Source organism: Pseudophryne corroboree, chromosome 8 (assembly GCF_028390025.1).
Source record: "Pseudophryne corroboree isolate aPseCor3 chromosome 8, aPseCor3.hap2, whole genome shotgun sequence".
Taxonomy (NCBI): domain Eukaryota; kingdom Metazoa; phylum Chordata; class Amphibia; order Anura; family Myobatrachidae; genus Pseudophryne; species Pseudophryne corroboree.
The window spans coordinates 247,144,165-247,288,343 of NC_086451.1; the positions used below are offsets into that span (position 1 = coordinate 247,144,165).

Consider the following 144,179-nt stretch of genomic DNA (forward strand, 5'->3'; position numbering starts at 1 on the left):
CCATGTCGTCGGAGCCAACTGTGATTTTGGCAAGTTTAGGAGCCAACCATGTTGTTGCAGAATCGTCAGTGAGAGCGCAACATTTTTCAGCAATTGCTCCCTGGATCTCGCCTTTATGAGGAGATCGTCCAAGTACGGGATAATTGTAATTCCCTGCTTGCGCAGGAGAACCATAATTTCCGCCATAACCTTGGTGAAAATCCTTGGTGCTGTGGATAGACTAAACGACAACATCTGAAATTGGTAATGACAATCCTGAACAGCAAACCTCAGGTATGCCTGATGTGGAGGATATATGGGAACGTGTAAGTAAGCATCCTTTATGTCGACCGACACCATAAAATCCCCCTCCTCCAGACTGGAGATCACTGCTCGGAGAGATTCCATCTTGAATTTGAATTTTTTTAGAAAGAAATTGAGGGATTTTAGGTTCAGAATCGGTCTGACTGAGCCATCCGGCTACGGGACCACAAACAGACTTGAATAAAAACCCTCCCCCCGTTGTGACGGGGGTACCGTGACAATGACTTGATTTTGACACAGCTTTAGTATTGCCGCGCATACTACTTCCCTTTCTAGATGAGAAGCTGGCAAGGCCGATTTGAAAAATCGGTGAGGGGGCACGTCTTGAAACTCTAATTTGTACCCTTGGGTTACTATTTCCAATATCCAAGGATCCAGGTCCGAGTGTACCCAGACCTGACTGAAGAGTTTGAGACGTGCCCCCACCGGTGCGGACTCCCGCAGAGGAGCCCCAGCGTCATGCGGTGGATTTGGTAGAAGCCAGAGAGGACTTCTGCTCTTGGGAACTTGCCACAGCCTGTGACCGCTTTCCCCTTCCCCTTCCTCTCGCAGCAAGGAAGGAGGACCCTTGTCCTTTTTTGTATTTATTGGGCCAAAAGGACTGCATCTGGTAGTGGGGCGTTTTCTTCTGTTGTGCAGGAACATAAGGTAAAAATGACGACAAACCCGCGGTAGCCGTAGATACCAGGTCAGTGAGGCCGTCACCAAACAAGACACTACCGTTAAACGGTAAAGACTCCATCGCCTTCTTAGAGTCAGCATCAGCATTCCATTGATGAATCCACAATGCTCTCCTAGCCGAGACAGCCATGGCATTGGCCCTTGATCCCAAAAGTCCAATATCCCTTGCAGCTTCTTTTAAATATGCTGCAGCGTCCCTGATATGACCCAGAGTCAAAAGCACGTTATCCCTGTCCAGGGTATCTATCTCAGAAGACAAGTTATCTGCCCATTTTTCAATAGCGCTACTCACCCATGCCGACGCAACGGCAGGCCTGAGTAGCGAACCTGTAGTGACATAAATGGATTTTAGTGTATTTTCCTGCTTACGATCCGCAGGATCCTTTAAGGCTGCCGTGTCCGGAGATGGAAGCGCCACCTTCTTGGACAGATGCGATAGAGCTTTGTCCACTGTGGGGGTTGACTCCCACATTTCCCTGTCCCCCGAGGGGAACGGATATGCCACTGGAATTCTTTTGGGAATCTGTACCTTCTTGTCAGGATTTTCCCAAGCCTTTTCAAAAAGAGCGTTCAGTTCATGAGAGGGAGGAAACGTTACCTCAGGTTTCTTTCCTTTAAACATATAGACCCTAGTATCCTCCGTGATATGTAATACGTCTTTTATCGCCACAATCATGTACTGAATGCTCTTAGCCAGTTTAGGATTTAATCTGGCATCACTATAGTCGACACTGGAATCAGTGTCGGTATCTGTATCTGCTATCTGGGTAAATGCACGTTTCTGTGACCCTGAAGGGGTCTGAGCTTGTGACAATGCATCTTGCATGGATTTCCTCCATGTCTGGTTCTTAGACTCTGATTTATCTAATCTCTTAGTCAACCGAGTCACATTTGCATTCAAAACACTCAACATATTTACCCACTCAGCAGTCGGCAGTTCCGACAGGGTCACTCCCACCTCCTTTTCTGTCCCCACTCCGGCCACCTTCTGGGAAGAGCACTCAGCCTCAGACATTGCGACACACACGTACCGACACCTACAAACACACTGGGCTATAGGGGACAGACCCACAGCAAAGCCTGTTAGAAAGACACAGAGGGAGTTTGCCAGCTCACAACCCAGCACCCAACCCGGTACTGAGACTTTACATACAATGCCTCAGACCTGCTAGCACTTCTATAATAAAGATAATAGCACCAAATCTACTGTGCCCCCCCCCCCCCCCCGTTTGGCACCCTGTTACTTGTACAGCAGTGTGGAGGTCAGGGCCAGCGTCTCTGCAGCTTCTGTGAAGAGAAAATGGCGCTGGTCAGAGCTGTGAGGGCTAAGCCATGCCCCCTCACCGGCGTGCTTCAGTCCCGCTCAAATACACATAATTATACTGGCGGGGGTCTATATTTAGTGCCTAGGCACTTTTAATATACTTATTTGCCAGTCAAAACTTCAGTATTCATGCTGCCCAGGGCGCCCCCCCTGCGCCCTGCACCCTGTCAGTGCCGCTGTGTGTTTGGGAGCATGGCGCGCATAGGCGTGCACAGGGGGGGTGCCTGGTGCGCACAGGCATCCCTAATGTCTGGCACCCCGATCTCACATGCCTGATGCAGCGATTGCCGAGCAGGCTGATTACTGTCCCCTCTGCACTGCAACCTGTCAGGTCTGTATTACTGACCGGACGCCTGGGTTAATCAAGGGTGCCACTGCCACCGGATTTCAAATTTCCGGCTCCACTTCCATGTACAAAAACAGCGTGATGTGACATGATGATGTCCTGCTGCTTGCACGCTCACCCGTCACACGGAAAGAGAGGGGGAGCCAGACCAGGCTGAGGAGGAGCAGAGTAATTGCAGTGAGTGCCATCAGGGGTGTTTGTTTGGTGCACACCACAACATCTGACAATGTATCTGCATTATTAGGATTGGTACAAGGGTGGATATTTATATTGTGTTGACCGTCAATAGATGGTGGTAGACATACCCAAAAGGCGGTGCTATGCACACCATTCCGACGGTGCACCCCCTAATAAAATGTGCTGCGCACGCCTATGACTTGGCACGCAGCGCGACCGCTGCGCGGTACCTCAACACTGAAGTCTTCTGCCGTCACTGAAGTCTTCTTTTCTTCTTTTACTCACCTGGCTTCTTTCTTCTGGCTCTGCAAGGGGGGTGACGGCGCGGCTCCGGGAACGAGCAGCTAGGCGCACCAAGTGATTGGACCCTCTGGAGCTAATGGTGTCCAGTAGCCTAAGAAGCAGAGCCTTTGAACTCACAGAAGTAGGTCTGCTTCTCTCCCCTCAGTCCCATGATGCAGGGAGCCTGTTGCCAGCAGTGCCAGTGAACATAAAAAACCTAACATAAGTCTTTTTTCAGATAAACTCTGGAGAGCTCCTCTGTGTGTGACCAGTCTCCCTGGGCACATAATCTAACTGGAGTCTGGAGGAGTGGCATAGAGGGAGGAGCCAGTTCACACCCATTTAAAGTCTTAAAGTGCCCATGTCTCCTGCGGATCCCGTCTACACCCAATGGTTCTTGAAGCATCCCAAGCATCCTCTAGGACGTAAGAGAAATGTTGTATGGGCACATTGTTACCTAAAACAACATAGAGCAGTAAGAGGGGCCTATTTATAAACTATGGGGGTTTAAACCTAATAATTATAATTTCTTATCACCACTTATCGCGGGAATAAGAGAGTAAGGTTTACCCAGATGTATTAAAAAACACATGCAGGTGCAGGAGCTCTGGTAGGAGCCCGTCCCTGTGATGTGTAAAAGAAAAGTGTTCACTAAAGCGATCACTATACATTCGGGTTCTGGGCTGCAATGCTGCGTATGCGTGGTCATCAGGCCATGCATGTGAGAGTGGCTATTTCTGGAGAGGCATGCTACAGATTCCCCTTGCAGTAAATGTTGCGGTCTGTAGCCTATAGGCTACAGTGGCTAACACAATCCGAAGAAACACATATCTGCTATTGTGACCTTCCATATCCCTCTACATATATCCTGGAGTAGCTTACATTTTGTGAGTATCCCCCAAAAACCAGTGGTGGATTTCCCACTAGGCATGTGAGGCATGTCTTGCTGGGGGAAGGGGGGTGGGGCTATACTGTAGACTCCCTTGCATGAGAGCCCAGCTTGGCCATTGGCCAGATGAGGTGAGATTATATTTTGTGTGTCAGTACAACTTATTTTTTTATTTTGCACCTGGCAGAGGCATAGGGCAATGGGCAGTAAATTGTGCTGTGGGAGTTAAAGGGGAGGGGGAGCTTGGAGCTTCTTTGGCGGTCTGGAGGCATCGGGATTGGCCCTGACATGAAAGGGGTGAATTGGACAGTTATGTGAGGCAGGGAAACCAATAATGCTCTGCCTAGGGCCGACCTGACCCCTAAATTCACCCCTGCTGAAACGGACATTGTATTATTATAAATCTATTTGAGATTGAATAACTAACATATTAAAGCATTAAACAATAAGCATACAATAAAGAACCACAAACAATATAGAGGGATATATAATAGATAATGGCAACTGTTCATTGAGATTTAAATTACAATATCACATACATTTGGAAGCTCTATTTTATTGAAGTTTTATGTTCATCTATAGAAATAGAAAACTAAAAAAAAAATACAACCAAGGTTATATTTTTAAAAGGATGGGTACAAAGTACCTGGGTCCTTATGTGTCAGGGAGGCATACTGTAGCTGCACCCCTATATTGTTGTGGTAACGCCTCCTCCAGTGGTTACATAGTTACAACAAAATGTGGCCTCTCCTCTTTACATTTTTTCCATGGCATCCCGGATTAAACCACAGATTTTGAAGTTTAAATGCTCCTGACATAGGAAATGGGGGGCAGAGGAAGAATATCTATTTAGTGCAGCCAATTATTCTCTTAATAGGGGTTGTCCACCCCTATTTTACATGATATGCACGCTTGGACTGGCCCACAGGGGTACAGGGGAACCACCGGTGGGCCCCACTGCCTGAGGGCCCACCTCCTACTCTAAGGATCAGGTTCTAGACTGTGCACTTGAATTATATATTATGCATATGTTACCTTATACTGGACTATGGTGTATTTTCTACAGTGCATTGTTGTTATTAATCTGTTATTAATCTGGTACATTGTCATGCATGCAGCAGCTGAATTTACTTTATATAATTATGAAGGGGCCCAGACGTTGCTCTCTCTAATGGTTAGTCAAACCAATGAGGTGGCAGGCCACATCCCCTCAGCAGACTGGCCACACCCCTAAACATGGCCCCTACCACTGCATCCCCCCCGGTGGGCCCTACATGCCCCAGTCTGAGACTGATGATATGTGTAAGTGTTACTGTATGCCTTCCAACTGGGCCTTCAAAATTAAAAATGCTTTACATCACATCCATAGGCGTGCGCACGGGGGGTGCCTGGTGCGCACAGGCACCCCCTAATGTCCGGCACCCCCCGCTCTTCACGCCTGCGATCCGATCATCACGGTCTGTGTGCTGCTGTTGTAGCAGTGCTACTACAGCAGCACACAGATAGCAACGATCGGATCACCTGTGTGCAGCGCTGCCCGGCGGTTACATCCCCTCCCGTCCCGCTGCGCTGCCGCCGGTCATCAGTAGCCGCATCGTCACTCACAGAGAGTGACTGCCTCACGATCTGACATGCGCCCGGCCCCTCCCTCCCTTCCTCCCTGGCCACGGCGCCCTGTGCTGTCCTCCCGGCTCCAAGTCCTGCCCGCGCTCAATCTCTCTCCAGTCTGGGCGAGAGTCTGTGGGGGGATACATTTTTTTTTATAAACGAAGGGTTGTTACTTTATGATATATATATATATATATATATATATAATATAGTAGCTGGGCCAAGCAATCCATAGTTTACTGAGTGCACTTACAATCTATTAGTGCACTCAGTAAATTACTGATTACTTGGCTCAGCTATATATTTATATTTATATATATATAATGCTCTGAGTGGGCCGTATACACTTCGAGCACTGACTGAAGATTTCCGCCGCCGCATCCACTGGTCACAGAGCTTTCTCAAACCGACAGCCAATCAGGAGCGGCCACATGGCCTCCTTATCCACTGCACCGCAGTCCACAGCCTCCGCCACAGCTCAATAGGTAATTTTACCCTGCTGCCTTTTTCTCTCCCTAGTCCCTACTGTTTGCTCTTGCTGTCCCTCTGTCACTATGTCCCTGTTGTCACTCTCCCTGAATTTTGTCTCATACCGTGTGCTATAATGGGAATTGCGGCTCATTCCGTCTGCTATAATGTGAATTTCGGCTCATACCGTCTGCTATAATGTGAATTGCGGCTCATTTCGTCTGCTATAATGTGAATTTTGGCTCATAACATGTGCAATAATGTGAATTGCGGCTCATACCATGTGCTATAATGTGAATTTTGGCTCATACCGTGTGCTATAATGTGAAAGGTGCAACAGTACTCTATATTAAAAGGGGTCCTACTATTGTGATGCATAATGTGTATAAGGGTTATATGGGGTGGTAAACTGCACTGAAGGACACACACCCTTTTGAGTGGCCACACCCCCTTTTCTGTAGAATTTCCACCTTCACTTTTCCATACCCCCACTTCAAAATTTCCACTTTGACCACAGTGTGTGTGTGTGTGTGTGTGTGTGTGTGTGTGTGTGTGTGTGTGTGTGTGTGTGTATGGGGGGGCAGAGTGGTGACTGGAGGGGACAATATGTGTGTGGGGTGACTGGGGGCACTGTATGATCCAGGAAGGGGGAGGAAGCAGACTGGCCCTTTCCCACCCCATGTGGTTTGTGCCACTTTTTTTATATATATATATTTTTAAGCAGGTACCTGCGGCAATGTGGTGCATTGAAGGGGCATAAACAGCAGCACTGTCAACGCAGTACTAGCAGCGGGAGGAGGTGATCCAGTCCCTCCTCTCACCTTTTCTTCTCCTCTCTGATGCTGTTGCCCGACGTCACAATCCAACAGTAACCAGAAGAGGTTACCGCTGCTGCCGGTGCTGAAAGGGTGAACCGCCGCTGCCTCAGGTACCCAGTGCATCTTGTACAGAAGGGACACACACACAGTGATGCTTGTACTAGGGGTACGTGGACAGAATGAGCTACACAGTGCCACCTGTACCCCCTCTCTCTCTACCCTGGCCCTCTCTCTCTACCCTCTGTATCGCCTCTCTCTTTTTCTCCCTCCTTCTCTCTGACTGCTAATATATGGTGCTAGGCATGTCCGGTAGGCAGTGCAAGGCACGCCACTCCAGTTGTGCACCCCCTTATAAAATGTGCTGCGCACGCCTATGATCACATCAGAAACACACATCAGAAAAAAGTTCCAATACACGTGTCTAACTGCCTTTTCACAACAAATATACCCCTTAATTTGGTACAGTATGAGCCAACATTTCTCAGGTGATGTATAGCATAGCCATATCCAATTTAATTTAGTAAACAGATAGTTATTTATTGGAGCAAGTCATCTCGCAGGCTCTCTGCACTCACCATGCTTTGGGCCCGGTGGCTCGCTTCACTCGCTGCAGGTTACATTCCCACTTGGTTGGTGGCAAATACCCTGTGGAGACTGGAATTTCATCTGGCAGTATTTCACTGGATGTCCGGATTCCGGCGGCAATCTCCTGAATGCCGGGATCCTGACAGCCGGTATTTTAACTGCATCCCATTTGGATATCTATAAAAACAGATAAAGCAATAATTAGAAAACATTTTGTACATATAAAAATATATCTCATTGACAGTAACACAGTAATAGCATACATTTACATCTCTTTAGGGGTATACTACTCTTCATACAAAACATAGTAGAAGTGTAAATAACGGTTAATGTGCACACTGACATCACAAGCTTTCCCTCTTATGCAGCAGCAGAACAAGGCAGCCGAATGCAAGCAGGACAGTATGCAGTGCAGGCAGAGAAACAGGAATATCAGGTTTCATGAGCTATTGATGGATTTTTCCAACCAGAGTAGAAATAGGAGGGTGGAGAGAGCTGTAAGGGACACAGGGATACCAGCTTTTCCTCCTCCCTGCATGGGTGTCTAGGTTCCATGTAAAAACAAAGTAGTAAAACAGTGGCCCTCATTCCGAGTTGATCGGTCGCAAGGCGAATTTAGCAGAGTTACACACGCTAAGCCGCCGCCGACTGGGAGTGAATCTTAGCTTCTTAAAATTGCGACCGATGTATTCGCAATATTGCGATTACTAACTACTTAGCAGTTTCAGAGTAGCTCCAGACTTACTCTGCCTGTGCGATCAGTTCAGTGCTTGTCGTTCCTGGTTGACGTCACAAACACACCCAGCGTTCGCCCAGGCACTCCCACCGTTTCTCCGGCCACTCCTGCGTTTTTTCCGGAAACGGTAGCGTTTTCAGCCACACGCCCCTGAAACGCTGTGTTTCCGCCCAGTAACACCCATTTCCTGTCAATCACATTACGATCGCCGGAGCGAAGAAAAAGCCGTGAGTAAAAATACTTTCTTCATAGTAAAGTTACTTGGCGCAGTCGCAGTGCGAACATTGCGCATGCGTACTAAGCGGATTTTCACTGCGATGCGATGAAAAATACCGAGCGAACAACTCGGAATGAGGGCCAGTATACAGTATTATACAGGTTGAGTATCCCATATCCAAATATTCCGAAATACGGAATATTCTGAAATACGGACTTTTTTGAGTGAGAGTGAGAGAGTGAAATCTTTGTTTTTTGATGGCTCAATGTACACAAACTTTGTTTAATACACAAAGTTATTAAAAATATTGTATTAAATGACCTTCAGGCTGTGTGTATAAGGTGTATATGAAACATAAATGAATTGTGTGAATGTACACACACTTTGTTTAATGCACAAAGTTATAAAAAATATTGGCTAAAATGACCTTCAGGCTGTGTGTATAAGGTGTATAGGTAACATAAATGCATTCTGTGCTTAGATTTAGGTCCCATCACCATGATAGCTCATTATGGTATGCATTTATTCCAAAATACGGAAAAATCCAATATCCAAATTAAATACCTCTGGTCCCAAGCATTTTGGATAAGGGATACTCAACCTGTACTTTACAATTGTTTCCTAAGACAGAAACTTAATTGGGATCAATCCAAATATATACAACTGCAGTTACGAGTAAAAGTCTTTATGGACAGTTAATTTGTATTTTTTTTCATTTTTGCTAAATGATCCATTTCTCTTTGGAAACAATTATAAAGTATAATATACTGTTTTACTACATTGGTTTTTTAAAATATGTGCTCAATGTATATATGAATAGTCATTATTGATTGTTTCTATTTATTAAAACTAATTATTTCATTATAAAAGCTGGAGTCAATTGAATTCATATCGTACTGGTCCACATAGTCTACACAGCGCAGGGAGAAACTTGTGTTTTTCTATTTTGCACACCTAGTGTATCCATGTGACTTTTTTGGCTTATTACCACAAGCTAAATACTTCACTGCTACTTTATGAATATAGGATATTTTATTAAAGGTAATAGTCTTTTGACCACCATATTAGCGCCAGGCATCTGTGTTTGTTTTTTGTACAGAAACTTAGAGATGAGCGCCTGAAATTTTTCGGGTTTTGTGTTTTGGTTTTGGGTTCGGTTCCGCGGCCGTGTTTTGGGTTCGAACGCGTTTTGGCAAAACCTCACCGAATTTTTTTTGTCGGATTCGGGTGTGTTTTGGATTCGGGTGTTTTTTTCAAAAAACACTAAAAAACAGCTTAAATCATAGAATTTGGGGGTCATTTTGATCCCAAAGTATTATTAACCTCAAAAACCATAATTTACACTCATTTTCAGTCTATTCTGAATACCTCACACCTCACAATATTATTTTTAGTCCTAAAATTTGCACCGAGGTCGCTGTGTGAGTAAGATAAGCGACCCTAGTGGCCGACACAAACACCGGGCCCATCTAGGAGTGGCACTGCAGTGTCACGCAGGATGTCCCTTCCAAAAAACCCTCCCCAAACAGCACATGACGCAAAGAAAAAAAGAGGCGCAATGAGGTAGCTGTGTGAGTAAGATTAGCGACCCTAGTGGCCGACACAAACACCGGGCCCATCTAGGAGTGGCACTGCAGTGTCACGCAGGATGGCCCTTCCAAAAAACCCTCCCCAAACAGCACATGACGCAAAGAAAAAAAGAGGCTTTTTACTGATATTTGGTGTTTTGGATTTGACATGCTCTGTACTATGACATTGGGCATCGGCCTTGGCAGACGACGTTGCTGGCATTTCATCGTCTCGGCCATGACTAGTGGCAGCAGCTTCAGCACGAGGTGGAAGTGGATCTTGATCTTTCCCTAATTTTGGAACCTCAACATTTTTGTTCTCCATATTTTAATAGGCACAACTAAAAGGCACCTCAGGTAAACAATGGAGATGGATGGATTGGATACTAGTAAACAATTATGGACGGGCTGCCGAGTGCCGACACAGAGGTAGCCACAGCCGTGAACTACCGCACTGTACTGTGTCTGCTGCTAATATATAGACTGGTTGATAAAGAGATAGTATACTCGTAACTAGTATGTATGTATAAAGAAAGAAAAAAAAACCACGGTTAGGTGGTATATACAATTATGGACGGGCTGCCGAGTGCCGACACAGAGGTAGCCACAGCCGTGAACTACCGCACTGTACTGTGTCTGCTGCTAATATATAGACTGGTTGATAAAGAGATAGTATACTCGTAACTAGTATGTATGTATAAAGAAAGAAAAAAAAACCACGGTTAGGTGGTATATACAATTATGGACGGGCTGCCGAGTGCCGACACAGAGGTAGCCACAGCCGTGAACTACCGCACTGTACTGTGTCTGCTGCTAATATATAGACTGGTTGATAAAGAGATAGTATACTCGTAACTAGTATGTATGTATAAAGAAAGAAAAAAAAACCACGGTTAGGTGGTATATACAATTATGGACGGGCTGCCGAGTGCCGACACAGAGGTAGCCACAGCCGTGAACTACCGCACTGTACTGTGTCTGCTGCTAATATAGACTGGTTGATAAAGAGATAGTATACTACTAATATTATATATACTGGTGGTCAGGTCACTGGTCACTAGTCACACTGGCAGTGGCACTCCTGCAGCAAAAGTGTGCACTGTTTAATTTTAATATAATATTATGTACTCCTGGCTCCTGCTATAACCTATAACTGGCACTGCAGTAGTGCTCCCCAGTCTCCCCCACAATTATAAGCTGTGTGAGCTGAGCAGTCAGACAGATATATAATATATATAGATGATGCAGCACACTGGCCTGAGCCTGAGCAGTGCACACAGATATGGTATGTGACTGACTGAGTCACTGTGTGTATCGCTTTTTTCAGGCAGAGAACGGATATATTAAATAAACTGCACTGTGTGTCTGGTGGTCACTCACTATATAATATATGTACTCCTTGCTCCTGCTATAACCTATAACTGGCACTGCAGTAGTGCTCCCCAGTCTCCCCCACAATTATAAGCTGTGTGAGCTGAGCAGTCAGACAGATATATAATATTATATATAGATAATAGATGATGCAGCACACTGGCCTGAGCCTGAGCAGTGCACACAGATATGGTATGTGACTGAGTCACTGTGTGCTGTGTATCGCTTTTTTCAAGCAGAGAACGGATTATAAATAAAAGTGGTGGTCAGTCACTGGTCACTATCAGCAAAACTCTGCACTGTACACTACTGAGTACTCCTAATGCTCCCCAAAATTAGTAAATCAAGTGTCTAAACGGAGAGGACGCCAGCCACGTCCTCTCCCTATCAATCTCAATGCACGTGTGAAAATGGCGGCGACGCGCGGCTCCTTATATAGAATCCGAGTCTCGCGATAGAATCCGAGCCTCGCGAGAATCCGACAGCGTCATGATGACGTTCGGGCGCGCTCGGGTTAACCGAGCAAGGCGGGAAGATCCGAGTCGCTCGGACCCGTGAAAAAAAACATGAAGTTCTGGCGGGTTCGGATTCAGAGAAACAATATAACCCACCCAAATCTAAATCTCTCTGCAGATGGCACATCTGCCCCACCTGCAGTGCAACATGTTTTTATTCCCATTAGTGTACTTTTTTGGGTTTGCTAACTAACCTGAAAAACCCTCTATATATGTTTGTACTCTGCAGTCACAAATAAAGAGAATAAAGACAAAGGGGTCTACTCATAAAGCGGAAAACAGGGCTTTTCTCTGCTTTGGGCTATTGACAGAGTGGATTACCCAGAAGAAGTTCCTGACTTCTCCAGTGGTAACCCCGCTCCGTAGCTGAATCGCATCCCCATGTATCCCAGGAGCTCAGCTGGCGGCGCATGCACAGAAGGGACCCGCCCACTTTGCAGAGGGGACTGCAGGAGCATGCAGCCCTGCTGGAGTCCAGGATACCTGATTGCTTCATCGGAAAGGTGAGTATACATGAATTTCTACTTAACAAAGCTATATATTGCATCGAACTGATGCAATGTATAGTGATAAGCAGGAGCAGATAAAGAGTTGGGGCTGCAGCACAGTCCAAATTTCCAATAAGGGAGCCACACCAACTGCCACCCAAAACACTGCCAAATATTGCCGTCCAGGACTCACTCTCTCTTGTTTGGTGTTGTGGTGTGGCAGACTGACCATATGACACTTATTATGGAGTGGGCTATTATGAATACCTAGATTTAATATGTACATAAACTTGTAGATACAAGGTATGAAGGCTCAACAAGGGATCTTTCAATCTACCTGATCTCATGACCAGTGTTCTTAGAGGTGTGCAGTGGTGCAAGTATGCTTGTACGCTCATGTATGACAAACCCTTAAGAATTTGGCAATGGGTACGCCAAACCATCCGCTGCACATTTTACAGTACACCTGTGACCCACCCCGCCGGGCTGCAGAGAAGTGGAGCCTCATCCCCTTCTCCTGCTGCATGTTAGCATGCCCCCATTTTCAGGGCCACGATCCTTGTGGCATGTGGCCACTCCCATTGGGCGTGCACACAGTACCACTAAGATTTGTTTTCTACTTGCACCACTGGTGTAATAAAAATGATGTAGTATGTTCTCGTGAACATCTTATTAATGTATAAAAGGAGCTGCTGAAGATGTGTAACTTACTGTATTGCTGCTTTTAACAAATAACAGTTTTAACTTAAAACAATCCATGGATAAAGAATTTGCCATTACATGGTTCATGTCTATGGTACCAATGCAATATGCTATTATTGATTATTGTTGTTACAATCTAGTTTTCAAGATTATATACAGCTATATGAAAAGAAAATATATTTTAAACATCTTTGATACCAGCTATCCTGCATTGGCTTTCTGCAGTACTGCTTGCCACTGTATTTCCTGCAGCAAGTTGCTGTAGCAATGTAACAGGTAAAGTGTACATAGGAGGTCATTCCGAGTTGTTCGCTCGTTGCCGATTTTCGCTATACTGCAATTAGTCGCTTACTGCGCATACGCAAGGTTCGCAGAGCGCATGCGCTTAGTTATTTTACACAAAAGTTAGGTATTTTACTCACGGCATAACAAAGCTTTTTCATCGCTGTGCTGATCGTAGTGTGATTGACAGGAAGTGGGTGTTTCTGGGCGGAAACTGGCCGTTTTATGGGAGTGTGCGGAAAAACGCAGGCGTTCGAGTTGCAAAACGCAGGAGTGGCTGGAGAAACGGGGGAGTGGTTGGGCAAACGCTGGGTGTGTTTGTGACGTCAAACCAGGAACGAAAAGGACTGAGCTGGTCGCAATGGCTGAGTAAGTCTGGAGCTACTCAGAAACTGCTAAGAAATTTCTATTCGCAATTCTGCTAATCTTTCGTTCGCAATTCTGCTAAGCTAAGATACACTCCCAGAGGGCGGTGGCTTAGCGTGTGCAATGCTGCTAAAATCTGCTAGCGAGCGAACAACTCGGAATCACCCCCAAAGTACAATAGAAGTGGGAGTGTTGTATAAAAATAAAGGTGACCTGAGTAAACATTAAGGTACGAAATGACAATCAAACAGCCTAATTATTTCCTTGTCAGAATGTATGACATCAGTAATCAGTTACCAGTCAAACACAACATTTGAGAATCTACTTTGTAGATTGTAAAATGCATCTTGTAAAATCATACTAAATATTGAGCAGTTATTGTTTCCCAATAATGACATGTGTGTAGGTGGTTCTAATTGTGTGTGTGAGGTTTTAAACTAGAGATGAGCGGGTTCGCTTTTACTCGGATTTACTCGGTTCTCAAAACGGCATCTTATTGGCTCATGGATGTCACATGTTTTGGATAGCCAATAGGAAAAATCTGGATAAACCTGAACTGGCGTTAAATCCGAACCCGCTCATCTCTTTTCTAAACTATGAATATTAAATACTGAATATGTGTACGGAAACAAATTGTCAAGTTTAATTATGGGATGCGGAAAGCATCCCAGCAGTCGGGGTGCCAGTAGTCATGTGACTGATGCCGGAATCCTGACACCACTGGGAATTCCGGTGCCAGAACATCGGACTCAGACATCTGTAAGGTTAGAATTGGGGCCACTGTTAGGGTAAGGACCAAGGGGTGTTTAGGGTTAGGCACTGGAGGGGAGGGGGGGTTGGGGGTCAGCCATAGCCGCCATCTCCCCCCATCTTAACCCTAGCTGCCACCCCAGGCAAGTTAGGGTCTCCTGTTGGCATTATAATTGTTGATATACCGGTGTCGGTCACATGACTGCTAGCATCCCGACCGCTGGCATCCTGTATCACACCTTTACAGGGCTACCATAAGACATTATGGGGCCCGGGACTGACAAAATAGACAGGGCCCCTCCCTCCCAAAAAAAAAAATTCTGCTGCACTGCTCCACCCCTATGTGATGTCATAAATTGTGACGTTACATGAAAGTGGACTGTTGAGGACGGTTTACAGAGAGCTGATGCGCAAATAAGGCTTGTGTTAAGAAGTTCTCCTTGCGCATCAGATTGCTGTTAAATCACAGACTGGTGCAGCTCTACAGGTATTGGCGATAGGAGTCATGGGTAGGCCCCCCTCCGGGGACACCATTCCCCACAGTCTGACCTTGATGGCTGCCCTGCACCTTTAATTACAGGCCATTAAAGTTCACTGCCTAGGGTGGCAGGGCCTGGATCCAGTTGATGAATGGTACCCTGAATGTACATCAACCAGTGATTGTGATATTAGTTTTGCTGTTATGTGTCACCCACTTTCTGCTTGTTGCACGTTTGTAGCTGGTCATGAGACCAAACAAAGGATCTCTATGAGGTTTATGCAAATGTGCATACATTTTTTTTTACAGTTTGTTGTTCAAGATAGTCACTGAAATTACTGACTACAGGGCTGTTTTAGACATTAATAGGTCCATGGCAATAATTATATTACAGGACCCCGTTGCCTTTTGCAAAACATGGAGGGTAATGTGTAAGGCTTTTTCCAAAAGGTAGCTATATCAAGTTTTCATTATGATTATAGAGCCAAAGGCTTGACATATCAGCCTCATAATGTCTCAAAGGGATCGGTATGTGATCCCGGAGGGCGAGATGGTGGCGGTCACAATACCGACGCCGATATCCAGATGGTCAAAATCCCGACAAGGATAAGGTAAGCATTCTCCATCCCCTCTACCACCCTAACCCTCCATTACCACAGCCTAACCCTAACCTCCCTCCTTAGTGTCTAACCCTAACCATCCCCTTAGTACCTAAACCTAACCCCCTCTCGCCGGTGGTGCTTAAACCTAACATCCACTCCCCGCAGCCTAACCCTGACCTAACTCCCTCCACAGCCTAACCCTAACACCCCCTTCCCTCCCCCAGGTTGTGCCTAAACCTAACTCCCCCCTTCCCCACAGCAAAATCCTAACCTTCCCGGCTATAATTACCTTAGGGATCCCGGCTGTCAGGATCCCATCATCAGGATACTGACCTGATCAGGATTCCGGCAACGGTGTTCTGACGGGTGTCGGGATTGCGGCATTGGTATTTCAACTGCCAGAATCCCAAAAGCTGGGATCCTAAACGTATACCCAGGCCCGGCGCTACCCGCTCAGCGAAGAGATGCAGTGCAGGGAGGCGCTGGGATGGAGAGGCGCTCCCCCTGCTCTGCATCCCTTCCCTGCTGCTGCGCCGTCCTGTCCCCCCTGCTGCTGCTGCCTGCTGATGTATGACAGGCAGTGGCGCCGGCAGCATGAAAAGCCCACTCCCCCCCAATCATCTGTGACCGCAGCTGTGTGCAGTGCGGGTCCTTAAAAGGGGCGGAGCAATGACAACATGAGGGGGTGGAGCTACACAGGATAGAGGGGAGGAGCTACACGGGACCAGGCAGCTGACTAGTAGGAGAGAAATCACTGCAGTGACGGCCAGCCAGACTTGGTAAGTGGAGGGTGAGAGAGAAATGTATGTGTGTGTGTATGCTGTGTGTGTGTGTGTGTGTGTGTATGTATGTATGTGTGTGTGTGTGCGGTGGGGTGTGTGTGTGTGTGTGTGTATATGGTGGGTGTGTATGTGTGTGTGTATATATGTGTGAAGTGTGTGTGTGTGTGTGTGAGGTATGTCTGTGTGCGTGCGCTTTATGGACGCTACTACTGGGTAAGCCATTACATGTAAGGACGCTACTACTACAGGGGCGGCATTATGTATAAGGACGCTACTATTACTGGGGGGGCATTACGTATAAGGATGCTAATATTACTTGGGGGGCATTACATATAACAATGCTACTACTACTGGGTGGGCATTATGTATAAGGACGCTACTACTGGGGGGGCCGTTACATGTAAGGACGCTACTACTACTGGGGCAGCATTGCGTATAAGGACGCTACTATTACTGGGGGGGCATTACGTATAAGGACGCTACTATTACTGGTGGGAGGGCATTACATATAATGATGCTACTACTACTGGGGGGGCATTACATATAAGGACGCTACTACTACTGGGGGGGGGGGCATTATGTATAAGGACGGTACTACTACTGGGGGCACATTACGTATAAGGTAGCTACTACTACTTGGGGACATTATGTACAAGGACGCTACTATTACTGGGGGGGCATTACGTATAACAATGCTACTACTACTGGGGTGCATTACATATAAGGACGCTACTACTACGGGTGGGGCATTACTTATAAGATGAATAAGATTGTGCTACATTGTGGCGTAATTTTAAATGGGGGTACTATTGTGTGTCCTTGCCCCTTACTTGTGAGACCGCACCCTTTTCCCGGCGCGCGCCAAAGGAATATGGGAGGGAGCAAATGTATAGTTTGCAGGGGGGCGCCGAACACCCTAGCACCGGCCCTGCGTATACCGTCTCAAAAGCTAAAATTCTTATAGACAGGAATCATGCTTAGAAACCATAGATAATACCCTCTCTGCCAATGTACGGCATAACTGGAGCAGAGATTATCTGCTTGTAGTATGAGACCAGAGCATGTCTGTTAATTACAAACATATTGTCACTGCAGCAGTTCTGGGTCAAGAATCTTCAGAGATCAACTTTCTATATATGCATTACTGGGACTCAGACTTGTTTGGGTGACTATGCCATAACTGAGTTTAGAATTACTTGTTCACCATTCATTGTGATGATACATTTACATTTTACCAGGAAACCCTATTTGTAGGGCATTGCATGGTCACTGTGATGTAACTGCCTTCTTCATCTACCTTTAGATAACTATAAATAGCAAATCCTGCATTTTACGGATTATTAGAATCAGCCTCTTCTTCATTCAATGCTAGCTTAGAGTTCCCATTCATGCATTTGAGTATCTACAATCAACATCTTTGACCCTCTTGGACATCTCATGACCCTCAGTTGGAAACATACAGTACAATATCTACTGTATGATCAGCTTTTTTTGGAACATAGAATACTCTGAGACTTTAGTTTACCTTAACCAACCTCCTGGCGTGGCTGCATGAGATGCGACTACAGCCATCTGGGCTTTCTATCTGCTGCTGCATCCCCATTTTCAGAGGGGACAAAACATATCTCCTTCTTCTCCTCAGGCCCTCCTGGCAGCAATACAACAGTCTGGGATTGCCGGCATCACTGCCAAATTAGCACCCCAGAATGCCATGGTCAGTGAGTTAAAAATCAGTGGAATGAGGGGAACTGAAGTTCCTGTCTGAGTACTACTGTTGTGGGAGTGGTAAGTGACCTGGGGAGGGCATCAATAGCCCCAGGTGTAGGTCAATAGTCATAGGGGCATGAGAAGTTAATGTCCCAAGGGATTCTATCGCCACTGAGTAGGGGAGAGTCTAGTCACTTAGGGAGTTCACTTCTGCTGTAGGGAAGGGGGTTACAACTGGAGAGTCCTTCTTTGGGTTCCCTTTAGAACTCCGAGGATCTTTTGGCAGTGACCCCTGACCCCCCCTCCTGGGTTGAGTCCCATAGAAAGCGCCAGCAGGTCATCTAGCCTATAAGAGCCACTTTTCCCATAAGACTTTATATGTCTACCAGTACTGGGAAACCCTATCAGGACTTGCGCCACTGATGGTAGTATGAGCTCAACCCCAGACTGTCCTGAATTAATGACGGTGAGAGAAAGAGTTTGAAAGCAAGAGTGGAATTATGAAGAGTGAGGCAAAGGGAAGGCAAGCAATGAAGACAGGGCTGAGACTGAGGTAAAAGAGTTAAAGGGAAATAGCGAGACTGAGGAGTGGAAGACACAGAGGGAATAATAAACTATAGAAACGCAAACCGGGGAGCGGCCTCTGGACTGGGAGGAGCAGTAACTTCTGTTAAACACCAGTGCACTAGTGTACAGCATAATAAAACTAAAGGCATTTAGTAATATGTGCAAAAACACACATAACAACTCTGGAACTGAGTAATGGCTGGGCACAGGAACACTGCCTGAAGATGAGTGCTGAGAGGCAGGGGACGAAATCCACAGGCTGCGACTAGACCCAAGTGTCAAGGGCTCCCGCTGCAACTTGGAGCTATAACCAGCAAGGCGTGAAGGACAGAGCTTAAAAATAAAGGGAGTGAACCAATGAGGATCAACACATCCAGCCTCCCTTAATGACAGATTCCCATCAGGTGTGCTGCTGCACATCCACCAGCCCCTCTGTGTGACTCCCACAGGAGTCTTCCTGCTTCCTGGATGCCTAGCGACGACCGGACACTGAAAGCCGCACACTGTGGCTGTAATAAAGGGTTTGTTCTCCAGTGGGAACCTATGGACATGGGAGGAGGATATTACCTCTGGAGGATCTGTTACCATTGCTGGCGGGAAAGATAACATCACCACTGGATCAATTGACACTGGGGTATCAAATGCCACTAGGGGGAGGTGGGTAATTTTACAATGGGGTCCTATGGACATTGGGAGTGCTAGACATCCCACGTGTGTTTTTTCAACTAAAAATTAAATATATTTTTGAAAAATTTGTTTTGGACTAAATAAAATTTAAAAATGATTGACACTTTTTTGGGGTTAGTTTTGAAAAACAAATTGTTATCTGTGTAAAAGTAGTAAGTAGCACAGCTGCTATTAGTGTTTGTGTGGTCAGGGCTTTATTTTATGTCATCCTTCAGCATCAGTCTCAGACTCACCCTTTATTCCATTTCACTTAATGCATTTTATCTTACAAAGTGTTATATTGTGACATTGTTTCTGAAATGAATAATGAGTAATACATGGAAAGAGCTAATTATGTTCTCATTAACTACATATTCATGCATTAGTTGATGGCTGGCAATTTGAATTTACAAATATTAACTGTAATTTGTCCATAGACTGCACCATTAGTGCAGACAACCTGGTAGACCGTCGGCAGGATGAGCTATGGTCTGAGTATTGGAGTGTCTCTGAATGCCACGAGAGGTAAAAAGCATGCAGTCAAAGCATGGGGTTGATTGACGGTTGGGTGGATTGGACAGGTTTGATAACGAAATCAAACAATCCAGACAGTGATTTCATTGGCTGATACAGAAGCTTTGTTTAGTGTATGGCAGCTTTAGTTTGTATGTGTTGCTACAAAAACCTTGCTGTTAGATTACAGTTGCCGTCTGAAATATAACATTCCTGGGTGTTTCTATAGCTTTGTCCTGAGCTAGGCACAGCCAGAGATTTTATATTTACCGCAGACTTTTAAATCATAACATCTCCAGTACAGACACCTTCTAGATGCAAAGCACAAGAGAAGCACTCTGACTTCCATATCCTCAGATTCAGGAAAACTTGGGTGTTTTCTAAAGGTATCTCCCACTGTTTATTTATCACACTTTCAGAGTATAGGAAAGAACATATAATAATAAATATTAATGTCTTAAAAAATTGCATTATAATAGAAAATCTGAATTAAATTACATTTACAGTAATATTAGGTAATTAGTTAGATCTAACAAATACAAATTATACACAAATGTCATGTAAGTGTAAAAAGATATTTCTTATTATATGTCACTGATTCATTTTGATGAGTACATTTTGATTTTAATGATGTACAAGCTATTTCTTTGTAGGTTTTAAAAATGTGTTGAGAACATGCAAATTCTGTAGCTAACTGTATCCTCTGTTAAAGGTGTTATTGACCTTTGGATAATGACTGCCCCTAAGTAGTGTCCTTGCATAACACTGTAGAGTTTCCAGCACTGGAATTCCCACAATTACATTAAATCATCACTATAAAGGGGTCTATACATGGAGCAGTGAAAAGCCTTTTATCAGAGATAACAGGGCTTTTCCCTCTACCTCCAACTTTCCATTTAGCTTCTCTAAACAAATTTGCCATCTCAGGATGGCGTAAGGAGGCTGGAGAGGGGAGAAGAGCAGTGGAGACTGTTGTCTCCCGTCCCCTTCTCTGACATCAGCTAATGACAGGTCCCCAATGCTACTAGGCAGGGAATTAGGGATGGATGTCCCCAGCAGTCACCTGAGACTGCCAATACCAACTGTAATCCCTCCCACCGCCACCCCTGATACCCATACTCTGCCCACCTAGCTGCTCACTGCACTCTCACCCTGCAAGGGCATCAACAGCAGCCACACTCTGCCCCACACCTCAACTGACCTCGGGACCCCCAGCCCCCATCGCCGACTTTCCTATGCTCCCGTTACCGGTGCTGATGCTGGTGCTGCACAGAGGTTGGGGAAGACGTCTTCTCTTCCCCCCATGCTGCTAGCGGGCACTTGGTGCGGTACCCCTGCTTCTCTGTGTAGCCGGCTGCTGGAGTACAGGGGTACTATTAAGACTTGCTGGCTCCAGCTACTCCCGTCCGACAGCCTGCCCCTCTTATTCTGATACTTTGCCCCTTCTCCACCCCATTGGCTGAATTGTTGTGCTCTGATAATTGAAGTGACCTGGCATATGCATTTGCCAGGTCACTGCTAACTGCCCGCTGCCCCATGTTACCTTCACATGGCCGGATGGCTCACTCTGTCAACTGCGCATGTGCAGTATCAGGGGACTGGATACAAATGCAGTATGGCAGTGATCTGCTGCTTTGCTGAGGAGGGTGACATCGTGGGACACTGCAAGATGGGTATTTGTGAATCACATGGTAACGTCAAGATATATTGCATCAATATGAGGCGATCTGTCTTGAAACTTACCATATCCATTTCACTACCTTCATGAATAGACCCCATAGTCTTTTCACCCTACCAGGTTTTTTTTTTTTCTTGAAGCCCGAGGTGCATGGTGGCTTCATCACCCAGTGGACAGTAAAAAAACCATACTGGGGGCATAGGACCTTGGACCCTCTCCAAAAGGAGAAGTGCCCCATTACTCCCCAACTCCTCAGAGCTAAAATTATATTCAAGCCCCCTCTTGCCGATGCTCAGAGGGACCCCTTGTATGCCCGACCCCCAGAGCTAAAAGGCCCCTTAGGGGGCAAAGGTTTTCAGATCTCCCTCCTCCGCATGAGTCGGGTCGTTCCTTTCTCCCCAGGGTTGGCCGAAGCTTTCCCCTGGGAAACAAAAAACCTTCAGTCCTCCCCAAAAGGATAGGGCCTTGGCTACAAGGGGAGAGGGCGGCTCATAAGGATCTCACCTAAACCCCACAAAGAAGTGAAACACACACGGAAAAAAAAAAAAGGTGTGGTGAAGTGCAAAAAAAAGGTGCAAAACACACATGAAAAAAAAAAAGATAAATAAATAAGCCCCAGCCAGAAAGCAGAGGGAAAAGTGAAAATTTTCCTTGCCCTAGCCAAAACACCAGGGCAAAGGAAAAGCGCCTCCAGACAAAAGCGGTGAAGTGAAAGTGCAGAGTACCATACTAGTGCAAGGTGGAATGATCACCAGTGCATGTTCAGGCACCCCTACCAGTAATATACCTGCCTGTCTAGTCAGGCTGGGAACAGGCACTATTAGAAAGACTGTGTCCTCTCTGCCTCACAGCGTCTTATAGTTTAATGGCAACCAGATTGCCACACAGGTGACATAGGCTATATATATTCTTGGCAATAGCAAGTAATGTCATGGCATTTCCTTGTATGTGTTACTATAATGTGACAAATCACTGCTTTAAAAACAAACATAGTGACTACTGTTTCAAGATGTCAATTTCTATTCTGTAATACATTCCCTATTGAAATTACATTTCTTCCATGCATACGTGATGCTACAGTTGTATCTTATCTAAAAAAATCAAACTTGATTTCAGTATTATTGTTTTATTCAGGAGAATACTGGAAAATTCCCACCCAATTAAAATGCAAATTAAATCTCTTCCATATAAATGTGATGTTGTAGCTTATCTGGAAGTCGTAGATATCTGCAAAAGGTGGAACACTTTTAGTGATATTATTTTGCCTCTGTTACAAATAATATATGTAAATAGATAAGACAAAATGTAAACAAAGTACATTTGGTAGTAAATAGCAGAGGTGGTAGAAGAAGCTGTTGCACAGGAGTAAACTCCTGGAGGAATGACAAACACACTGCACCACCTGAACTTAATATTGGGGGTCACCTCTGAGTGGTATGGGTCATTAGGTCGACCACACTTAGGTCGACATTCATTAGGTCGACATGGTCACCAGGTTGACATGTCCTTAAGTCAACATGAACAAGGTCGACATGGAAACCGGTCGACATGAGGTTTTTTTTTTACTTTTTTTGGTGTCATTTTCTTCGTAAAGTGACGGGGAACCCCAAATAGTGCACCGTGTCCCCTCGCATGGCTCACTTCGCTCGCCATGCTTCGGGCAAGGTGCCTTGTTCCGCTGCCGCTACGCCCAGCACAGGTTGCTATTCCCAATCGTAGTCCATGTGGATCGTAAAGTATGAAAAAGTTCAACATTTTTTTTTAAAAGTGAAAAACGCATGTCGATCTTTTTCCTTTGTCGACCTAGTACATGTCGACCTAGTGACCATGTCGACCTAATGCATTTCGACCAATAGTGGTTGACCTAATGACTGTAGGCCTAAGTGTGGTTGACCTAATGACCGTAACCCCCTCTGAGTAATACTACTCAGGGACAAGAGTTATGTATTAGAATGGTATGCACTTGGGGTTCTGCGCAAATTATCTGGCATTGAGGTTCTGTTCAACAAGGTTCTATGCAGTTGGGGAAAAGTGCAATGTGAAACTACGGGCAAACTGGCTTTCACTAAGGTTTGTACTAAAAGGCAGTACTGTGCGGAGAGGGATATATGTACTACAGAGTGGTCTACGTATTAAGGGGTAGTATGCGACTATTGGTGTCACTTATTAAAGTGCTGCAGCTACTCCACAATAAGTGGGACAAACACGCAGGAAGATATACTATAGCAGCACTTAATGTGCCGCTGTAGAATGTCCTGCTTTGCCTCTTAGCTAGGTGAAGCCAGGAGCAATAACCCTGAGATATCTGGGTTATATTTACTATGGGTAAGTACTCTGCTGGTCCACTACTCTACTCTTTTTTTTAACTGCTTTATACATCTCCCCCTCTGTGTCTCACTCCTGTACAGCCTCACTGCGCATGTGCAAGATCTCGCAAACATCACTAGATCTTACGGACAGCCAGGAACCTCAGCAGATGCCACAGATTTCTACACATGCTGCATACCACCGATATGTAAAAATAGATGGGATGTGGTTATGTGACTGCCACTCAGGATCCTGGCTGTCACCATGCCGGAGCTGGGATCACTTGCGATCAAACACCCGACAGTCGGCATGCTGACTAACAGGGACTATTCCCACTTGTGGGTGTTCATGACACCCACAGAATGGGAATAAAAGTTGTGGCAAGCTCAGCGAACAAGGTTCTCTGAAGCGATCCAGCCCCCCCCCCCGGCAACATTCTGCGGGCCCTCTGCCGGTATCACAGACCCAACCCAAATAGATAAGTAACTAAAGTGCTTAGTGGTTTTTCTTTTTATTATAATTTTAAAACATTGTTGAGATTAAATCTAGAAATATGAAAAGATTCAACATACAGCGGTGTTTGCAAACTGAACAGTCACAAGGCTTATCATTTTTTAATAATATCTAATGCGTTTGGTGACAGTGTTATTTATCATAGGTCACGAACCGATCACAACTGATCATCTAAGAAGAGCCCGAGCCAACGGTTCACTCTGAAGGTGCAGGAGCAGCTCTGGCTCCGCGGCACACCTTGCAACTGGTCGCTGCACACTAGTGTGCCACGCCACACTGGTTGAAAAAGCCTGCTCTATGGTACAGTAATATTAGGCTCAGACTCGGTAGCTTAGCAAACATTGTGTGATTGGTACAGGGTGATACCAGTGTAACAGTGACCTGGGTAAACAATGAGATTACAATGTTGGTCTCAGCTGTCAGGGACGTGCAGTCAGGGGAGGCAGTGCCTCGCCTGTCATAATGACTGAAGTAAAAGCAAAGAAGATATTTATAACACGTTCTGTGTCATAATTATCTTCTTTGCATTTTTCTAATCCTATTTGCTGTGGAATCTGCGGGTGGGAGGCAGCTGAGAGCGCTGCCTCACGCTGACAATGTTAAAGTGTCTGAGAGGGGGGGCGGGCAGGGGGTGTGGCCAAACGGAGGGCAGGAAAAGCCCATTAAAAAAACATAGAGTAGAGGCACCAGCAGATCTGCCTCAGTGGCAGGGGCATGCCTGCATCCCACCTCAGAGCACACCCCTGTCAGTGAGACAGATTTGATTGGTCAGCGCATCCAGCACTGAGCAGTGACTGTTTCCTGCTGTCACTGTCCGTCTCTCTCTCTCTCTCTCTCTCTCCCTCTGCAGGTGCAGCAGAGTCTGCAAAGCAGGGAGGCGCTCTGCTACTCTGCTGGTGTATGTGTGCGCTGCTGTTCCCCCACACTGGTGAATACCGCCACAGACCTGCAATATGCCTCGGCTCCAGTAACAGAAGTGATCTCGGAGCCTCAAGAAGCTGATGCTGTGTGTGCCTCCCGTATACAGGTCACATGACTGGTGCTGAGCAGTCATGTGACAAGGAAGTCTCAGCTCTACAGAGATGGTGAGTCCAGCTGTCTATATGGGGGCATAGTGTGTGTGTGTGTGTGTGTGTGTGTGTGTGTGTGTGTGTGTGTGTGTGTGTGTGTGTGTGTGTGTGTGTGTGTGTTGGAGCTCAGTGTGTATGGGGGCACAGTGTGTGTGTGTGTGTGTGTGTGTGTGTGAGAGCACAGTGTGTATGGGGGGCATAGTGTGTGTGTATGGGAACATAGTGAGTATATGGGAGCACAATATATATGTGTGTATAGGGCCACAGTGTGTGTGTGAGCTCAGTGTGTATGGGGGCACAGTGTGTGTGTGTGTGTGTGTGAGCTCAGTGTGTGTGTGTGTGTGTGTGTGTGTGTGTGTGAGCACAGTGTGTATGGGGGCATAGTGTGTGTGTGTGTGTGTGTGTGTGTGTGTGTGTGTGTGTGTGTGTGTGTGCTGGAGCTCAGTGTGTATGGGGGCATAGTGTGTGTGTATGGGAACATAGTGAGTATATGGGAGCACAATATCACAATATATATGTGTGTATAGGGCCACAGTGTGTGTGTGAGCTCAGTGTGTATGGGGGCACAGTGTGTGTGTGTGTGTGTGTGTGTGTGTGTGTGCTCAGTGTGTATGGGGCACTGTGTGTGTGTGTGTGTGTGTGTGTGTGTGTGTGTGTGTGTGTGTGAGCTCAGTGTGTATGGGGGCATAGTGTGTGTGTGTGTGTGTGTGTGTGTGTGTATATGGGAACATAGTAAGTATATGGAAGCACAGTATATATGTGTGTATAGGGCCACAGTGTGTGTGTGTGTGTGTGTGTGTGAGCTCAATGTGTATGGGGGTCACAGTGTGTGTGAGCTCGGTGTGTATGGGGGCACAGTGTGTGTGTGTGTGTGTGTGTGAGCTCAGTGTGTATGGAGGCGCAGCTTGTGTATGGGAACATAGTGAGTACAGTATATGGGAGCACATTGTGTGTGTGTGTGTGTGTGTGTGTGTGTGTGCGTGCGTGTGTAGGGGCACAGTGAGTGTGTAAATCCAGTTTTGTTAGCCAGTGCCTCTCCAGTCATTGACCTCACCGCACGTCACTGTCAGCTGTATTGTCTGATAACAGATTAGTGATCATTAATATAATATCTACTTTAAGAACAAGAAAGAAATTATTCACTAACATGTCCAAGTAATCAAAATCTCCATGTGAACTTCACAAAAAGGGAAATTACCTTTGTTTTCTATATTTCCATGGAAGAGTTCTGCATAACTACACTTCTGTTTCAAAGCCTAAAAAGTGCAATTATCAGTATTAGCAATAAGCTAATTACAGAGCAGAGAATATTAGGAAACATTACATTGAAACGCTGGCATAATGTTATACATATAATTTATCCTCAGATCTATTCAAATTTGGAGTGAGACTAGTAACCCTAGGGGGTAGGAAAGTAGGTTACAGACTTCAATGGGACAATTGTTCTAAAGGGGGGTACTCACGGAGCGATATTCTAAGCAATCTGACTAGATTGCTTAGAATATCGGCAGGATCGCTCCGTGTGTAGCCCCCTCGGCGATAGCGATGCGCGGCCCCGCACATCGCTATCGCCGCTGCTAGATTGGCCTGCATGCAGGCCAATCTAGCGGGTCGCTCACTTCACCCGCTGGGTGAAGTGAGCGGCCCCCCCGTCTCCCCCCGCACGCTCAGCACAGATCGCGCTGTGCTGAGCGGCAGGAGAGATGTGTGCTGAGCGGTTCGCTCAGCACGCATCTCTCCTTGATCGGCCCGTGAGTACTGGGCTTTAAGGTTGATACACACCTAGAGATGTGTGCTAAGCGATCTAGCACAGACCGCTCAGCACACATCTCTCCTTCGGCTCAGCATACAGTGCGATGTGTGCTGTGCGGAGGTGGGGGGGGGGGGGGGTACGCTCACTTCACACAGCAGGGGAGTTAGCAGCCTGACTAGATTGTGCCTGCACAATCTAGAACCGGCGATAGCGATGTGCGGCTATCGCTATGGGCATACACATGGAGAGATCTGTGCTTAATTTCTAAGCAATCTGACTAGATTGCTTAGAAATGAAGCACGGATCTCTCCGTGTGTACCCCCCTTAAAGCCCCATACACATGGGGAGATGTGTGCTGAGCTATCTAGCACAGACTGCTCAGCACACATCTCTCCCCCGCTCAGCACTCAGCACAATGTGTGCTGAGTGAGAGGGAGACTGGGGGGCCAAATCTAGAGCCAGCGATAGCGATGCATGGGACCGCACATCACTGTCGCCGGCACCCTACACACGGAGAGATCAGTGCTTTATTTCTAAGCAATCTAGTCAGATTGCTTAAGGGGGGTACTCACGGAGCAATATTCTAAGCAATCTGACTAGATTGCTTAGAATTTGAGCATTATCGCTCCGTGTGTACCCCCCTACAGCGATAGCAATGCGCAGCCCCGCACATCGCTATTGCTTGTGCTAGATTGGCCTGCATGCAGGCCAATATAGCGGGTCGCTCACTTCACCCGCTGGGTGAAATGAGCGGCCCCCCCGTCTCCCCCCGCATGCTCAGCAGAGATGTGCTGAGCGGCGGGAGAGATGTGTGCTGAGCGATTCGCTCAGCACACATCTCTCCCGCATCGGCCAGTCTATATGGGCCTTTAGAATTTAAGCACGGATATCTCCATGTGTACCCCCGTAAGATAAGTCACTAAAGAGGGGTACACACGGAGAGATCTGTGCTTAAAATCTAAGCAATCTGACTAGATTGCTTAGAATTTAAGCACGGATCTCTCCGTGTGTACTGTATGCCCCACTACCTTTTTTATGTTGACCATTTTCATGTCGACCATTTGACCCTGTCTACCCCTTTGACCCTGTCAACCTTTTGTAATGTCTACCATATTCATGTCGACCTTTTGACCTTGTTGACCTTTTGACCCTGTCAACCCAATGTCTGTCTAACATATGGTGTCTATCTACTGACTGTCTAACTAGACACTGTCTATCTATCATCCGGATACCGTGGTGCACAGGGCGACACAGAAATACCTCTGTGTCCCCTTTTCACTTTACAAAGGACTTTGGTACATTTGCCATATGTGTCCCTGCTCCTCCTCCCTCCCTGTGACCATGTGTGCATCTATACCCCTTTATCATCTGTGTCACTGCCCCATCTACATCTGTGCCTCTGACCTCTCCCTATGTATGTCTCTGCCTTTTACCCTTTTAACATCTGCCCCTTCATGCACCTGCCCCATCTGTGCCATTGCCCCCTGCCCACATGTGCTTCTACTGCCACATATGTGCCTCTCCCTCCCCATATGTGCCTCTGCCCAGAGCCGCTGAGAGGTGGGCTTGTACTAATTACCCAGACCCAGCTTGTTGCAGAGGCTTAGGTCCAATGCCCCCCCCCCCCCCCCCCCCCCTTTCATGTTAGCAGCAGAAGTCTGCTCTGCCTGTGGGTTTTTTTTTTTTTGGGTGGGGGGCGCAATCGCAAAGATCACTTCCCACCCTGGTTTGCACATGGCTGGGGGGGGGGGGGGCTCATTGTGATCCCCCCCCCCTTCCCATTTCAGTATGGAGAGCCGCAAATACTTTTTTTTCTTATATTTCATTTTAAGAGGGTGTGGACCCCGTGCCTGAGACAGCTCTCTGCAGCCCTGCCTCTGCTCCTTATCCCCATACAGTATATACCCTGCTTTCTCCCCATATGTGTCTCTACCTCCCTATGGGGTAGATGTTCTAAGCTTTAGAGGGTGATAAAATGGAGAGAGATGAAGTACCAGCCAACCAGCTCCTAACTGTCATGTTACCAGTTGTGAATGAAAAATGAAGGTTAGGTGCTGATTGGTTGGCTGTTTATCTCTCTCCACTTTATCACTCTCCAAGGGTTAGTACATCTGCCTCTATGTGTGCCTCTGCATCAATACCCAAGGCTGTTGGTCGCCAATGAAAAGTGACAGGTTATGTGGACAAATGGAGGCACAATTGGGATCATTGCTACATCTCTGAATCTACAGGTGGCAGCTAAGCAGAATTTTACTTTAACAAATTACTAAGTCCTTTTTTTCCTTTAAAGAGCTACAATAACACTCATTTCCCTGGAGGCAGCTCCTGCCAGTGCTAAGGCTTCCCATGCATGATGAAGCCTATTTACAAAGTGTTATAGCAATCCCTAATTTTATATATACACCACACCCCACACCTGTTGTGAGAGGCAGAGAGGTTCCTGCATTAGCAGGAGGTGCAGGCCCTGACATGCCACATGGAGCATTATGGGGTTGCTCCAAGGTAGGTAGCTCTTAGCTTAGATATATTTAAGTAAGGAGCTATTATCATGTGGCTCTTTGCTGGTTAATCATAGACCCAGATTGGTGTGTGGGGTGTGGTGCCTCTGGCCGGCTGAGCTGGATGGCTTAAATGTGGCATACCTTTACATTCTATTAACACTTATCACTTACTAATTTCTTTAACACTATTTCTCCATTTTAATTACATCTAATTTTTGTATCACTTTCTTTATAGCTTCGGCTTCCTAACACTAATTTATTAACACTATAGTTTTTTCACCGGTATGCTGCCCTGGGCTTTCTGGCTTATGCTGGTTTTTTTGGGTGCCACACCCTGCACCTAGATATAGCGCTAGGGACCCTAAATATAGAGAGGCCTTGACGCGGCTTTGGGAATTATTCATACATTTGCGCAAATATATGTAACCGAGATCTCTGAATTCTAATATTGTGTGAGATTTAAATCTGGTTACTGTTATTCAGGGTGCTGGGGGAAACAAAATGTCTTTGTTTCTTGCTTAGAAATACCCCTCCCTTTCAAGCATCTGAATGATATCACTAAGCTAATTGAGCACCTGCGCTATATATGAATGTATTGAATTCTGCCAATATCTGGAAACATTTACATATTTGCAAATGTTACAATGTCTCTTTTATATGTTACGCGGATTCGGTTTTACTCGGTTCTCAAAACCGAATCTTATTGACTCACTGATGTCACGTGTTTTGGATAGCCAATAAGATTCGGTTTTGAGAACCGAGTAAAACCGAGTAAAACCGAATCCGCTCATCACTACGCCTGCAGATTTCTTGTTCTCCTCTGATACAGATACAGATTTTTTTTTTCAGTTGTCTGGCCAAGTTTACTGGAACTTGTAGTTCTATGACAGCTGGAGAGTCATTGCTTATTCACATCTAATTTGCAAGTACTGTAGGGTAAATCACACACCTGGCATATTAAATGATCTAAACAGATAAATACATTTTCTCTAACGTCCTAGTGGATGCTGGGGACTCCGTCAGGACCATGGGGATTAGCGGCTCCGCAGGAGACAGGGCACAAAAAGTAAGCTTTTAGGATCACATGGTGTGTACTGGCTCCTCCCCCTATGACCCTCCTCCAAGCCTCAGTTAGGTTTTTGTGCCCGTCCGAGCAGGGTGCAATCTAGGTGGCTCTCTTAAAGAGTTGCTTAGAAAAAGTTTTTAGGTTCTTTATTTTCAGTGAGTCCTGCTGGCAACAGGCTCACTGCATCGAGGGACTTAGGGGAGAGAAGTCAACTCACCTGCGTGCAGGATGGATTGGCTTCTTAGGCTACTGGACACCATTAGCTCCAGAGGGAGTCGGAACACAGGTCTCGCTCTGGGGTTCGTCCCGGAGCCGCGCCGCCGACCCCCCTTGCAGATGCTGAAGATTGAAGAGGTCCGGAACCAGGCGGCAGAAGACTTTCAGTCTTCATCAGGTAGCGCACAGCACTGCAGCTGTGCGCCATTGTTGTCAGCACACTTCACACAGCGGTCACGGAGGGTGCAGGGCGCGGGGGGGGGCGCCCTGGGCAGCAATGTATAATACCTGTATGGCGAAAAATACATCACATATAGCCCTTGAGGCTATATGGATGTATTTAACCCCTGCCAGATATCACAGACTCCGGAGAAGAAGCCCGCCGAAAAGGGGGCGGGGCCTATTCTCCTCAGCACACAGCGCCATTTTCCCTCACAGAAATGCTGGGGGGAAGGCTCCCATGCTCTCCCCTGCACTGCACTACAGAAACAGGGTTAAAACAGAGAGGGGGGGCACTGATTTGGCGATATGAATATATATTAAAATGCTATAAGGGAGGAACACTTATATAAAGGTTGTCCCTGTATAATTATAGCGTTTTGGTGTGTGCTGGCAAACTCTCCCTCTGTCTCCCCAAAGGGCTAGTGGGTCCTGTCCTCTATCAGAGCATTCCCTATGTGTGTGCTGTATGTCGGTACGTGTGTGTCGACATGTATGAGGAAAATGTTGGTGAGGAGGCGGAGCAAATTGCCTGTAATGGTGATGTCACTCTCTAGGGAGTCGACACCGGAATGGATGGCTTATTTATGGAATTACGTGATAATGTCAACACGCTGCAAGCCGGTTGACGACATGAGACGGCCGGCGAACAAATTAGTACCTGTCCAGGCGTCTCAAACACCGTCAGGGGCTGTAAAACGCCCAATTACCTCAGTCGGTCGACACAGACCCAGACACGGACACTGATTTCAGTGTCGACGGTGAAGAAACAAACGTATTTTCCTTTAGGGCCACACGTTAAGGGCAATGAAGGAGGTGTTACATATTTCTGATACTACAAGTACCACAAAAAAGGGTATTATGTGGGATGTGAAAAAACTACCTGTAGTTTTTCCGGAATCAGATAAATTAAATGAAGTGTGTGATGATGCGTGGGTTTCCCCCGATAGAAAATTATTGGCGGTATACCCTTTCCCGCCAGAAGTTAGGGCGTGTTGGGAAACACCCCTTAGGGTGGATAAGGCGCTCACATGCTTATCAGAACAAGTGGCGGTACCATCTACAGATAGGGCCGTACTTAAGGAGCCAGCTGATAGGAGGCTGGAAAATATCCTAAAAAGTATACACACACATGCTGGTGTTATACTGCGACCAGCGATCGCCTCAGCCTGGATGTGCAGAGCTGAGGTGGCTTGGTCGGATTCCCTGACTAAAAATATTGATACCCTTGACAGGGACAGTATTTTATTGACTATAGAGCATTTAAAGGATGCATTTCTATATATGCGAGATGCGCAGAGGGATATTTGCACTCTGGCATCAAGAGTAAATGCGATGTCCATATCTGCAAGAAGATGTTTATGGACACGACAGTGGTCAGGTGATGCAGATTCCAAACGGCACAAAGATGTATTGCCGTATAAAGGGGAGGAATTATTTGGGGTCGGTCCATGGGACCTGGTGGCCACGGCAACTGCTGGAAAATCCACCGTTTTTTACCCTAAGTCACATCTCTGCAGAAAAAGACACCGTCTTTTCAGCCTCAGTCCTTTCGTCCCTATAAGAGTCATATCTGCCCAGGGATAGAGGAAAGGGAAGAAGACTGCAGCAGGCAGCCCATTCCCAGGAACAGAAGCCCTCCACCGCTTCTACCAAGTTCTCAGCATGACGCTGGGACCGTACAGGACCCCTGGATCCTACAAGTAGTATCCAAGGGGTACAGATTGGAATGTCGAGACGTTACCCCCTCGCAGGTTCCTGTAGTCTGCTGTACCAATGTCTCCCTCCGACAGGGAGGCAGTATTGAAAACAATTCACAAGCTGTATTCTCAGCAGGTGATAATAAAATTACCCCTCCTACAACAAGGAAAGGGGTATTATTCCACACTATATGGTGGTACTGAAGCCAGAAGGCTAGGTGAGACCTATTCTAAATCTGAAATATTTGAACACTTACAAAGGTTCAAATCCAGATGCAGTCACTCAGAGCAGTGATAGCGAACCGGGAAGGAGGGGACTATATGGTGTCCCGGGACATCAGGGATGCTTACCTCCATGTCCCAAAGTTTGCCTTTCTCACCAAGGGTACCTCAGGTTCGTGGTACAGAACTGTCACTATCAGTTTCAGACGATGCCGTTGGATTGTCCAAGGCACCCCGGGTCCTTACCAAGGTAATGACCGAAATGAGGATTCGTCTTCAAAGAAAATGGACGACTTCCTGATAAGAACAAGGTCCAGAGAACAGTTGGAGGTCGGAGTAGCACTATCTCAAGTAGTTCTACGACAGCACGGGTGGATTCTAAATATTCCAAAACCGCAGTTGTTCCGACGACACGTCTGCTGGTCCTAGGGATGATTCTGGACACAGTCCAGAAAAAGGTGTTTCTCCCAGAGGAGAAAGCCAGGGAGTTATCCGAGCTAATCGGGATCCTCCTAAAACCAGGAAAAGTGTCAGTGCATCATTGCACAAGAGTCCTGGTAAAAATGGTGGCTTATTACGAAGCGATTCCATTCGGCAGATTTCACGCAAGAACTCTTCAGTGGGATCTGCTGGACAAATGGTCCGGATCGCATCTTCAGATGCATCAGCGGATAACCCTATATCCAAGGACAAGGGTGTCTCTCCTGTGGTGATTACAGAGTGCTCATCTTCTAGAGGGCCGCAGATTCGGCATTCAGGATTGGATGCTGGTGACCACGGAGGCCAGCCTGAGAGGCTGGGGAGCAGTCACACAGGGAAAAAATTTCCAGGGAGTGTGATCAAGTCTGGAGAATTCTCTCCACATAAATATACTGGAGCTAAGAGCAAATTTATAATGCTCTAAGCTTAGCAAGACCTCTGCTTCAAGGTCAGCCGGTATTGATCCAGTGGGATAACATCACGGCAGTCGCCCACGTAAACAGAAAGGGCGGCACAAGAAGCAGGAGGGCAGTGGCAAAACTGCAAGGATTTTTCGCTAGGCGGAAAATCATGTGATAGCACTGTCAGCAGTGTTCATTCCGGGAGTGGACGACTGGGAAGCAGACTTCCTCAGCAGGCACGACCTCCACCCGGGAGAGTGGGAACTTCATCGGGAAGTTTTCCGCATGATTGTGAACCGTTGGGAAAGACCAAAGGTGGACATGATGGCGTCCCGCCCGAACAAAAAACGGGACAGGTATTGCGCCAGGTCACGAGACCTTCAGGCGATAGCTGTGGACGTCCTGGTAACACCGTGGGTGTAACAGTCGGTGTATGTGTTCCCTCCTCTGCTTCTCATAACCAAGGTATTGAGAATTATAAGACGTAGAGGAGTAAGAACTATACTCGTGGCTCCGGATTGGCCAAGAGGGACTTGGTACCCGGAACTTCATGAGATGCTCACAGAGGACTAATGGCCTCGGGAGCTAAGAAGGGACTTGCTTCAGCAAGTACCATGTCTGTTCCAAGACTTACCGCGGCTGCGTTTGACGGCATGGCGGTTGAACGCCGAATCCTAAGGGAAAAGGCATTTCAGAAGAGGTCATACCTACCCTGGTCAAAGCCAGGAAGGAGGTGACCGCACAACGTTATCACCACATGTGGTGAAAATATGTTGCGTGGGTGAGGCCAGGAAGGCCCCACGAAGAAATTTCAACTAGGTCGATTTCTGCACTTCCTGCAAACAGGAGTGTCTATGAGCCTCAAATTGGGGTCCATTAAGGTTCAAGTTTCGGCCCTGTAGATTTTCTTCCAGAAAGAATGGCTTCGGTTCCTGAAGTCCAGACGTTGTCAAGGGAGTATTGCATATACAGCCCCTTTTGTGCCTCCAGTGGCACCGGGGGATCTCAAAGTAGTGTTGGGATTCCTCAAATCATATTGGTTTGAACCGCTCAAATCTGTGGATTTAAAATATCTCACATGGAAAGGGACCATGCTGTTGGCCCTGGCCTCGGCCAGGCGATTGTCAGAATTGGCGGCTTTGTCTTACAAAAGCCCATATTTAATTTTCCATTCGGACAGGGCAGAACTGCGGACTTGTCCCCAGTTTCTTCCTAAGGTGGTGTCAGCGTTTCACCTGAAACAACCTATGGTGGTGCCTGCGGCTACTAGGGACTTGGAGGACTCCAAGTTGCTAGACGTTGTCAGGGCCCTGAAAATATATATATATATATATATATATATATATATAATTCCAGGACGGCTGGAGTCAGAAAGTCTGACTTGCTGTTTATATTGTATGCACCCAAAAAGCTGGGTGCTCCTGCTTCTAAGCAGACTATTGCTCGTTGGATTTGTAGTACAATTCAGCTTGCACATTCTGTGGCAGGCCTGCCACAGCCAAAATCTGTAAATGCCCATTCCACAAGGAAGGTGGGCTCATCTTGGGCGGCTGCCCGAGGGGTCTCGGCTTTACAACTTTGCCGAGCAGCTACGTGGTCAGGGGGGAACACGTTTGTAAAATTCTACAAATTTGATACCCTGGCTGAGGAGGACCTGGAGTTTCTCTCATTCGGTGCTGCAGAGTCATCCGCACTCTCCCGCCCGTTTGGGAGCTTTGGTATAATCCCCATGGTCCTGACGGAGTCCCCAGCATCCACTAGGACGTTAGAGAAAATAAGATTTTACTTACCGATAAATCTATTTCTCGTAGTCCGTAGTGGATGCTGGGCGCCCATCCCAAGTGCGGATTGTCTGCATTACTTGTACATAATTATTGTTACAAAAATCGGGTTGTTATTGTTGTGGGCCATCTTTTCAGAGGCTCCTTCGTTGTTATCATACTGTTAACTGGGTTCAAATCACAGGTTGTACGGTGTGATGGGTGTGGCTGGTATGAGTCTTACCCGGGATTCAAGATCCTTCCTTATTGTGTACGCTCGTCCGGGCACAGTACCTAACTGAGGCTTGGAGGAGGGTCATAGGGGGAGGAGCCAGTACACACCATGTGATCCTAAAAGCTTACTTTTTGTGCCCTGTCTCCTGCGGAGCCGCTAATCCCCATGGTCCTGACGGAGTCCCCAGCATCCACTACGGACTACGAGAAATAGATTTATCGGTAAGTAAAATCTTATTTTAACTAAAAATGAAAACCTATATAAAGTGCAATGATTTGCAACTATTTACTAAATGTTTGGTTTGATTATGCTGCTGAGTTCTAGCAATATATAGAATTTTACATGGTTGCAAAATAAGGAGTAATGAATCAGGTAATCAGGCAGTGTGTATAATGTCAGTGATGTAACTTGTTTCCTGAGGAGCTTTGGAATTCCCAGGACTGGATGCTTCATGGTGAGGTAGTCAGATTGAAACCAGGAAATTGTATTGTCTTGAACCCAGTTTTGTATGTTGTATATTTATAACAACAAACAACCCACTCAAGTCTATTTTGTATTTCCAGGAAACATCAAGTAATATACTAACCTGTTTCTCATAATACTGTAGGTGTATGGGATGGGATTCTTTCTGAGGCTAGCATATAATCAGTGTTATGGTGTGTACACACAGTGAGATATTGGGGTAAATTTACTAAGCTCCCGATTTTGACCGAGATGCCGTTTTTTCATCAAAGTGTCATCTCGGTAATTTACTAAGCAATAATCACGGCAGTGATGAGGGCATTCGTAATATTTTGAAGTCCTAGGTAAAAAATCACGAATGAATACACCATCGGTCAAAACGCGGCTGTTTAAGTATAAATCTCGGTCATTTACTAAGAAGTGCAAAGCAAAAAAAAAACAAACACTGCCGTGAAAAATTACAACTCGTAAAAAAGTGCTAAAAAAAACAGACCTTTTTTTTTTATTCGTGATTGGATAGGCATGCACGGATCCATGAGATCCGTGCATGTATATCAGTGGGAAGGGGTGGGAAAGTGCTTATTTTTTTAAAAAAATTGCGTGGGGTCCCCCCTCCTAAGCATAACCAGCCTCGGGCTCTTTGAGCCGATCCTGGTTGCAGAAATATGGTGAAAAAATTGACAGGGGTTCCCCCATATTTAAGCAACCAGCATCGGGCTCTGCGCCTGGTCCTGGTTCCAAAAATACGGGGGACAAAAAGAGTAGGGGTCCCCCGTATTTTTAAAACCAGCACCGGGCTCCACTAGCTGGACAGATAATGCCACAGCCGGGGGTCACTTTTATATAGTGCCCTGCGGCCGTGGCATCAAAAATCCAACTAGTCACCCCTGGCCGGGGTACCCTGGGGGAGTGGGGACCCCTTCAATCAAGGGGTCCCCCCCCAGCCACCCAAGGGCCAGGGGTGAAGCCCGAGGCTGTCCCCCCCCATCCAATGGGCTGCGGATGGGGGGGCTGATAGCCTTTGTTGTAAAAGAAAAGATATTGTTTTTAGTAGCAGTACTACAAGTCCCAGCAAGCCTCCCCCGCATGCTGGTACTTGGAGAACCACAAGTACCAGCATGCGGCGGAAAAACGGGCCCGCTGGTACCTGTAGTACTACTACTAAAAAAATACCCAAAAAAACACAAGACACACACACCGTGAAAGTATAATTTTATTACATACATACACACATACATACATACTTACCTTATGTTCCCACGCAGGTCGGTCCTCTTCTCCAGTAGAATCCAAGGGGTACCTGTTGAAGAAATTATACTCACGAGATCCAGGGGTCCAGGGTCCTCGGGGAATCCAGGTGTAATCCACGTACTTGAAAAAAATAACAAAACGGACACCCGAGCCACGCACTAAAAGGGGACCCATGTTTGCACATGGATCCCCTTTTCCCGACTGCCAGAAACCCACTCTGACTGATGTCTAAGTGGGTTTCTTCAGCCAATCAGGGAGTGCCACGTTGTAGCACTCTCCTGATCGGCTGTGTGCTCCTGTACTGAGTGACAGGCGGCACACGGCAGTGTTACAATGTTGCGCCTATGCGCTCCATTGTAACCAATGCTGGGAACTTTCTGCCCTGCGGTTGACCTAAAGTGACGTCACCGCTGAGCAGAAAGTTCCCAGCATTGGTTACAATGGAGCGCATAGGCGCAACATTGTAACACTGCCGTGTGCCGCCTGTCACTCAGTACAGGAGCACACAGCCGATCAGGAGAGTGCTACAACGTGGCACTCCCTGATTGGCTGAAGAAACCCACTTAGACATCAGTCAGAGTGGGTTTCTGGCAGTCGGGAAAAGGGGATCCATGTGCAAACATGGGTCCCCTTTTAGTGCGTGGCTCGGGTGTCCGTTTTGTTATTTTTTTCAAGTACGTGGATTACACCTGGATTCCCCGAGGACCCTGGACCCCTGGATCTCGTGAGTATAATTTCTTCAACAGGTACCCCTTGGATTCTACTGGAGAAGAGGACCGACCTGCGTGGGAACATAAGGTAAGTATGTATGTATGTGTGTATGTATGTAATAAAATTATACTTTCACGGTGTGTGTGTCTTGTGTTTTTTTGGGTATTTTTTTAGTAGTAGTACTACAGGTACCAGCGGGCCCGTTTTTCCGCCGCATGCTGGTACTTGTGGTTCTCCAAGTACCAGCATGCGGGGGAGGCTTGCTGGGACTTGTAGTACTGCTACTAAAAACAATATCTTTTCTTTTACAACAAAGGCTATCAGCCCCCCCATCCGCAGCCCATTGGATGGGGGGGGACAGCCTCGGGCTTCACCCCTGGCCCTTGGGTGGCTGGGGGGGGGGACCCCTTGATTGAAGGGGTCCCCACTCCCCCAGGGTACCCCGGCCAGGGGTGACTAGTTGGATTTTTGATGCCACGGCCGCAGGGCACTATATAAAAGTGACCCCCGGCTGTGGCATTATCTGTCCAGCTAGTGGAGCTCGGTGCTGGTTTTAAAAATACGGGGGACCCCTACTCTTTTTGTCCCCCGTATTTTTGGAACCAGGACCAGGCGCAGAGCCCGATGCTGGTTGCTTAAATATGGGGGAACCCCTGTCATTTTTTTCCCCATATTTCGGCAACCAGGATCGGCTCAAAGAGCCCGAGGCTGGTTATGCTTAGGAGGGGGGACCCCACGCAATTTTTTTTTAAATATTTGACAGTGTTTAATTTAAAAAAAAAAAAAAAAATGAACCCCAGCACGGATCACACAGATCCGGCCGAGATTCATTGTAAAAAAGTCGGCAGTGTTTTGCTAATCACTGCCGTAAAAATAGAAAAAAAACCACGAATGACATCGACATCGGAACAAAAGAAAAACCCGAATACGACAGCTTAGTAAATTAGTCGTAATCAATTCAAAAAGTTGCAGTTTTACACTTTCGATGTCATTCGTGATTGAACTTTGACCTGAAACGGGAAAATACGAATCTTAGTAAATTTACCCCATTGTCTTAAGATTTTGACTATATAGTCAAAATCTTAAGAAAAGTCAGTGCAGATTGCAAGGTGAAAGTCACCTTGCGATCCCGATGCGATGCCGATGCATGGTCCCGCACGGTCGGCATCACAAGCCTAGATAGACTGTGCAGGGATATAAATTTTGACTATCTCGTAGAAAAGATAGTCAAAATTGACACTTGGCCAAAATCGCACATAGTCAGTATCGCAAGCACTGTCATTATGTGCTTGCGATGCCGACCTAGCCCCTGTCGCATAGTGAGAATTCGGGTTAGCCCAGATCTCACCGTGTGTATGCACCTTTAGAACAAGACAGTTATATCTGCATTATACCAGCAGCTGATTATTATCTAACAAGCTTTTGCCCCTGGCTTCGGTCATCTGGATATCTGTTATTTGTCAGCGTAAAATATTTGACAAAGACAGTAAGTAGTGCCATCTAATATTGTGATGTATATTTATATTGTAGACATTTATCACAAAATGTCTTTGTAAACAATATTTCTCTGACGTCCTAGTGGATGCTGGGAACTCCGAAAGGACCATGGGGAATAGCGGCTCCGCAGGAGACTGGGCACAAAAGTAAAAGCTTTAGGACTAGCTGGTGTGCACTGGCTCCTCCCCCTATGACCCTCCTCCAAGCCTCAGTTAGATTTTTGTGCCCGAACGAGAAGGGTGCAATCTAGGTGGCTCTCCTGAGCTGCTTAGAGTAAAAGTTTAAATTAGGTTTTTTATTTTCAGTGAGTCCTGCTGGCAACAGGCTCACTGCATCGAGGGACTAAGGGGAGAAGAAGCGAACTCACCTGCGTGCAGAGTGGATTGGGCTTCTTAGGCTACTGGACATTAGCTCCAGAGGGACGATCACAGGCCCAGCCATGGATGGGTCCCAGAGCCGCGCCGCCGTCCCCCTTACAGAGCCAGAAGAGCAGAAGAGGTCCGGAAAATCGGCGGCAGAAGACGTCCTGTCTTCAATAAGGTAGCGCACAGCACCGCAGCTGTGCGCCATTGCTCTCAGCACACTTCACACTCCGGTCACTGAGGGTGCAGGGCGCTGGGGGGGGGCGCCCTGAGACGCAATAAAAATACCTTAGATGGCAAAAAAATACATCACATATAGCTCCTGGGCTATATGGATGCATTTAACCCCTGCCAGAATACATAGGAAAACGGGAGATAATGCCGCCGATTAGGGGGTGGAGCCTATCTCCTCAGCACACTGGCGCCATTTTCCCTCACAGCTCCGTTGGAGGGAAGCTCCCTGGCTCTCCCCTGCAGTCACTACACTACAGAAAGGGTTAAAAAAGAGAGGGGGGCACTAATTACGCGCAGTATTGAAATTACAGCAGCTATAAGGGGAAAAACACTTATATAAGGTTATCCCTGTATATATATAGCGCTCTGGTGTGTGCTGGCAAACTCTCCCTCTGTCTCCCCAAAGGGCTAGTGGGGTCCTGTCCTCTATCAGAGCATTCCCTGTGTGTGTGCTGTGTGTCGGTACGTTTGTGTCGACATGTATGAGGAGAAAAATGATGTGGAGACGGAGCAGATTGCCTGTAATAGTGATGTCACCCCCTAGGGGGTCGACACCTGAGTGGATGAACTGTTGGAAGGAATTACGTGACAGTGTCAGCTCTGTATAAAAGACAGTGGTTGACATGAGACAGCCGGCTACTCAGCTTGTGCCTGTCCAGACGTCTCATAGGCCGTCAGGGGCTCTAAAGCGCCCGTTACCTCAGATGGCAGATATAGACGCCGACACGGATACTGACTCCAGTGTCGACGGTGAAGAGACAAATGTGACTTCCAGTAGGGCCACACGTTACATGATTGAGGCAATGAAAAATGTTTTACACATTTCTGATAATACGAGTACCACCAAAAAGGGGTATTATGTCGTTTTCCTGAATCTGAGAAATTAAATGAGGTGTGTGATGATGCGTGGGTTTCCCCCGATAGCAACTGATAATTTCTAAAATGTTATTGGCATTATATCCTTTCCCGCCAGAGGTTAGGGTGCGTTGGGAAACACCCCCTAGGGTGGATAAAGCGCTCACACGCTTGTAAGGGCTCTACCCTCTCCTGAGATGGCCGCCCTTAAGGATCCTGCTGATAGAAAGCAGGAGGGTATCCAAAAATGTATTTACACACATACTGGTGTTATACTGCGACCAGCAATCGCCTCAGCCTGGATGTGCAGTGCTGGGTTGGCGTGGTCGGATTCCCTGACTGAAAATATTGATACCCTAGATAGGGACAGTATATTATTGCCTATAGAGCATTTAAAAGATGCATTTCTATATATGCGTGATGCACAGCGGAATATTTGCCGACTGGCATCAAGTCTAAGTGCGTTGTCCATTTCTACCAGTAGAGGGTTATGGACACGACAGTGGTCAGGTGATGCGGATTTCAAACGGCATTTGGAAGTATTGCCTTATTAAGGGGAGGAGTTATTTGGGGTCGGTCTTTCAGACCTGGTGGCCACGGCAACAGCTGGGAAATCCACGTTTGTACCCCAGGTCGCCTCTCAACATGAGAAGACGCCGTATTATCAGGCGCAGTCTTTTCGTGGACAAGCGGGCAAAAGGTTCCTCATTTCTGCCCCGTGACAGAGGGAGAGGAAAAAGGCTGCAGAAATCAGCCAGTTCCCAGGACCAGAAACCCTCTCCCGCCTCTGCCAAGCCCTCAGTATGACGCTGGGGCTTTACAAGCAGAATCAGGCACGGTGGGGGGCCCGTCTCAATGAATTTCAGCGCGCAGTGAGCTCACTCGCAAGTAGACCCCTGGATCCTTCAGGTGATATCTCAGGGGTACAAATTGGAATTCGAGACGTCTCCCCCTCGCCATTTCCTAAAGTCGGCTTTACCGATGTCTCCTTCTGACAGGGAGACAGTTTTGGAAGCCATTCACAAGCTGTATTCCCAGCAGGTGATAATCAAGGTACCCCTCCTGCAACAGGGAACGGGGTATTATTCCACACTGTTGTGGTACCGAAGCCGGACGGCTCGGTGAGACCGATTCTAAATCTAAAATCTTTGAACACTTACATACAGAGGTTCAAATTCAAGATTGAGTCACTCAGAGCAGTGATTGCGAACCTGGAAGAAGGGGACTACATGATGTCTCGGGACATCAAGGATGCTTACCTTCATGTCCAAATTTACCCTTCTCACCAAGGGTACCTCAGGTTTATGGTACAGAACTGTCACTATCAGTTCAGACGCTGCCGTATGGATGGTCCACGGCACCCCGGGTCTTTACCAAGGTAATGGCCGAAATGATGATATTCCTTCGAAGGAAGGGAATTTTAGTTATCCCTTACTTGGACGATTCCCTGATAAGGGTAAGATCCAGGGAACAGTTGGAGGTCGGTGTAGCACTATCTCAGGTAGTGTTGCGGCAGCACGATTGGATTCTCAATATTCCAAAATCGCAGCTGGTTCCGACGACTCGTCTTCTGTTCCTAGGGATGATCCTGGACACAGTCCAGAAAAAGGTGTTTCTCCCGGAGGAGAAAGCCAGGGAGTTATCCGAGCTAGTCAGGAACCTCCTAAAACCGAGCCAAGTCTCAGTGCATCAATGCACAAGGGTTTTGGGTAAAATGGTGGCTTCCTACGAAGCAATCCCATTCGGCAGATTCCACGCAAGAACTTTCCAGTGGGACCTGCTGGACAAATGGTCCGGGTCGCATCTTCAGATGCATCAGCGGATAACCCTGTCACCAAGAACAAGGGTGTCCCTCCTGTGGTGGTTGCAGAGTGCTCATCTTCTAGAGGGCCGCAGATTCGGCATTCAGGACTGGGTCCTGGTGACCACGGATGCCAGCCTGCGAGGCTGGGGAGCAGTCACACAGGGAAGGAATTTCCAGGGCTTATGGTCAAGCCTGGAGACATCACTTCACATAAATATCCTGAAGCTAAGGGCCATTTACAATGCTCTAAGCTTAGCAAGACCTCTGCTTCAAGGTCAGCCGGTGTTGATCCAGTCGGACAACATCACGGCAGTCACCCACGTAAACAGACAGGGTGGCACAAGAAGCAGGAGGGCAATGGCAGAAGTTGCAAGGATTCTTCGCTGGGCGGAAAATCATGTGATAGCACTGTCAGCAATTCCGGGAGTGGACAACTGGGAAGCAGACTTCCTCAGCAGACACGACCTCCACCCGGGAGAGTGGGGACTTCACCCAGAAGTCTTCCACATGATTATAAACCATTGGGAAAAACTCGACAGGTATTGCGCCAGGTCAAGGGACCCTCAGGCAATAGCTGTAGACGCTCTGGTAACACCGTGGGTGTACCAGTCAGTGTATGTGTTCCCTCATCTGCCTCTCATACCCAAGGTACTGAGATTGATAAGATGGAGAGGAGTAAGCACTATATTCGTGGCTCCGGATTGGCCAAGAAGGACTTGGTAACCGGAACTTCAAAAGATGCTCACGGAGGATCCGTGGCCTCTACCTCTAAGAAGGGACCTGCTTCAGCAAGGACCCTGTCTGTTCCAAGACTTACCGCGACTGCATTTGACGGCATGGCGGTTGAACGCCGGATCCTGAAGGAAAAAAGGCATTCCGGATGAGGTCATCCCTATCCTGATCAAAGCCAGGAAGGATGTAACCGCAAAACATTATCACCGCATTTGGCAAAAATATGTTGCGTGGTGCGAGGCCAGTAAGGCCCGACGGAGGAAATTCAACTGGGTCGATTCCTACATTTCCTGCAAACAGGAGTGTCTATGGGCCTGAAATTGGGGTCCATTAAGGTTCAAATTTCGGCCCTGTCAATTTTCTTCCAAAAAGAACTAGCTTCAGTCCCTGAAGTTCAGACGTTGTAAAAGGGGTACTGCATATACAGCCTCCTTTTGTGCCTCCAGTGGCACCTTGGGATCTCAATGTAGTTTTTGGGTTCCAAAAAGTCACATTGGTTTGAACCACTTAAATCTGTGGAGTTAAAATATCTCACATGGAAAGTGGTCATGCTGTTGGCCCTGGCCTGGGCCAGGCGCGTGTCAGAATTGGCGGCTTTATCCTGTAAAAGCCCTTATCTGATTTTCCATTCGGACAGGGCGGAATTGAGGACTCGTCCTCAGTTTCTCCCTAAGGTGGTTTCAGCGTTTCACCTGAACCAACCTATTGTGGTGCCTGCGGCTACTAGGGACTTGGAGGACTCCAAGTTGCTAGACGTTGTCAGGGCCCTGAAAATATATGTTTCCAGGACGGCTGGAGTCAGAAAATCTGACTCGCTGTTTATCCTGTATGCACCCAACAAGCTGGGTGCTCCTGCTTCTAAGCAGACTATTGCTCGTTGGATTTGTAGTACAATTCAGCTTGCACATTCTGTGGCAGGCCTGCCACAGCCAAAAATCTGTAAATGCCCACTTTACAAGGAAGATGGGCTCATCGTGGGCGGCTGCCCGAGGGGTCTCGGCTTTACAACTTTGCCGAGCAGCTACTTGGTCAAGAGCAAATACGTTTGTAAAATTCTACAAAATTGATACCCTGGCTGAGGAGGACCTGGAGTTCTCTCATTTGGTGCTGCAGAGTCATCCGCACTCTCCCGCCCGTTTGGGAGCTTTGGTATAATCCCCATGGTCCTTTCGGAGTTCCCAGCATCCACTAGGACGTCAGAGAAAATAAGAATTTACTTACCGATAATTCTATTTCTCATAGTCCGTAGTGGATGCTGGGCGCCCATCCCAAGTGCGGATTGTCTGCAATACTTGTACATAGTTACAAAAATCGGGTTATTATTGTTGTGAGCCATCTTTTCAGAGGCTCCTCTGTTATCATGCTGTTAACTGGGTTCAGATCACAGGTTGTACGGTGTGATTGGTGTGGCTGGTATGAGTCTTACCCGGGATTCAAAATCCTTCCTTATTGTGTACGCTCGTCCGGGCACAGTATCCTAACTGAGGCTTGGAGGAGGGTCATAGGGGGAGGAGCCAGTGCACACCAGCTAGTCCTAAAGCTTTTACTTTTGTGCCCAGTCTCCTGCGGAGCCGCTATTCCCCATGGTCCTTTCGGAGTTCCCAGCATCCACTACGGACTATGAGAAATAGAATTATCGGTAAGTAAATTCTTATTTTATGCAATATTTGCATTTTTTTCCTTCCGGCATTAACACAAAAAGATGCGCCATCTACTGGATTGACATGTATACTGCAAAACCATAAGTCAAGACTAGCTGCCTATTAGTGTTAATTAATACATAGTCAGACTTTCTATCTATCTATCTATCTATCTATCTATCTATCTATCTATCTATCTATCTAAAGGGCAGAAGAAAGAAACACACACATACACTTAAGTTTAATTTAGAGATGAGCGGGTTCGGTTCCTCGGAATCCGAACCCGCCCGAACTTCAGCTTTTTTTACACGGATCCGAGCGACTCGGATCTTCCCGCCTTGCTCGGTTAACCCGAGCGCGCCCGAACGTCATCATGACGCTGTCGGATTCTCGCGAGGCTCGGATTCTATCGCGAGACTCGGATTCTATATAAGGAGCCGCGCGTCGCCGCCATTTTCACACGTGCATTGAGATTGATAGGGAGAGGACGTGGCTGGCGTCCTCTCCATTTAGATTAGAAGAGAGAGAGTGAGATTGAGACAGAGACACTTGATTTACTGGAGCTTAGGAGTACTAGAGAGTGCAGAGTTTACTAGTGACTGACCACTGACCAGTGACCACCAGTGCAGTTTTATTTAATATAATCCGTTCTCTGCCTGAAAAAAACGATACACAGTGACTCAGTCACATACCATATCTGTGTGCTCACTGTGCTCAGCCCAGTGTGCTGCATCATCTATGTATAATATCTGACTGTGCTCACACAGCTTAATTGTGGGGGAGACTGGGGAGCAGTTATAGGTTATAGCAGGAGCCAGGAGTACATATAATTAAAATTAAACAGTGCACACTTTTGCTGCAGGAGTGCCACTGCCAGTGTGACTGACCAGTGACCTGACCACACTGACCACCAGTATAGTATACTATATTGTGATTGCCTGAAAAAGTTAAACACTCGTCGTGTGACTTGTGTGGTGTTTTTTTTTTATTCTATAAAAAACTCATTCTGCTGACAGACAGTGTCCAGCAGGTCCGTCATTATATAATATATACCTGTCCGGCTGCAGTAGTGATATATATATATTTTTTATATCATTATTTATCATCAAGTCGCAGCAGACACAGTACGGTAGTTCACGGCTGTAGCTACCTCTGTGTCGGCACTCGGCAGTCCATCCATAATTGTATACCACCTACCCGTGGTTTTTTTTCTTTCTTCTTTATACATACTACATCTCATTATCATCCAGTCTATATTAGCAGCAGACACAGTACAGTACGGTAGTCCACGGCTGTAGCTACCTCTGTGTCGGCACTCGGCAGTCCGTCCATAATTGTATACCACCTACCCGTGGTTTTTTTTTCTTTCTTCTTTATACATACATACTACATCTCATTATCAACCAGTCTATATTAGCAGCAGACACAGTACAGTACGGTAGTCCACGGCTGTAGCTACCTCTGTGTCGGCACTCGGCAGTCCGTCCATAATTGTATACCACCTACCCGTGGTTTTTTTATCTTTCTTCTTTATACATACATACTACATCTCATTATCAACCAGTCTATATTAGCAGCAGACACAGTACAGTACGGTAGTCCACGGCTGTAGCTACCTCTGTGTCGGCACTCGGCAGTCCGTCCATAATTGTATACCACCTGCCCGTGTTTTTTTTTTCTTTCTTCTTTATACATACATACTACATCTCATTATCAACCAGTCTATATTAGCAGCAGACACAGTACAGTACGGTAGTCCACGGCTGTAGCTACCTCTGTGTCGGCACTCGGCAGTCCATCCATAATTGTATACCACCTACCCGTGGTTTTTTTTTCTTTCTTCTTTATACATACTACATCTCATTATCATCCAGTCTATATTAGCAGCAGACACAGTACAGTACGGTAGTCCACGGCTGTAGCTACCTCTGTGTCGGCACTCGGCAGTCCATCCATAATTGTATACCACCTACCCGTGGTTTTTTTTTCTTTCTTATTTATACATACTACATCTCATTATCATCCAGTCTATATTAGCAGCAGACACAGTACAGTACGGTAGTCCACGGCTGTAGCTACCTCTGTGTCGGCACTCGGCAGTCCGTCCATAATTGTATACCACCTACCCGTGGTTTTTTTTTCTTTCTTCTTTATACATACATACTACATCTCATTATCAACCAGTCTATATTAGCAGCAGACACAGTACAGTACGGTAGTCCACGGCTGTAGCTACCTCTGTGTCGGCACTCGGCAGTCCATCCATAATTGTATACCACCTACCCGTGGTTTTTTTTTCTTTCTTCTTTATACATACTACATCTCATTATCATCCAGTCTATATTAGCAGCAGACACAGTACAGTACGGTAGTCCACGGCTGTAGCTACCTCTGTGTCGGCACTCGGCAGTCCATCCATAATTGTATACTAGTATCCATCCATCTCCATTGTTTACCTGAGGTGCCTTTTAGTTGTGCCTATTAAAATATGGAGAACAAAAATGTTGAGGTTCCAAAATTAGGGAAAGATCAAGATCCACTTCCACCTCGTGCTGAAGCTGCTGCCACTAGTCATGGCCGAGACGATGAAATGCCAGCAACGTCATCTGCCAAGGCCGATGCCCAATGTCATAGTACAGAGCATGTCAAATCCAAAACACCAAATATCAGTAAAAAAAGGACTCCAAAACCTAAAATAAAATTGTCGGAGGAGAAGCGTAAACTTGCCAATATGCCATTTACCACACGGAGTGGCAAGGAACGGCTGAGGCCCTGGCCTATGTTCATGGCTAGTGGTTCAGCTTCACATGAGGATGGAAGCACTCAGCCTCTCGCTAGAAAAATGAAAAGACTCAAGCTGGAAAAAGCACAGCAAAGAACTGTGCGTTCTTCGAAATCCCAAATCCACAAGGAGAGTCCAATTGTGTCGGTTGCGATGCCTGACCTTCCCAACACTGGACGTGAAGAGCATGCGCCTTCCACCATTTGCACGCCCCCTGCAAGTGCTGGAAGGAGCACCCACAGTCCAGTTCCTGATAGTCAGATTGAAGATGTCAGTGTTGAAGTACACCAGGATGAGGAGGATATGGGTGTTGCTGGCGCTGGGGAGGAAATTGACCAGGAGGATTCTGATGGTGAGGTGGTTTGTTTAAGTCAGGCACCCGGGGAGACACCTGTTGTCCGTGGGAGGAATATGGCCGTTGACATGCCTGGTGAAAATACCAAAAAAATCAGCTCTTCGGTGTGGAAGTATTTCACCAGAAACGCGGACAACATTTGTCAAGCCGTGTGTTCCCTTTGTCAAGCTGTAATAAGTAGGGGTAAGGACGTTAACCACCTCGGAACATCCTCCATTATACGTCACCTGCAGCGCATTCATAATAAGTCAGTGACAAGTTCAAAAACTTTGGGTGACAGCGGAAGCAGTCCACTGACCAGTAAATCCCTTCCTCTTGTAACCAAGCTCATGCAAACCACCCCACCAACTCCCTCAGTGTCAATTTCCTCCTTCCCCAGGAATGCCAATAGTCCTGCAGGCCATGTCACTGGCAATTCTGACGAGTCCTCTCCTGCCTGGGATTCCTCCGATGCATCCTTGCGTGTAACGCCTACTGCTGCTGGCGCTGCTGTTGTTGCTGCTGGGAGTCGATGGTCATCCCAGAGGGGAAGTCGTAAGACCACTTTTACTACTTCCACCAAGCAATTGACTGTCCAACAGTCCTTTGCGAGGAAGATGAAATATCACAGCAGTCATCCTGCAGCAAAGCGGATAACTGAGGCCTTGGCATCCTGGGTGGTGAGAAACGTGGTTCCGGTATCCATCATTACTGCAGAGCCAATTAGAGACTTGTTGGAGGTACTGTGTCCCCGGTACGAAATACCATCTAGGTTCCATTTCTCTAGGCAGGCGATACCGAAAATGTACACAGACCTCAGAAAAAGAGTCACCAGTGTCCTAAAAAATGCAGCTGTACCCAATGTCCACTTAACCACGGACATGTGGACAAGTGGAGCAGGGCAGGGTCAGGACTATATGACTGTGACAGCCCACTGGGTAGATGTATGGACTCCCGCCGCAAGAACAGCAGCGGCGGCACCAGTAACAGCATCTCGCAAACGCCAACTCTTTCCTAGGCAGGCTACGCTTTGTATCACCGGTTTCCAGAATACGCACACAGCTGAAAACCTCTTACGGCAACTGAGGAAGATCATCGCGGAATGGCTTACCCCAATTGGACTCTCCTGTGGATTTGTGGCATCGGACAACGCCAGCAATATTGTGTGTGCATTAAATATGGGCAAATTCCAGCACGTCCCATGTTTTGCACATACCTTGAATTTGGTGGTGCAGAATTTTTTAAAAAACGACAGGGGCGTGCAAGAGATGCTGTCGGTGGCCAGAAGAATTGCGGGACACTTTCGGCGTACAGGCACCACGTACAGAAGACTGGAGCACCACCAAAAACTACTGAACCTGCCCTGCCATCATCTGAAGCAAGAAGTGGTAACGAGGTGGAATTCAACCCTCTATATGCTTCAGAGGTTGGAGGAGCAGCAAAAGTCCATTCAAGCCTATACAATTGAGCACGATATAGGAGGTGGAATGCACCTGTCTCAAGCGCAGTGGAGAATGATTTCAACGTTGTGCAAGGTTCTGATGCCCTTTGAACTTGCCACACGTGAAGTCAGTTCAGACACTGCCAGCCTGAGTCAGGTCATTCCCCTCATCAGGCTTTTGCAGAAGAAGCTGGAGACATTGAAGGAGGCGCTAACACGGAGCGATTCCGCTAGGCATGTGGGACTTGTGGATGGAGCCCTTAATTCGCTTAACAAGGATTCACGGGTGGTCAATCTGTTGAAATCAGAGCACTACATTTTGGCCACCATGCTCGATCCTAGATTTAAAGCCTACCTTGGATCTCTCTTTCCGGCAGACACAAGTCTGCTGGGGTTGAAAGACCTGCTGGTGAGAAAATTGTCAAGTCAAGCGGAACGCGACCTGTCAACATCTCCTCCTTCACATTCTCCCGCAACTGGGGGTGCGAGGAAAAGGCTCAGAATTCCGAGCCCACCCGCTGGCGGTGATGCAGGGCAGTCTGGAGCGACTGCTGATGCTGACATCTGGTCCGGACTGAAGGACCTGACAACGATTACGGACATGTCGTCTACTGTCACTGCATATGATTCTCTCACCATTGAAAGAATGGTGGAGGATTATATGAGTGACCGCATCCAAGTAGGCACGTCACACAGTCCGTACTTATACTGGCAGGAAAAAGAGGCAATTTGGAGGCCCTTGCACAAACTGGCTTTATTCTACCTAAGTTGCCCTCCCACAAGTGTGTACTCCGAAAGAGTGTTTAGTGCCGCCGCTCACCTTGTCAGCAATCGGCGTACGAGGTTACATCCAGAAAATGTGGAGAAGATGATGTTCATTAAAATGAATTATAATCAATTCCTCCGCGGAGACATTGACCAGCAGCAATTGCCTCCACAAAGTACACAGGGAGCTGAGATGGTGGATTCCAGTGGGGACGAATTGATAATCTGTGAGGAGGGGGATGTACACGGTGATACATCTTGCCTCTGTAGAGCCAGTTTGTGCAAGGAGAGATTAATTGCTTCTTTTTTGGGGGGGGTCCAAACCAACCCGTCATATCAGTCACAGTCGTGTGGCAGACCCTGTCACTGAAATGATGGGTTGGTTAAAGTGTGCATGTCCTGTTTTGTTTATACAACATAAGGGTGGGTGGGAGGGCCCAAGGACAATTCCATCTTGCACCTCTTTTTTCTTTTATTTTTCTTTGCGTCATGTGCTGTTTGGGGAGGGTTTTTTGGAAGGGCCATCCTGCGTGACACTGCAGTGCCACTCCTAGATGGGCCCGGTGTTTGTGTCGGCCACTAGGGTCGCTTATCTTACTCACACAGTCAGCTACCTCATTGCGCCTCTTTTTTTCTTTGCGTCATGTGCTGTTTGGGGAGGGTTTTTTGGAAGGGACATCCTGCGTGACACTGCAGTGCCACTCCTAGATGGGCCCGGTGTTTGTGTCGGCCACTAGGGTCGCTTATCTTACTCACACAGTCAGCTACCTCATTGCGCCTCTTTTTTTCTTTGCGTCATGTGCTGTTTGGGGAGGGTTTTTTGGAAGGGCCATCCTGCGTGACACTGCAGTGCCACTCCTAGATGGGCCCGGTGTTTGTGTCGGCCATTAGGGTCGCTTATCTTACTCACACAGTCAGCTACCTCATTGCGCCTCTTTTTTTCTTTGCGTCATGTGCTGTTTGGGGAGGGTTTTTTGGAAGGGCCATCCTGCGTGACACTGCAGTGCCACTCCTAGATGGGCCCGGTGTTTGTGTCGGCCACTAGGGTCGCTTATCTTACTCACACAGTCAGCTACCTCATTGCGCCTCTTTTTTTCTTTGCGTCATGTGCTGTTTGGGGAGGGTTTTTTGGAAGGGCCATCCTGCGTGACACTGCAGTGCCACTACTAGATGGGCCCGGTGTTTGTGTCGGCCACTAGGGTCGCTAATCTTACTCACACAGTCAGCTACCTCATTGCGCCTCTTTTTTTCTTTGCGTCATGTGCTGTTTGGGGAGGGTTTTTTGGAAGGGCCATCCTGCGTGACACTGCAGTGCCACTCCTAGATGGGCCCGGTGTTTGTGTCGGCCACTAGGGTCGCTTATCTTACTCACACAGTCAGCTACCTCATTGCGCCTCTTTTTTTCTTTGCGTCATGTGCTGTTTGGGGAGGGTTTTTTGGAAGGGACATCCTGCGTGACACTGCAGTGCCACTCCTAGATGGGCCCGGTGTTTGTGTCGGCCACTAGGGTCGCTAATCTTACTCACACAGCTACCTCATTGCGCCTCTTTTTTTCTTTGCGTCATGTGCTGTTTGGGGAGGGTTTTTTGGAAGGGACATCCTGCGTGACACTGCAGTGCCACTCCTAGATGGGCCCGGTGTTTGTGTCGGCCACTAGGGTCGCTTATCTTACTCACACAGCGACCTCGGTGCAAATTTTAGGACTAAAAATAATATTGTGAGGTGTGAGGTATTCAGAATAGACTGAAAATGAGTGGAAATTATGATTTTTGAGGTTAATAATACTTTGGGATCAAAATGACCCCCAAATTCTATGATTTAAGCTGTTTTTTAGGGTTTTTTGAAAAAAACACCCGAATCCAAAACACACCCGAATCCGACAAAAAAAATTCGGTGAGGTTTTGCCAAAACGCGGTCGAACCCAAAACACGGCCGCGGAACCGAACCCAAAACCAAAACACAAAACCCGAAAAATTTCAGGCGCTCATCTCTAGTTTAATTCAGAGGTTCTGCAATCCTATAAAATGTATAAAAGGTATATAGCAATCATAGGAATGTCACCGTGTGGTCATGATGAGTTATGTGCTAATCCTTACTGGAATAATTTTTTTACTAGGAAATTGTTGTCACTGATACATGAATACAAAGCCCTTTAATTGTTAAAATGGTGGTGTGCTGGTCTCTTTTGGATGTAAGTTTTGGACAGAAGCTGATTATTTATATATATATATATATATATATATATATATATATATACAGTGGTCGAAGTGGAAATTTTGAAGTGGGGGTATGCAAAAATCAAGGATGTAATTATGCGCGCGTGCTCCAGAAAAGGGCCGTGGTCACCCAAAGGGGGTGTGTCCTGTGTAGTAGAACCCCTTATACTATCTAGTACTGGTCCCCCTTTCACATTTTAGCACACTGAATGAGCTGAAATTCACATTATAGCATACTGAATGAGCCGAAATTCACATTGTAGCACACTGAATGAGCCGAAATTCACATTGTAGCACACGGTATGAGCCGAAATTCACATTATAGCACTCCAGAATGAGCCAAAATTCACATTGTAGCACACTGAATGAGCCGAATTTCACATTGTAGCACACTGAATGAGCCAAAATTCACATTGTAGCACACTGAATGAGCAGAAATTCACCTTGTTGCACACGGTATGAGCCGAAATTCACATTATAGCACACAGAATGAGCCTAAATTTACATTGTAACACACTGAATGAGCCGAAATTCACATTGTAGCACACTGAATGAGCCGAAATTCACCTTGTAGCACACTGAATGAGCCGAAATTCACCTTGTAGCACACTGAATGAGCCGAAATTCACATTGTAGCACACTGAATGAGCCGAAATTCACCTTTTAGCACACTGAATGAGCCGAAATTCACCGTGTAGCACACTGAATGAGCCGAAATTCACCTTGTAGCACACTGAATAAGCCAAAATTCACCTTGTAGCACACTGAATGAGCTGAAATTGTGACAGCAGGGACAGCCAGAGTGACGACACGGAGAGAGACAGTGACGACAGGGAGACAGTGACGACAGGGAGAGAGGGAGAGAGAGTGACGACAGGGAGAGAGTGACGACAGTGAGAGTGACGACGGTGACGAAAGTGAGAGTGACGATAGGGAGAGTGACGACAGGGAGAGTGACGACAGTGACGACAGGGAGAGTGACGACAGGGAGAGACAGTGACGACAGGGAGGGTGACGACAGGGACAGTGACGACAGGGACAGCAAGGGAACATTACCTTATTTGTTGCTGGCAGCAGTGAGCGGTGGGCTGCTGGCGACGTCGGGCAGCTAGTGGCTGGCGCCGGGTGGCTGGTGAGCGGGAGCGGCGGGCAGCTGGTGAGCGGCGTGCGCGGGCGGCTGGCTGCGGTGAGCGTCTGTGAGCTAATACAGCGCTCTACACAGCCGCCGGCCACCGCGCAGGGACGGGGAGCACCATGTGCAGCAGGATGCCACTTCCCTCGCCTCCTGCTGCACTTTCATGGGCTCATTTCCGGGTTAGTGGAAGAAGTGGCGGTATACCATACCGCCGTATACCGCCCCACTTCGACCACTGTATATATATATATATATATATATATATATATATATATATATATACACATACACACACACAGGTTGAGTATCCCATAACCAAATATTCCGAAGCATAGAATATTCCAAAATGCAGAATTTTTTTAGTGAGAGTGAGATAGTGAAACCTTTGTTTTCTGATGGCTCAATGTACACAAACTTTGTTTAATACACAAAGTTATTAAAAATACTATATTAAATGACCTTCAGGCTGTGTGTATAAGGTGTATATGAAACATAAATGCATTCTGTGCTTAGACTTAGGTCCCATCGCCATGATATCTCATTATGGTATGCAATTATTCCAAAATACAGAAAAATCCGATATCCAAAATACTTCCTGTCCCAAGCATTTTGGATAAGGTATACTCAACATGTATATATACAGTGTGTGTGTGTATATATATATATATATATATATATATATACATATATAAAATTTTGGACTTGAGGAACCTGTGCAGATTCCTGGATTTATTTTTTTCTCTCCACGGTTCATATAAGTCCCTGGAAGTATATTTGTCCCAAAAAAATTATATTTATATACATATAGTCATTTTTGGTCTGAGGAGCCAAGTTTCAAGCGTCTGTTTTTTTCTTCAGTCCCTGTAGTCACATCAAGATATTACATACCTCAGTTTCTCTTCTAGGTCACTAAGCTATCCAATAGTGAAAACATAATCCAAATTCATCCTATAGTTTTTGCGTGATGCCGGAATGAACAGACAGACAGACAAAAATTCTGAAAAAAATTGTCTCCTAGTTCTAACACAGTCCCAAATATTATATTTCTCTAAAAACATTTCTATGTACAGACACTACCATTATAACTTTATTATAAGTATAGATAACAGCACAATGAAGGCTGATCATATGAAGACTCTCTACGATGCCAATGGCTTCCTGACAGCATTAGACGTGCTATACATGAGAGAACTGTGCTAAGCCAACAGCGACTATGAGAGACTGGAGGAAAAGTTTGGTCAGTTTAGAAATGATATACACATTTATTACTGTTGGTTTTTCCCTTTAAAAATCACAGTACAGTATATCTGATTTATCCAGTGGAATAATCTACAGAGAACAATTTATTGAAAATGTATCTTTTACTCCTTAACTTTTTTTTTTTCCAAAAACCACTCAGAAATTGTCAGATTTTTTTTCTAATGAGTGAATTGAGTAAATGATATCGGCGGGATGTAATGCTGCCCGAGTTCGGCGTCCGTGTGGGATGCTGGCCAAACTGTGATCTTTTTTTAAAGCGCCAGTGACTTACAAAGCAAAACCATGACTTGTTAGTAATTGTCCCTTTAAAAAAAAATACTATTCCGGGTTGCATCCCGCACGGCCGCCAGATTTGGGTGGCATTACATCGCGCCTCATGTATTTAATCTTATCGTTTTTCCCCCAAACATCGGAACATCAGACAACACCAATAGAACATCGCAACCATTGAAAACATTGCAACCATCACAAGTTTAATTTTAATAGCACAGACAGCCACCAGGTACACAGGGGAGACTTGGGGGAGTTACTTATTACTTCCCCATTGGCTGCTATTGGCTGTGGAGTCCTGCCATGCTGACCAATCAGCAGTGATCGGCAGCATGGCAAACACTGGCTTGAGGGTGGGGGGAGGCAGAGGAACCTTCTGGTCCCGCTGAGAGTGGGAGCAGAGGGAACTTTCTCTTCCCTGCATATGTGTATCTGGCACTATTGGTGTCATAAGTGTATTTCCCCCCCCCCCCCCCCCATATGTGTATCACATCCACATTTTCGATGCGTGTGCCGAAGGCGTGCGCAACTGCGCACACAGTACCTATGAGATTTTTGCTACTTGCACCACTGTTCACAGTATAACTTTTTTCTTTCCATGTGCATTCTGCATATATATGAAATGATAGAAACTTATATCAGCAGGCAAGGAGTACACTCAGTACAATCTGCACACCATCCAGATGCAGTACGAGGGGCCGTCCACCCCAATCTTCTGAGAGCAATCACCGCTGTGCTGGGCCCAAATGTAACTGCAAAATATCCATCAATCCTCCTAATGCAAGACAATGCTAGACCTCATGTGGCTGGAGTGTGTCAGCAGTTCCTGCAAGATGAAGGCATTGATGCTATGGACTGTCCCGCCCGTTCCCCAGACCTGAATCCAATTGAGCACATCTGGGACATCATGTCTCGCTCCATCCACCAATGCTACGTTGCACCACAGACTGTCCAGGAGTTGGCGGATGCTTTAGTCCAGGTCTGGGAGGAGATCCCTCAGGAGACCATCCGCCACCTCATCAGGAGCATGCCCAGGCGTTGTAGGGAGGTCATACAGGCACGTGGAGGCCACACACACTACTGAGCCTCATTTTGACTTGTTTTAAGGACATTACATCAAAGTTGGATCAGCCTGTAGTGTGTTTTTCCACTTTCATTTTGAGTGTGACTCCAAATCCTGACCTCCATGGGTTAATAAATTTGATTTCCATTGATAGTTGAATGTGCTGACACAAAAATTATGTAAAGAACAAAGTATTTAATAAGAATATTTCATTCATTCAGATCTAGGATGTGTTATTTTAGTGTTCCCTTTATTTCTTTTTAGCAGTGCATGATAGATAGATAGATAGATATATATATATATATATATATATATATATATATATATATACACAAAAAGTTCTTTTGGAGTAAATTCAAGATTTTTTTTATTTTTTAAGATTTGGGATGGCGCTTTTTGTTCTAAAGTGATTTTGCGCTTAATACTGTAAATGGCTGGGACATGTAATACGTTATAAACTTTTTTTACTTAATATATGCTAATAGAAAAAAAGCCAATTTATTGAATTAAAATAAGATTTTACTCACCGGTAAATCTATTTCTCGTAGTCCGTAGTGGATGCTGGGACTCCGTAAGGACCATGGGGAATAGCGGCTCCGCAGGAGACTGGGCACAACTAAAGAAAGCTTTAGGACTACCTGGTGTGCACTGGCTCCTCCCACTATGACCCTCCTCCAGACCTCAGTTAGGATACTGTGCCCGGAAGAGCTGACACAATAAGGAAGGATTTTGAATCCCGGGTAAGACTCATACCAGCCACACCAATCACACCGTATAACTCCTGATACTATACCCAGTTAACAGTATGAAATATAACTGAGCCTCTCAACAGATGGCTCAACAATAACACTTTAGTTAGGCAATAACTATATACAAGTATTGCAGACAATCCGCACTTGGGATGGGCGCCCAGCATCCACTACGGACTACGAGAAATAGATTTACCGGTGAGTAAAATCTTATTTTCTCTGACGTCCTAAGTGGATGCTGGGACTCCGTAAGGACCATGGGGATTATACCAAAGCTCCCAAACGGGCGGGAGAGTGCGGATGACTCTGCAGCACCGAATGAGCAAACTCTAGGTCCTCCTCAGCCAGGGTATCAAACTTGTAGACTCTTACAAAAATGTTTGAACCCGACCAAGTAACAGCTCGGCAAATTTGTAAAGCCGAGACCCCTCGGGCAGCCGCCCAAGAAGAGCCCACTTTCCTCGTGGAATGGGCTTTTACAGATTTAGGGTGCGGCAGACCAGCCGCAGAATGTGCAAGTTGAATCGTGCCACAGATCCAGCGAGCAATAGTCTGCTTAGAAGCAGGAGCACCCAGCTTGTTGGGTGCATACAGGATAAATAGCGAGTCAGTTTTCCTGACTCCAGCCGTCCTGGAAACATATATTTTTCAGGGCCCTGACTACGTCCAGTAACTTGGAATCCTCCAAGTCCCAAGTAGCCGTAGGCACCACAATAGGTTGGTTCACATGAAAAACTGATACCACCTTAGGAAGGAATTGGGAACGAGTCCTCAATTCCGCCCTATCCATATAAAAAAAATTAGATAAGGGCTTCTGCATGATAAAGTCGCTAATTCTGATACACGCCTGGCCGACGCCAAGGCCAACAGCATGACCACTTTCCACGTGAGGTATTTTAGCTCCACGGATTTAAGTGGCTCAACCCAATGCGACTTCAGGAAATCCAACACCACGTTGAGATCCCACGGTGCCACTGGAGGCACAAACGGGGGCTGACTATGCAGCACTCCCTTAACAAAAGTCTGAACTTCAGGCAGTGAAGTCAGTTCTATTTTGGAAAAAAATCGATAGAGCCGAAATCTGGACCTTAATGGAACCCAATTTTAGGCCCATAGTCACCCCTGACTGTAGGAAGTGCAGAAATCGACCTAGCTGAAATTCCTCCGTTGGGGCCTTCCTGGCCTCACAGCACGCAACATATTTCCGCCATATGTGGTGATAATGGTTTGCGTTCACTTCTTTCCTAGCTTTAATTAGCGTAGGAATAACTTCCTCCGGAATGCCCCTTCAGGATCCGGCGTTCAAACGCAGCCGCGGTACGTCTTGGAACAGACAGGCCCCCTGCTGCAGCAGGTCCTGTCTGAGCGGCAGAGGCCATGGGTCCTCTGAGATCATTTCTTGGAGTTCTGGTTACCAAGCTCTTCTTGGCCAACCCGGAACAATGAGTATAGTTCTTACTCCTCTCCTTCTTATTATTCTCATTACCCTGGGTATGAGAGGCAGAGAAGGGAACACATACACCGACTGGTACACCCACGGTGTTACCAGAGCGTCCACAGCTATCGCCTGAGGGTCCCTTGACCTGGCGCAATATCTTTTTAGCTTTTTGCTGAGGCGGGACGCCATCATGTCCACCTGTGGCCTTTCCCAACGGTGTACAATCATTTAGAAGACTTCTGGATGAAGTCCCCACTCTCCCGGGTGGAGGTCGTGTCTGCTGAGAAAGTCTGCTTCCCAGTTATCCACCCCGGGAATGAACACTGCTGACAGTGCTAACACATGATTTTCCGCCCATCGGAGAATCCTTGTGGCTTCTGCCATCGCCATCCTGCTTCTTGTGCCGCCCTGTCGGTTTACATGAGCGACCGCCGTGATGTTGTCTGACTGGATCAGCACCGGCCGGTGTTGAAGCAGGGGTCTAGCCTGACTTAGGGCATTGTAAATGGCCCTTAGTTCCAGAATATTTTTGTGTAGGAAAGTCTCCTGACTTGTCCATAGTCCTTGGAAGTTTCTTCCCTGTGTGACTGCCCCCCAGCCTCGAAGGCTGGCATCCGTGGTCACCAGGACTCAGTCCTGTATGCCGAATCTGCGGCCCTCTAGAAGATGAGCACTCTGCAGCCACCACAACAGCGACACCCTGGCCCTTCGAGACAGGGTTATCCGCCGATGCATCTGAAGATGCGACCCGGACCACTTGTCCAACAGATCCCACTGGAAGATCCTTGCATGGGACCTGGCGAATGGAATTTTCTTCGTAAGAAGCTACCATCTTTCCCAGGGCTCGCGTGCATTGATGCACCGACACCTGTATTTGTATTAGGAGGTCTCTGTCTAGAGACGACAACTCCTTGGACTTCTCCTCCGGGAGAAACCCTTTTTTCTTGTTCTGTGTCCAGAACCATACCCAGGAACAGTAGACGCGTCGTAGGAACCAGCTGCGACTTTGGAATATTCAGAATCCAGCCGTGCTGTTGTAGCACTTCCCGAGATAGTGCTACTCCGACGAACAACTGCTCCCTGGACCTCGCCTTTATAAGGAGATCGTCCAAGTACGGGATAATTATTTCGGCCATTACCTTGGTAAATACCCTCGGTGCCGGGGACAGACCAACGGCAACGTCTGGAATTGGTAATGACAATCCTGTACCCAATTTTGAGGTACTCCTGGTGAGGAGGGTAAATAGGGACATGCAGGGAAGCATCCTTGATGTCCAGTGATACCATGAAATTCTCCAGGCTTGCAATAATCGCCCTGAGCGATTCCATTTTGAACTTGAACCTTCGTATATAAGTGTTCAAGGATTTCAATTTTAGAATGGGTCTCACCGAACCGTCTGGTTTCGGTACCACAAACATTTTGGAATAGTAACCCCGGCCTTGTTGAAGGAGGGGTACCTTGATTTCACCTGCTGGAAGTACAGCTTGTGAATTTCCGCCAGTACTACCTCCCTTTCTCCGAGGGCAGCAGGCAAGGCTGATGTGAGGTAACGGCGAGGGGGAGTCGCCTCGAACTCCAGCTTGTATCCCTGATACTACTTGCAGAACCTAGGGATCCACCTGTGGGCAAGCCCACTGGTCCCTAAAGTTCCCGAGACGCGCCCCCACCGCAACTGTCTCCACCTGTGGAGCCCCAGCGTCATGCGGTGGACTCAGAGGAAGCGGGGGAAAATTTTTGATCCTGGGAACTGGCTGTCTGGTGCAGCTTTTTCCTTCTTCCCTTGTCTCTGTGCAGAAAGGAAGCGCCTTTGACCCGCTTGCTTTTCTGAAGCCGAAAGGACTGTACCTGAAAATACGGTGCTTTCTTAGGCTGTGAGGAAACCTGAGGTAAAAAAATTTCTTCCCAGCTGTTGCTGTGGATACGAGGTCCCAGAGACCATCCCCAAACAATTCCTCACCCTTATAAGGCAGAATCTCCATGTGCCTTTTAAAGTCAGCATCACCTGTCCACTGCCGGGTCTCTAATACCCTCCTGGCAGAATGGACATTGCATTAATTCTGGATGCCAGCCGGCAAATATCCCTCTGTGCATCCCTCATATATAAGACGACGTCTTTAATATGCTCTATGTTAGCAAAATATTATCCCTGTCTAGGGTATTAATATTATCTGACAGGGTATCAGACCACGCTGCAGCAGCACTATTCATGCTGAGGCAATTGCAGGTCTCAGTATAGTACCTGAGTGTGTATATACAGACTTCAGGACAGCCTCCTGCTTTTTATCAGCAGGCTCCTTCAAAGTGGCCGTATCCTAAGACGGCAGTGCCACCTTTTTTGACAAACGTGTGAGCGCCTTATCCACCCTAGGGGATATCTCCCATCGTGACCTATCCTCTGGCGGGAAAGGGTACGCCAGCAGTAACTTTTTAGAAATTACCAGTTTCTTATCGGGGGAACCCACGCTTCTTTACACACTTCATTCACTCATCTGATGGGGGAACAAAACACTGGCTGCTTTTTTCTCCCCAAACATAAAACCCCTTTTATGTGGTACTTGGGTTAATGTCAGAAATGTGTAACACATTTTTTATTACCGAGATCATGCAACGGATGTTCCTAGTGGATTGTGTATATGTCTCAACCTCGTCGACACTGGAGTCAGACTCCGTGTCGACATCTGTGTCTGCCATCTGAGGTAACGGGCGTTTTTTGAGCCCCTGATGGCCTTTGAGACGCCTGGGCAGGCGCGGGCTGAGAAGCCGGCTGTCCCACAGCTGTTATGTCATCCAGCCTTTTATGTAAGGAGTTGACATTGTCGGTTAATACCTTCCACCTATCCATCCACTCTGGTGTCGGCCCCACAAAGGGCGACATCCCATTTATAGGCCTTTGCTCCGCCTCCACGTAACCTTCCTCATCCAACATGTCGACACAGCCGTACCGACACACCGCACACACACAGGGAATGCTCTGACTGAGGACAGGACCCCACAAAGTCCTTTGGGGAGACAGAGAGAGAGTATGCCAGCACACACCAGAGTGCTATATAATGCAGGGATTAACACTATAACTGAGTGATTTTTCCCCCAATAGCTGCTTGTATAAACAATATTGCGCCTAAATTTAGTGCCCCCCCTCTCTTTTTAACCCTTTGAGCCTGAAAACTACAGGGGAGAGCCTGGGGAGCGGTCTTCCAGCTGCACTGTGAAGAAAAAATAGCGCCAGTGTGCTGAGGGAGATAGCCCCGCCCCCTTTTCGGCAGACTTTTCTCCCGCTTTTTTCATGGATTCTGGCAGGGGTAATTTATCACATATATAGCCCTGGGACTATATATTGTGATGATTTGCCAGCCAAGGTGTTTATATTGCCCTCAGGGCACCCCCCCCCCAGCGCGCTGCACCCATCAGTGACCGGAGTGTGAGGTGTGCATGAGGAGCAATGGCGCACAGCTGCAGTGCTGTGCGCTACCTTGTTGAAGACAGAAGTTTTCTGCCGCCGATTTTCCGGAACACTTCTTGCTTCTGGCTCTGTAAGGGGGCCGGCGGCGCGGCTCCAGGACCGAACATCGAGGTCGGGTCCTGTGGTCGATCCCTCTGCAGCTAATGGTGTCCAGTAGCCTAAGAAGCCCAAGCTACCACCAGTTAGGTAGGTTCGCTTCTTCTCCCCTTAGTCCCTCGCTGCAGTGAGTCTGTTGCCAGCAGATCTCGCTGTAAAATAAAAAACCTAAAATATACTTTCTTTCTAGGAGCTCAGGAGAGCCCCTAGTGTGCATCCAGCTCAGCCGGGCACAAGATTCTAACTGAGGTCTGGAGGAGGGTCATAGTGGGAGGAGCCAGTGCACACCAGGTAGTCCTAAAGCTTTCTTTAGTTGTGCCCAGTCTCCTGCGGAGCCGCTATTCCCCATGGTCCTTACGGAGTCCCAGCATCCACTTAGGACGTCAGAGAAATATACATGCAGACTTGTTTTGGGGGAATTTCCATTTTTTGTAATTGTTCAAAACATGCAGAAGTTTGACATACAAAGCTGCCCATTCATCAGATCTCACTATCCAAATGACCATCCATCTAAAACACTGACCCGCACACCTAACCAACTTTTTATCACACCAGCTAACTTCCCTCCTCTTTGTGAGCTCACAGAAGTAGGTGGATAGATTCTGCCTACTTATGAACCTTTTGAACAAATAAAAAAATGTGGGTTTAAAATAAGAATTTACTTACCGATAATTCTATTTCTCGTAGTCCGTAGTGGATGCTGGGGACTCCGTAAGGACCATGGGGAATAGCGGCTCCGCAGGAGACTGGGCACAAAAGTAAAGCTTTAGAACTACCTGATGTGCACTGGCTCCTCCCCCTATGACCCTCCTCCAAGCCTCAGTTAGGATACTGTGCCCGGACGAGCGTACACAATAAGGAAGGATTTTGAATCCCGGGTAAGACTCATACCAGCCACACCAATCACACCGTACAACTCGTGATCTAAACCCAGTTAACAACATGATAACAGAGGAGCCTCTAGAAAAGATGGCTCACTACAGCAATAACCCGATTTTTTGGTAACAATAACTATGTACCAGTATTGCAGACAATCCGCACTTGGGATGGGCGCCCAGCATCCACTACGGACTACGAGAAATAGAATTATCGGTAAGTAAATTCTTATTTTCTCTAACGTCCTAAGTGGATGCTGGGGACTCCGTAAGGACCATGGGGATTATACCAAAGCTCCCAAACGGGCGGGAGAGTGCGGATGACTCTGCAGCACCAAATGAGAGAACTCCAGGTCCTCCTCAGCCAGGGTATCAATTTTGTAGAATTTTACAAACGTATTTGCTCTTGACCAAGTAGCTGCTCGGCAAAGTTGTAAAGCCGAGACCCCTCGGGCAGCCGCCCACGATGAGCCCATCTTCCTTGTGGAGTGGGCATTTACAGATTTTTGGCTGTGGCAGGCCTGCCACAGAATGTGCAAGCTGAATTGTACTACAAATCCAACGAGCAATAGTCTGCTTAGAAGCAGGAGCACCCAGCTTGTTGGGTGCATACAGGATAAACAGCGAGTCAGATTTTCTGACTCCAGCCGTCCTGGAAACATATATTTTCAGGGCCCTGACAACGTCTAGCAACTTGGAGTCCTCCAAGTCCCTAGTAGCCGCAGGCACCACAATAGGTTGGTTCAGGTGAAACGCTGAAACCACCTTAGGGAGAAACTGAGGACGAGTCCTCAATTCCGCCTTGTCCGAATGGAAAATCAGATAAGGGCTTTTACAGGATAAAGCCGCCAATTCTGACACGCGCCTGGCCCAGGCCAGGGCCAACAGCATGACCACTTTCCATGTGAGATATTTTAACTCCACAGATTTAAGTGGTTCAAACCAATGTGACTTTTGGAACCCAAAAACTACATTGAGATCCAAAGGTGCCACTGGAGGCACAAAAGGAGGCTGTATATGCAGTACCCCTTTTACAACGTCTGAACTTCAGGGACTGAAGCTAGTTCTTTTTGGAAGAAAATTGACAGGGCCGAAATTTGAACCTTAATGGACCCCAATTTCAGGCCCATAGACACTCCTGTTTGCAGGAAATGTAGGAATCGACCCAGTTGAATTTCCTCCGTCGGGCCTTACTGGCCTCGCACCACGCAACATATTTTCGCCAAATGCGGCGATAATGTTTTGCGGTTACATCCTTCCTGGCTTTGATCAGGATAGGGATGACTTCATCCGGAATGCCTTTTTTCCTTCAGGATCCGGCGTTCAACCGCCATGCCGTCAAACGCAGCCGCGGTAAGTCTTGGAACAGACAGGGTCCTTGCTGGAGCAGGTCCCTTCTTAGAGGTAGAGGCCATGGATCCTCCGTGAGCATCTCTTGAAGTTCCGGTTACCAAGTCCTTCTTGGCCAATCCGGAGCCCCGAATATAGTGCTTACTCCTCTCCATCTTATCAATCTCAGTACCTTGGGTATGAGAGGCAGATGAGGGAAAACATACACTGACTGGTACACCCACGGTGTTACCAGAGCGTCTACAGCTATTGCCTGAGGGTCCCTTGACCTGGCGCAATACCTGTCGAGTTTTTCCCAACGGTTTATAATCATGTGGAAGACTTCTGGGTGAAGTCCCCACTCTCCCGGGTGGAGGTCGTGTCTGCTGAGGAAGTCTGCTTCCCAGTTGTCCACTCCCGGAATTGCTGACAGTGCTATCACATGATTTTCTGCCCAGCGAAGAATCCTTGCAGCTTCTGCCATTGCCCTCCTGCTTCTTGTGCCACCCTGTCTGTTTACGTGGGTGACTGCCGTGATGTTGTCCGACTGGATCAACACCGGCTGACCTTGAAGCAGAGGTCTTGCTAAGCTTAGAGCATTGTAAATGGCCCTTAGCTTCAGGATATTTATGTGAAGTGATGTCTCCAGGCTTGACCATAAGCCCTGGAAATTCCTTCCCTGTGTGACTGCTCCCCAGCCTCGCAGGCTGGCATCCGTGGTCACCAGGACCCAGTCCTGAATGCCGAATCTGCGGCCCTCTAGAAGATGAGCACTCTGCAACCAACACAGGAGGGACACCCTTGTTCTTGGTGACAGGGTTATCCGCTGATGCATCTGAAGATGCGACCCGGACCATTTGTCCAGCAGGTCCCACTGGAAAGTTCTTGCGTGGAATCTGCCGAATGGGATTGCTTCGTAGGAAGCCACCATTTTACCCAGAACCCTTGTGCATTGATGCACTGAGACTTGGCTCGGTTTTAGGAGGTTCCTGACTAGCTCGGATAACTCCCTGGCTTTCTCCTCCGGGAGAAACACCTTTTTCTGGACTGTGTCCAGGATCATCCCTAGGAATAGAAGACGAGTCGTCGGAACCAGCTGCGATTTTGGAATATTAAGAATCCAATCGTGCTGCCGCAACACTACCTGAGATAGTGCTACACCGACCTCCAACTGTTCCCTGGATCTTACCCTTATCAGGGAATCGTCCAAGTAAGGGATAACTAAAATTCCCTTCCTTCGAAGGAATATCATCATTTCGGCCATTACCTTGGTAAAGACCCGGGGTGCCGTGGACCATCCATACGGCAGCGTCTGAACTGATAGTGACAGTTCTGTACCATAAACCTGAGGTACCCTTGGTGAGAAGGGTAAATTTGGACATGAAGGTAAGCATCCTTGATGTCCCGAGACATCATGTAGTCCCCTTCTTCCAGGTTCGCAATCACTGCTCTGAGTGACTCAATCTTGAATTTGAACCTCTGTATGTAAGTGTTCAAAGATTTTAGATTTAGAATCGGTCTCACCGAGCCGTCCGGCTTCGGTACCACAACAGTGTGGAATAATACCCCGTTCCCTGTTGCAGGAGGGGTACCTTGATTATCACCTGCTGGGAATACAGCTCGTGAATGGCTTCCAAAACTGTCTCCCTGTCAGAAGGAGACATCGGTAAAGCCGACTTTAGGAAACGGCGAGGGGGAGACGTCTCGAATTCCAATTTGTACCCCTGAGATATCACCTGAAGGATCCAGGGGTCTACTTGCGAGTGAGCCCACTGCGCGCTGAAATTCATTGAGACGGGCCCCCCACCGTGCCTGATTCTGCTTGTAAAGCCCCAGCGTCATACTGAGGGCTTGGCAGAGGCGGGAGAGGGTTTCTGTTCCTGGGAACTGGCTGATTTCTGCAGCCTTTTTCCTCTCCCTCTGTCACGGGGCAGAAATGAGGAACCTTTTGCCCGCTTGTCCACGAAAAGACTGCGCCTGATAATACGGCGTCTTCTCATGTTGAGAGGCGACCTGGGGTACAAACGTGGATTTCCCAGCTGTTGCCGTGGCCACCAGGTCTGAAAGACCGACCCCAAATAACTCCTCCCCTTAATAAGGCAATACTTCCAAATGCCGTTTGAAATCCGCATCACCTGACCACTGTCGTGTCCATAACCCTCTACTGGTAGAAATGGACAACGCACTTAGACTTGATGCCAGTCTGCAAATATTCCGCTGTGCATCACGCATATATAGAAATGCATCTTTTAAATGCTCTATAGGCAAAAATATACTGTCCCTATCTAGGGTATCGATATTTTCAGTCAGGGAATCCGACCACGCCAACCCAGCACTGCACATCCAGGCTGAGGCGATCGCTGGTCGCAGTATAACACCAGTATGTGTGTAAATACATTTTAGGATACCCTCCTGCTTTCTATCAGCAGGATCCTTAAGGGCGGCCATCTCAGGAGAGGGTAGAGCCCTTACAAGCGTGTGAGCGCTTTATCCACCCTAGGGGGTGTTTCCCAACGCACCCTAACCTCTGGCGGGAAAGGATATAATGCCAATAACATTTTAGAAATTATCAGTTATCGGGGGAAACCCACGCATCATCACACACCTTATTTAATTTCTCAGATTCAGGAAAACTACAGGTAGTTTTTCCTCACCGAACATAATACCCCTTTTTGGTGGTACTCGTATTATCAGAAATGCGTAAAACATTTTTCATTGCCTCAATCATGTAACGTGTGGCCCTACTGGAAGTCACATTTGTCTCTTCACCGTCGACACTGGAGTCAGTATCCGTGTCAGCGTCTATATCTGCCATCTGAGGTAACGGGCGCTTTAGAGCCCCTGACGGCCTATGAGACGTCTGGACAGGCACAAGCTGAGTAGCCGGCTGTCTCATGTCAACCACTGTCTTTTATACAGAGTTTGCCAGCACACACCAGAGCGCTATATATATATACAGGGATAACCTTATATAAGTGTTTTTCCCCCTATAGCTGCTGTATCTTTAATACTGCGCGTAATTAGTGCCCCCCCTCTCTTTTTTAACCCTTTCTGTAGTGTAGTGACTGCAGGGGAGAGCCAGGGAGCTTCCCTCCAACGGAGCTGTGAGGGAAAATGGCGCCAGTGTGCTGAGGAGATAGGCTCCGCCCCCTTATCGGCGGCCTTATCTCCCGTTTTTCTATGTATTCTGGCAGGGGTTAAATGCATCCATATAGCCCAGGAGCCATATGTGATGCATTTTTTGCCATCCAAGGTGTTTTTATTGCGTCTCAGGGCACCCCTCCCCAGCGCCCTGCACCCTCAGTGACCGGAGTGTGAAGTGTGCTGAGAGCAATGGCGCACAGCTGCAGTGCTGTGCGCTACCTTGTTGAAGACAGGACGTCTTCTGCCGCCGATTTTCCGGACCTCTTCTGTCTTCTGGTTCTGTAAGGGGGCTGGCGGCGCGGCTCTGGGACCCATCCATGGCTGGGCCTGTGATCGTCCCTCTGGAGCTAATGTCCAGTAGCCTAAGAAGCCCAATCCACTCTGCACGCAGGTGAGTTCGCTTCTTCTCCCCTTAGTCCCTCGATGCAGTGAGCCTGTTGCCAGCAGGTCTCACTGAAAATAAAAAACCCAAAACTAAACTTTTCACTAAGCAGCTCAGGAGAGCCACCTAGTGTGCACCCTTCTCGTTCGGGCACAAAAATCTAACTGAGGCTTGGAGGAGGGTCATAGGGGGAGGAGCCAGTGCACACCAGGTAGTTCTAAAGCTTTACTTTTGTGCCCAGTCTCCTGCGGAGCCGCTATTCCCCATGGTCCTTACGGAGTCCCCAGCATCCACTTAGGACGTTAGAGAAAAACAAAACAGGTTTGCAGGTCTATAATTATTTGAAAATGTTCCTTTTGGACTACATCTGGGCAATGGGACAAGGTAAGCGTGCAGTAAAAGGCTTAAAGTAATGCATCCACACTGAGCCACATACCCAAATCAGGAAGTGGTGTGATGGCAAAAGCGATCACGCTGTTTTTTACTCTTCATCAGGACAGGCTCTTATACCCCATCTCCCGACAAAAAGTAGAATGGTAAGTTCAAGTGAAACGACTAATTTAAAAAAAAAAAAAAAGAAACATTTATCACATCCACATTAAAGATGTGAATTATGATAAATACTGGGTAGGGTGTTGTATCCCTGTGCTCAACTATTACGTTTCAAATTATTGTAATCAAGGTAAAAATAAGACAAAATAAGTGTCATAAGAATCAGTAATGAGATGTATCTAATGTTCTTGCAATATATTTTTTACTACTTGTGTCATGTCACTGGTGCCTACCTGACTGTGTGCTGGGCGCTGTACTACTGTGACAGTGAGGCACACGCAGAGCTCCCCAAACTCCAGCTAGTGTGTACTGTGCCCACCAGTAGCAGTGCTATCACTTGTGCTAAAGAATGCACTCCCTGTGGCATATGCCAGTAGTATGAAGTGTACAACCATGCAGCACTCCCCAACGTGCCTGGTGGCAACAACTGCTATACTGTATATGGAGGAATGGGGAGAGCAGGTATACATGGTGGTGCCAAATGGTTCTAATCTGTTTCCAGTGCCTTATTGGTGAGAATTACTAACCAAATTTTAATAAAACTCTCCTTGCATCACATTTGTAACGGTGTTCAATTGTCGGATGCTACACCAGGGCAGTCTATTCATATAGGCCCAAGGGCCCCAGGAGTATAAGGGCCGTAGACTGATAGCTGAGGGTCCCCTCTTTCCAGGGATACCAGATTTTTGAAAATCAGCCCTGGGAAACCGGAGATATTCGACTTTAAAGCAGTGGTCCCCATCCAAGCCTGTTAATTGTTCTTTCTAGCCAGATATCTCAGGTTTTGTCTGATTTAGAGATTTGAGGGTATATTCCAAAATTGGGACTCTCCCCTTTTGGTGGACACTTGCACCTTGTCTCTACTATACCCAGAACCAGAGATATCAGCCTTCAAGCAGCTGGTCCCTGCTCCAGCTCCACACGCCTATTACGCAGTTTTATATTTTCATTGGTGGATAGCTCTGGCTCCTGAACTCTGATCCCCAGTACCCTCTGAAAGGTGGGGCTCTTTTAATCCCATTTAAAGCTAAGAAAAACTATTTCCAGGAACTGGGGATATCTGCAGTCAAACAAGCCGCCCTCCTACCAGAAAATTATGAATATTAAGTCTACTCCACTATCCACCCCTCCCTATTAAACATGCCTGCCACCCTGGAAGTCACATACCAGCTCCCTTCATTTAGCCCAATGCCCCCTTCTACAGTTTAGTGTTCTCCCTCCATATCTGTGCAGTAAAGGAGTAACTAGCAGAAATTACTCTTCAGGTCCTACATGCTTAGCAGAGGATAGAACACCCTCTACCACCCACGGGACATCAAAGCTGCCAATGATAGCACACCTCCCCACCCCTGATGCTGGAGGATGGGTAGGGGGCCAGTGCATTGCTTTGCCCAGGGGCCTACACTGCTAACACGGCTCTTTGCGACACTCTCATACTGGAATATGTATACATTTAAATAATTCCTGGTGCTTCAAGTATCATTGAGAACTGGTCATGCTGCAGTTATTCAGCAGTATACATGAATTATGGATGCTGGAATATTTGTGCCTTTAAAACAAAGACTGCTCTGGTGCCTCATCCATCTTCCTAAACCAGTCATACAGCTGTTATTCTGCAAGTTATATTACCCAACCTGCAATATTTGTGCCTCCATATAATAAGAATTCAGCAGCTTCAGGAAACATTCTGTTATCACAGAAACACTTGCCACAAACTACTGGTTAAAAAAAAAAAAACCTTCAATGACAATGTGTCGTCAGCAGTTTCTCTAGTAGCACAAGATTTCTGCCTGGGGTGCTTTATGGCTGATGTCGTTACTACTGAACACACAGGCCATGGTTTCCATTTTGGCTGAGAGACTTGCCTGTGGGGAATTTCTTTGTAATGAATGTTTATATTACATTTGTTCTAGTATATGTAGAAATGCACTTTCTACAGAAGTGCATGTAAGAGCACCTCACAGGGAGACTTGCAGCTTCCACCATCAATGGTCTCAGTATGATTTACTGGCAGTCAATATACAGACAGTGATATCCCAGCAGCAGGGCGGGCCAGGAGGTAGTGCAGTCTTAAAGTTTGTGATTTAATATTCAAGCAAGTGTGCAGATGCATCTTTAAGCTGGGGCATATTCATGGTTGTGTATAGAACATGTACAACAGGTGTGGGCAACATGCAACCTGATCATGCCTGGCCCGCTCTCATCCCCTCCCCCCCCAGTGCCCAATGACAAGCAGCCCAACTGGCTGAGCCACTTGTCATTGCGCTACAGCAGCTCCAGGACGCTGCGTCACTGAGGAAATCCCGGTCACAGGGGCTGCTGACCGGGATTTCCTTTGATGTCAGGCGCTGGGTGGAGCCAAAGCAGGGGCAGCAGATCAGCTGGACGCCGGCTGTCTTCTGCTCCCCGGCTAACTACCTAGGCCAGCTCCACCTCCTGCTGCAGGTGGAGCACCATGGAGAAACAGCAGCACCATCTCCCACACCCTCCCTCCTCCAGGGAGGAGGAATCAGACCTTGGCCTCCTGGTCACCGTTCCGGACTCACACCCGAAATGACTGGCAGCACGGCTCCATGGGCTGCACAGCACTTGTTGCGTGACCAGCCTGGATCCCCCTGGCCTGTATCTGGGTCCCACCCTGCAGCTCAGTGGATTGGTGCAGAGATATGCGAGCACCCTGGTAGCCCTGTACCCACCTACCCCTCCCCCACCGCATGTGTGAATCACTATCTCTTACCTGTGTGTGACCCCCACTACCCCTGTTGTGTGTCCCAGTACCCTCCTACCCCTGTGTTACACATGTCCCAGTACCCTCCTACCCCTGTGTTACACACCTTGTAAACCCCCACCCCCCTGTGCTTGATACCCAATACCATTTACCTCTGTGTATATGGCACTCTGTACCCCTACCTTCCCGACATTTGACAGTACACTCCCCTGATGCTTTGTGTGACATCCTGTACCTACCTACACCTGTGTGGGTGTGTTTGATGTCTTTTACACGTGTGTGCTCAAGGAGAGAGGGGAGCTGGCAACTGTACCCACGGAGGGAGGGGATAGTGTGTGCAGCCCTCGAATAGTCGCTGGAATGTGCTATGTGGCCCCCCAGCTGTAATAATTGCCCACTAGTTGTGCAGTATACACAGAATAGTGAGCATGCACAAAAAATAAATAAATGAATAAAGGGGGGTGGGGGAAGCCATGTAGACTATGCTACACTTGTATTTTCTCCTTAAAGTTTACCAGTCCTCTGCACATGGAATACATATGGCAGGTTGACATTCACCATGGTGACACTGTTTACATCATTGCCACTTTCCTGGCACCAGTATGCTGACAAGGTTTAAATGCTACTTCCTGCATCATAACAGGGTCATTAATATAACTGAACATGTGTAACAGGTTATACTAGCAAAACCGTTAATATGCAGGAAGTTGCAGTTAAGCCTCGTCAGCATACTGGTGCAGGGAAAATTACATAAGCGGTGTCATCATAATGACTGGTGACTAGAGACTGGATACATTTGAGGGCTAAACCAATAGACAAGACTGCAATCTAAAATTATTAGGAACTAGAGATACAACGGAGACAGAGCTTGCACTTCTTTCCTCCGTACTACAGGAATATTCCAACCAAAAAAAACATAAGCACCAGAACCACCTACTGAATATCAAAAGTGACACTTTATTCAGGTTAATAAATAAATTCATTATTCAACACAATGAAGTTTTAACTATATATTGAGAATTCAGCTGTATTCATCTTCCATTACCAATTTAAGTTAGCTTGAGTACATCTTTAACCATTTCACCGACGCCGTCGAAGATCTCATGTATTGGGCTGTTACACATGAACGCGCTGGTAGTGACCAGTTTATTTTTCTTGTCCACATGAACTTCATGGACTTGTTTGTTGACATGTTTACAGCCAAGCTGTGTAATGGCTCCAGCTGTTCCTGCATGGGGCCACCTGCAGAACAGACAAGGGACATGAGGTTACATTAGTGATAAAATGACAGTGTAAAGTACAATACAAAGGATTTCCACATTCCCAGGATTTATTATCGTGGTTAATTATACTAGAACTAATTACTTTTATCAGACATAGGCATCCTGTGAGTGCCTGGTGTTGTGGCACTGGACCACATGTAGAGAGTTATAGTTCCACAGCCAATAGAGCCACACAGTCATTACCTCTGATTAATCTATATTACCTGTTCCAATTCAGGTATAGGTCAGGTGAGGAGAACCATTTCTCTTAGGCTGGGTACACACTTGCCAACGTGCACCTGATATATTGTCTGAACTGACAGACCGGACGATACACTGTATACATCGGCAAGTGTGTATACTGTATCGTTAACACACGCTCCTGCATGTCATTAATGAGGTACAACAACTTCAGGGTTCAACTTGAAATCTATGAAACGACATGCCCATGGATGTGTGCAGATTTAAGAGGCCAGAAAGTCAACCACACACACACACACTGCCCTGTAATCTAGCACATAGCTGGAACATACTTGTCACACTCTGTATCGCAGCCAACAGTGACTTCACACCCAGGAAGCAGCTTTGCAGCCAGCACAGGGGAGATGCAGCACAGGCCAATGGGCTTCTTAGCAGCATGAAATCCTTTAATAGTTTCTTCAATAGCCTTTAGAACAGAACAGTCCTTCCCTTTCACTGCCCAGGTAGAGAGATTCTTAGCAACTCCAAAGCCTCCTGGATAAAGATGAACAGGGAGAAGAGAATGAATAACTCTCCTCACACACATACATTTCTTACTACTGTGTATACAGATAAATCATAGTCTGTATTACTGTACCTGGTATGATGAGTGCATCATAGTCACTGACTTTCAGATCTGTAAGGTCCTTAATGTTTCCTCTTGCGATCCGCGCACTCTCTGTGAGCACATTACGAGTTTCCTCAGTGGGCTGTCCTTTCACATGGTCCACAACATGCATCTGGTCTATATTGGGTGCGAAAAGCACATACTGTGGAAGGAAGATGGATAGAGTGCTTTATTACACCAAGAATATGGGCACAGCCTACAGAGTAACACCAGAGGCAGACACAGTAACATGGGAAGCTTAGGTGATATTAATGTATACAAAGGTAGTATTGTACTATGCTAAGAGGCATTTGGGGACCCCCCCCCCTCCCCCCCCCAAAAAAAAAAAATCCCTCCACACACAAAGCGTGTCCAAGATACTCTTTGTCTCAGCAAATCAGGCACAATTAATGTACCCATGAACATGCATTTTGAATGCACCCACAGGTTTGCACAGTGCATAAACTCCTATAAAGTGATCACACACACACACACAGTGTCAATGGAAGTGTACACATTTGCCGTTGTCACAGTAAAGATGAACGTGGACACATCTTTATTAGGATACTCCAGAAGAGATATGAAAAAGGGTTTATGAAGAGTAATAGATCTACATGGGGGAAGGGGTGGAGGAGGCGGGGCAGAGAAGCCCATGTTGATCGTACATAACTTCCCCTATACATGCTGTAATGTCCATACCCCCATCATCTGGATGCAATGCAGAATTGGGCAGCAGGCTCCCCTCCCATCTATGCAACATTGCATTGTAGAACATCTAAAGTCACAAGTTATATTAATGCTCCAGAAGTCAAACGTGACAGTATCTAGGAAATAATTTGGTGGAAAGTAAAACAGAAGTGAACAAGTCTACAATGTAGCAGAATTAGTGTGTAACTTCTATTTGTATATTAGAAGTCAATAAGCTGGCTTATTTACAGGCATCCAGTTGCTTACTAAGATGAAGCCACTACATTTTACATTGCGGCTCACCTCCCAATTGGGAGAAAGAGTAACTGTTTTACATGCACAATGGTTTAATGAGCAGTAGTACACGGTCCTGACTCCAACAGTCACCTGCCGGTGGTTCTCACCTGTGTGGAGCATTAGCAGTAACCATGACTAGCATGGGAAGTGTGGGAACACCACAGCACCTCCCAGATAACCAGAGGAAGACACACGGGTATAGTCAGGTAAAAACATATACCATTATAGACAACTACAGTACTACCATACCTACTGGTACTACATATAATGTATAAATATACGTTCCAATATTGTGCCAGGACAATAGTAACATTTTATGTTGCACTAAACATTAAGATAATTTTTTTTCTCTCTACATTTGGTAGATTATAAAGTGCCCTCTCCCGTAGGGATGGCAGTCAGTAGGTCGACATGCATTAAGTCATCCACTAATGGTCAACATGCATTAGGTCAACACAAGTTTCACAATTTTTTTTTACCTTTCATACTTTACAATCCACGTGGACTACAATTGGGAACAGTAACCTGTGCAGAGCACAGCGGTGCGAGACAGCTTGCCTGAAGCATGCAAGGGGACACCGTGCACTAATTTGGGTTCCCCGTCACTTTACGGAAAACTACACCAAACAAAAATAAAATAAAAAACCCACTCATGTCAACCTAGTACATGTCAACCCAATGCATGTCAACCTAATGAGCCACACCCTCCCATAGGACTGTGTTGAACTTGACAGCAGGAAGAGCAGTTTTTCTGTAAAACGTGTGATATTACAGCATCTTGCACAATAATTACTTCTTGCATCATAAAGAAACAAGTACACATACAGTAAACACACCCCAGGGTCTGACAGCTTATAAGAGCCTGCAATACGTATAAGTAACTTCCCTGTGCTGGTTGCAAATAGATACCATGCTGTATAATCTTTACTCACCTCAGAACCAGCTCTGCTCAGATGCACCAGCACAGCAGAGGACTCGTGGACCTCACTGCCATCATACACCCCGCAGCCAGCGAGGATCACTGCCACCTTCTTCTGGGACATGATGATGAATAAAGGAGAACACTGACAACAGGAGCGTAAACTACCCGGAAGTACTATAGACTGCTGGAGAGACAGATCCTTCTGAACTGCTGTGTGCGATCCCTGCACCTTTATACAGAGAGGGGGCGTGTCTGGGGAGGAGCCCATAGGCAGGAACTGCTGGCTGCAATGATTCCACTATAATTATACATCTAGGTCAGAGCATGGGGATTTCCCACACTACTAGGGATAGTGTATTACACACCCATTTGCTTTATCCTAGTTTTAACAAGTCTTGATATGATGCAGCAAATAATACATTCTAATGGTTAGAGCAGGGGTTCTCAAACTCGGTCCTCAGGACCCCACACAGTGCATGTTTTGCAGGTAACCCAGCAAGTGCACAGGTGTATTAATTACTCACTGACACATTTTAAAAGATCCACAGGTGGAGCTAATTATTTCATTTGTGATTCTGTGAGGAGACCTGCAAAACATGCACTGTGTGGGGTCCTGAGGACCGAGTTTGAGAACCTGTGGGTTAGAGCATTACTTGTAATAGACACAATTTGTGTGTACATATAGTGTCTGACATTTGTAATCTCTTTCTTATAATCATTATAATAATTTGTGTACAAAGTGGCCACGTTTCTATAGCACTGTAAAATTCGTGAGTAACAGTTCCTACAACTAATAGCAAATGGCTAAAGCAGCCTCTGTCTGAGGGGTATCAAAAAATAATTTGGCAGGAATATTAATTAGGGTCAAATACTATAACTCACAGTCCTAGTAGACCCTCCAACAGGATGCAGTTAAGATTCCGACTGTCAGGATCTTGGCAGTCAGAATACCGACGCCATAATCCTGACACCCGTCAGAATGTCGACGCTGGAATCCTGACAGCTGGCATCCCGATTTTAAGTATAGCAGGTGGGTTAAGGTTAGGGCAAGGGAAAGGCGGGGGAGTGGCGGTTTAGGTTTAGGAGCCACCCGAAGTGTTTAGGTTTAGGCTGCAGGGAGGGGGTGCTGCTTTAGACACCACAGGGGGGAGGTTAGGGTTAGGTTGTGTGAAGGGGGGTAGGGGAGAGGGGGGTAACATACTTACCTTGCCCCTGTTGGGATTTCAAACATCGGGATGCTAGGGTCAGTATCGTAACCATCAGGTGCAAAATTACACGGGATATGTGACCTGTCCTGGGCTGTATTTATAGTGGCCGCCAATCTAGAAAGGATGCCTAACACATTAGTAACTGTGCACCCATCATTCTCATGCCTTTGTTTTAACGAGTAAAAAAAAACATAATGGCAGGGAAAAGAGTATCCCATATGTACTGTACAAGTATTGCTAAGCTGCTCCATGACTGCTGCCCAAAGCAAGTGCCGGGTTCACTTATATGGTAACTACAGCCCAGGATACAGGATCCATCTAGACGTGGTCATATAATGGGCTAAATATATATGCTACATTAAAATAAAAAAATAAGCACAATAAATAATAATAAATATGTATGTGTACACACAAATCTAAAAATGAATTGTATGCCTAGTCTCTGCAGCAATATAAAGTATCATCATACTAACAAGTCCGTATTCCATATTATAAATCAACATTTTAGCTCCTACTACCTTCTGTAATGCTTCTGTGTTTCTTGTTTCTTTGATGAACAAACAGAAAATTCTCATATTCATATTCTATCAGTTGGACTAATGGTAGATAATGGGATTAGATGAGAACAAGCTCCTGGAAGAAATAAATAAATGAAAAAATGGAAATTATGTGAGCTGTGATTATTATAATATACCTTGCTGTTCCTCAGAATATACATCATCTGGAGGCCTTGTATACTGCGTATGTGTCCATTATACTGCTAGTCACTGCTGGCCAATTAACAAGTGTGGCCTACATTGTGTATATTATATTACTGTACTTAAACCCAGTGGTACAAGTACAATTTTTTTCTTAGTGGTACTGATAGTAAAAAATGGGCATCGTCAAGTGTCATGAGGGGGCATGGTCACACGAAACTAGGGGGAGTGGCTACATGACAATAGGGGCATGACCACATTATGCCACACACCATAATGCCCCTTACACATTATGCCAAACACCATAATGCCTATTACACATTATACCACACACCATAATGCTTATTACACATTATGCCACACACTGTAATGCCCATTACACATTATGCCAGACAGTATAACACCCATTACACATTATGCCATACACTGTAATGCCCATTACACATTGTGCCACACACCGTAATGCTTATTACATATTATACCACACACCGTAATGCCTATTGCATGTTATGCCACTGACACAATTTTACAAAAATCCCCCTTATAAATTATGCCCCAGCAGTGGGCTGGTGGTACTGCGTACCACCACCATATTTCTTAATGGTACTCCGTACCACCCTACTTTCAGCACTGCTTAAAACACACAAATATCAATCACCCAGGTGCCTCTTCTTAATCATACTCAGCTCTTTTTACATCAAACTTTAAAGTTTCTTAGACTGCGATATGTGTCTATGTTCCTGATATATTTTGCCTTCTTTTCTATGTGCTTTTTGGTTTATTATTAAAGAAGAACTCAGCTGAAACTAGAATTATGGCATTAGTGCTGCTCACAGGATTTCCAATCGCTCCAATGGCCCCTCCTTCCCACTCCTTGCCTGGACCACTCATACCTCAAATGGATGTTTCAGGGCATTAATAGCATAGTATAGAGAAGAGTGCTGAAGAACCATTAAAAGTATTGGGAACCCCAGTGAATCTGTCAGTAGCGTCTAATACTAAGTAAATCACCATTTCTTCATGTGATATACAGTATTTCTGTAAAATCTATACTCCAGGCAGAGAAAGGCTCACTATAGATTCAAAAAGGAACCAATACAAAGTGTATTCTAATACATTTTGCCAGAGACATAGGGAAGGTAATTCATTGTACTGAATGTGAATGATTGCACAATTAGCTTATGCTGATATTTCTAAAACATATGAATCATTTGGAAAATATATTTTGAGACACAGCTTCCTTATGAATGACTGTGGAGCAATAAAAATAATTATATGTATAAAGGACTTTCCGTAATTCTGGGCCGTGACATACAAACAGCAGCACATTCAGGCTACTATGTGCAAGCACAATCATTTCCCTGTTATATCTATTAGTATTGGGCACACAGATGAATGTTTGGGGCTGTAGATTAATTGACATGTCAGTGTCTGTGGGAATCTTTGCAGTGTCTGACTTCCTTGCTGTTAGACAGACTGTCAGTACAGTCTGAGAGGCCCCCAGGAGTGTATAATGTGTATGGGATCAGTAGGAATTACCGACGATCAGGACGCCGGCCATCAGTATACCGACAATGGCATCCTGATCGTCAGTATTCTGGCAGCATGGCGAGCACTCGCCATGCTGCAGGATTGGAGGCTTGCTCCACTCGCCACAGGTTCTATTCCCACTCTACGGGTGTCGTAGACACCCAGGAATGGGAATAGCCCCTGTTAGCCGGGGTTCCGGCTGATGACATTGTCAGCGGTCGGGATCCCGGTGTCGGTATCCTGACCGCCGGGATCCCAACTGCCAGCAACTCAACTGCATACCATGTGTACTACTGTATTATGGGGGTAATTCAGAGTTGATCGTAGCAGCAAATTTGTTAGCAGTTGGGCAAAACCATGTACAATGCAGGGGGAAGGGGCAGATATAACATGTGCAGAGAGAGTTAGACTTGGGTGGGTAATATTGTTTCTGTGCAGGGTAAATACTGGCTGCTTTATTTTTACCCTGCAATGTAGATTTCAATTTGGACACACCCCACCCAAATCTAACTCTCTCTGCACATGTTATATCTGTCCCCCCTGCAGTGCACATGAGGGGTAATTCAGACTAAATTTAGCACAGCTACGATCAGAAACACAGACATGTGGGGGGATGTCCAGCACAGGGCTAGCCCGACCCACATGTCAGTCTCTGCCCCGTCGCCGAAGTGCAAAAGCATCGCACAGCGGCGATGCTTTTGCACTTTAGGAGTAGCTCCCGGCCAGTGCAGTTTTTGCATGCTGGCTGGGAGCTACTCTTCGCTGCCCGGGTCGCAGCGGCTGCGTGTGATGTCACAGACCCGCTGCGGCCCGCCCCACACACGATCCAGCCACGCCTGCGTTGGCCAGACTGCACCCACAAAACGGCGGCAAAACGCCGCTGTGCCGCCCCCTCCCACCCAGTGATTGCCTCTGCCTGTCAATCAGGCAGAGGCGATCGCTAGGCAACGACAGCATACGCAGTTCTGACCTGATCGCTGCACTGCGATGAACTGCAGCAAGCGATCAGGTCAGAATGACCCCCATGGTTTTTCCCGACTGCTAACAAATTTGCTGCTGCGATCAACTCTAAATTAGGCCCTATATGCCCAGTTATTTTTAATGTTATGTCTGTTGGTCACTGATTCTGTGGAGTATATTTACTAAAGATCGGTTTTCATTGATTTAGAGCAATTTTTATATAAACAAAATCTATCCAAATGGATGAAAATCAACCATTAGTAAATATATGCCTGATATTGGCAGTGGGATGATGATCAGCAGAGATTTTGAGGTGTCAAGAATGCTAAGGGAACCCCTGTCTCAGTCTACATTAGTGAGACCCCCAGCACCTCTATCAATGCATTACTAAAACCCATCCCCTCTATATCAGTGAGACCTTCTTGACCCCACCCAGTGGCGCACCCAGGGGGGGGTTTCCGAGCACCCAGAAACCCCCCTCTACTAAAAAAAAAATAAAAAAAATTTTTTTTTTTTTTTTTTTTTTAGCTGCTTGAGTATTATTAATGGCTGTCTAGCGTCCTCTGCATCCTGCTGTCTTCCTGTTGGCACTTGTAAGTGCAGTAAAAGTTTACTTTATTTTAATTATAGTACATATATATCCATGTGCATACATATATACACATGTATATACATACATACATATAAACACACACACACACATATGACATATGTATGCATGTTTAATATGCTATGTATATGTGTTTATGTATGTGTGTGTGTGTGTGTGTATATATATATATATATATATATATATATATACCCTTGTAGTAGCCGGCACTCGGAAGGCCTCTGTGGGCTTTCTGGCTCAGGTGTCATCCTATGAGGTTTCCACCTCCATCACTATCCCATGTAAAGAAGGTGGCACTCAGAGACTTGAAGGTGCAAAAGAATATTTAGTAAACAAGCTGCAGGGTTACATCAACGTTTTGGGGCGCGCAGCCCCTTCATCATCCTGATGAAGGGGCTGCACACCCCGAAACGTTGATGTAACTCTGCAGCTTGTTTACTAAATATACTTTTGCACCTTCAAGTCTCTGAGTGCCGCCTTCTTTACATGGTATATATATATATATATATATATATACACACACACACACACACACACACACACACACACACACACACACACAGAGACACACTAGTTTTACGGACCCAGCATATACTGGGTCACCCCAGTCCCCATCCCCGTGATTGGCTCCACCCAGTTCTGGAAACCCCCCCCATGCAAATCCTGCATTTGCCACTGCCACCCCTACATTAGTGAGACCCCCAGGTGAAAACCCCACCAAGGATGTATGTATGAATGATGTATACATAGCCCCAGCAGGTGAGTGTCTGTGTCAGATATACGTATGTGTATTGTATGGTTCAGCATAAAGACAGAGGCTGACTCATCCCATTCTAAAACAAAGGTGTTAAAAAAAATGTGAAAAAATCATGTTGACCTTTTGTCATGTCGACCTAGTAACCATGCCAACCTAGTAACCATGTTGACCTAATGCATGTCAACCAATAGTGGTGGACCTAATGCATGTCGACCAGAGAGACCGGATACCATCAAACAAACCTTATTGACTTTTTTGACTGTGTGACTAAAGTAATAGATAAAGGTGGAGCCATAGATATAGCTTATCTAGATTTTAGTAAGGCTTTTGACACTGTCCCACATCGCTGTTGTAGTAAATGGAGCGCAGTCACAGGAGTGTAATGTTACCAGTGGAGTACCCCAGGGATCTGTACTTGGAGGGTCATTCAGACCTGTTCGCTAGCTAGTAGTATTTTGCAGTCCTGCGATCAGATAGTCGCCGCCTACAGGGGAGTGTATTTTAGCTGTGCAAGTGTGCGAATGCTTGTGCAGCCGAGCGGGACAATAAAACTTTGTGCAGTTTCTGAGTAACCCAGGACTTACTTAGCCGTTGCAATCACTTCAGCCTGTCCGGGGCCGGAATTGACGTCAGACACCTGCCCTGCAAACTTTTGGACATGCCTGCATTTTTTCAAACACTTCCTGAAAATGGTCAGTTGCCACCCACAAACGCTTTCTTCCTGTCAATATCCCTGCGATCGGCTGTGCGAATGGATTCTTCATGAAACCCATCGCACAGCAACGATCCGCTTTGTACACGTGCGACGTGCCTGCACATTGTGGTGCATATGCATGCGCAGTTCTGACCTGATCGCAGAGCTGCAAAAGCAGGTCTGAATTACCCCCTTGGACCAGTGCTTTTTAATGTCCTTATTACTGACATTGGGGGTAATTCCAAGTTGATCGCAGCAGGATTTTTGATAGCAACTGGGCAAAACCATGTGCACTGCAGGGGAGGCAGATATAACATGTGCAGAGAGAGTTAGATTTGGGTGGGGTGTGTTCAATCTGCAATCTAATTTGCAGTGTAAAAATAAAGCAGCCAGTATTTACCCTGCACAGAAATAAAATAACCCACCCAAATCTAACTCTCTCTGCACATGTTATATCTGCCTCCCCTGCAGTGCACATGGGGGGTCATTCCGAGTTGTTCGCTCGGTAAAAATCTTCGCATCGCAGCGATTTTCCGCTTAATGCGCATGCGCAATGTCCGCACTGCGACTGCGCCAAGTAAATTTGCTATGCACTTAGGAATTTTACTCACGGCATTTTCATCGTTCTGGCGATCGTAATGTGATTGACAGGAAATGGTGTTACTGGGCGGAAACAGGCCGTTTTATGGGCGTGTGGGAAAAAACGCTACCGTTTCCGGAAAAAACGCAGGAGTGGCTGGAGAAACGGGGGAGTGTCTGGGCGAACGCTGGGTGTGTTTGTGACGTCAAACCAGGAACGACAAGCAGTGAAATGATCGCAGATGCCGAGTAAGTCTGAAGCTACTCAGAAACTGCTACGAGGTGTGTAATCGCAATATTGCGAATACATCGTTCGCAATTTTAAGATGCTAAGATTCACTCCCAGTAGGCGGCGGCTTAGCATGAGCAAATCTGCTAAAATTCACTTGCGAGCGAACAACTCGGAATGACCCCCATGGTTTTGCCCAGTTGCTATCAAAAATCCTGCTGCGATCAACTTGGAATTACCCCCATTGCAAATGGCATTAAAGAGAAAGTATGCCTTTTTGCAGATGACACAAAGGTATGCAACAGGATAGACACACCAGGAGGAGTAAAACAAAAGATTGAGGATCTAGGTAGACTGAAGGAATGGTGCACTCATTAATAAAGAAAGATTTTTATTTCTCATTAATAAAGAATGAAATGCCTCCTCTGCTCTTGTTGGTGCTGGAAAGCCTCCCGTATGTTCAACATGAATTTGGTGTCATGTCCAGAGTTCAGTAACACAATCCCTTTGTCCTTCTGGAAGTCATTGTAATGATATAAGATCAGATGACTGGGTGTTGTCTCACCAGCTGTAGAGGGACAGGTCTGCGCTAGTCGCCATATGAGCTCAAATGCCTCTCCCTTTTCAGTCCTACATACTTTAAGGCCGTAGAACACCTAGGTCTTGTCACAGTAGGTTCCAGACCCAATGTTGTAAATCATGGACTGAAGCCGCTGTAGGGAAAGATGTGTTATGTATTACTGTATGCGCAACCCTAGTGCCTGCAACTGGAATACTAGTGGCAGGCAGAGCAGAATGAAAGGAGTTACCCTGGTAGTTTCTAGTCTAATGTTGAAAGCAGAGTCACTTCTTACTTGTTTCTTCTACTAAGCAAATTATAAAATTAACCCTTTCTGGGTAGAATTGAATGAACCCTTTCTGGATAGGTGTATGAACTTTGTCTCTCCCCATGAGGATGCGCTGTGATTTAGTCCATAGAAGGACCCTGAATATTAGAATGTCCTTGATGCAAAATGTCCAATTTTAGGATGTAATTATTATTACAAACTTACAAGAAATTGTATGATTAGTATCTGAATGAATATACTTGTTCCCTGTTCTCTATTTATATTGTATGTTTTTCATGGGACCCATGTTATATATTTTAAAATAATTAATAATGTTATGTTATACATGTAAATTTTTCCATTCCAAAATAAAAACAAATATTTCTTTGTTAATGAGTGCACAACAGTTTTTTTTCTCTTTCTCTTGTGCACATGTCAAATCAGTAAGAAATTACTGAACCCATGGTGCACCGCCAACAGCTAGTATTTAGACAATTGCAGTCACTGCTATTTTATACGAATGTTGGTACTCATTCTCTACACTATGGGGGTCATTCCGACCCGTTCGCTCTGTGCATGCGCCAGCGCCTTTGTGCGCCTGCGCATGCGGGACGGCCAACGGCCGTGGCAGGACAGCAATCGCCTCTGCCTGATTGACAGGCAGAGGCGATCGATGGGTGGGAGGGGGCAAAAAGGCGTTTCGTAGGCGCGGTCCGGCCAACGCAGGTGTGGCCGGACCGAACGGGGGGTGGGGGTCCACAGCGGCTGCGTGACGTCATACGCAGCCGCTGCGGGCCAGGGAGCGAGGAGTAGCTCCCGGCCAGCTCGCTAAAGCTGCGCTGGCCGGGAGTTACTCCTGAAGTGCAAAGGCATCGCCGCTGTGCTCATGTCCCACAATTTTTGATGGCAGCCCTGACCCTGTGAACACTGCTTGAACAGAGCTAACAGTAGGGATTGCTGAGAAATACGTTTAATGCACTTAGCATACATTCATCCAATGGGTTAATAACCACAAATGTTACCTGTTCTATATTTGGTCCATTATATGACCACATCTAAAGAGATCCTGTATACTGGGCTGTAGTAGTTAAGCGAACCAGGCACTTGCTTTTGGGCAGCAGTCATGGTGCAGCTTAGCAATACTTGTACATATGGTGTACTCTTTTCACTGCCATTATCTTTTTTTTTTTTCTTGTTAAAACAGAATACATATGTATTCCCGGTGGACGAGATGCCAGCTGTGCATATCCTGACAGCGGCATCCCACCCACCAGAATACCGGCAGTGGGGTGAGTGCTACGAGAGCTCTTGTGGGCTCGCTACGCTCGCCACGCTACGGTGGCTCAAGCAGGTTCTATTCCCACGCTATGAGTGTTGTGGACACTCACGAGTGGGAATAGCCCCTGTGAGCCGGTATTCAGGTTTTCGGCATTGTCGGCCGTCGGTATTCCGGCATCGGAATCCTGACCGCCGGGATCCCGACAGCCAGAAAATTAATTTCCCACCGTTAAAACAAAGGCATGAGAATGATGGGTGCACAGTTACTTATTTGTGATGCATCCTTTCACAGAGCCTAGATTGGCAGCCACTATAAATTGTTGCATCTCCTGTGTAAGAGCCTTTTGCACCTGATGGAAGGGATCATGTTGGAGGGGGTTCAGTATGTTTGACCACCACATGGGATGCCGATGGATACTATACCGACCCCGGCATCCCAATGTTTGAAATCCCAACAGCGGTGAGATAAGTATGTTGCCTCCCTCACCCCTACTCCCCTTCACGCAACCTAATCCTAACCTCCACCCTGTGGTGTCTAAACCAGCACCCCCTTCCCTGCACAGCCTAACCCTAAACCTTCCCCCCCCCCCCCCCCGCGCCTAACCCTAAACCCCCCCCCCCCCCCGGGGTTTAATTAAGAAAAATCTGGTGGAATTTTTTCTCTCTCGATATAATGAAAAAATATTGAAGTGCTGTGTAGAAAACTACCCACCTGGGCCGAAATGGGTTAAAGGGCATTTGGAGCAGTTTTCATGAAAAACTGCTCCAAACCCTTTAATTGTTATTTTAGTAAGCCATATCGCATTCCCCATACTATAACGGGAAATGCGATGTGGCTGAATTTACGAAAACATATTTTACAAAAATACCGCAGTGAGCCCTGTGACAATTTTGCCAGCTGAGCCTGGCGAATTCACAGGGCAGTACTGCGATATGCTGCCTTTGCCCAGCTTTCTCTGCCCCCTGGCAGAGAAAGCTGTACGGGGACCGGGCTCCAGTGACCCGATCCGATGGACACACAAGCTGCTCACAATGTAAAAAAAAAAGTAAAAAAAAACAAACCATACTTACCAGTCCTGGCAGCCGGTGTCCACTGCTCCGGTGAGTGCTGCCGGGCGTATGCTGTGCTGTGACCCTGGTGCAGTACAGTGACGCTGCAAAGTGGCAGCGCACTTTACAGCACCGGTGGTCACAACGAAGAAGAATCCAGCGCCCGGCAGCCTCCTGAAGCAGCGCACATCAGCTCCTGTACTGGTAAGTATAAAATCTGGGGGGGGGGGGGGGGGCGGGGTTTGCGGCGCAGGGGATCCAGGCGGCAGCGGAAGTGACGGGCAGCGGCGCATGCGCAGCAAGACATCGGGGTATTTTTTACGTAAAATACCCAGATGATGTTGCGGAGAGGCATAGCAGGGACAGAGCTTGCCCGCATGCTCTGTCCCTGCATGCGATAATTGATACATCCCTGCAATGTACTAAATTATCGCAGTGAGAGTCTGCTCGAGTTTATCACCTGTCACCTGCATCATCAGATGCGGATGGTGATAAATAGACCTTTAAGAGAGATTACAAATTCGGAAAATACAGATGTCAGACACTGTATGTACACACAAATTGTGTCTATTACAAGTAATGCTCTTACCATTAGAATGTAATTACTTGCTGCATCATATCAAGACTTTAGTATTTTAAAACTAGGATAATGCATATAGGTGTGTAATACACTATCCCATACTATTACTTACCTACTTTCAAAAAAGTTTTTCAGTGAGATGTGAAAGTAACACCTATAAGCGCGGATGTGTACTTCTACATCAGAGAGGCGTGTCATAAAAATGACTTAAAGGGGGTACACACAGAGCGATAATCTAAGCAATCTGACTAGATTGCTTAGATTTTCAGCAAGATCGCTCCGTGTGTAGCCCTAACAGCGATAGCGATGCGCAGCCCCGCGCATCGCTATCGCTGCTGCTAGATTGGCCTGCATGCAGGCCAATCTAGCGGGTCGCTCACTTCACCCGCTGGGTGAAGTGAGCGGTCCCCCCGTCTCCCCCCGCACACTCAGCACAGATCGCGCTGTTCTGAGCGCCGGGAGAGATGTGTGCTGAGCGGTTCGCTCAGCACACATCTCTCCAGCATTGGGCCGTGAGTACTGGCCTTTACATCCAAATGTAAATGAGCCCCAAAGTTAGTAAGATCTATTTGTTGAAGAAAAGACACAGATACTTTTCAGGATTTGTTTGTGTATTTTGTTTTACAAGAAGTTCCATATATTGTAAGTGGCCACAAGAAACCTTATTTAAAATGCATGTGGCCATAGGGATCGTGGGGGCAGATGTATTAACCTGGAGGAGACATAAGGAAGTGATAAACCAGTGATAGGTGCAAGGTGATAAAGGAACCAGACAATCAGATCATAACTGTTAATTTACATATTGGAGCTGATTGGCTGGTGCCTTTATCACCTTGCACATATCACTGGTTTATCACTTTCTTATGCCTTCTCCAGGTTAATACATCTGCCCCATTATTGGGGGTCATTGCGAGTTGATCGCTAGCTGAAAATGTTCGCTACACAGCGGTGATGCCAAAAAACAACACTTCTGCGCATGCGGCGCACTGCGCACGCGCGACGTACTTTCACAACGGCCGATGTAGTTTCACACAAGGACTAGCGAAACTTTTCAGTCGCACTGCTGGGCGCAGAGTGATTGACAGGAAATGGGCGTTACTGGGTGTCAACTGACCGTTTTCAGGGAGTGTTCGGAAAAACGCAGGCGTGCCAGCAAAAACGCAGGCGTGGCTGGGCGAACGCAGGGCGTGTTCGTGACGTCAAAACAGGAACTGAACAGTCTGAAGGCATCGCAAGCGCTGAGTAGGTCTGAAGCTACTCTGAAACTGCACAAAATTATTTTGTAGTCGCTCTGCGATCCTTTCGTTCGCACTTCTGCTAAGCTAAAATACACTCCCAGTGGGAGGCGGCATAGCGTTTGCACGGCTACTAAAAACAGCTAGCGAGCGAACAACTCGGAATGACCATCATTGTGCCTTATAACCAACGCAGGGAAATGGCATGACATTTGAATGTATGTATCTCTGATTTCTTTTTATTTCCCCATCAAGAATGTAACTGTAACAGCTACAGTACATAATGGGGGTAAGGTACAATCAGGGAGATTGCTGGTCTATTCAGGGAGTCAGGGAGATTTCTGCAATTTCAGGGAGTCTCCTGCAGAATGAGGGAGGGTAGGCAACTGTGCACTATCCCTAGTAGTGTGGGAAATCCCCATGCTCTGACCTAGATGTATAATTATAGTGGAATCATTGCAGCCAGCAGTTCCTGCCTATGGGCTCCTCCCCAGACACGCCCCCTCTCTGTGTATAAAGGTGCAGGGATCGCACACAGATCTCAGAGTCACTGTCTCCCCAGCAGTCGTGTTTCTACTGGGTATTACAAGCTCCTGCTGCCAGTGTCCTGTATTCATCATCATGTCCCAGAAGAAGGTGGCAGTGATCCTCGCTGGCTGCGGGGTGTATGATGGCAGTGAGGTCCACGAGTCCTCTGCTGTGCTGGTGCATCTGAGCAGAGCTGGTGCTGAGGTGAGTAAAGATTATACAGCATGGTATCTATTTGCAACCAGCACAGGGAAGTTACTTATACGTATTGCAGGCTCTTATAAGCTGTCAGACCCTGGGGTGTGTTTACTGTATGTGTACTTGTTTCTTTATGATGCAAGAAGTAATTATTGTGCAAGATGCTGTAATATCACACGTGTTACAGAAAAACTGCTCTTCCTGCTGTCAACACAGTCCTATGGGAGAGGGCACTTTATAATGTACCAAATGTAAAAAACAAAGAATACAATTTAATATCTTAGTTCATCATAATGTTTAGTGCAACATAAAATTTTACTATACACATGGCACAATTTTAGAACAATGTATATTTATATAGTATTTGTAGCAGGCATAGTAGTACTGAAAGTGTGTGTGTGTGTGTGTGTGTGTGTGTGTGTGTGTGTGTGGACCATGTTTGGTCGACATGCATTAGGTTGACATGGTTTTTTTTCTTTTTTTTTTTTTCTTTGAAAAGTGATGGGGAACCCCAATTAGTGCACGGTGTCCCCTTGCATGGCTCACTTCACTTGCCATGCTTTGGACAAGGTACCTCACTCCGCTGTGCTTGGCACAGATTACTGTTCCCAATTGTAGTCCATGTGGATTAAGTATGAAAGGTCAAAAAATGAAAAATTGTTTAACTCATGTCGACCTTTTTTCCATGTTAACCTAGTAATCATGTTGACCAAATGTGTTTAACCCAATGTATGTCGACCTACCTCATGTTGACCTAATGACCGCCATCCGGTTCTGGGTGTGGATTATTAGATCTACAATACACACGGGCAGAGAAGTGTGCTGAGTGAGCTATCGCAAGACTGCTCTGAACACCTCTCCCGCTCAGCACACAGCGCGATGTGTGCTGGGTGGATGGGGGGCCGCTTATATTTCATCCAGCGGGTGAAATGATCAATGTGCTTGGTCTGCATGCAGGCACAACCTATCTAGCACCAGCGATAGCGATGTGCGGGACCGCGCATAGCTATCGCTGTGGGGCTTACACACGGAGAGATCCATGCTTAGATTTTAAGCACTGATCTGTGTGTACCCCCCATAAAAAGGTCTAGTCAATAGGTCTAGCACTAATGGTGGACATGCATTAGGTTGACAGTGACAAAAGGTCGACATAGAATAGGTAGACAGTAGGTAAGGTTGACACAAAGAAGGCAGACCAGTATTTTTTTTTTTTTTGGCTTGTCCCTTTTCTGCCACAAACAAGACCCATTAGTATATTGTGTCTCCTCGCATGCCTCGCTTAGCAAGCCATGCTTCGGGCCCAGCAGTGCTATTCCCAATCGTAGTCCACGTGGATGGTAAAGTATGAAAAAGTTGAGAGGGAAAAAACAAACAAACTTTTGCCCCTGTTAAGCGGTCTACCATTAGTGGTAGACTGTAGATCTGTGGTCTGGATACCAGAGGTGCTGTGGTGGTCCCACACTTACCATGCTAATCATGGTTACTGCTAATGCACCTGAGGACATACACTACACAGGTGAGAACCACCGGCAGGTGACGCTTGGCGTAAGGACAGTGCATGCAAAACAGTTATTATACACACGATGTAACACTGACTTATGTGTGATTCTGACTATACAAAATTGTGTTTGCGATGTTTCCTGTGGGCTCATTTGCGCTCGCCGGCGGTCGGGTTTCTGGCACCGGTATGCTGTGCGCCGGGACCCCAACAGCCAGCATCCCATACTACACCCAACTCTGACTATACTTTGTACTAGTTAATCAACATTTACTTTCCGGCAGTCTATTTCTTGTTATACCGACACCGCAGCAATGTGCATCTGTATCGCAAGCTGTGTACACATGGTGAGATTTACAGTCAAAATCGCAGGGATATATTGCACCGTGTATGTACCTTTTACACTTTTTCCCAACTGGGAAGTAAGCAACAATATAGAATGTAGTGACTTCATCTGTTAATAAGAAACTGGGTGTAAGTAAGCCAGCTCCTTGACGCTTAATAAAGAAGTAATTTTCATTAATAATTCTGCTTTATGTAGACTTGTACACTTCTGTAACCTTACCTTCCCCAAACTCCTTATTACCTAGATACTGTTTCATGTTTCACTTCTGGAGAATAGATAGAACTTGTTACTTTAGATGTTCTACAGTGCAATGTTACCAGTAGCGGCTCTTGCCCGGGGCGCTACTCCTGATCCTGGCTCCCCAGCTGGCTCCAGTGACAAACACTAGAGGTATTAATTGACCTTTAGTGTCTGTGCCGCACTACTATGGGAGAGACGTCATGACGTCTCTCACCCATAGTAGAGACTGCGGACAGAGTGCATTGCAGCAGGAGCGGTAAATATTGTGAGTGTGGGGTGCTCCTGGGGCGATACTACTAGGGGCACTGGCACAGCTACAAGGGGTGCAACTACTGGGAGCACTGTCACAGCTGCTGGGGCCAATCTACTGGGGTCACAGCTGCTGGGGGCACAAGTACAAGGAGATAACTGTGGCCATACCCCTTCCCTATGAAGAAGCCACACCCCTATTTTTGCCTGCGTGCCTTTGGTGTGCACCAACTCTGTTTTACCTGGGGGGGGGGGAGGCCCTGGTGCCACAAGGTCTAGAACCAGCCCTGAGTGTAACATAGGTGGGAGGGGAGCTTACTAATATTCATAAACCCTTTTTCTTGTGACTTCTGGAGTATCCTAATACAGATGTGTCCACGTTCCTCTTTACTGTGACAACGGCAAATGTGTGTAACCATTGCCAATGGCCGTGCCTGCATGCAATCTGTTTATAGGAGCATACGCACCATAGACACCTGTGGGTGCGTTCGCAATGTATGTTCAGGAGTACACTAATCATGCCTGATTTGCTGTGAGAAAGTGGTGTGTTTTGGTTCTTTCTTCTCTCTATCACTCTGCACTGTATACATCTACATCACATAAGCTTCCCATGTTACTGTGTGTCTGCCTCTGCTGTTACTATGTAGGCTGTGCCCATATTCTTAGTGTAATAAAGCGCTCTATCCATCTTCCTTCCGCAGTATGTGCTTTTCGCACCCAATATAGACCAGATGCATGTTGTGGACCATGTGAAAGGACAGCCCACTGAGGAAACGCGTAATGTGCTCACAGAGAGTGCGCGGATCGCAAGAGGAAACATTAAGGACCTTACAGATCTGAAAGTCAGTGACTATGATGCACTCATCATACCAGGTACAGTAATACAGACTATGATTTATCTGTATACACAGTAGTAAGAAATGTATGTGTGTGAGGAGAGTTATTCATTCTCTTCTCCCTGTTCATGTTTATCCAGGAGGCTTCGGAGTTGCTAAGAATCTCTCTACCTGGGCAGTGAAAGGGAAGGACTGTTCTGTTCTAACAGCTATTGAAGAAACTATAAAAGGATTTCATGCTGCTAAGAAGCCCATTGGCCTGTGCTGTATCTCCCCTGTGCTGGCTGCAAAGCTGCTTCCTGGGTGTGAAGTCACTGTTGGCTGCGATACCGAGTGTGACAAGTATGTTCCAGCTATGTGCTCGATTACAGGGCAGTGTGTGTGTGTGGTAGACTTTCTGACCTCTTAAATTGGCACTTTCTGTACACCACTAGAAAGATGAGCTGACTCTAAAATTACTATAATTGATCCACCGAGTGGATGCTATTAGAACACAGGTTCTCAAACTCGGTCCTCAGGACCCCACACAGTGCATGTTTTGCAGGTCTCCTCACAGAATCACAAGTGAAATAATTAGCTCCACCTGTGGACCTTTTAAAATGAGTCGGTGAGTAATTAATACACCTGTGCACTTGCTGGGTTACCTGCAAAACATGCACTGTGTGGGGTCCTGAGGACCGAGTTTGAGAACCACTGTATTAGAACTTGGACTATCGCATACCTCCCAATGTGACTCATTCCAGGAGGGATGAAATGCTCTGTTCGTGGACTTCCCTCTAGTTTGATTGCCATAACCTGTGCTGAAGTAGTTCATTGATAACAAAGGTTTCACCACAAGTGATGGCAATCCTAAACTAAAGGTGGGTACACACTAGTAGATATATCTGCAGATCAACTGATCTGCAGATATATCTATGGATGGATCGGGCAGTGTGCTATGCATACACACTGCCTGATCCATCGGGGACTGACGTCATGAACTGGGCAGGCGTGTACACACGCCCGCCCAGTTCAGCTGTCAATCACCGCTGGCCGCCGCAGCATGTGTACGGGTGGTCGGCCGACCGCCCCGTACACACAGCGACACGACAATATATCGGTAGATATATTGGCTGGGCTGCGCGGCCGACGCAATACGACTGAGTTCAGACGTATCGGCCATACACACTGGCCGACGGTCCCGCGATATATCGGCCGTTCAAGAGAACGGCCGATATATCGACCAGTGTGTACGGGCCTTAAGAGGGAAGCTGTTATCCTCCCCTGACCTATACCTGAATTGGAACAGGTAATATAGATCAGAGGTAATGACCAGTGTGGCTCTGTTGGATGTGGCACTATAACTCCCTATATGTCCTCTAGTGCCACAACACCGGCACTCACAGGATGCTTATATCTGATAGAAGTAATTCGTTCTAGTATAATTAACCACGATAATAAATCCTGGGAATGTGGAAATCCTTTGTATTGTACTTTACACTGTCCTTTAATCACTAATGTAACCTCATGTCCCTTGTCTGTTCTGCAGGTGGCCCCATGCAGGAACAGCTGGAGCCATTACACAGCTTGGCTGTAAACATGTCAACAAACAAGTCCATGAAGTTCATGTGGACAAGAAAAATAAACTGGTCACTACCAGTGCGTTCATGTGTAACGGCCCAATACATGAAATCTTCGACGGCGTCGGTGAAATGGTTAAAGATGTACTCAAGCTGACTTAAATTAGTAATGAGAAATGAATTCAACTGAATTCTCAATATGTAGTTAAAACTTCATTGTGTTGAATAATGAATTGTGTATTTATTTGTTAACCTGAATAAAGTGTCACTTTTGATATTCAATAGGTGGTTCTAGTGGTGTGTGGGGTAGGGTGTGTGGGTTTTTTTTCTTCTCCCCTTTCCTTAAATGTAGGCAGTCTCTAGATTGCCAGTCCTGATGACACTGCTTATGTCACTGCAATTTCCCAGCGCCAGTATGCTGACAATGTTTCAATGCTACTTCCCTGCATTTTAGCTGTTTTGCTAGTATAACTGAACCTGCTACACATGAAGGTATATAATACCCCTTTTCCACTAGCGTAGCACGGGTCGCAGCCGTGTCGCCTGACACAGCTGCGACCCGTGCTACAGCCCCCTGCAGACAGCGCTCACCAACCCGGCAATTGCCAGGTTGGTGATGCGCTAGTGACGCGGCAGGGGCGGTGCTGGGAGATCACATGATCTCCCAGCGCCGCCCTCCCTATGCACTGTGAACGGGAGCCGCGTCGAGGCGATACGGCTCCCGTTCACACTAGACAACTAGCCGGGTAGAACACGTGTTCAACACTTGATCCGGGAATTCGCCGGGGGGACCCGTTTCCACTAGGGAAAAACACGGGTAAATGTGCGCCCCTGCGCATTTACCCGTGTTTAAAAAAGCTAGTGGAAAAGGGGTATAAGTGACACTGTTATGATGCAGGAAGTAGCATTTAAACCAGGATGGTATACTGGAACCAGGAAAGTGCCAATGCCATAAGCAATATAGTCATGATGAATGTCAACCTGCCATATGTTTGTGCAGCAGGGTACACTGTTCAACAGGGAATAAATCGGGGGTGTAGAGCAGGATCTTGGATCCAGAGGCACCATCAGGCAAAGCTTTGACTGTCCCAGGATGCATTAGGGCCTCCTCTATAACCCCGCCTCCAGGTACTGAGAGCTGTGTTTCAAGTGGTGCCTGCATTCAGCGCTGCGTCTCACTTCCCAAGTGGCGCTGTATACGCCTGCGGCTCAGATCCTGGGCATTTGTGGCAGAGACACTCCGGCTTGGGCACATGGTCAGATGCTCTCCTGGTTCGTGTGTCTGCTACAAAGGGAGGAGTTAAGAGGGTACCCCAGGCAGGACCTGCCACTAATTAATGTTCCTGTCGCAGTCTAGGGAGATGGATGGTGACACTGGCATGGACACTGTTACTGAGCAGGGACCCCACTATATCCGCCAGGGCATAGGAGTACAGGTTGGGTGTTTGAACACCCCTATTGGTAAGACCCAGTAGTACTGGTGGTGAGCCCCAGCATAGGGGAGTCGGCGCTTGCCCTGGCCCAGGGCGCCATCTCCTCGCAGATTTCCCACCCTGGAGCTGCCTCTCACTCAGTTCCTGACAGACGCTGGTCACCATCTTCTGAGCATAGCTGCTACTGGTCTCTGGGTTTTCAGGGCAAGGTCTCCCCTGTAAAGCCACCTGTCCACAGCACTGAGACTGTACAGACACTTGAGTATTCTACATGTCTTATTACAGATGGCATTAGTTAAAGTGTACCTATTACAGAATATATTGTATGAGTATTCTAATACATACTGTACCTCCGGCCTAGGACCGTGCTGTTATATATATATATATATATATATATATATATATATATATATATATTTCTCTGATGTCCTAGTGGATGCTGGGACTCCGTAAGGACCATGGGGAATAGCGGCTCCGCAGGAGACAGGGCACAAAATAAAAGCTTAAGGATCAGGTGGTGTGCACTGGCTCCTCCCCCCCCATGACCCTCCTCCAAGCCTCAGTTAGATTTTTGTGCCCGGCCGAGAAGGGTGCAATCTAGGTGGCTCTCCTGAGCTGCTTAGAATAAAAGTTTAGTTTAGGTTTTTTTATTTTCAGTGAGTCCTGCTGGCAACAGGCTCACTGCATCGTGGGACTAAGGGGAGAAGAAACGGACTCACCTGAGTGCAGAGTGGATCGGGTTTCTTAGGCTACTGGACATTAGCTCCAGAGGGACGATCACAGGTTCAGCCTGGATGGGTCACCGGAGCCGCGCCGCCGTCCCCCTTACAGAGCCAGAAGAGACGAAGAGGTCCGGTGAAATCGGCGGCAGAAGACATCCTGTCTTCAGACTAAGGTAGCGCACAGCACCGCAGCTGTGCGCCATTGCTCTCAGCACACTTCACACTCCGGTCACTGAGGGTGCAGGGCGCTGGGGGGGAGCGCCCTGAGACGCAATATAACAGTATATACCTTAGGTGGCAAAAAGAATACATCACATATAGCTCCTGGGCTATATGGATGTATTTTAACCCCTGCCATTTTTACACAAAAAAGCGGGAGATAAGGACGTCGTGAAGGGGCGGAGCCTATCTCCTCAGCACACAAGCGCCATTTTCCCTCACAGCTCCGCTGGAAGGACGGCTCCCTGACTCTCCCCTGCAGTCCTGCTTCAGAATCAGGGTAAAAAAGAGAAGGGGGGGCATTTTTGGCAGCAAATAACGATAATAACAGCAGCTATAAGGGAATAACACTTATATAAGGTTATCCCTGTATATGTATATGTATATGTATATGTATATATATATAGCGCTGGGTGTGTGCTGGCAGACTCTCCCTCTGTCTCTCCAAAGGGCTAAGTGGGGTCCTGTCCTCTATCAGAGCATTTCCGGTGTGTGTGCTGTGTGTCGGTACGCGTGTGTCGACATGTATGAGGAGGAAAATGATGTGGAGGCGGAGCAGTTGCCTGTGTTGGTGATGTCATCCCCTAGGGAGTCGACACCTGACTGGATGATTGTATTTAAACAATTAAGTGACAATGTCAGCAATTTGCAAAAAAAACTGTTGACGACATGAGACAGCCGGCAAATCAATTAGTGCCTGTCCAGGCGTCTCAGACACCGTCAGGGGCGCTAAAACGCCCGTTACCTCAGTGGGTCGACACAGACCCTGACACAGATACTGAGTCTAGTGTCGACGGTGACGAGACAAACGTAATGTCCAGTAGGGCCACACGTTACATGATCACGGCAATGAAAGAGGCATTGAACCTTTCTGACACTACAAGTACCACAAAGAAGGGTATTATGTGGGGTGTGAAAAAACTACCAATAGTTTTTCCTGAGTCAGAGGAAATAAATGAGGTGTGTGATAAAGCGTGGGTTTCCCCCGATAAAAAACAGCTAATTTCTAAAAAATTATTAGCATTATATCCCTTCCCGCCAGAGGTTAGGGCGCGTTGGGAAACACCCCCTAGGGTAGATAAGGCGCTCACACGTTTATCTAAACAAGTAGCGTTACCGTCTCCTGATACGGCCACCCTCAAAGAACCAGCTGATAGAAGGCTGGAAAATATCCTAAAAAGTATATTCACACATACTGGTGTTATACTGCGACCAGCAATCGCCTCAGCCTGGATGTGCAGTGCTGGAGTCGCATGGTCGGATTCCCTGACTGAGAATATTGATACCCTGGATAGGGACAATATTTTGTTAACTATAGAACATTTAAAGGATGCATTACTATATATGCGTGATGCACAGAGGGATATTTGCACCCTGGCATCAAGAGTAAGTGCTATGTCCATCTCTGCCAGAAGAGCGTTATGGGCGCGACAGTGGTCAGGGGATGCGGATTCCAAACGGCACATGGAAGTATTGCCGTATAAAGGGGAGGAGTTATTTGGGGCTGGTCTATCGGACCTGGTGGCCACGGCAACGGCTGGAAAATCCACCTTTTTACCCCAGGTCACTTCACATCAGCAGAAAAAGACACCGTCTTTTCAAACTCAGTCCTTTTTCGTTCCCATAAGTACAAGCGAGCAAAAGGCCACTCCTTTCTGCCCCGGGGCAGAGGAAGAGGAAAAAGACTGCACCATGCAGCCGCTTCCCAGGAGCAGAAGCCCTCCCCTGCTTCTGCCAAGTCTTCAGCATGACGCTGGGGCTTTACAAGCAGACTCAGATATGGTAGGGGCCCGTCTCAAGAATTTCAACGCGCAGTGGGCTCACTCGCAAGTGGATCCCTGGATTCTACAGGTAGTATCACAGGGGTACAAACTGGAATTCGAGGCGTTTCCCCCTCGTCGGTTCCTGAAGTCTGCTTTACCAAAGTCTCCCTCCGACAGGGAGGCAGTTGTGGAAGCCATTCACAAGCTGTATTCCCAGCAGGTGATAATCAAGGTACCCCTCCTGCAACAAGGAAAGGGGTATTATTCCACGCTGTTTGTGGTACCGAAGCCGGACGGCTCGGTGAGACCAATTTTAAATCTGAAATCCTTGAACACTTACATAAAAAGGTTCAAATTCAAGATGGAGTCACTCAGAGCAGTGATAGCGAACCTGGAAGAAGGGGACTATATGGTGTCTCTGGACATCAAAGATGCTTATCTCCACGTCCCAATATACCCTTCTCACCAAGGGTACCTCAGTTTTGTAGTACAAAACTGTCATCAGTTTCAGACGCTGCCGTTTGGATTGTCCACGGCACCTCGGGTCTTTGTCAAGGTAATGGCCGAAATGATGATTCTTCTACGAAGAAAAGACATTTTAATTATCCCTTACTTGGACGATCTCCTGATAAGGGCAAGATCCAGGGAACAGTTAGAAGTCGGAGTAGCACTATCTCAGGTAGTGTTACGTCAGCACGGGTGGATTCTAAATATTCCAAAATCGCAGCTGATTCCAACGACACGTCTACTGTTCCTAGGAATGATTCTGGACACAGTCCAGAAGAAGGTGTTTCTCCCGGAGGAGAAGGCCAGGGAGTTATCCGAGCTAGTCAGGAACCTCCTAAAACCAGGCCAGGTCTCAGTGCATCAGTGCACGAGGGTCCTGGGAAAAATGGTGGCTTCTTACGAAGCGATTCCATTCGGAAGATTCCATGCAAGAACGTTTCAGTGGGATCTACTGGACAAATGGTCCGGATCGCATCTGCAGATGCATCAGCGGATAACCCTGTCGCCAAGGACAAGGGTGTCTCTCCTGTGGTGGCTGCAGAGTGCTCATCTACTAGAGGGCCGCAGATTTGGCATTCAGGATTGGATCCTGGTAACCACGGATGCCAGCCTGAGAGGCTGGGGAGCAGTCACACAGGGAAGGAATTTCCAGGGCTTGTGGTCAAGCATGGAAACATCTCTTCATATAAACATTCTGGAACTAAGGGCCATTTACAATGCCCTAAGTCAAGCAAAACCTCTGCTTCAGGGTCAGGCGGTGTTGATCCAATCGGACAACATCACGTCAGTCGCCCACGTAAACAGACAGGGCGGCACGAGAAGCAGGAGGGCAATGGCAGAAGCTGCAAGGATTCTTCGCTGGGCGGAAAATCATGTGATAGCACTGTCAGCAGTGTTCATTCCGGGAGTGGACAACTGGGAAGCAGACTTCCTCAGCAGACACGACCTTCACCCGGGAGAGTGGGGACTTCACCCAGAAGTCTTTCACCTGATTGTAAACCGTTGGGAAAAACCAAAGGTGGACATGATGGCGTCACGTCTAAACAAAAAACTGGACAGATATTGCGCCAGGTCAAGGGACCCTCAGGCAATAGCAGTGGACGCTCTGGTAACGCCGTGGGTGTACCAGTCAGTGTATGTGTTCCCTCCTCTGCCTCTCATACCAAAAGTACTGAGAATCCTAAGAAGGAGAGGAGTAAGAACAATACTCGTGGTTCCGGATTGGCCAAGAAGGACTTGGTACCCGGAACTTCAAGAGATGCTCACGGACGAACCGTGGCCTCTACCTCTAAGAAAGGACCTGCTACTGCAGGGGCCTTGTCTGTTCCAAGACTTACCGCGGCTGCGTTTGACTGCATGGCGGTTGAACGCCGGATCCTGAGGGAAAAAGGCGTTCCAGAAGAAGTCATTCCTACTCTGGTCAAAGCCAGGAAGGACGTAACCGCAAAACATTATCACCGCATTTGGCGTAAATATGTTGCGTGGTGTGAGGCCAAGAAGGCCCCTACAGAGGAATTTCAACTGGGTCGTTTCCTTCATTTCCTGCAAACAGGACTGTCTATGGGCCTAAAATTAGGGTCCATTAAGGTTCAAATTTCGGCCCTGTCGATTTTCTTCCAGAAAGAACTGGCTTCAGTACCTGAAGTTCAGACATTTGTAAAAGGGGTGCTGCACATACAGCCTCCTTTTGTGCCTCCAGTGGCACCTTGGGATCTCAATGTGGTATTGAGTTTTCTAAAGTCACATTGGTTTGAACCACTTTCCACTGTGGACTTAAAATATCTCACATGGAAGGTGTCGATGCTGTTAGCCTTGGCTTCAGCCAGGCGTGTGTCAGAATTGGCGGCTTTATCATATAAAAGCCCTTACTTAATTTTTCATTCTGACAGGGCGGAATTGAGGACTCGTCCTCAATTTCTACCTAAGGTGGTTTCTGCATTTCACATGAACCAACCTATTGTGGTACCTGCGGCTACCAGGGACTTAGAGGACTCTAAGTTGCTTGACGTTGTCAGGGCCTTGAAAATATATGTTTCCAGGACGGCTGGAGTCAGAAAATCTGACTCGCTGTTTATCCTGTATGCACCCAACAAGCTGGGTGCTCCTGCTTCTAAGCAGACGATTGCTCGTTGGATTTGTAGTACAATTCAGCTTGCACATTCTGTGGCAGGATTGCCACAGCCAAAATCAGTAAAAGCCCATTCCACAAGGAAAGTGGGCTCATCTTGGGCGGCTGCCCGAGGGGTCTCGGCTTTACAACTTTGCCGAGCAGCTACTTGGTCAGGGGCAAACACGTTTGCTAAATTCTACAAATTTGATACCCTGGCTGAGGAGGACCTGGAGTTCTCTCATTCGGTGCTGCAGAGTCATCCGCACTCTCCCGCCCGTTTGGGAGCTTTGGTATAATCCCCATGGTCCTTACGGAGTCCCAGCATCCACTAGGACGTCAGAGAAAATAAGATTTTACTTACCGATAAATCTATTTCTCGTAGTCCGTAGTGGATGCTGGGCGCCCATCCCTAGTGCGGATTGTCTGCAATACTTGTATATAGTTATTGTTACAAAAATTCGGGTTATTATTGTTGTGAGCCATCTTTTCAGAGGCTCCTTTGCGTTTATCATACTGTTAACTGGGTTCAGATCACAAGTTGTACGGTGTGATTGGTGTGGCTGGTATCAGTCTTACCCGGGATTCAATATCCTTCCTTATTATGTACGCTCGTCCGGGCACAGTATCCTAACTGAGGCTTGGAGGAGGGTCATGGGGGGAGGAGCCAGTGCACACCACCTGATCCTTAAGCTTTTATTTTGTGCCCTGTCTCCTGCGGAGCTGCTATTCCCCATGGTCCTTACGGAGTCCCAGCATCCACTACGGACTACGAGAAATAGATTTATCGGTAAGTAAAATCTTATTTTATATATATATATATATATATATATATACATACATACATACATACATACATACATACATACATACATACATACAAAACAGATACTCTCCCTTTTGCGCTATTAAACAGAAAGTGAGAAAGGATTGGGTTAAGGCTGCCAAATTCCACTAAGTCCCTTGTTAGGAGGGACTAAAAAGATACAAATATGTGCCAGTAGAGGAATGGGCGCACTTGGGTTGTTTTTCCACCCAATATTCAATGGGGAAAAACAGCAGTCTCCCTAAGATATTTACTCCTAATTCGTGAGCATAAAACCACATTTAACATGTTCCATGTAAAATTTATTACAACATAAAAGCAATAATACAAAACGGTATAGTATCTCTTCTTGCAGATAACACCATATAGTACAGAGGACCAGTTGAAATAACTTTGATAGATTCCTCCTTCTCCTTTGACAATTTGGAGATTTGATGTTTATGAACAAATAACCCGACGCGTTTCGTCTTATAGGCCCTACACACTTGGCGATATTCTGAAAGATATGAACGATCTCGTTCATAAATGAACGAGAACTCGTTCATATCTTTCAGTGTGGAGACTTAAGCGATGAACGATGCGCGTCCCCGCGCTCGTTCATCGCTGGTCTCCCGTCGGCTGTGCATGCAGGCCAATATGGACGATCTCGTCCATATTTGCCTGCACTTCAATGCAGCCGGGTGACGGGGGGAGTGAAGAGACTTCACTGCCCCCCCGCCGCCGGGTCGCTCGTCGGCCGTATCGGCCGTCGGGCACCTCGGCGGCACATCGCCAATTGAGTAGGGCCCATTTCTCTAAGACTTCATCAGGGGTATGTCTTATGGTTAAGTGCTTGAATAACAAGTTCAAATGCATAGGCCTGAACGCAAGTTCAAATAGGTATGTGACCTTATGATTCAGGGATTTGGATAACAAGTTCAAATACACAGGTCTACCACAATTTCATATGCGTGTGTAACCTTACCAGTAGCTACAATAGCTTCAAGTCACAACCTGTTTAATTTATGGCTAATTGTATTTTAATTGAGAGCGACACCCAGAATGGGTATATATGGACAATACATAGTGGGTAAATCACACCCCCTGACGAAGTACCTGTAGTACAAAACGCGTTGGGCGTGGCTGATCTGACGTGGTCGCTGTGACATCATTCTCCGGGAACAGAGCCGGTGTTGAGACGAGCCGTGGATTTGAACATCTGAGTGGCTAAGTCGCGGTGCAAATACCGTTGTTGATGAATTTTAACTTCAATGTATGTGAGCAATTGTTACAAGTAAAGGTGTTACTTTTTATGCATTCATGAGTGCGCTCTCCATTCTTTAACAGTTCTTACCAATACTCCTGTGGCGTGGAGAGGATTTGAAGCAGCACTCAATTGGAAACTAACACTGGATAATAATAGATCCTGTTGCGCAATACTGAACTTTGTGGAGAATCGATTTGCCTGTCAGGTGCTGCATGGGACTAATTGTTGTCAATTAAGAATAAGAGGTTATATTACCTACTTGTATGTGATTTTATACATGTTGTGATCAGCTTGTGATTTACCTTTTATAATTATGGCTCACATGAGACCAGAGAGATGGTGTAGAAAAAAATGAGGAATGCCATAAAATTTTTAATGATCATTTGGATATCTCGTTAAAACGAAAAACAAATAATATTGAAGGCAGGGATATAGATTCCCTCTGTGAGAAATCAGAGGACCTATTTACTAGGGAAATGAAATTGGGAGATTACTACCCTAGAAAAATATGTGGATGCCAAGTTAATACCGCGAGGACTGAGGTTAAATAAAAAAACCTACTTTTGGTAATGATAGACCTGCATTTATAATGGAATGGGATAGAATCCTAGAAAATAGTTCATTTGAATTAATGCGACTACTTATTCAAGAGAGGAAGAAAGAGCTTACCGATGTGGATAGGGAATTGAGTGAATTAGAGAGAAATAGAACCTATTAAAGATCTGGATGAAATTATTGAATTAAGAGCGGCTAGTGACACGAGGATTAAGAAATTAGAGAGTGATATTATTAACACAAAGGTCTCCAAATTTAAACTGGATACCATGGACTATAGAAATGGGAATATTAAAAGCTGGCCAAGGCAAAAACAAGAATGGAGGCAGAGAGATTAGTCTAGGGATTTTAAGTGGCAGAAAATAAGAGGCCCTATAAGGTTAATGAAAGGAGGCCAACTAATATTCCTCTAAGAAATAGGTATGAAACATTAGCTTCTCCGGGAACTAACAAACAAGCGAGACGTTTTTTTCCCAGGGGACAGATGTGGGAGGACAGGAGACAATTAGGAGGGATAGAAGTAGAATCCAGTCCGGGTATCGGTACAAAAAGAGAGAAGGACGATATAAAAGAGGGAAGCGAGGAGGAAAAAGGAACAAAAATGAGGAGACAGAATCCTCGTTAGAATTGAATGTATTTAATCTGTCGGACCATACTTTAAATGAAATGGAGTTAAAATTGTTGACTAAAGGTTTATCCTTTGTCCCGAATATGGCACCAAATGGTTTTGAATTGATTATTGATGTTAATAAATTTGTGAGGGTTTTAACGTTAAAATGCCATTTTGCCAGAAATAAGACAGGAGATCTAGAATCTACCAGCACACACGGAAAGAAATTCAGAAAGAGGTCTACTTATTATCCTATAGAATCTAGGGGGAGTTTCATTGACACTTTCTCATCCTTCATTAAAAAGGATTTAGATGAATTATGTTTGAATGGAAGTAAATCCAGAGACAATTTGTCTCAGGGTGAGAGAATGGCACTTAAAACCCTGGAAGAAAACCCCAATTTGGTCATTAAGATGGCCGATAAAGGGGGGGCTTTGTTGTATTAAATAGAAAAGATTATTTGGATGAATGCAATAGACTCCTCAGTGATAGTGGTACTTATAAAAAAAAACTGGAGGGAGACCCCACGGATAGGATAGTTGAATAAATTAGAATATTGCTGGTAGAGTAGGGGTGGGCAACATGCGGCCCGCGAACCGATTCTGCCTGGCCCGCTGTCCCATACCACTGTGCAATGACAAGCGGCCCGGCTGAGCCGCTTGTCAATGCGCTACGAAGCTCCGAGATGCGGCGCCGCTGAGGAAATACCCGGTCTGCTGACCGGGATTTCCTCTGTGACATCAGGCGCTGGGTGGCATAGGGGGCGGAGCCACGGCAGGAGAGGGCAGCGGGTAGCAGCAGAGGCTCTGCGCAGCGGATCGGTGGATAATCTGGGCAGCACACATCTAAGGTAAAGCTGCTATATGGGTCCGGGGGGGGGGGTAGATACTGCTGTATAGGTTCAGGGGAGGGGGTGAAGGGGGGGTAGTGACTGCTATATGGGTTCAGGGGTGGGGGAAGGGGGGTAGAGACTACTATATGGGTTTAAGGGAGAGGGGAGGTTTGAGACTGCTATGTGGGTTCAGGGAGGCGGGTGGGGGGAGCTAGTAACCAGCTGTGAATACGATTGATAACAGCATTACACAGGATGCTGTTTGTTTGTTTTCAGCAGTTTTTTTATTTTTATTTCTTTATTACTGGATGTGTTTTTTAAGTCCAGTACCCACGGGGCGATTTGGGAGAGATGTGTGCTGAGCGAACCACTCAGCACACATCTCTCCTGCCGCTCAGCACAGCGCGATCTGTGCTGACCGTGCGGGGGGAGACGGGGGGGCGACCCGCTAGATTGGCCTGTCTAGCAGCAGCGATAGCGATGTGCGGGGCCGCGCATCGCTATCGCTGAGGGGGCTACACACATGGTGTGTGTGTTTTTATAGTTTATATATATATATATATATATATATATATATATATAAATACCTGTATATAATACTATGTTTTTATAGATATATATATATATTGGATGGAGACAGGCGGCACTCAAGCAGACTCAAATAGAGTGAAAAAAGCGGTCCGTTTATTGATCCATATTGGATCAATAAACGTTCCGCTTTTTTCACTCTATTTGAGTCTGCTTGAGTGCCGCCTGTCTCCATCCATTATATTGAGGATCAGCATTGTTTCTCTAGGAGGGCACCGCAGCACATTGCCATTTGGAGAGGGAGTGCCGGGATTACTACACTATTATATATATATATATATATATATATATATATATATATATATAACTATGGGCCTAATTCAGACCTGATCGCTAGGGTGTGATTTTTGCACTGCTACGATCAGGTAGTCACCGCCTACAGGGGGAGGGGGTAATCGCTGTGCAGGGGAGCGATCGCATGTGCAGGAGAGCTGCAGAAACAGAAGTTTGTGCAGTCTCTGCTCAGCCCAGGACTTACTCTTCCAGTGCGATGATCGGGGCCGGAGCTGACGTCAGAAACCCTCCCTCCAAACGCCTCGTCCCTCCTGCATTTTTCCGTGCACTCCTCTAAACCGGTCAGTTGCCACCCACAAACGGCCTCTTCCTGTTAATCACCTTGCGATCACCTGTGCGATCGCTTTGTTCGCACCATCCCATCACTGCCTGACGCTCCCCAGCGCGGCGGACTGATGTGCCTGCGCACTGCAATGCATGCGCAGTTCAGACCCGATCACCCGCTGTGCGAAAATACACAGCAGAGACCGGGTCTGAATTGGGCCCTTTAACGGGTCTCATTTTGCAGCAACTACTGACTAAGGGGCTGATTCAGACCTGATCACTGTGCTGCAAATTTTGCTGTCCTGCGTTCGGGTAGTCGCCGCCCCCAGGAGGAGTGTAAATTCACCCGTGCAAGTGTACGATCGTATGTGTACGCAGAGCTGCAAAAATCTACTTTGTGCAGTCTCTGCGCAGCCCAGGACTTACTCCTACAAATATTTGTCATTCATATTAGTCCCCGCCCTTGTGTGTGGCCCTCGAATATTCACTGGAAGTGTTAAGCGGCCCCCCAGCTGAAATAATTGCCCACCCCTGTGGTAGAGGGTATCAAGGATTCTAGTATATCTCAGGAGGAATATAATTTTTTGTTTATCCCACAACCTAGGATTCCCATTTTTTATAGTTTACCAAATGTTCATAAAAAGGTACAGAAACCACCGGGCCGCCCCATTGTTTCTGGGATTGGTTCCGCACGTTCACATATTTCTGAGTTTGTAGATGCACATATTAAAGAATATGTTGTTTCTTTGAGATCGTATACAAAGGACTCAACGCAAATTTTAAATGAGTTGGAGAAGTTTGAATGGAATACTACATTCTCATGGGTTACAATTGATGTAGAGGTGTTATATACGAGTATACCCCATGTGGGGGGATTGGAAGCGGTGAAATCATTCTTGGATACAGATGAAAGTTTGAATGTCAACAGGAAATCTTTCATTTTAGATTGTATGAAATATATCCTAGAAAATAATTATTTTAGATTTCAGGAATCATTTTTTAACGGAGTGCGGGGTGGCGATGGGAACACTGTACGCACCGAGTCTGGCTAACCTTTATTTGGGTAAGTGGGAGGAACAAGTAATTGAAAATGACAACCCATTCTTATCATATATTCATCTATATAAAAGATTTATAGATGATATTCTTATGGTGTGGTCTGGCAGTAAATTGATGTTTTGATGAATTCATGGATTATCTAAATAAGAATACGTTCAATTTGAAATTCACTTCCAACTTTCAAAAAACTAAGATTGAATTTTTGGACCTGGTACTAGATAATACGGATTGGATGAAGGGAGGAAGGGTTAATACGTATACACATCAAGAAAACAGATCGTAACAGTTATGTGCATTATCAGAGTTGCCACTACAAGAGATGGGTAAATAATATACCCTATTCACAATTTGTAAGACTTAGACGTAACTGTTCGGAACTCTCTAAATTTGAAGAACAGGCTGATATCTATAAGCAACGCTTTATTAGTAAGCAATATCCTGAACGGGTGGTTGAAGAGTCCTATAATAAAGCGAAGGAAAGAACTAGATCTGAATTGGTGGTATATAAACAAAAAGAACAAGAAAAGAGTAAATTCTCTGTCCCATTTGTTACTAGGTATAACACTAAGGGTGATGCCATTAAAAAGATCTTACAAAAACATTGGAACATTTTATATTTAGACCCGATATTACAGAAAGTGATCCCCAGATATCCACAGGTGGTATTTAGAAAATCACGCTCTTTAAAGTATAAACTTGCTCCTAGTAATCTAAAAAAAGATAGTGAATTACGATCAGATGGTATTGAGGGTTTTTATGCATGTACGAAATGTAAGGTCTGCCAATATGTTAATAAAGATCATAAACAATTTTTTTAATTTTAATAATGATAAATCATGGAAAATTAAGGGAAAATTGAGTTGCTTGAGCACATATGTTATTTACCTACTAGAGTGCAAATGTGGTAAGCGCTATGTAGGTAAAACTAAGCGTATTTTAAAATTAAGAATTTTAGAGCATGTACGAAATATCGCCCATAGGGTGGAAAATCACAGTGTACCACGACATTTTGTTGGTTGCTGTGACTCAAAACTTCATTGTTTTTCTTTTAAGGCGATTGAGAGGGTACAACTTGATGAAAGGAAAGGTGATTTATTAAATTTGCTTTCGAAGCGAGAAACATTTTGGATATATACACTAAATATGTTTGCTCCGCAAGGCCTAAATGAGGGCTGTGATATCGTACCGTTCCTGAATGGTTAATCCCGTATGCATGTATCATAGAGTCGCCGGTGGCAGCGGCTACGTCCCGACCAGCGAACTCAAAATGTATATGCATGGCGGGTGACAAAGAGGTTACGGCATGATATAGTGGGAGTATATATGGATGTTATTCAATGTATTTATATTTCCCCTCTCAGATGGATTTTATAATTTAATTAACTTGGTATTACTGCTGTTTCTATGATGTATCGGTCAGGTTGGAATCACGACTATGCATTATGTGGTTCAGCTGGACTCATTAAGTAGAGTGAAGAATAGTAGTGTTAAAAGGCTGTATAAATTATTTTGAATTACTGAACCTGTTAAAACATGGCGATGATCTAACCTGACCCATTAAAATTTTATGTTATTAAAGTTGTGAAACTTATGATATATGCAAATTGTTTAATTTATGGCTAATTGTATTTTAATTGAGAGCGACACCCAGAATGGGTATATATGGACAATACATAGTGGGTAAATCACACCCCCTGACGAAGTACCTGTAGTACGAAACGCCGTTGGTCGTGGCTGATCTGACGTGGACGCTGTGACGTCATCCTCCGGGAACAGAGCCGGTGTTGAGACGAGCCGTGGATTTGAACAATTGAACAATTGTTACAAGTAAAGGTGTTACTTTTTATGCATTCATGAGTGCGCTCTCCATTCTTTAACAGTTCTTACCAATACTCCAGTGGCATGGAGAGGATTTGAAGCAGCACTCAATTGGAAACTAACTCTGGATAATAATAGATCCTGTTGCGCAATACTGAACTTTGTGGAGAATATATATATATATATATATATGTGTGTGTGTGTATATATAAATTTCTGCTGCGAGGTACACTGGGCTCCACAGGGAATGACATTGGGGTGTAGAGTAGGATCTTGATCTGAGGCACCAACAGTATCAAAGCTTTGACTGTTCCCAGAATGCCTAGTGCCGCCTCCTCTATAACCCTGCCTGTATTAAACCAGGAGCTCCTGCTAGACTTTCCAGGCTTAATGATAACGACCTCAACATCAAACTAACTCACACCATCAGTGCCCAATCAGTTTCTTTTTTGGATGTAAAAACCTACAGAATGGCAGATGATAACCTGGCAACAGATCTATACCGTAAGGAGACTGCTACTAACAGCATCCTCATGCAAACCAGCTCTCATTTTCCTCACACTCTAGAGAACATCCCTAAAGGGGAACTTTTGTGTCTAAGACGCAACTGTACAGAAGATTCAGTGAACAACTGGTATCTTGATTACTAGAAAGAGGATACAGCAAAAGGTCCCTTAAAGCTAAAAAATCTGTGATGCATATTAACAGAGAATCATTAATTTTTAAACAAACCTAAAGAGGATAAAAAAAACAAGATTTGTGGACACTTTGTAGCGAGTGGCGGGAACTCTCAGAGGCCATTCAAAAACATCTTCCAATCCTCAAACTTGATCAGGATCTGGCCACACATCTGGATTCAAAAATCCACAAGAGCTGGCGCAGATCCAGCAATCTTCGAGATCACCTAGTGAAGAGCCACTTTGTTAAATATCCCCAGAGACTTCCATCCATAAGTGGGACATACCCATGTGGCTCATGCAAGCTATGTACCTTCATTTTGGAAACCAATTCCGTGCAGGACAAATTTGGTCAAGAGCTTAAGATCTCACAATACATTAACTGTAAAACCACTGGAGTCATCTATTGTTTAGAGTGTACTTGCAGCTTAAAATATGTGGGTATGACCTCCAGAGCTCTGAAAGTGAGAATCCTTGAACACATATGCAACATTAGCAATGCAGCTACAGACCTGGAGAAAATGCGAAAACTCACCTCTGTCGCAAGACATTTTTACAAACCTCACCATAGTTCAATACAAGACATGAAATGCTTTGGATTAGAACAGGTGAAACTCGGGATTATAGGTGGTAACCTCACACAAGAACTGCTTAGGAAAGAAAGTAGGTGGACATTTTGCCTTGAAGCCCAATGACCTTAATGAATTCATAAATGACAGTGCATTTTTAAAAATTCTTAGTTTTTCCCATTACCAATGCATTTGCTAGGTATACATATAATACGGTCCTTTTTGTTTTTTCTCGTGTGGACACCTTTTCATTTCTTTGTCACTCTCACATTACTCTTTCTTTTTATATATCCCAGTCTTCCTTTTTTCCCCTTTTTGCTTGTCATCTGGGAGTCACCTAGAATAGGATCACGTACACTTTCATTTATCCTTATTACATACCATAGTCACTACATGCATATATGCAGTGCTTAAAGTGGTCCTAGAGAGGTGGTGGAACTCACCCCCCTCCCCACGGTGCCCATGCAATAAAGGTATTGCGCGTGCAGCAAAATGGGGGTGTGGTCTCAAATAAAGGGGCGTGGTCACACAATAGTAATAATGCCCACAGTAGTAGCACCCAAGTGGAAATTTTTAAGTGGGGGTATGGAAAAGTGAAGGTTGTAATTATGTGCGCGCCGAAGGCGCGTGTGCTCCTGAAAAGGGGGCATACCCTTCAGTGTAGTTTACCATACCATATACCCCTTATACACCACAATAGTAGGACCCCTTTCACATTACACCACACAGTATGAGCCAAATTCACATTACACCACACAGAATGAGCCGAAATTCACATTATAGCACACGGTATGAGCCGAAATTCACATTATAGAGTGACAGGGAGAGTGACCGTGTTATGAACCACAAGCAGTGGTTCATTCCTGTTTGTTTTCCATTTATGTATTCTAGTTCTGTTCGCATCCCAGGATTTCCATTACACTGGTTTAGAAGACTCTTGTTGGCTGCCAGTGGCGAGTTGGTGTAATTACAACCTGTTTCTATGTGTTGAGCCTCACCTGTCTGATAGTTGATCATTATGTGGTGAGTCGCTGTACTGCAATCTGGCTCTTGTCTGTGTTACTCTCACCTGCAGCTATTCTGGTCATTATCTTGTTCCTGGCTTCCAGCCATCCGGATTGGGGCATGTTCCCTTATTACCTAGCTAGCTATGCAGTTCTGGGCTGGTGGTAGATGTTTTGTTAAGATACCTGTATGTTCCTGATTAGTGTCTTGTCCAGTATTGCATCTGTGTCCAGGCCCTGTCTGATACTGGAATCCTGTGTACTCAGCTCTGTCAGAGTCCAGAGCTTCTGCTGAGCTGCTTCCTGCCTTGGCGTGTTCCTGTCCATAAGTCCTATGGTATTGCCTGTTCCAGATCCAGGTATCCTGTGTCTTGGTGTCCTCTGGGCTGTTGTCTGAATCCTGCCTGCCCTCCGGTTCTGTGAGCCTGTGCCTGCGGCTTTGGGGGTTCTTGTCCGTCTGCATGTGTTCACACCGGTTTCGTGAGTAGCGGCTTTGCCGCACCTTACGGCCTTGGCCGTAGCTTCTTGTTATATTTTCTTTGGATTTTCTGCAGAGGGTTCTGCGTATGCTGTCATCGCCGGTTCACAACAGTATAGTGTCGGCTTGTGGTCAGCATTTCCTTTGTTGTAGTTCGTCCTGGCGGCTGTGCCGCACATCCTTTTGTTTGAGTTCTGTAGTTGCCCCTAACTCGGGTTTCTGTTTAGTTAGAGGTTCCCCTTGTTCTCACCCCGTCTCAGTTTACGTCTTGTCTCCAACTAAGACTGGGGGGCATCGGAGTTGGGCAGACATAATCCGCCCTTCAAACGTGGCTGCTGTGGGCCCAAGCAAACATAGTCTCGCAGGCGTAGACTGACCACGCGGGTGGAACAACGGAGTCAGGGTTTCTGTAGGGGTTGCTGCTGAGCTCCGTTCCCATTACAGCATTACGTTCCTGTACTTGGGGCTTATCCGCCCAGTTTCAGGAGTACCAAGTACAGTGAACGTAACAGACGGCAGGGACATGGAAAGTGACAGCAGGGACATGAAGAGTGACAGCAAGGGCATACAGTAACATAGTAACATAGTATCGAAGGTTGAAAAAAGACAATTGTCCATCGAGTTCAACCTAATTGTGGTCTCCTATGCATGATTATTTTGTAGAAAATTTTGACTGAAGTTGATGACTGCCGTTACGTTTTACCCCTCTTTTTTATAATAACCATAGTGCGTGACTATGCGCCGTAACCCTGGATATCCTTATCTATAAGGAATTTATCTAACCCATTCTTAAAGGTGTTGACTGAGTCGGCCATTACAACTCGCTCAGGCAGGGAATTCCAAACACGTATCGTCCTTACCGTAAAAAAGCCTTTACGCTGTATTGTGCGGAATCTCCTCTCCTCTAACCTGAGCGAGTGTCCATGAGTTCTCTGTGTTGATCTTATCAAAAACAGGTTCTGCGCAAGATCTGTATAATGTCCCCTTATATATTTGTAAATGTTGATCATGTCTCTTCTTAATCTCCTCTTTTCCAGTGTAAATATGCCTAGTCTTGCAAGCCTTTCCTCGTATTCCAGCGTCTCCATACCCTTAATTAGTTTGGTCGCCCGCCTTTGAACCTTTTCTAGCTCCAGGATATCCTTTTTGCAGTAAGGTGCCCAGAATTGTACACAGTATTCAAGGTGTGGCCTCACAAGTGATTTATATAACGGGAGTATAATACTCTTGTTCCTAGCATCAATTCCCCGTTTTATGCATGCTAATATCTTATTAGCCTTCTTTGCTGCAGTCCTACTTTGGATACTACTGCTTAGTTTGCTATCTATGAGGACACCTAAGTCCTTTTCCAGTACAGAATCTCCCCTAATTTTACCCCATTTAGTAGGTAGGTGTTTTTTTGGTTCTTGTTACCACAGTGCATTACCTTACACTTGTCTGTATTGAAGCGCATTCTCCATTTCGCTGCCCTAGCTTCTAATTTAACTAAGTCGTTATGAAGCGACTCAGCATCCCCCTCCGCATTTATAACTTTACACAATTTGGTATCATCTGCAAAAATTTACACCATGCTCTCTAGACCTTCTGTTAGGTCGTTAATGAAAATATTGAACAATAGCGGTCCTAATACTGAGCCTTGCGGCACACCACTTAGCACTTCAGTCCAAGTTGAAAAAGATCCATTAACCACAATACGCTGCTCCCTATTATCTAACCAGTTTTTGACCCAAGTGCATATTGTGCTTCCTAGCCCTGATTCTTGTAGCTTGTAGATAAGTCTCATGTGTGGTACAGTATCAAATGCTTTGTCAAAATCTAAAAAGATTACATCCACCTCTTTACCCTGATCTAGGTTTGCGCTTACTGTTTCATAAAAGCCAAGTAAATTGGTTTGACAGGATCTATCCTTCATAAACCCATGTTGATTCCTTTTAATGACCTTATTGACATCAAGGAACTTCTGAATACTATCTCTTAGAATACCTTCCAATACTTTCCCCACTATAGATGTAAGACTAACTGGTCTATAATTACCTGGTTCAGCTTTATTTCCCTTTTTGAATATAGGCACTACTTCCGCTATACGCCAGTCTTTGGGAACCATACCTGATATTACTGAATCCTTAAAGATCAAAAATAGCGGTTTTGCAAGTTCAGAGTGAAGCTCCATTAGAACCCTTGGGTGAATACCATAGGGACCTGGTGACTTATTAATCTTTAAATGTTTTAATCGGTCACAGACTACTTCCTCGCATAAATAAGTACCTATCAGTGGGATATTCTCATTATTGAGATTATGTGTTAGTCCCTGAATTGGGTCCTCTCTAGTAAATACTGTTGAAAAAAACTCATTTAGTGTGACCGCTATGTCATTATCATTTTTGCTTAAGACTCCCAACTTGTCTTTTAATGGGCCTATACTCTCCTTCTTTAATCTCTTGCTATTAATGTATTTAAAGAAGTTTTTGGGATTCGCTTTGCTTTCCTTTGCTACTAGTTTTTCAGTTTCTACTTTAGCCACCCTTATTTCCTTTTTGCATATTTTGTTACATTCCTTATAGTGCTGAAATGACTCTGCTTCCCCGTCAGATTTGTATTTTTTAAATGCTCTCCTTTTCTTGCCCATAAGTTCCTTAATCTTTTTGTTAAGCCACATCGGTTTATGATTTTTATTCCTTTTTTTGCTGCTCGTAGGAATAAATTTGAGTGTATTTTTAGCTAGCAGGAATTTTAGTACCTCCCATTTCTCCGTAGTATTTTTTCCTAAAAACAAACCTTCCCATTCAATATCCCTGAAAAATACCCTCATCTTTTAAAAATTTGCTATGCTAAAGTTTAGAGTCCTAGTTGAGCCAGTATAGGGCTGTTTATGAAAACTGATATTGAATGTGACCATATTGTGGTCGCTGTTTCCTCTGGGTTCCCCTACTATAATACCTGATACCAAATCCCCATTGTTTGTTAATACCAGGTCTAAGATTGCATTGTACCTAGTTGGTTCCTCAATTAGTTGAACTAAGTAGTTATCATTAAGTGTGTTTAAAAACATATTGCCCCTAGCAGTATCACATGAATCGTTTTCCAGTTTATCTCTGGATAGTTAAAATCTCCCATCACTACTATGTATCCTACTCCTGCTGCTCTTTCAATTTGCTTTAGTAACAATTCCTCATCAGATACGTTGATACCAGGCGGCCTATAGCATACACCCAATACTAACTTTTTTATTCCTTTTTCCCCCGCATGCAATTTCTACCCATAATGTCTCGACAGTGTCTACAGTCCCCTCCTGAATATCTTCCCATATATCAGGTTTTAAAAACGGCTTTACGTAAAGACACACCCATCCATCCTTTTTATTTATTCTGTCTCTCCTAAACAGTGTATAGCCCTCTAGATTGACTGTCCAATCATGAGATTCGTCCCACCAAGTTTCAGTAATGCCTATAATATTATACTGTTTGCTTGCTGCAAGTATTTCTAGTTCACCCTTTTTACCAGTAATGCTTCTAGCGTTTACATACATACAACTAAGATAAGTATTTTCCCTTGCGTTAGGGACATCTTTCACCTTATGTAGCAATGATGACCTGTAATCGTCATTAGTTAGTGCTTTGGTAAAATCTCTTTTAGTACCCATGTTAGTAACCTTACTGCCTGCTCTTACCCTCCCCCCAACTTCTCCCCCATTTCGTTTACTACCGCCATCCCCACTATTCTCACTGCATGACCCGTAGTTTCTAGCTAAACCCTCCCCCCAGGCTCCTAGTTTAAAATCTTCTCCAACCTTCTAACCATCCTTCCCCCCCAGCACCGCTGCCCCCTCCTCAGTCAGGTGCAATCAGTCACAACAAAAGAGATGGCGCCTGACTGAGAAGTCCGCCCAGTGTTCCAGGAACACAAACCCCTCTTTCCTGCACCAATCCTTAAGCCACACATTTACCTCCCTAATCTCCCTCTGCCTCCCTGGACTAGTGCGTGGCACGGGTAATATTTCAGAGAATATTACCTTAGATGTCCTTGCCTTAAATTTTTTTCCTAAGTCCCTATAGTCTTTCTTAAGGACATCCCACCTTCCGCTAACTTTGTCATTGGTGCCAATGTGCACCAAGACCGCCGGGTCTTTCCCAGCCCCTCCCAACAATCTATCTACCCGGTCCGCGATGTGCCGTACCCGAGCACCCGGGAGACAACAGACTGTAGGGCAATCTGCTACCGGGACCATGATCGCCGTATCTGCCTTCCTGATGATAGAATCCCCTACCACCACCATCTGACTAGGTACCTCACTATCTTTTATCCCAACTGCGCCAGAGGGACCACTCATCTGGATGCTAGAGGTAGCAGTCTCCTCCGGCACTGTCATTTCTTCACTATCATCCTCCGATTCCTCGTCCAGTCGGGCAAGCTGTCCAGCGCTTCATTGGCTTTGCCAATTATTATTGAAAATTTATCAGGGGATTCTCCACGCTCATCTATCCAGTTACAGCCCTCACCAAAAAAGGAGCAAATCCCGCAGCCTGGTCTGAAGAAGCCTTGTCCTCGTTCCATCTGCTAAAACAAACCTCCATCTCGGCTCCTATTCTCCAGCAACCAGACCCTGATAAGCCCTTTACCCTTGAGGTTGATGCCTCTAATGTGGGTATTGGCACAGTGCTATCCCAGACCGCGGAAGATGGGAAGCAACATCCATGCGGTCTTTTCTCACGAAAATTCCTTCCTGCAGAGAAAAACTACTCCATTGGCGATCAACAGTTGTTAGCGATCAAGTTGGCATTGGAAGAGTGGAGGTACTTGTTAGAGGGTGCCAAATTCACCTTAACCATTTTTACAGACCACAAGAACTTGCTCTACCTCCAAGTAGCCCAGTGCCTGAATCCTCGCCAAGCCCGCTGGTCACTATTCTTCTCACATTTTGATTTCAAGATTTTGTATCGTCCAGGCTCCCAGAATGTAAAGGCAGACGCGTTATCACGGTCCATGGAGGAAGAAGTTCAGCCTCATGACCAGCATCCCATCATCAGTCCCACTGCCTTTGCCACCACTCACATGTCTCCTGTGCCACCTCCAGGGAAGATATATGTGTCGCCTGAACTTTGGCCGAAGTTACTATCTTGGGCTCACACCTCACCCTTTTCTGGACATCCTGGTGTTCTCAAGACACTTGAACTTGTTCGTCGCTCTTACTGGTGGCCCATAATGAGGAAAGATGTCCAAGATTTTGTGGCCTCTTGTTCCACATGTGCACAACATAAAGTACATCGCCAAGCTCCTGCAGGTGCTCTCCTCCCATTGCCCATTCCTACGCGCCCATGGACGCACTTATCCATGGACTTCATCTCAGAGCTCCCGAAGTCCCAAGAGTGTAATACCATCTGGGTAGTGGTGGATCGATTCTCAAAGATGGCACACTTTATACCACTCACCGGTCTACCTTCGGCTCCCAAGCTCACCCAAATATTCATACAGCATATTTTCAAGATTCATGGACTACCTACAGAAATTGTCTCCGACCACGGTGTACAATTCGTAGCCTGCTTCTGGAAATCCCTTTGTTCTGTCTTACAAGTGAAGTTAAATTTCTCCACAGCGTACCACCCCCACTCCAATGGGCAAATGTAGAGGGTCAACCAGGACCTTGAAGCATTCATCAGGCTGTACATTTCTTCTTCACAGGATGACTGGGTTAGTCTACTTCCTTGGGCAGAGTTTGCCCATAATTTCAGGTACCATACGGCTACGGGTTATTCACCATTCTATATTGTGTACGGTCAACATCCGCGTCCACCTAACTTTGAGGCGCTACCAGCTTTAGAAGTGCCAGCTGCATCTTCTACGCTCAAGCACTTCTCTCTAGTTTGTCGAAGTCAAAAATATTACATAGAGAGAACATACAGACTCCACACATTGAGTCGCTATGCTTGCAAATACAGCAATATATGGTAACATACGCATTTACACGGACATGCCACAGAGATGGATTCGACATATATTTTATACAGCACATAATTATAATAATATCAAGCGCCAGACATCATAATGATTTAAAATTATAAAATGGAGTAACGTCATGTATGTGTATTATTGGAGCAGAGCAAGATAGACATGTCATATTTGGTATTAAAGCAACCAGATTAATGTGTATATCAATTTGATACTTGTTGTTATTAAGTTGTAGGACATTGCAACAAGTAGTTATGATTAAATATATGAAAGCTAAAGTCAGTCTTATTAGAACAATGGACATTCCAAGCAGTTGGTGGACAGGAAACTCAGGCAAGCCCTTTTGATGTCTTCAAGGCTGAACTTTGTTCGCATACGAACAGACCAGTGACTCATCATGAATGAGAAAGTTCCCTCCCCTAGACTAGATGTGTGCACTCCCCCAAACTATATAGTGTATTGCTGATCAGACACACAGGAGTTGCTGTTTTGTCCCAGACGATGGTGGAGATGTTGCCAGATCAGTTCCTGTATTTATTTGCTGACAGAGAGATATATATGGAGCGGAGGATGCATTGAGGGAATGGTATTGTATGCTGGCCTGTAACTGTATGTATTTGATTTAGTTTGTATTAACTGCTTACTGTATATATTGTAACCATGTAACTATATATATATATATATATATATATATATATATACTGTACATTGTGATATATTGAATACATAACCTTTTAATAACAAATATATACATCAATGAGCTTTGGAACTCAGACAATGTGTGGGTGTATTCTTTTCTCTTAAGGGATGTAGTGTTTTGAGACGTACAGCGCACTTTTATTGTATATGGTAATAAGATGCGCCTGGCGTCTGCAGTATATATTAGAGCGGGCATTTTAAATATTTGTTAGAAAGAAATTTGGTATTTACAAGTTTGGAAAAATGTCCATGTCTCGCTCAAGAAAGCATCCAAGCGATATAAAGTCTTTGCTGATCGGAAACGGCAAGGTGTTCCTCTGCTAAAACCTGGAGACAAAGTTTGGCTCTCCACTCGGAATCTACGTTTAAGGGTTCCTTCCATGAAGTTTGCCCCTCGATTCATAGGCCCATTCTCCGTGGAACAAATGATCAATTCTGTGGCATACAAGTTAAAACTACCAGCCTACCTGAGAATACCTAATTCTTTCCACATCTCCTTGCTGCGGCCTCTCATTCTTAACCGCTTCCAAAAATCTTCCCCAGAGTCCCCCAGAGTCTACACCCATCTAGGAGTTGAGTTCGATGTTCACGCTCCTCATCTGATCTCAGCCTTCCACAGGGACAATCCTTCCAAGCCTTGTTGGTATTCGGTGCCCACCCTAAAAGGGGGGGGGGGGTACTGTCAGCAACCACAGTTCACGCACTGCTCACACATGCCTCTAACCGGCACGCTGGTGTATTCTGTGCTGCAGATCAGCCACTGGTGCTTTCTGTGGTTACTAGCATGATTTCCACTGACTCTGGCAGAGTCGCATGATCCAGAATCACATGATCCAGGTAATTACTTCCTGGTTCTGTGCATGCTGCTGCCAGCAGCAACCAATCAGCATCCTTCTGGGGGGATATAAGCAGGCTTCCCAGAGTCCTCATTGCCTTGAACAACTTGTCAATTCTCCTGCAAGTTCACCAGCGTCGCTCTCAAGGCTCCAGGCTTGCTCCAGAGATCCATTTACCTGTGTCCTGCTGTACCTGCCTTTCCTGGTTACTTACCTGCCACCAGAGACTTCCACTATCTCCATCTCAGTGTGTTACCAGTCTGCGGTGCTCAGTCCTGGATTACCCTCACAGGCTCCGGATATCCTCAGCTACCCAAGCACTCCAGAGTTCACCATCTCCGATATACTTACCTTTTCACGTCACCATCAGACTCACCATCAAGCACTTCAGGATAATCCGGTATTAAGCATCCCTGTATACCCGAGTGTCTCACAGCCTCCACAGAGGAACCTGACCAGAGGGCCGCGACCTGCCCGTCAGGCGCAGCGAAGACCATATCCCCTGATGGGGGTCACTGGCGAAAACCCCTGGTGAGTTAGACTCCACGCCTCTGTTTCAGGTCTCTCCAATTCTCTGTGCTCCAGCATATGACTTGTCCATATCTCAGCCACCTAACTTCTGCCTCCCTCCGCCCTCCATTGGCTCACCCAGGTCATTACCGGGAACACAATCAGACCAGCCCGTGACAGTGTGTTTGTGAGAATATTTTGCAGATTATCACCAACAATCTACCTGGGACTGGTTTATGAACAGAAATGTCAGTAACCTGCAGAGTTTTAGAGAAAAGTATTGCCACTCCCTTGGATTTTCCATCTGGGTTATTGGAGTAAAATGCGAGGGGAAATTTATGATTAGTAAGGGGGGGGGCGGGCATGGATTTTAAAATGTATCTCTTGTACCAGAGCGATATCTACCCTATCCGACGACAATGTTCTAAACAGATTAGACCTCTTTTCAGGTATATTAAGACCGCTAGCATTTATAGAAACAATTTCAGGTAATGGTAGAATCCTGATCCGCAGTGGGGGTTTTAGAGATCTTCTTGGAATTATGTACAACTTGCCATGATGCTCCATTGTCAGTTGATTGTGGGAGAAGCAGGTCAGGTGTAGTAAATTCCAAACTAGGAATCTTAACCAAGTCCTGAACAGAAGGAGGGGAGGTTGGAGGGAGTGTATAACGTGTGGATTTTCCCCAATGAGGAGACTTGGAGGTTAAAAAGCAAGCCCCACTTATATTTCAGTTGGCGTTTCCTGAGTTCTTCCGTGATATATCCTGAAAGATGATCACCGTCTCACCATTAAAGTCTATTCCATCAAGCCGCCATACTTTACTCATTATGTCTTCCTTTTTGAGTAGTAATACAGGCAACATATGACGTAGCGGGTATGCTCTGTAGGAAGCCCTCTTGGTCTTACGGCATGGTGGGCTCTGTCAAATGTTATGGTAGTGGAAGGTCTTTTTTCCAGAACCTCGTTGAAGATTTTCGTAAGAGCATCCACAAGGCCCGATTGGGGGATGTCCTCAGTTTGACCTCTAACCCATACGTTGTTCCTCCTACCTCTGTTATCCAAATTCAACATGCACGATTGGAGTGACCTGATTTTGTCCGATTGGGTTACGATAACATCTTTAAGGGATCTCATAAACACATCAGTAGAGTCCTGGAGTTCCTTTAGTGTGCCCATCCTGTCAGAGAGCTGAGAGATTTTGTGTTTAATAGACGCCAGTTCTCTATGCATGGAATCTTGGAGGTCCTGCTTAGTGGGTAGAGTTTTCATGAATGTCAGGATGTCCTGGAGAGCTATATCGTCCCCACCGCGTGAATGTGGGTTTTCCATTGGCGGGGGAGATTTCAGGGAAGTGGAAGGGCAGGGAGAAGAGCAAGAGTGGGAGAGATCTCCAGAAGATTTAGCGGGGGGAGATTGCAGAAAGGACCTCATGCCCATCTGGGAAGTGGTCTCTAGGTTGTGGCATATTTCCTTTCTGTGATGATTTCCCGGATCTGACCATGCTGGAGTTAGAACAAGGAAGCAAATGAGTTCATGAAGCAGACAATCCCATTTCAAGGTGATTGCAGTTTACTACCGAGTACCTTTAGTGTGATGACTCCCAGTGGTTTGGAATTAGCACATCATTAAGCGACTTGTAGCTGCATATGCAGTGGAATCCTACCTGCCATGATTGTTCTCTCTCTCCATCAAAAAGAGGGCGTCCAGGGGTCAATCACTATATCTTTGGCACATAGCTAATGTTCCCGGTTGAAGTGTAGATTCTCCCAGTGTGTATATACAGTATATAGCTGAGAGGTAAATAGCAATGTGGGTGAAGTTATGTGTTCAAAATAGCCACTAGGGGGAGCTCCAACACAGTGAATTAACTCCACACAGAGAATTTAGTATATCACAGTGACTGAGCTGCTTTGAAGGGTAATTCTGTTTCTGTAAGCAGTGTATATGGCATTTGCCTTGTGCTGAGTAGGGAGGTGGGGGGGGGGGGAGTAGGCAACTGGCGGGCGATAGTTGAAAGACCAGTGGTCTTAGTATAGTATAGAGCTAGCAAGGGTCAGTGTCCATCAGAAGAAAAATACAATCTTACCAGCCAGGGTAGGAGCTTCAGATTGCAGTAACATTTCCCACCACCAGGATAAATTAATATGGACGCCTTCTGTGGTTTTTTGGAGAGGGAACACACAGCAGGTGGGCTCCCCTGCACTCTAGGGTTAAACTGTGTGTCACAGGCTGGTGAGCCAGGAAGGTCGCCTGGTCAGCACACTGGGACCAGAAAGGGTCACCACATCTGAGGAAGGAGCAGGTGCTGCCCGGAACTAACCTTCGCCTAAGATCCGGACAGCTCTCTCACCTCCAGGCATTCTGGCTGTCACAAGGCGGTGGGTGCGGAGGTCTCAGCAGGTTCCAGGGGAGCTGGGTCAACGAGTGTGGATCCTGCAGCGGGGTGAGAGGTGGGATCAAGATCCGTAGCTGGGGGCAAGATGGCGGGCACGGCAGTCTCAGCCATCACAGCCAGCGCAACGATCCCCGCCGAATCCGAGCACAGCTCTCCTCCGGTTCACAGGCGGTGTGCATCGGCCAAGATCCCAGCGGCAGACGGGCCGGGCAAGCAAATCAAGGCCGCGGCTTCACAGCCTCACAGGCATCAAATTGGATCCTGCACAGCAGGGACTCCAGGCGGCTAACTACTGGTGCCCGTGGAAGCAGTTAGGCAGGGTGAGGGGAACAGGGATGCAGATGGTGGCTCTCCTAGAAGGACTTTTTGTTTTTGTGTAAGACCAACCATGTTCAAGTAATAACCTTTACGGATTTTTGTATGACAAGTCTCCCTCAAAACACGCAATACTGCAGTACCAAATGTATGGTGTGAGCAGCAGGGTACAGCAGTGAAGAGTACATAAGGAGAAGAGTGATGGTCTAGTAAGGACTGCATATTATATCACTGTTATACCAATACTAACATACACACCGCAATGTAAACCCCTACATGCGAAAACCCCTACAGGGCCACCGATTGAGGCCCAAGATGCCTGTATGCTTAACTCTCCAGGGTCTTGTTGCCTGCTTAAATGGGGGCCGTGTTTCCCCTCCCCCCTGCGCCTAAACTCTAGGTCTGCTGAAATAAATTGGATGCAGCTGCTGGGAAGGTTCCAGATGACCCGCTGTGGATATGGCCTCTCCCCCTGCTTGCTAACATGGCGGCTATGCCTTGCCTAAAATTAGAAGTAGCATTAGGCAGGAGCTGACCCTGGATGGCTACACCACACCAAGGTTGGGAGGAAGAGAAAAGAGAAGAATCTGTATGGTTGACGCACTCAGAAAAAAGTCAATCATAAAATATAACCTTTATTGATTATATTAAAATATAATGTTTATACGACCCAGACTACAGTGAAACATAAGAGTTAAAATCAGACAAACTAACATGTATGTGAATCCTATTAGATTGAAAGGTGTAAATAAAGAGTTAAGAAACGTGTCCGCGTGTATTACCTGTGTCTAATAATGGTAGATTTGTTATACCTATTCCAATGTTACCACAGATCGATCACTTATATTATTTTAAGTCAATTATATATCGACTGTTGCAAATATTGGTAGTTCCCCCTTATACCTTCTACTCAGCAGAAATATCTCCCGGAAACTCACTCCACTTATATAGACTGTGAGTACAAGTAGGTATAAGTACATGAATTTACTCAGATGTGGGAGTTACTTTAATTTTTTATGTCACCGACTGTTACCACTATAAATTCCTTATGTATATAATCCCAAATAGGAATGGGTTGAGAGGTGGACTTTTACGTAACACAGATATCACCTACATTCTAACATAAATCACAGTGGATAATTCAACCATGCATATCGGGGAGGAATTACTTAGTCCTGTTACATATAAGGGAAAGTTGCTAAGGGGACAAGTCAGTCCCAGTGATGATGGTGTGGGACTTTAAGGGATATAGCAATCCCAATTTTAGCTATCTGCCCACGTATGTTGCAGATTCTTCCTGGTCCTATTATAACAGACTAAAAATATATATAGAGGATACTGTTTCCCTCCGGGGTACAGCAGCCCCACTTATAATATAATACTTGTCTGTATAGACCAGGAATATGTTCTGCTAGTTTACACGCGTGTTTCACTGCACTTGCGGCAGCTTCGTCAGGGAGCAACAAGAGCGCTTCCCAATAGTGTAAATAAATGGAGTCAGCGTTATCCAATCAGCTTCTGACCATAAGTCACATGAGGCCGCCAGCCTATCACTGTTCTATTATGTCCCTGTGAGTCACACACAGCCGTGGGCCAATGGATTCCCGTCATTCAGTGTCACGTGACGCCGCTCTCCAATCGCGGCGCTTAGATACAGACCAGGAAGTATTCTGTGTTATATACCAGAACATAAGGATTTTGTTGCCGCGGCACCCCGGTAACTGTATGCACAATAACACACTGTCTTGTTATGATTAATAAATCCCTTATTAGATAAATTTTCGAAGCTCTAAGTTAGTCTTTCTTCATTAGGTATCTTGGCTATCGCTTCACCTGTAGATGAATAGCTATACCATCCTTATCATACATGTATTCAGATAAATGTATACATGTTCCGGGGTTGATGTGTTGTTTACATCAGATTCTATCACCCCTGTGCCCTGGGACCAGTATTCTGCATACTGCAACTACTGCAGCTGTATTCTTTATACTGCAGCAATGGTGTATTCATATCAAATTCTATCACCTCTGTACCATGTGACCTACGTTCTTCTACTGCAGCTATTATAGTGATGTACTACAGCTATTGTAGTAATATACCTAAGATGTATACCAGAGTATATTTGATTTCATATCCTATCAGATGATCTCACCATCTGAAATCCCTTTCTTCATCATAATAAAGGTGACAGTAACAGTGATAATAATAACAGTAATAAAGACATCTTTGTCAGACTCTTATTTCCTTTCTCCTATATATTGATGTTGCAATATCATAACGCACTATACTATTATTGATGATAAATGTACAATAATATAGAGCATTCATATATTAATAAGAGTTCATTCAACCAATAGTAATGTTTAATTCGTTGCAGGGGTTAATGTATTCCCGAAGTGAGTACCCAAATGAGAAGGCTAGGTACCATTGAGGCGTAATATTCAAATGGGTACAATGAGCCAACAGCTGTTTGTCCCTGGCCACATACTCAGGGTATTGTTCTTCCATACACTATCCAAACTAGAAACTATTATTTATGACAAATTTAAGAGTACGATGGTATATTAAAATCTTCTTAGTAAATACCATTAAAAGGGTAAGTATGTCCTAGAAATGAATATATTGGTGGATTAACATGAATAAATGTGTTCCAGAAGATAAGGTAAGTATATTCCAGAAATGGATATCCAAATAAACTGGCCTGACTAATTTCCAAAAGGTGTGCCAATAAAGGTAAATATTATTATGAAGGTAAGTATATTCCAAAAGTGAATATCCACTATTGTGGCCTATTTTGCCAAACATCAATAAGATGATATATCAAGACTTAATATCTGTAAAGATACATATAACTTATTCCTATAGTATGGTTTCTTTATTCAGGCAAATTTAGACTATATACTCATCTAATAAATGTAATGTGATGCAAGAAAGTAGTGAGAGACTAAAAATAATATATAGTAATCCCCCATCATGAAGGATACAAGTTTTTTTTAAACAAGTTACTTTGTGTAAAGTGTGGAGTAGTAGAATCCACCATTACTATACTCTAAATGGGGAATGAACACACTAGTGCATGCTAAAGAAGTGAAAAAAATGTGCCAGTAACAACAATTTTGGTGAAACGTAAGTGAAGTGAAGTGCAAAAGAAGAGGGGAAGAGGAAAAGGGGAGGAGTATTGGTGTCAAATTAGCACAACATCCAGCCAAGATGTTGGAATTAAATTGGTGTTAAGTGAAGTGTAGAGTGACATAGCAGAAAAATGTATTATTTGTGTAAGGTAAAAAGCCAATAAGAATTATTATGATATGGTAACCCTTATTGATCATCTTCCTTTCAGAATATTATTACGAATAGTACAACAGATTCTAAACAAAAGTATGACTAGTTGATTCATTCAGTTCAAAAATGAGGTATAGCTGTTAGATTCATTCATCCCATGTGGATGAATACTGTTGAGTAAGAAGATCATTTTCGTCTCAAATTTTAATAATTCTTGATCAAGATCTCACCCTCTGATACCAAGTAGTATGTGTTTAATCCCAAATGCTCTAAGGCCTGTCGGGTCCCCACTGTGGCAATTGAGAAAATGTCTGGCTACTGGTGATAAGGACTTAAATCTGGTCGAATCATTCCTGGCATTTCGGATGCTTCCGATGTGCTCTAGGAGTCTGACCTTTAGTGGTCGAGATGTCTTTCCGACATATTTTTTGTGGCAGGGACATTCGAGATGGTATACCACTCCGATTGAAGTGCAGGTGATTCTTGAAGATATTTCCCATTTTTTGTTATGTTTATCAACAAAGTTTTTGGTAGGAATCATGAATCTACAGGCCTTGCAGTTACCGCAACGGAAGGATCCCTTCTTCTCCACTCTATCCGACACAGGTTTAGATAGATGGCTGTGTGCTATCCTATCCCTTAGCTTTTGCGACCTTCTCCAGCTGGTGAGTGGTTTATTGGGAAGTATTCTTGCTAAATCCTCATCTGTGTGTAGGATTGACCAGTGTTTGTCAAGGATGTTGTTAATTTCCCTCCAATGTGTATTGAAGGTTCCCACATATCTAATGGGTTCTGCCTGCTTGGTTTTTATTTTAGGTACCAGCAGGGAGTCCCGTGGATATGTCGTGACTTCTTTGATGGACTTTTTTATAAGCCTATTACTGTATCCTCTCTTTTTGAAGCGTTGGCTCAGTTCTTTCTGCCTTGTGCAAAAAGTGTCATCATTAGAGCAGTTTCTCTTTGTCCTTAATAATTCTCCTTTAGTAATTCCCCTGATGGTTGCTGGGAGATGAGAACTTGTTGAATGTAACAGGCTATTAGTGGCTGTCGGTTTTCTGTAGAGGTCTGTCGATATATTACCTTCCTCATCGATATAAATAGTTATATCTAGGTAATTGATAGACCTTTGACTGGCTTCCAAGGTCAATTTTAGGTTCAGCTGGTTGGTATTCAAGATCTCAATAAATTAATTCAATTCTCTTGAGGGGCCTTCCCACAGTATCAGGATATCGTTGATATACCTCAAGTATACCAGTATGTTATTGGTGTATTTTTCCAACGATTCCTGGAAGACCACCTCCCTCTCTCACCACCCCAGGTAGAGGTTGGCGTACGTGGGGGCACAGACTGTCCCCATCGCCGTCCCTCTAACCTGGAGGTACTGGCGTTCATTACAGGTGAAATAATTATGGGATAATATGAATTCAAACAACTCAATTAGGAAGTCACCCCGCTCACTCTGAACCTCCATGTTAAGAAAATACTTAGTTGCGTCAATACCATGTCTGTGGTTGATGCTAGTGTAGAGACTCTCTACGTCACATGTCACAAGCCATACTCCAGGATTGACATTGAGATTATTTAGCTTGTTAAGCACATCCATTGTGTCTCGTATATAGGAAGGTAAAGTAACCACATGCTTACGGAGATGATGATCCACACAGATGCTTGCATTCTCTGTAAGGCTACCCACACCCGATAGGATGGGTCTGCCTGGGAGTTTCTTTTCATTTTTATGTACCTTAGGCAGAAGGTATCATGTAGGAGTTTTGGGGTTGTTCATTTTTAGAAAATCATAATCCTTTTTGATTATGACATTGTTGTCATAAGCTGCCTGAACAATAGTGTTGTATTGTTGAAGAAACGTATTCGTAGGGTTAAAGTAGAGTTTCTTATAACAATTTATGTCACCCAGCTGTCTCTCAAGTTCCTCCAGATACTGTTATGCACACCAGTGCCTGCAGGAAAGTACTGGTGTCAGAACTGTTATGCACTCCAGTGTCTGCAGGAATGTACTGGTGTTTGAACTGTTATGCAAAACAAATGGACTCACAGACAAACTGGGGAATATGACATAACGTACACAGAAGGTGATAGGGTAACAAAATACACACAAAGTGAACAGAGAAGCCCAGAGGCTAAGGAACTGGGTATCTCCCTTGTATTAGAACTGCTCAGATGGAAAAGCAAGATGTTGTGTTTTAATACGTAGAGAACCCGAAATGCTGTTGCTAAGGGCAACAGCAAAACCCTAAAGGGTTACCAACGGGTGTGGCAGTAAACTCCTTGGTCAGAGATGGAATGATAGACACAAGGAGAGTCTCCACAATCCTGATTCTCACTGGCAGTGCACAGGTTTTAGCTTACTGCCACTAAACTGACCCCTGACACCTAGCACAGTGAGACAGGATTAGACAGGCAAGTCTTAGAATACAGCCGCAAACTTGCTAAGTTCACAGAGTAGTAACAGAACCCCAGCAAGCTAAACGACTGACTCCAGTCTTACTGCTAGGTCTGGATTGGCAGAGTGTAATACCAAATCCCCAGGCCTATTTGCAGTAAGCAACAAACAAATACAAAGCTACACAGTACTGGCTAACTTTCATGAACTGACTAACCAACAAAGATTCAGCAGCATCTGCTTACCCTGAAAAGAGGCCTTATAAAGCAGGTGCTGTCCACGCCCCACTCAGAACTCACAGACTGTGAGCACAAAAACCAGCACCGGATCCCCTGCCGTGCACAGAGCCTATAACCACTGCACAGCAAAAGACCCGAACCGGAGTATCAGCTGCGCTCAGGTTACTCCGCTAGCACTTGTCTCCCGGTTGCCATGACGACGTGGCAGCACAGGGCAGGAGACCCTAACAGTACCCCCCCTCTGACGAGGGGTCAAAGAACCCCTACCACCGGGTTTATCGGGGAACTGCGAGAAGAAAGAGCGTATCAGTCTGGGGGCATGAAGATCACAACTGCGCACCCACGACCGCTCCTCCGGGCCATACCCCTTCCAGTGCACCAAAAATGACAGCCGACCCCGAACCACCTTGGAGTCAAGAATCCTTTCAACAACAAACTCCCTCTGGCCACGTATCAGAAGAGGGGAAGGTCTTCCACTGGAAGAAGGATTACTAATCGCCCGTTTTAAAAGGGAACAATGAAATGTTTTATTGATACCCAAAGAACGGGGCAGATCTAACTGAAATGCCACCGGATTGATAACCCTGGTGATCTTATAAGGGCCGATGAACCGGGGGCCTAACTTATGAGATGGCTGTCTCAACTTCAAATTCTTGGTAGACAACCAGACGAAGTCTCCTAATTTGAAGCTGCAGGGTCTTTTCCGCTTATCAAAAACCCTTTTGGTCACTAATGACACAGACACAAGGGCTTTCTTCACTTTCCGCCAAATACCTCTAAGGACCGAAACCACAGAGGAACCACCAGGCGTGGAGTCCAGGGGGTCAAAAGAATTGGCCTTAGGATGATGCCCATACACACAAAGGAAGGGAGAGATCCCTGTAGCAGAGTGAGCCGCGTTGTTATAGGCAAACTCCGCCATGGACAGATGAGCAACCCAGTCAGTCTGACACTTGGAGACATAACACCTGAGGAACTGCTCCAAGGACTGGTTCACCCTTTCAGTCTGCCCATTAGACTGCGGATGGTAGCCTGACGACAAGCTGACAGAAATCTGGAGATCGGAACAAAATGCCCTCCAGAATTTGGCCACAAACTGGGATCCGCGGTCAGAGACCACATCAAGTGGCAACCCGTGGAGACGCACAACATGCAGCATAAATAATTCAGACAGGCGTCTGGCTGATGGCAGCCCAACCAGTGGAACGAAGTGCGCCATCTTCGAAAACCTGTCAACGACAACCCAGATGGCTGTCATCCCCGAGGATTTGGGCAAGTCCACCACAAAATCCATTGAAATGTGGGTCCATGGCTTAGATGGGATAGAGAGTGGATGTAATGGGCCAACAGGAACCCCTCTAGGAGTCTTATTTCGGGCACAGATGTCACATGCCCGAACCCACTGATCCACATCCTTAGCCACCGAGGGCCACCACACCGCCCTAGATAGCAACTCCCGAGTTCTGGCAATACCCGGGTGACCTGCCGACTTCTTGGCATGGAATTCCAGGAACACTCGCTGTCTTAACCTAGGAGGCACAAACAAAAGACCTACCGGAAGGTCTGGAGGAGCCTGCTCCTGTGCTCTAAGGACTAATGATAAGAGGTCCTGGGTAATGCCCACTTTAATACATGATGGGGAAACAATGGGCAACGGCTCCTCGGTGGTCTCCTGGATTGGAGCAAAACTCCGCGAGAGCGCATCAGCCTTGATGTTTTTTGACCCAGGGCGATATGTTATCAAAAAATTAAAGCGAGCAAAAAACAAAGCCCATCGTGCCTGCCTGGCATTGAGACGCTTCGCTGACTCTAAATATGCCAGATTCTTATGGTCAGTGAGAATTGAGACCACAAACTTAGCCCCCTCAAGCCAGTGTCTCCACTCCTCGAGTGCATCCTTAATAGCCAACAATTCCCGGTTACCCACGTCATAATTCATCTCGGCAGGCGAAAATTTACGGGAAAAGTAAGCACAGGGATGAAGGCGATTATCAGACACTCCCATCTGAGAAAGCACTGCCCCAATACCCATCTCAGAGGCATCCACCTCCACCACAAAAGGACGCTCTGGATCTGGGTGTCGCAGCACCTTGGCCGAAACAAATGCCCTTTTGAGACGGGCAAAAGCCGCTTTAGCCTCACAAGACCAGTGAGCAACATCCGCCCCTTTCTTAGTGAGTGCCACCAAGGGCGCCACTATAGACGAAAATCCAGCGATAAATCGTCTATAAAAATTCGCAAAGCCCAGGAAACGCTGAAGCGCCTTCAAACTAGTGGGCTGCACCCAATCCAGAACTGCCTGTACCTTGGAACCCTCCATTTGGAAACCTTCTGGGGAGATAATATATCCTAGAAATGCGATTTGCTGAACTTCAAATTCGCACTTCTCCAGCTTCGCCCCAAGCCGGTGGTCTCGGAGTTTCTGGAGGACTAAGCGTACATGCTTCCGATGTTCCTCCAGGGAATGGGAGAAGATTAGGATGTCATCTAAGTATACAACTAAGAATCTATCCAAATATTCCCTGAGCACATCATTCATGAAATCCTGGAAGACTGCCGGGGCATTACAGAGCCCAAAAGGCATCACCAAATATTCATAATGCCCTGAGTGGGTATTAAAGGCAGTCTTCCATTCATCCCCCTCTCTTATTCGGATTAGATTGTACGCACCGCGTAGGTCAATCTTAGAAAAAATGGTGGCAGTACGAAGCTGGTCAAACAAGACCGAAATGAGAGGCAGTGGGTATGAGTTTTTAATCGTGATACGGTTCAATTCCCTGAAGTCGATGCAGGGTCACAACGAACCGTCCTTTTTACCCACGAAGAAGAACCCCGACCCAACTGGAGACTGTGAAGGTCTGATAAATCCCTTAGCCAAGTTCTCCTGAATGTACTCTGCCATAGCCTGAGTCTCAGGACGTGACAGGGAGTACAACCTGCTCTTGGGAAGCTTAGCATTTGGCAACAAATCAATGGCACAGTCATAGGGGCGATGGGGAGGTAGTACCTCTGCAACTTTTTTGGAGAACACGTCCGCAAAATCTGCATAACACCCTGGCAATCCTGGCAAACTTAGCTGCGAGAGCCTGACTGGAAGGCTCAAGCAACTCCTGAAACAATCAGTACCCCAACTAAGAATCTCCCCAGAGACCCAGTCAAATTGAGGATTGTGGGCCCTTAACCAGGGTAACCCCAACACCAATGGGGCAAAAGTACAGACAGTCACATAAAAGGACAATTTTTCAGAGTGTGTGGCTCCAATAAACAAAGAAATCTGGCTAGTGCAAGAGGTAATTTTACCTTGGGATAATGGTTCCCCGTTTAACCCACAAATCTCAATTTCCGATGCCAAGGGTACTAAGGGAACAGAGTGTTTCAGGGCGAATTGGCGGTCCATAAAAACCCCGTCGGCCCCACTGTCCACAAAGGCCTCAGTCTTGACAGTTTGACCGAGGATCTTCAAGGTCACCGGAATGATAAAAGTCTTCTTGGGAAATTCTGACTTCTGGCCTGACAGGATATTTCCCATCACCCTCAGGCCCTGAAGTTTTCCGGCTTTTCTGGGCATGATACTACCACATGACCTTTATTCCCACAGTACAAACACAACCCCTGCTGTCTCCTCCGCGTCTTCTCACGCGAGGAGAGGCGGGTAGCCCCAATCTGCATAGGCTCCTCAGAAAATTCCTCAGAGTCTGAGGTTCCCTTGGGAAGGAAGGAAATCTCAGTCTCCCTTTCAAGCCTACGCTCTCTCAGCCGTCTATCCACCCGGATGGATAACTGCATGAGCTGATCCAAGCTATCAGGCAAGGGATATTGTACCAGTTGGTCCTTTATCTGGTTAGAAAGACCTCTTCGGTACTGGTGTCTCAGGGCTGGGTCATTCCACTGGGTATCATGGGCCAACCTCCGAAACTCCGTACAGTAAACCTCAACTGGCCTTCGCCCTTGCTTAAGGATCGAAATCTGAGCCTCGGCTAAGGCCGTCTTGTCAGGGTCATCATACAACATGCCCAGTGCCGTAAAAAAAGCATCAACACTTTTAAGCGACGGACAGTCAGGCTGCAACCCATATGCCCAGACCTGTGGGTCTCCTTGTAGCAAGGAAATCACTATGCCCACCCGCTGAATCTCCGACCCAGAAGACTGAGGCCTAAGCCGGAAGTATAGCTTGCAGCTCTCCTTGAAACAAAAGAACTGCGAGCGATCTCCAGAAAAACGATCCGGGAGATTTACTTTCGGCTCCTTAACCCCTGCAGGTGCTGCTGCTGCGGGAGCTCCGCCAGCAGCCTGGGAGGTGTGCATTTTAATGGACAAATCATTAAATTGTCGAGTCAGGACCTGCACCTGATCGACCACCTGTTGCAACGTATTTTGAGGGGTATGCTCCATATTCCCACAAAATTTCAACAGGAGTATTAGGCTGCTGAATATGTTATGCACACCAGTGCCTGCAGGAAAGTACTGGTGTCAGAACTGTTATGCACTCCAGTGTCTGCAGGAATGTACTGGTGTTTGAACTGTTATGCAAAACAAATGGACTCACAGACAAACTGGGGAATATGACATAACGTACACAGAAGGTGATAGGGTAACAAAATACACACAAAGTGAACAGAGAAGCCCAGAGGCTAAGGAACTGGGTATCTCCCTTGTATTAGAACTGCTCAGATGGAAAAGCAAGATGTTGTGTTTTAATACGTAGAGAACCCGAAATGCTGTTGCTAAGGGCAACAGCAAAACCCTAAAGGGTTACCAACGGGTGTGGCAGTAAACTCCTTGGTCAGAGATGGAATGATAGACACAAGGAGAGTCTCCACAATCCTGATTCTCACTGGCAGTGCACAGGTTTTAGCTTACTGCCACTAAACTGACCCCTGACACCTAGCACAGTGAGACAGGATTAGACAGGCAAGTCTTGGAATACAGCCGCAAACTTGCTAAGTTCACAGAGTAGTAACAGAACCCCAGCAAGCTAAACGACTGACTCCAGTCTTACTGCTAGGTCTGGATTGGCAGAGTGTAATACCAAATCCCCAGGCCTATTTGCAGTAAGCAACAAACAAATACAAAGCTACACAGTACTGGCTAACTTTCATGAACTGACTAACCAACAAAGATTCAGCAGCATCTGCTTACCCTGAAAAGAGGCCTTATAAAGCAGGTGCTGTCCACGCCCCACTCAGAACTCACAGACTGTGAGCACAAAAACCAGCACCGGATCCCCTGCCGTGCACAGAGCCTATAACCACTGCACAGCAAAAGACCCGAACCGGAGTATCAGCTGCGCTCAGGTTACTCCGCTAGCACTTGTCTCCCGGTTGCCATGACGACGTGGCAGCACAGGGCAGGAGACCCTAACAGATACATAGTTCTTGGCCATAATACTATATTGCCTCCCTTGTCTGAGGGCTTTATGATGGTGTCTTGCCACTTCGTGATCTCATTTAATGCAGTCCTTTCTCCTATACTCAAGTTATCAGTATAGTTCTTGTTCTGTGAGTATAGTTGATCGAGATCTTTAGATACAAGTTTCTGGAAGACTTCCACTTGTGGACAAATTTTTGTATCTGGAAAGAATTTTGATTTTCTAGTTATTCTTGATCTTTCATCTGTCTGGTTTGTATTAGTTTGAATTAAACCCGATTCTGCAGATAATTCCTCTAACATCTGTAAAGCAGATAGATCCGTAGGATCCAGTTCAGTGGGTGATTCTTCCAACAACTGTATTGTCAGAGGTTCATCAGCATCGATGTTGGATGTTGGGAGGTGGGTTTGTCTACGTTCATGGTTAGAGAAGAATTTTTTGAGGAGAATTTTTCTAGTAAATAACTGTAAATCCTTCTCACACTCAAAGCGATCTAGTTTTCGCACTGGGGAGAAGGACAGTCCCCGTCTAAATACAGATGTCTGATCCGGGGTTAAAGTTCTCTCAGTAAAATTAATGATTTTTAAATCATCCATTTTCTCTTCTGAATTAGTGTCTAGTTGAGATGCTACTTCCTGTATTGTCTCCTCTCTCTCGGTTCCTCTCGCCAGTCCAATGCGTCTCTCTTTCGCCTGCCTCCCCTTGCTCCTCCTGATTTTTCGTCTTCCGTAGCTGTGGTGGTTCTGGAATATCTTGGGGCCTTCTCTAAAAAATCCCGCTTGAACATTCTGTTAGTGGTTCCATTACTTGGACCCTCACTTTCTGAGGAATCCATTTCAGATGTTGAATAATTGATGGACCTATTGGTCCTATTGCGCTGGGTGGGTATGTTCCATTTGAATACTCTATTTGAAGCGTAATCCATTTTATCCCTCTGAAATTTTCTAAGTTTCTTTTCAATGATTTCTTTCTCAATATCCTCTACATCCTTCTTATATTTTTCATACCGTAGTTGAAACTGTTCTAATGACTCAAAGTTCTTAAATTTTTCCCCCAATATGGTGATTTCTTGATTTAATTGAGTGAGAACTATCTCATCATGCTTCATGAGGATTTTGATTAGATCATTAGAACACTGGGTCAAGACACCTTCCCATTCCTTTTTAAGGGTCTCGTTAGCTAATTCGTAAACTGGAAATAGTTTTGGTCTTAGACCTCTTGGAATCAATTTATTGCGTAAATAATTCTTAAAAGTACTCCTATTCCAACTGGTTTTACTTTGCTTCATAAGGGCTGTCTTTAGACTGTATAGATCATCAGTCCAATTTGGATCACTCACATCCTGATGGTTGGGATTAGGATTAAACATAGAGTCAATATCATTCTTTAATTTGTCACGTCTACTCTCTAAATCCCTTGTCAAACTGAATGTGGACATGATTATAGGGAAAGCGTTCTGAAATGTATAGTAATTAATTCAAATACAATAATTTAGTTTGGAGGTGCTAGATATGAGTATAGAATGGTCACTAGTACCAATGGGGTTACACACAGAGGTTGGGTATCTGCACACTCACTATATCCTGTTCTTATGCTGTGGGTGTAAGGGAATAGTCACCCTACAACCACTCAAAAAGACCCCTTTCTTGTATTTCAGACAATGCTATGTATATGGGGGTGCTGTCAACTACAGTATACGTACATCAAGGTTGGGAGGAAGGGAAAAGAGAAGAACCTGTATGGTTGATGCACTCAGAAAAAAGTCAATCATAAAATATAACCTTTATTGATTATATTAAAATATAATGTTTATACGACCCAGACTACAGTGAAACATAAGAGTTAAAATCAGACAAACTAACATGTATGTAAATCCTGTTAGATTGAAAGGTGTAAATAAAGAGTTAAAAAAACGTGTCCGCGTGTATACAGGTAATACACGCGGATACGTGCCGCGAGAACGCCTTTTGCCTTTTCCATAGCATCCGTTCTAGTCTTTTGATGTTAGAGGGGTTGGCCTGCTCCAGAGAGACGTCCATCTGGGCCAGTATGGTTTGGCCGTTCCAGCTGGCAGTGGGTTCCTCCGATTCTTCCAGGCTCACGGCCAGTGTCCAAGGATTCCGACCATCCGAATCCAGGACTAGGCCTCGTCCTGTCTCCGCGCCTTCCGCCGGGATCGCGTCCACCTGTGCGAGGATGGTCCGGGGGGGAATTTGTGTGGGGAGGTCCCCCAGGTTACAAATCCGTATGGGGACCATGCCGTTCCGGACCACGGACAGGACCCGGGCCACAACCAGCCCCGCACCGGACTGGCTGAACCAGCATGGCTCGACCAGTACCGCCTTACCTTCCAGTCGGTGCTGCGTCCGTACGAGGAGGTCCAACACTACCTCCTGTCGGATTGGTATCTTCACCCTTTGATTGTGGCGGGTCTTGATCCACCCCAAGGGGCCCAGGCCTTGGGCGGACAACAATCCGTCGCCTAGCTGGACCACTCTCTGTAGGGCCTGTTGTACGGGCTTCTGTATCCCCAGGTATTTCCAATATCGAGGGCCTTTCTCCTGGGCCAGGGCTTGATCCAAGTCTCGCAATATGTTGGTCCCCAGGATGATAGGCCCATGTCTTAACTCGTTTCCGGCGACTACCATTATTCCTTTTCTTCCAAGGGATTGTCCATACAGTTCTACCTCGAGCCACACAACGTCCAGGATTGGGAGGGGCAAGTTATTATCCAGTCTCTCACATCCGTTCTTTGCAAGTGGCTGTAGTCCTGTTGGAAGCATCTCTCGGACATGGTGGACACCTGAGAACCGGTGTCCAGCAGGCAGCGTTGGCTTTGACCATCTAGCCGCGCTATCACGGTGGGGCATTCTCCAATTAGATCAGAGGAATGGGCGATGTCCACAAAGTCGTCTCTGCGCCTCGCAGTTTTGCCCGCAACTGCGAGGGATGTTAGTTTAAAGCCCTCCTGCGATCGCTCCGGTGGCGTCGGGCCTCTGGACACTCCCGTGCGAAGTGCCCCGAACGTCCACACTCCCAACATGTCATCTCCCGGGGTCCCCTCCGTCGAGTGTCTTCCGTTCGTCTGCGCGGCTCCTCCCGCCGACGCAGGCATTGAAAGGAGTCTCCCACCTCCTCCTCGGCGTCCCCTGCGCTGCCTCCCATAATTACATTGCGGCTTTCCGATTGTTCCACCCGTCGCTTCAGTTTGGGCATCTCTTCCTGGACTAGTAGGAGGGCATTGGTCAGGTCCTTGACGCACCCCTTCAGGGGACTGATCTCTGGCTTGGGGGACGGTGGTGGTGGCTGGGCCTGCTGGAGAGCTATGACGCAGGACCCAAATTCTGCATCCTGGTCCTTGGTCAAGGCCCTCTCCAGTGCGTCAGGGAAGGTCATGGTGGGCTGAGCCTTGATCTTGTCCAGGAGGTGGTTTCATAATTGTTTATTCCTCAGCCTGGCCACGAAACGGTCCCGGAGGCCGGAGTCCGCGTCTCTGGTCATCCACTTCTCATCGGGACGAGCCTTGATCTTCTGTGCGCATCTCTGTAAGGCGTTGGCAAACTGGGAGATAGTTTCATCCTCCATCTGGATTCGCGCAAAGAGGCGCCTCCGGAGGCCATCTGCCGTTGACCTCTCCCGGTAGACGTCCTTGAGGATCTTGTATACCCCGTCGAGGTCCGTTCTCTGCTCATCCGGTCGCAGCCTCACGGTCTCCCTGGCTTCTCCTTGGAGGAACAGTAGGACCAGATCCACGTGCGCCGAAGCGGGAAGGCGGTGTAGCCGGATGACTGAGTCCAGCTGTTTCTTCCACTCCTCGAGGGGCATGTTCCACCCATCGTACCTAGACAGAAAATGGATGGCCGTCCCAAGGGGCAGACCGGGCCAATCCGGTGCTGGGTCCGACATGGCGGATCCTGCTGGCTACGCCAAATGTAAGAGACCTGGCGGGTGGGGCGAGATGCTGCCGGTGTGCACAAGCGCGAGTACTCACCGTGCCTGCCGCTGACTCTTACCTTCGGGTCAGTGACTGTCCCGGATCCTTCCGGTCGGTGATGGTCCCAGATCCTCGCTCTCTCTCGGCTGCACTCCTGTCTGAAAGAAAAGTACAGCTGCGCTGACCCTCTAGGCAGGGGACAGGGGAAGGTAAATCGGGCCAACGCGCGCCGGACTAAAGGATGGTCATCATTGGCACTTGTGGCCTCAGACTGGCTACACCCGTGTGCGAGGCACGGTGGGTGCAACCTGGACGGAAACGCCCAACGTAGCAGGGGGAGGGGAGGGGAAGGGGTCACGTACGACACAGCAAACAGACTCAACACAGATTATCCTCACCGGGTATATGCCTGTCCCCTTGATAGCCAGAGGTCTTGGTCTCAGCACCTGGAACAAACTTCGAACAACAACAACCCCGAAACGATACCCTACTTTCAATGAGAACCTACCGGTGGAAGACCCGTGAGCAGTCATGAGCAATGCACATTGCAATATAAATGGTACACGATCAGCAAGACAATGTGGAACAGTGGGTGAAGAGGTGAATGATGTACAATAATACCAAACATGGTGGTGCGATAAGAAACAATTCGCTGAAACGATGGTGGGCCTAACAACCTATGCAGCGCAGGCCTAGGGCCGGCCTAACGGTGGGGAGAACAATGGGGGCCTAGCGCCCTCTGCGGCTCAGGCCTTGGGTCTGCCTAACTGGGGGAACACAATGGGGGGCCTAGCGCCCTCTGCGGCTCAAGCCTTGGGCCTGCCTAACTGGGGGAACAACAATGGGGCCTAGCGCCCTCTGTGGCTCAGGCCTTGGGCCTGCCTAACTGGGGGAACAACAATGGGGCCTAGCGCCCTCTGCGGCTCAGGCCTTGGGCCTGCCTAACTGGGGGAGCAACGATGGGGCCTCGGCCTAGCGCCGGCGTTGGTGGTGCAGTGGGAACCGGGCCGGAAACAGTGCCACCTGTGGAAGCAAAAAGGGGGGCCTCACTGAGGGCTTACCTGGTCCTGCTTCGTCCAGATCTCCGACCGCAGTCTCGGGGTCTCCGCAAGGCCGCCTCCGCTGACCGTGCCGCAGTCCGTGTCCTGCGACGCCGCTCGCCGTCCAGTTCTCCTCTCTTCCGGCCGCGGGTGGGCATCTTAAAGCCCCACCGCGTGGCCTTCTGGGATGGGTGACGCGGCAGGTTCTCATTGGCCCGCCGCGTCGCCCAGTGATGACGCGCCACAGCACGTAGGCGCGCCCGTTGATGCGGCGGACGGCGGTGGGGGTGGGAGGCTCTGGCACGGCAGAGGGGGATGGAGGGGGTCGCGCCAGTGCACCCACATACTCACCAAAAAACCTGGACAAAAAAGGATTTGCCCTACACAAACAGCCCCTTAGATACTTTTTCTTACTAACATGCCTACTGCCAGCCATAGGCTACAACAACTGATTGACAGGCACCATTGCCAGCCCCCTATGCCTGGAAGTTTAGAATACCTCCCTTCACATCCGATCGCTCGGTCCTTATTCTGGAGGCCAATATAAAATTGGATAAACAACGGGCCTCAATCTCCTATGCTGAAATGCACCAGAAAATATTTCACAGGTCTTATTTCACACCTAATCTGAAATTTTTAATTGGAGATGCCCCCGAACTCTAACTGTTATAAGTGTGGGTCACCAGAGGCAAACATTGTGCACTGCTTATGATCTTGTTCACAAGTACAGGCACGCTGGCAGGTGCTCCATATTTATATATCTACTGACCTTCAGATTCAATTTACTATTGACAAGACATGGGATATCTGGGGAATTTATCCCAAACCTCCCGTATGTACTTTGTCCAAGGGTAACTGTATATTATTTAAACTCGCTGCGGCCACAAAAAAAACTATTCTTTCACAATGGATAAAACCTGTTCCTATCTCTGTCTCTTTAAATTATTACATCTCCGACTTTCATTTTTGTTTTTGATGGATTGGACCAACACCACACTACAAAAAGAGAAACTAACAGGAAAGTTTTTTGATATGGTTTCCATATGTTCGGTATCTGTCAGTCATGGTTAAAGAGGGCGTGCAGAGGTGTTTCTACCTCACCTCATGGTATAACATGAAAATACTTAGTTCTGGAGCCCCATTCTGATACACTGGTTGGGTTGTACCACCCTCTCATTTGCTCAGAGAACATTGTATTATTTAGGCAATCTTGACCTTGGGGGTAATTCAGAATTGATCGTTAGGATGCATATTTTGCAGCCCTGCGATCAGAAATTTGCACCTACAGGGGGAGGGGTAAAGTGCTGTGCAGGTATGCGTTCGCATTTGTAGCAGAGCTGCACAAACATCAGTTTGTGCAGTCTCTGCTCAGCCCAGGACTTACTTAGCCACTGCGATGGATTCCTGGGGATCGGGGCTGGAACTGATGTCAGACACCCTCCCTGCAAACGCCTGAGCCCACCTGCGTTTTTCTGGACACTCCTGTAAAACGGTCAGTTGCCACCCACAAATGGCCTCTTCCTGTCAATCACCTTGCAATCGCCCATGCAAACTCTTTTTTCGCACAATCTCGTCGCTAGGCCCCGATGCCCGGTGCAGTCATCCGACGCAACCGGGCATCAGATGACTGCATACGCAGTTCAGATCTGATCACCCACTGTGCGAAAACGCACAGCAGTGATCAGGTCTGAATTACCCCCCTTGTTTATGACATAATACTTGCTCTCCTGCATTTCTCATTTGAATTTGTATACTGTGACTACATATGTTGTTATGGTATTTTGAATGCTCTGTTACCATGTCTTGTTTGTGTACGCTTGTGTTGTTGTTATTACCTGTCAATATTTTTTTTTTTAAAGAATCAAAATAAAAACTAATATAAATAAGGAGATTAGATCCAGATCTTATGGTACCCAGAGAAAGGGGCTTAAAGTTTAATATACTTTATTGTAATTCACTTTATTGTACTAGTTTATTGTTAGCGACTACTGATCTGGGGATGTGAGTGTGTCTATAAAAAGTCATAAACGATAATTCCGACTGTATAATATAGCCATATAAAAAGGTGATAGTAATAGGTGTATTTAGAGACACGTTTTCCTTTTGTAGTCCACAGTTCTGTAACCGCATCCCACCACCCCAGATGATGATATACAATATCACAGATCATCCCCATGTATTACCTGGCAGTATTTCACCACGATATTGAAGACATGAGTTGTGCTGCCAACCAGTCCGACCCCAATGCTGTCCAGGATCATGCGCTTACTTCTGTGCCGCACAATATCAGAGAGGTGATCGGGGCGGATCTCATGGATGAATGAGGCAAAACTGTTGGTGACCGATTCTTCTAACTGGTTTCCCACAGCCAGTGATAAGAGACAGATCACTATAACATCTGTTATTTTAATATAATCTACAGTGTAGCATTAGTGCTTTGTAGTACATACACATTAATTGTATGCATATATGCTGATATGTATATGAGATGAGTAAGGACATCTACAAAGAGAAAGAAAAGTACATTAGGTAGGTAACACTAATCTGTTAAGTTCCCTCTTCCATTTATAAGGGTGAAAGAGACAGAGGAATGTGATGCAAACCATGTGATTATGTCCGATTGCAGCCATGATGATCTATTCCTAAGGGGGCCACATCAATGACACCCACATTGATTTAGTAAATTTGCAGTAGTGGGAAGCCCACCACTGCAAGGATAAAAAATTGTTAAAGTGAAAAATCTATATTTCAGATAATTACCTTTAGGAGGCGACTTGTGAATGTGCCTTGATAGTTGCTGAAGTCTCTTTGTGTTCTAAGAAGGATACAAATATTCTTAGAACATTGTTTGTTATAGTTAATACAACTGTATATTACTTATATAATTATATAACACAATGTTTCATATTTTAAATATGTACTGTGTTTGCCATGTACTAAATGTTCTGTGTAGCCCATACATAGACATTTCTGCTTTAATTATTAAATGTTTTTATCCTGAACTTGGTCACTGTAACAGTACTCTGTAATAAAATTGTACTGCTTATTAGGCCACTAGAGGGTGCTCCACCTTCACAATCTGTGGTCAACTTCTACTGCATACAGTATGTGCCGTCTATCTTTTCTCTTATAACATGATTTATCATATATGGGACATATTCAATTGCTGGCAGGAAATTACATTGCAGGACAGAAATTGAGATGCAGTAATATCTATAAAAATCACTGCAACTTTTTTCACGCACCCCCAGAACAAGTCTGATTGTTCCTAAGATTGTTTATTTTTTCTTGCTCTGGTACCCCCCCCACACCCAAGACTATTTAAGCAATTGTAAGTTTCCAGTTAGCTTAAATAGTAATTACTCCCCTTTCCGAAGCAGTGTTTTCTTCATTGGCGGGTCCTCTCCAGCAGCAGGGAGAATGTTGTGTAGTGTAAGTGTGTGCATGAGTGTGTGTAGAGTGTGTGTGACCCCCGCCTCCACACACACCCACACCCATCTAGTGTTATCCTCCTAGATTCAGCAGCTGGGAGAACTACTTCCAGCAGCCCTGGAGCCTCCTAGCAGTCCCCGGGACTCCCAGCAGCCCCCTCCCCAGTGAGAAGATGGAGGGGAATACCACCGGGAGTGGCAGAGACCACCGGAAGTGTAAGTATCTTTCGTTTGTTGTTTTTTTTTCCTCTACCTTCCGTGCGGTATTCAGCACTGAAAACCTTGCAACCGCTATTTTTTATATTGGATATTGCTGGTATCGGGAGCACATGTAAGCACTGTAAACTGAAATTCGGCATGAGGTACACAAACTATTTTTCCTCGCTAAACCTCGCTCCCACATGAATCCCCCCTCCCTCCCAATGTCTACAAATTATAATTGTATATCTGAAGTTCAGAGGTTCTCAACCCGGTGTACTTGCTGTGATATTCAGGGAAACACACACTCTTCTGTAATGGTGGTGCTCAGAGCCGGCCTTAGGCATAGGCAAACTAGGCAAATGCCTAGGGCATTTGGTATGCCTAGAGGCACAAGCAGCTTCTGCTGATTAAAATGATATGTGGCATGCCTATATTCTGTGTGTGACTGCGGCTGTATCTGCATACGAAATGCTACGTTGCGTGTATTCCTGGAAATCACTATAATGTAGCATTTTGTATGCAGATACAGCCACAGTCACACACAGAATATAGGCATGCTGCATATCATTTTAATCAGCAGAAGCTGCTTGTGCATCCTAGTGACATAGCAATGTAAATAAGATGATTTTTCATAAACAAAAGGCACCCAACGTTAGCAGAGCTGCCAGCTGACTCATGCCAGGCATTTCCTGCAGAACTAGCGGCAGTGCTAGGGGGCACCATCCAAAATCTTGCCTAGGGCATCATATTGGTTAGGGCCGGCTCTGGTGGTGCTTAGGTGAATAATAAATAGTCTATGTTCATGGTAATAGCTATAGTGAGCGCAAAGGTGCCTTTGCTACAGGGCACAGAGGCTTAGGGGGCCCTAGTTCCAGCTCATATAGTAAAGCTCCACACAGACACGACCCATCTCCTAGTCCTGTGTCACAATCACAGGCACAGCTGAGCTCATCAGCAAGCACAGCACTGTCAGAGAGTAGCATTCTTATTTACATCATTTGTGAAGCTGGGTGATGGGAACTGAGCTCCGAGATTATGGCTGCCCCAGAATGAGACAGTGTTCTTAAATGAATGTCCGACATTAGGAAGTATCCCTTCAAGTACTGTAGGAGCTGGATGGTCCCAAACTATTGTGCGGCATAATGTGAACTGGAGGTCATATGATGTGGCATAATATGAACTGGTGGCATTACTATGGGGCATAAAATGAACTAGGGCAATATTACTGGGTTGGGTACGCGAGACCGCCACTGGGGACCTGGCGGTCAGCATACCAACCATGGTATCCTGGCGGAGGGAGGGGGGGCATTGCAACAAGCCCCTTGCGGGCTCGGTGGCAAGCTGAACTCGCCACAGGTTCTATTCCTACTCTATGGGTGTCGTGGGAATAGTCCCTGCTAGTCGGCATGCTGACTGTCAGGATTTAGAGGAGGGCGGGATATAGTCATCAGTAATGTGACCGCCGGTCAAATAACTACACACTATATGATGCATAAAATGAACAAGGGTACTATTACTTTATGATGTATAAAATGAATAATGGCACTATTACTATATGATGCATAAAATGAACAAGGGTACTATTACTTTATGATATATTAAATGAATAAGGGCACTATTACTATATGATGCATAAAATGAACTAGGGCACTATTACTTTATGATGTATAAAATGAATAATGGCACTATTACTATATGATGCATAAAATGAACAAGGGTACTATTACTTTATGATATATTAAATGAATAAGGGCACTATTACTATATGATGCATAAAATGAACTAGGGCTCTATTACTTTATGATGTATAAAATGAATAAGGGCACTATTACTATATGATGCATAAAATGAACTAGGGCACTATCACTGTATGATGCAATATTCTGGGCAGTGCTGTAACTAGATATTTTAGTGCTGTGTGCAAGAAACAGCATTGATGCCCTCCCCCCTGCTCGAAACAGGGCCAGTGCGTGCCCTAGGTGCGGGTCAAAAATATAAGGCAATGGTTTCATGGGGTAGGGTCGTGGCCACAAAATAATACCAATTCATATTACGCTGCACAGTAGTTTACATTATTCAAATTACGCCGCACAGTAGCGCCACTTACACACATTATGTCAGGTTGAGCCCCCTTTTGCACATTAGGCCAGGTGAAGTCCCCTTTTACATATTATGCCAGGTAGAGTCCCCTTTTACACATTACGGCAGGCAGAGATCCCTTTTACACATTACGGCAGGTAGAGTCCCCTGGCCAGTGCTGCCGCTGACTATATCAAGCGGCAGAGGCTTCCGCTGGTCAGAGATTGGGGCTGCAGGCGCCAGGCACAGGTGAGCGGGAGGAGTGGCCATCAGTGGGGGAATATGCAGCCACTCGGGGTATATGTAAAAGGTGTGCCCACAGGGCAAATGCATTGTGTGCAATGCACCTTCTATTCACACCTAGTTATGCCCTGATTACAGGGCATAAAATGAACAACCACTTTGAATCATTGAGGAGGGGCCTCTCCAAATGTTGCTATGGTGCCTACAAAGTTCTGTTTATACCCTTGTCTATTCCCCTATAATTGCTAGAAAATAACAGAGCCTTAGAAAAATACTAAGAAAGCTATGTGCACTATTATTGTAATATGTGGGAAATATATATGTGCATCTAAAAAAATTAAAAAAATCTTGTTTATATCAGTGCAGTGGTGCAAGTAGAAAAAAATCCTTAGTAGTACTGTGTGCCAAAGGCACATGCGCCAAAAAATGGGTGTGACCAATGAAAATGGGGCGTGATACACATATGGGGGGCCAGATATACATATGACCCTAATAGTGCAGTGC

At 46.1% G+C, this 144,179-nt stretch overlaps 2 protein-coding genes across 3 annotated transcripts; one reads left to right on the plus strand and one right to left on the minus strand.

The window, feature by feature from the left end:
- Window positions 1-25,353: 25,353 nt before the first annotated feature.
- On the plus strand, window positions 25,354-93,466 carry LOC134948890 (glutamine amidotransferase-like class 1 domain-containing protein 3, mitochondrial). 2 transcript variants are annotated; one of them, XM_063937164.1, is made up of 4 exons: window positions 25,354-25,374; window positions 91,491-91,662; window positions 91,766-91,967; window positions 93,154-93,466. In XM_063937164.1, the coding sequence occupies exons 1-4, from the start codon at window positions 25,372-25,374 to the stop codon at window positions 93,344-93,346; spliced, it is 570 nt and encodes a 189-aa protein (XP_063793234.1). In that variant the 5' UTR covers window positions 25,354-25,371; the 3' UTR covers window positions 93,347-93,466. The 2 variants fall into 2 exon arrangements, with proteins under 2 accessions (XP_063793234.1, XP_063793233.1); XM_063937163.1 differs by lacking the exon at window positions 25,354-25,374 and adding an exon at window positions 88,265-88,462.
- LOC134948889 (glutamine amidotransferase-like class 1 domain-containing protein 3, mitochondrial) lies at window positions 72,418-75,706 on the minus strand. Its single transcript, XM_063937162.1, has 4 exons — window positions 75,506-75,706; window positions 73,581-73,752; window positions 73,276-73,477; window positions 72,418-72,722 (listed from the first exon to the last, which is right to left on the minus strand). Exons 1-4 carry the CDS (start codon window positions 75,614-75,616, stop codon window positions 72,530-72,532), a joined length of 678 nt encoding a protein of 225 aa, XP_063793232.1. The 5' UTR covers window positions 75,617-75,706; the 3' UTR covers window positions 72,418-72,529.
- Window positions 93,467-144,179: the final 50,713 nt, after the last annotated feature.

Coding starts and splice junctions, on each gene's coding strand:
- LOC134948889 (XM_063937162.1), bottom strand. CDS start 75,616: ATGTCCCAGAAGAAGGTGGCAGTGATCCTCGCTGGCTGCGGGGTGTAT. Junction 73,478..73,580: donor TGATGCACTCATCATACCAG/GTACAGTAATAC, acceptor ATCTTTATCCAG/GAGGCTTTGGAGTTGCTAAG. Junction 72,723..73,275: donor TGCGATACAGAGTGTGACAA/GTATGTTCCAGC, acceptor TCTGTTCTGCAG/GTGGCCCCATGCAGGAACAG.
- LOC134948890 (XM_063937163.1), top strand. CDS start 88,352: ATGTCCCAGAAGAAGGTGGCAGTGATCCTCGCTGGCTGCGGGGTGTAT. Junction 88,463..91,490: donor TGAGCAGAGCTGGTGCTGAG/GTGAGTAAAGAT, acceptor TTCCTTCCGCAG/TATGTGCTTTTCGCACCCAA. Junction 91,968..93,153: donor TGCGATACCGAGTGTGACAA/GTATGTTCCAGC, acceptor TCTGTTCTGCAG/GTGGCCCCATGCAGGAACAG.